This window comes from Narcine bancroftii, chromosome 6, assembly GCF_036971445.1.
Source record: "Narcine bancroftii isolate sNarBan1 chromosome 6, sNarBan1.hap1, whole genome shotgun sequence".
NCBI lineage: Eukaryota > Metazoa > Chordata > Chondrichthyes > Torpediniformes > Narcinidae > Narcine > Narcine bancroftii.
In genome coordinates, this window is record NC_091474.1 from 233748248 (window position 1) to 233892426 (window position 144179).

Here is a 144179-nt window from a genome sequence, read left to right on the forward strand (position 1 = left end):
TTGTTGTGTCCCGGTTGTACCATCGGAGGTCTTAATAAACACTAGAAAGACTTGTAAGTTTAACAGCACATTTCTTTACTTACAGTCAGCTACAGGGTTGTGTATTGATACAATGCCTCTCACCGTGTATGCACCACTCTCAAGTGTGATGTGGCTCTTACAGTGTTAGTGTTCATGCTCTAGCATAAAATAGACCCAGGTTTCCTCAGTATATAACGTTCCTCATTCTTTAAAAACATTATTAAAATTATAAAGATTTATTAAGATTTAAATTTTCTTAAAAGTAAATCGTTATTGCTTCCTTACCTGCAATTGCAATTAAGAATTAACTATTCTATTTACACATTTATGGTTCTATATTCTTTTGCATGGAATCGCACTGATGGAATTACCTCCCTGTGAAGAGTTCTGGTAATGTTTGTTTATAATGTTGACGACTTCCCTCTTGTATGTGTGGTGGTACACCACCGGCCTACTGCAGGGGGAAACATCTGTACCTGCAGGAGTGTACTGCCGACCTACTGCAGGGGGTTACCTCTGTACCTGCAGGAGAGTAAGGGGACAGGACAACACCTGGCCGGCTGTCAATCAGTCGGCCTGAATGGATTAAGCCCCACCTGGTCGGGTATCAATCATCCTCTGGGATATAAGCCTGCGCCGGCCTCCCAAAGCCTCAGTCAGAGTTACTGCAGCTGCAGCCAGCCTGGCTCTGTGGAAGTCTTTGTGGATTAAAGCCTGTTGTACAGTCTTTACCTTGTGTGTGTCTGATTCTGGCTAACAGCGCACCACAATACGTTAGTCAACTTTCTTCTTATTTCCTCTTGGTCGTCTGGTGGACAGATTTTGCTTGACAGGGTTGTCTTGTAGTTTCTGCCATTCAGAAGCTCTGCCGGGGACTTCATGTCGGCCCTCAAGAGTGTGGCTCGCAGTGACAGGAAAGGTAAAGGTCTTCCTTTGTCCCTCAACAATTGTCTGTACATGCCTCTCAATGAATCCATGGCTCTTGGGGTAATATGGTGATAATGTAGTGATGGTGAACCCATGTTTTGCAGCTATTTCTCTGAATTCACATGATGTGCATTGGGTCCCATTGTCACATATCACTTGTTCAGTATCCCCCGTTCCGTGAAGAGCGCTCGTACTGCAGCAGTGATGGTTGATGCTCTCAGGTCCTTCACTTTCCTGATGAAGGGGAATTTGGAGAAGTAGCAGAACACAATGAGATACCACTCTTGGTTTTCTGTGAATAGGTCTAATCCCACAGTGTGCCATGGCCTGGTGGGTATTTCAGCAGGAATATTTTGAATGTGAGGCTGCACTTCTGCTTGTACCTTTTGAAAGCCTCTTTAATGTCGTTGGCTTCCCCGTCTATTACTGGGTGCAATGCTGCCTGCTGCGGCCATTTGTTTCTCCAGCAGCAAATGGTGATCAAACGCCATGGGGCGTTTTCTTTGTTTCCTTCTCTACGTGTTTATTTCAATCTTTTTTTCTCTATGGTGTGAGTTTTGATCAATCCCACTGCTGCCACCATGTTGTGTCTGGGTTGTACCATCGGAGGTCTTAATAAACACTAGAAAGACTTGTGAGTTTAACAGCACAATTCTTTACTCACATTCAGCTACAGGGTCGCGTATCGATGCAATGCCTCTCACCGTGCACGCACCACTCTCAAGTGTGATGTGGCTCTTAGAGTGTTAGTGTTCATGCTCTAGCATAAAATAGTTCCAGGTTTCCTCAGTATATAACACTGATTGTGCCAGAGGTTTGGATCTGGAGCTTGGGCTGCCAGTGGTTTGGACTGGACTCTGATTGGCTGCAGAGGCTGCGGGAGCATTGGAGGTGAACCACTGGCACTCAGTAGCTCTGGGGTGAACTCTCTTTTGCTTCTCTCTCTCTGACTGCAAGGGGCGCATCAGGCAATTTCTGCCAATGGCGAATCTGTCTGCCTTACAGCAGGCAAAAGCAATTTTGTGTAATATAACACCGTTTTATTACATGACAATAAATCGAATCTTGAATAACATGATTAGCGTATCAGTTAGCATAACATTATTACAGTGCCAGCTATTGGAGAGCAAATCCCGTGCTGTATGTAAGGAGTTTGCATGTTCTCCTCGTGTCTGCGTAGGTTTCTTCTGGGTGCTCCTGTGTCATTCCACCCTTCAAAATATACTGTGCTTGCAGTTCAATTGAGTAAAATTGGGTGAAATTGGATGGCAAGGACTCAGGGGCTGAAAGGGCCTGTTACTGTGCTGTATGTACGTTATGTATGTACAGGTACTGGTATGTATCACTGAGAGAAAAAGAATAGTCATCATTATGGGTCTTGAAAATGCAAAGGGGAGATAGCTAGTACAATGAAATAGAGTAGGAGGGGTTGGACAGGGGCCAGAATGGGAATGATGAACAGATAGGGGGCGGGGTGGAAAGGATGATGGACAAGTATAGGTGAATGGCAGATGCCAGAGAAAGGGAAAGAGAATCAAGAGAAACAAAGGGGTCAAGTGGAGGCATAATCTATACAGGGTGGGGTGGATGATAAGTAGAGACAAAGGCTGCCATTGCAGGACACAATCTGTTGGAGGATCTCAGTGGGTCGAGCAGCATCAGTGGGAGAAAATTAATGGTTGACATTCCAGCTCGGAGCCTTCTTCAAGTGTAGAGAAGAGACAGAAAGTGTTAAGAGGACAGGGTGGGAGGAATAGGAGAGAGGCCCATGTGAGATTGGTGAACCAGGAAGAGGTGTAGCTTGGTAGAGAGTGGCAGGACAATGTGTGTGTGTGTGAGAGAGAGAGAGAGAGAGAGAGAGAGAGAGAGAGAGAGAAAGAAAGCCAAGGTGTCAGGTGAAGGAAGATTATACATACGAGGTGAAGTGGATGATTAGAAAACAAAAGGCTGCCAATGGTGGAATCCAATAAAAAGAGGTGAAAATTATGATATAAAGAGACCAGATGGATATGAAGGGGCGGTGGGGGGGGGGGGGGGAAGGAGGAATGGTTGGTGTCGCAGTTAACGCAACTCCTTTACCATGCCAGCGATGGGGACCAGACCAGGTTCAAATCCCATGCTGTCTGTAAGGAGTTTGGACATTCTTCCCGCCTCTGCATGGGTTTTCTCTGGGGGCCCTGGTTTCCTGCCTCCCTTCAAAACGTACCAGCGGGGTATGTTAATGGGATATAAATTGGGCAGCACGGACTTGTGAGCTGAACTGGCCTGTTACCCTGCTGTATGTCTAAATTTAATTTTAAAAAAGTGGAAGAACTTTGTGAGATGGGAAGGGGATGCAACCAAATAGGAGGGGAGATATGAATTGGTGGGGGTTAATGGGAAAAGGGACAAAAATGAGGGGGATGGTAGGGGAAAAGGAGAAGGAAAGAAGGAAGTAGTTCAGAAGATGAGAGGGGAACTTATTGCTTGAAATTGGAAAATTTAACATTTATGCCATTGGGCTGTATGCAGCCCAGGCAGAGTATGAGGTGTGTGGCTCTCAAGTGTATATTGTGCCTCACTCTGGCAGTGGAGAAGACCAATGATATAAATTGGGATGACCACAGAGCATAGATGCTTTGCAAAACAGTCTCCAAGTCTGTAGTTGGGTCTCGCTGACATAGAGGCCATGTTAGGAGCATGGAGTGGATGAGGTTGGAGGCAGGGCAGGCGAATCTGTGCCTCCTCTGGAAGGGCTGTTTTGGTTCCTGCATGGTGGAGAGGGAGATGAAGGGGAAATGTGGCACCACCTGCATTTGCAGGGGGAAGTACCAGAGGATACGGACAGGGGGATAGGAAGTGAAGTCTGCATAAGGGAGTCATGGAGGGAATGACCCCTATGGAAGATGGGAAGGGGTAGATGTGCCTGGTGGGGGGGGGGGGGGGGGGATCCAGTTGCAGCTGGTGGAAAGGACAAAGGATGGGCTGGTGACGCCAAGAAAGAAATCTATCCCTGTTTTGCTCGGAGGGTTGGGGTTGAGAGCGGAACTCAAAGAAATAGAGGAAATGCAGGATTTGGCTCACAGTTGAGGGCAAGCCATATTCCTGGAATGGAAGACCTTATCTTGAAAGCTGATGTGGCAGAGGCAGTAAAAACCAGTGTAAGGGCGGGAGTCAGGGTAGGAGGAAATGTAGACTAGGTACTGTGGGAGTCCAAAGGTTTGTAGTAAATATGGTATTAAGCAGGATATCTCATTTTCCATCTGAGGTCTCCTTTTGTCTCATGGAACATAAATGGAACATAGAACATAACAGCACAGTACAGGTCCTTTGGCGTATGATGTTGTGTCAACCTATATAAAACTACTCAAGAATCTAAACCTTCCCCAAAATGCTCTATTTTTCTTGCATTCCTATTGTACCAGCCTCCACCACCACCACCCCTGGAAATGCATTCTAGGCCCCCACTTCTCTCTGTGAAAAAACTTTCCTTCCCTCACCGTATACAGATGTCCTCTGGTATTTGCTATTGACACTGCGGGGAAAAAAGGTGCAGGCTGTCCACCCAATCTGTGCCTCTCATAATCTTGCAGACTTCCATAAATTCACCTCTCATCCTTCTTCACTCCAAAGAGAATTGCTCCAGCTCTGTTAACCTTGTCTCATAAGACACATACTCAAATCCAGGGAACATACTGGTAAATCTTGTTTGCACCCTCTCCAAAGCTTCCACATCCTTCCTGTATTGTGGTAATCAGAACTGAATGCAATATTTCAAGGGTTGTCTAACCAGAGTTTCATAGATTTTCAAATTATTTTACAAATCTATGAATGACTAATTTGTGGCAACATCCCATGTAAATATCTCATCATACTTTATCTCAGCAAAGCCTAAAATCAGTATACTTAAAAGTCAATATATGAGCATCCCAATAAATTGACCATAAAGGAAAACTCATCTACCCGATTGCCAACTTTCTGTTTCATTGCTTCACATATTTAGTAGTTCCAGGAGCAGGGATTCATTCATTTCCCTGCTCCACAGTTAAATAGATTTGTGAGCAAAGCTTTGAGCAGGTCGTGATGTGGGAGGCAGAAAAAGCTATTATCGCCTTTAGAGTTTAGTTTATTGTCACATTATGACAGAGTATATAGATATGTTTTTGGGAGATAAATTGGGAAAGGTTTGTTAGAGTAGGTTACTTACAAATGCTTTAAAACAGATCTTATTGTAAATACTGGAGCTCTGCTAATGCTAGACATATCGGCTCCACAGCTTTTGCAAGAGTTTTGGAGAGTGATCAAGAGACTTCACTAATGAATTGTTGTTTACAAAAGGCAACAGATGAAAGATCATTTTGGAGCCACAGATTGTCTGGAGCTGTTCTAAGAGGGTCATGTGATTTTTCAAGCAGAGAGAGTCAAACAGGCTTTCACTGAGAGAGTGAGAGAGAGAGAGAGAGAGAGAGAGAGAGAGAGAGATGGAGACAGAGATCACTTCTACAGTGTTACAGCCTGACTGGAACAGGACAAGCTAGCAAGCTTGGAAGACAACCTGGTCAAAGCCCTTGTAGTTCATGCATGAGGAGAGGACTTGCTGTCTTATATTTCTGTGGTGACCTGAAAGAAAGAGGTTATCATTTGGAGAATCCTGAAAGGACAGGTTTCGCCGGCAAGACACTGGAGTGGCTGATAATCAGTTGTGGATGTCATCATACAACATATCTCTCTCTGAAAACTGACAAGAACCTTCCTGAGTGGTAACCATTTACCTTTCAAGCACCAAAGCCTGGTGAACTTTATAAATGTCAAATTCTGTGCACAGTATAAGAATTGCCTGCAACATGTGAACTTGGAGGAATGAGAAGTGAGATTGGACTGTGAATTAAAGAACCTTTCTGAACTTACACACACATGCGCTTAGAATTAAAAGGGGGTTAAGTTAGGTTAGTTAAGTTAAAGTGTGATTCTGTTTTCATGTTTAAAGAAAATTAAAAGCAACTTTTGTTGAAGTTACCATTTGTCTTGGTGAATATCTATTGCTGCTGGTTTTATGGGTCCTCTGGGCTCGTAACAACATGTACTGAGATACAATGAAAATATTAGTTTTGCGTGCTATCATGCATTGCAAGAAGGTTGCCGCTTTCTAGTGCCATTTTAGATTTTTTAATTCACAGAAAAAATGGTAAAAGCAAGGGCACATGATTAATTGTGATACTGGTCAAACTGTTTTTCTAGAATTTTGACGTCACATACAAATCAAGTTCATTCATGGTGGCTTCCTGCCACTCCAGGAGCCACTCAGACCCCAGTGAGTAGATGGGAGTTTGGCATAAACAATTGGTCCATGCCGATAATCACAGCCTGTTGTGTTTGGAAAGTATCAAGTTTGGTGGGTTCACAGAGAGACAAATCTCGATACAAGTTTTAATTAAAGGTAACTTTATTAAACACACACAGACAAACAGGGGAAGACGTCAAACAATACCTAATTACTCTACTACCAAAGAAATATATAGACATTCACGTTGGAACCAGGTTGGACTCTGATGCTAGTGACCCCCCCATCTTCTACGTGCTCAGGCACATGTACACACTTCATAGACAGGGACTTTCAAACACTCCCAGTTCGCTGTACCAATGGGGTGTGGCTCTCTGCAAGCACTGATCTATCAGCTTAAGTGTAGTGCACACCTTACCCGCAACTCCTCCAGCCATGTCCACAGTAGTGATCTGGAGTAGAGTGATGTCCGAGGCTTGGACCCCGAGGCAGAGAAAGAGAAAAAAATGTGTAATGCTCTTCTGAGCTGGGCATCTGGCCAATGACACTGAGCCTTTTAAATGAGCCAACGGCAAGGTGTGCACCAATGGGTGGCCAGAGTCTAACCTTGATTGGCAGGTGATGTGACTTCCGAATAAGCTTCAGACAGTGAGGACATGTGACTCTTTGCACTCCACCATGTTCCAGAGAGGCAACGTGTTTCTCCACAATCCCTGTAGTCTCTGTGACCTGGCTCCAGAACCTCCCCAAGAAACCATTGCTCTCTCCCTGGTCGTACTGTCCTCTGCTGGCAGAGCTGCTCCGCTTACTCTTCCAATAACCACCACGACCTCGACCTACACAGCAGCTGAGTCTGCATGCCGTGCCTTTATGCAATCTTGAAAGTACCAACTTCGTAATAATTCCTCCAAAAACAGTCTCAACTTTTAAGTACTATTCTTATCCAATTTACCTGATAAAGGTGGTAAACCACATTTCTCCGCCTTGTGTTTTAACTGGCACACGATTATCTACTTAAGCAATCCTTCTAGGTCCCTTGCAGCCTCTCTGCATCCTCCTCTAAGTATGCTTTCTTACCTGTTTTCTGACAACCTGAATGCATTACTTTCAGGTTGCTACCCAAGTCATTGATATCGATTACAAATTGCTAAACCCTCATCTTTGTGGTACGTTATTTCCTTTACTCCATGATAAACTATCTTGATAAGTAGTGTATTTGCCTTAGCTCAATAGTTGTTTGAAAATCATTTTCATTTAATATCAAAGCATTTAATTTTACTCTAAGCTTCTCTAGCCTGAGTTTTAAATTTTGTGAGATAGTTCCTAATGTGTGAAAATGTGCTGTGAGAATTCCCATTCTGTAGAATTCAAAGCGATACGCAGAGGAAAGAAGCCTGCTTAAATGCTCTTTGAATCAACACAAGGAAGTTCAGAGCAGGTCAGAATAAATTACCGTAGCTCCCAGTGAAGAAGGTAACAACCATCTTTTCCTGGTTAAATTGGCTTCTCTCACATTTTAACGCAGATGTATTTGTTAATTAATTTAATACAATGCTTTCATCACTTACCTGTCCAGCCACTTTCACTGAAGCCATATAGTGTTCTTGGCACCTCTACATATCACTGCAATATCTGAAGGTGAACTTCTATTACAGTGAGGGTTAGTTTATGTATTTATGGCCATGAATGTAATGACATGGTCTCCATCCAAATGATCTTTATAATATTTGGCTGGATTACTGATGGTCAGTGTAAGGTAAACTTCTGATTTTGGCATATACTACAGATAAAAACAATTGGAAGGGACAGGTTGAATGGATTTGATTAAAATCCAGGCTTTAGTATGCAGATCCAATAAATTGGCCTCATTTGGATTAACCATTTGGCTTCTTTCTTCACTTGGCCCCATGCTGCAAACATTTAGATGTAGACAAGTTGTCTCATGCATCAAATGCTCTCTTTTTTGTAGGAAGCTGAGGATTTATGCTGTTAACTTCTTGATTGAGATTTGAATTTTGTCCTAAGGGTGGCTATGTGCAGGGTAAAGCAGCTCTGATGAGTAATGTAATTATTTTCTCCAACCACCCAGCCACAGATAATGCAAAATATGTACAGTGCTTTGCCTTGATCCCATGGTGAATATCACTGTTGAGGCTATTTCTAATAGGAGGTCTTCACTGGCATTCGATGAAGAGTGCTAAAAATGCATAGGTATTGCAAATAAATTTTGTTCCTCGAAGTATTTACAATTAAGTTTCATCCACATTCATGAAAGTCCCCATCAGTTATAATTATCTATTACATGATGGTCATTCATTCCTAAGAATTTGAAAATATCTGCTCTTCCAACTTCAGCACCATTAATATGGGCAAGAGTGTGGACTTATGTCTTATTAACATCAAGAGAAAGGTTGTTACCTTGGCACCAAAACTTGCAAATCTCTTTCCTGCATTCCATCTTGTTATTTGATACCTGATCTACTACTGATAATCAACAGCAAATTTGAAAATGGAGTTTAATTTTGATTTTAACGACACTGCATAGTAGAACCCCTTCCTGCCCAAAAAATCTGTGCTGCCCAATAAAAATAAATAGCAGCGCTGCCTGAGCTGCTGGAAGGGCCACACTGCTGCTAGTGTAGACCCAGGGAGTGAAGGGAGTGGAGATACAGCATTTCTTTGTGGGGACCTACTGCCCAGTCCTATTGCTGACAGCTCCGTACAGTCTTTAAACGGCCTGTTAAAGGAGCCAAAGGTGTTTTATTTAAAATCCTGCAACTGTGGGATCTGGGCCCAAGATGTTGGTGCCAATCTTTGGCAGCAGCCTCAAGGGGTTGAAGACTCCGGGGGAGCAGCAGACTGGCACAGGGCACCAGTAATGGGGAGAACATTGCACATTGAGAGGAAGAAGCAGAGATGACGGACCAGTGAGGGGCTCTGTGGCTGAAGGCGGTGAACTCTTGCCGACTTGCCGGTGAGAAGACCACACAGACTGCGGGCTGTTAGCAACTTGAGGTCAAAGAACTCATACTAAACTGTGGGCTGCTGGAGATGGACTCACAGGAACCAGTTATCAGAACGGGGATTTGAGAGGATGAAGAGGGCAAGGAGGGCTCCCAGAAAACCCTGGGAGCTTAAGGGTTCCTCATCGTGTTAGAGGTTTGGACCTGGTCTCAGGTTGCCATTGGCTTGAACTGAACTGGAGTCTTGCGTGGCTGCAGAGGCGGTGGGAGCACTGGAGGTGAATCCACGTACATTCAGTGACTCTGGGACCTTTCTTGCTTCTCTTTCTCTGACTGGAATTTTGTGTAATATTACATTTCTGTTTTAATCCATGACAATAACAAGTATCTGACCCAATTAACTATCAATCTAACTAAAAAATGTTTTGGAGGGAGGAGAAAAACTGGAGCTGCCGGAGAAAACTCATGAAAGACACAGGAGTGCAAACGCCTTACTGACAGCACTAGATTTGAACCTGAGTTGCTGGTATTGTAATAGCATTGCACCACCCTTTCAATGGCATTCAGTTGTACAGTTGTGGGTGCAGAAGGTGGGCATGGGGGGGGGGGGGGGGATGAGTGCACATCCTTGAGGAGAGAAGGGAGGTTCTGCTCCAACTGTGCTGAGGTTGTACTGTATGTGATTCTGGTGTCCTTGAGAATGGATATACCGGCTTTGGAGGCTATGAAGACGAGTTTCATCAGGTTGAATCTGGAAATGGGGCAGAGAGATTGACTAGCCTGGGACTATACTCATTGAAGTTTAAAATGATGATGAGTGATGCTATAGAAACATAAAATTATGAAATGGTTAAGATGGAAGCAGGGAGGTTTTTCCACTGATAGGTGAGACTCAAACTTGGGTACATAGCCTCAAGACTTTAGGGAGTAGATTTAAGACAGATGAGGAGGAACTGCTTCTCTGAGAGAGCAGTGACAGGCCATTTCGACCCACAAGTCCAAGCCGCCCAATTTACACTCAATTAACCTGCGTCCCCAGTACGTTTTGAACAGTGGGAGGAAACCGGACCACCCAGAGGAAACCCATGCAGACCATGGGGAGAACGTACAAACTCCTCACAGACAGCGCAGGATTTGAACCCCAGTCCCGATCACTGGGGCTGTAAAGGTGTTGCGCTAACTGCTACGCCAACCATGCCACCCCTAATTCTGTGTAAATCTCTCCCCAATAAAGCACCCAAGGCAACCTCAATGAATATATTTAAAACATACATAGATTTTGAATAGTAAGGGAATTAAGGGTTAATGGAAATGGGCATGTAAATAGAGTTGAGTCCACAGGCAGATCAGCCATGGTCTCATTGAATGGTAAAGGTGCAGAAGCTTTGATGAGCCAGATGGCCTATTCTTGCCCCTATTTCTTAAGTGGACAGATCAAATGGTGCTTGCTGAACTAAGATACACAAATGACATAGTTCAAATTGCTCTTCAACAAAATAGTACACAATGGACATTAATTATAACTGAATATCCCAACCTTCTAAAGCTGAGAAACTATGCTATTGGCAATACTGGGCAAAAAATAGGTTCTTAGCAGTACATTGTTCCTATTACTGTTTATACTTTTAGAGAGAGGACATGTGAAAGTATACTTTAATTATTTTTTTCTGAGTTCTAAAGATTCAAACAATGGAAGGAGAACATGATTCTCCTGTTACCAAGACCAAATCTTGTTTGAGCATAATGCATTTTAACGATGGCAATTAATGTATTAGTTTGGCACACATGCAGGTTCGAAACTCTAAGCTACATGAGTTCTGCAAAGGCTTTAGTGCTTAGTTGCAAATGTTTTGACATATTTGAAACTAAAAATAATTCAGTAAGATCAGGCAGCATCGGTTGATCCTGTTTTGATGTTTAATGATAATTAAAAGCAACTTTTGTTTAAGTAACCATTTACTTTGGTGAATATCTATTGCTGCTGGGTTTCGGCGTCCTCTGGGCTCTTAACACTGTCTTTTCCCCATACCCCCTGATCCCCTTAGCCACAAGGGCCAAATCTAACTCCCTCTTAAATATAGGTAAAGAACGGGCTTTGACTACTTCCTGTGGCAAAGAATTCCACAGATTCACCACCCTCTGAGACAATTTTTTTCTCTCATCTCAGTCCTAAAATACTTCCCCCTTATCGTTAAACTATGACTACTGGTTGTGGTTTTCCCAAACATTGGTAACAACCTTCCTGAATCTAGCCTGTCGAATCCCTTAAGAACTTTATACATTTCTATGAGATTCCACCCCCCCCCCCCACAATCTCCTAAATTCCAGTGAAAATAAGCTTAGTCGATCCAGCCTTTCTCCCTATGCAGTATGTATATACACGTTACAGCACAGAAATAGACCTCTTCGGCCCTTCTAGCCCTCTTTCACACAGAGAGTGGTGGGGGTGTGGGACAGGCTTCTAGCTGAAGTGGTAAATATGGGCTCAATTTTAACATTTAAGAGGAATATGGACAGGAACATGGATTGGAGAGGTATGGAGGACTATGGACTGGGTGCAGGTCAGTGGGACTAGGCCAAAAAATGGTTCAGCGTGGACTAGAAGGCCAAAGAGGGCTGCTTCTGTGTTGTAATGTTCTATGGTTCTAAACTCTAACTGTACTAGACGCCAGCATCTGCAGTCTTCTAGTTTACCTCCATTTGGCTGCTGCACTGTCAATTATCTTCAAAGGATACTTAACATGAAGTTTTCATCCTATTTGAAGGGAGTTTTGTGAGAGCCTCTCAAATCTCTTTCTCTTTTATTCCCACTGATTTTAACCTCTGTTACACTTCAGTACACTGTGCTAAAATGATGAATAGTTTTAATAAAAAAGAGTAAATACAAAATATTACTTTTGGAAAAGTATAAATGTAATCCACCCATATACTGTGGTCACCACAAAATCCTAGAGAATATGGAATATACTTATTTGGCCAAAAAATGTTGAGAATGTCAGTGAAACAAATGGCTATGGGCATATATGCACTTACAGAAAGTTGAATTTAGAGAAGGAAAGATGAGAAGCTCAAATGAAGCAGAAACATTGGGCATAAACTAGTTGGGTTGAATGCTTCATTTCTGTGCCAAATACTCTAAAACCTGTGTAGATCATCCTAATGGCATCATAGTTAATATTTTTAATGAAATTCTAATATTGTACAAATCCGATTATCCAAAATCTTCATTTATCTGAAATTTTTAAAAAATTTCAGATAAATGAGGATATCTGAAACAAATCATAAACCTGTGGTGGCTCAGCACAAGGCAGGCGAACCGGCCCTGCTTGTAAGCCACACAGTAGGGCAGCCGGCCAAAATGGTGCCGTCGGGGGTGTTCCCTTCCTCCCAGCATGGGGCTCAGAAGCCCGTGCTGGGGAACCACTTGATCCCCGGGTGACATCAGCGCCCTCCAGTGCGGTTCTCAGCCAGGTCCGGACTGGGAGTATAAGTACAACCCAGCAGCCTGCAATAAACTAGTCTGCTCACTGAGCTCAACCTGTCTGGTTGCGTGTGTTATTGCAGGAGAAGAGGAGCTGCTGCTACAAACCGTCATTTATCCGATATTTTTTCGGACCTGAACTGACCTCATAGCTTGATAAAAAAAATTCACTCAACATGAAATTAGAACAATTGTCCTTGTTTCAGGTAACTCCCTCCCCTTTCCCTATCAATTTCTTCTATACCTACACTTGTTGACTTTTCTCTCCAACTCTCCCTTTCAAACTGCGTCCTGCTGTCTTCCAGCTGCAAGCGGTCGGAAGAATCCCTTGTCCTGGCAACATCAAGGAGAGCGGCCTCCCAGGCAGGAACAGGACCTCGGGCTCACAGCAGCAGCAGGATGTCAGGCCCCCGGCAACAGTGGGGACATCAGGCACTAGGCAGTGGGAGGACCTCTGGCTCCCAGCAGCAGCGGGGGACCTTCGACTCCTGGCTGCAGCGGGGATGTCAGGATCATAGCAGCAGTGGGGACATTGTATTCCTGGCAGCAGCGGGAATATCGGGCTCTTGGCAGGAGCGAGGCCTCTTCGTTGGGGAGGTGTTGGTGATCGGTGGTGGCCAGCATTTTATTTGTGAGAATTAAACATTATTTTAATGCTTAAAAAGCCTTCCCTTGTTGTTTGTTGTTGTTTAAACACTGTTACAAGTGATTTTCTGTTGCTACTGGGCTGTTTTTTTAAAAATGACCAGTTCTCTGAAAAAAAGTTTATCTGACGTAAGGCCCGGCCCCAATCACTTTGGATAGTCAGAGTTGTACTGCATGTACATAAAATCTAACCTCAAAGATAAAGACTTTCAAGCTGTTCAAATGTAACAGCATAATAACATGTTCTCACCTCCTGCAGATTCACCTTTTGTCATACATCGGAGGACATAAAAACTCTGAACCAAGTAATCCACGGGTTTAGAACTTGAATTTCCATAGACATTACATGTCCTCGTCTCACACAATCAATCTTCAAGCAAGAGATGACAAATTTCATTATTACTAACTTGTGCAATAAAGAAACCTTCCAATTCATGGAAGACATCTAGTTTACCTTCTCCAGTAACTTTACAGACAACAAAAAGTTTGGACCCAGTGAACATTTTTATTAATTTCTGGAAATATTGATTAAATATTCACATATTTTAATACATGACTGTAAATCAAAATAATACTTTTCAATCATGTCTGCTTATATTTATGCTCTTTCACAATAAGTTTTTGTTTACTTTGGAATCACACAATTTATAGTAAAAGGCAAGAAATGGCATCTGTAAATGACTAAAAAGTAGCAATCTCTCACTCTTTAGATATGATAGATTGTAAATCCATTCCAAATGTGTAGATACACTCAATCAATAAATTTTAATGATTAGTTTTTATACCATTCATGATTTCAGTGGTTTGTATCACTCCAAAGTAGATGCAATATTGCTGACTCTCCACTTAGCTCTGAATCACCTCGAAAACTGTAACTTATACATATGGTGCACTTCATCGACTACAGCTCAACCTTCAATACCATTATTCCCTTGGTGCTGGTCAAGAAGCTACAAACTCTAGGCCTCTGCAAATGGATTCTTGACTTCCTCATCGGAAGACCACAGTCAGTTATGAATTGGAAACATCTCCTCCTCACTGATTACCAACACAAGGATTCCAGGCACAATTCCAATGCTATCTACAAATTTACTAATGATAACACATTTGTCGGCAAAATCACAAATGACAACGAGGAAGCATACAGGAAAGAGTTAGATCAGCTTGTGGAGTGGTGTCATGCCAACAATCTTATGCTCAATGTTAGCAAAACCAAGGAGATGATTGTGGACTTGAAGAGAGGGGAACATGACCCAGTCATTGCAATCATGAAGAAGGCTCGCCAGTGGCTATACTTGGTGAGGTGTTTGAGGAGATACGGTATGTAAAGGTACAGGTAAAGTAAAAGTTCCATTATTGTCACATAATACTACATTTCGAATGTAACATACATGAAATTCTTAAACTTTTGTCTTCTGTAAGGCAGACTTTGTCCAGTGCCTCTCACAGAAACCTACAGTACCTGGAGTTCCTAGGTCGTCTCCCCTCCAAGAACTGACCAAGTCTGAGCCTGCTTAGCTTCTGAGATCAGACAATCTCAGGTCATGCTCTCTCCGAAGTCTCTCGAAAAATTCTACAGGTGTTCCGTGGAGAGAATTCTGGCTGGTTGCATCACTGTCTGGTATGGAGGCACCAACTCTCAGGACACAAAAAAACTCCAGAGGGTTGTTAATTCCGCCTGTGACATCACAGGCACTAGCTCTCATTCCATCGAGGACATCCTCAAGAGACAGTGTCTTAATAAAGCAGCCTCTATCCTTAAAGACCCCCACCACCCAGACCATGCCCTCTTCACTCTGCTACCATCGAGAAAAAGGTACTGAAGACAAGCACACAGTAGCACAAGAACAGTTTCTTCCCTGCTGTCATGAGATTCCTGAATAATCAATGAACCAAAGACGCTGCCTTACTTTTCGTTCACTATTTTGGTACTTTTTATTTATTGTTGCAAAAGTAGTGTATATGAATGTTTGCCCTATGATGCTGGTACAAACTTCCAAATTCTGAATTTTGGACTTGTTAATGGCAATAAATACAGAATTGAAAATTTAGCGTGATTCAATATAGTCAACCATAAGATCAGTGACTGTCAAAAGAAGTGACCCTCACCATTGGTTTTCAAAGTAAATTATATCTCTCTGCTCAAGGAAAATTTAGTGTAGTTATATCATTCAAATTATTATGTTTCAAAATAATAAAATTTATTGCTTGAGGTCGGAGAGAAGATTTTCTAATTCTTCTTGGGTTTCTTGTTCCTGTGGAAAAGGAAAGGAAAGATGTACATGAAAATATCTTGTAAATGATAACACGAGACAAAAAAGATTTTGCTTCCTGAACATTTTTGGGTGTATTTTATGGATTTTGGGCTACTGATCAAGAGGATCATCCCAAACTTTTCCGATCATGTACCGACCGGATCTGTTTTTTTAAGATATAACCTATTTTTGGGAATTGCTGTCATATTTTGTCTACTCGTATATTGCCCTCAGATAAGTCTGTTTTGGTCAGTCCAAGCATGCCTGGGCATTCACTCAGTGCAGGTTCAAAGATCTACTAGTGAGGCTGGAGAAAATAGCAGAGAAGGCATTTAAATATGATGTTGAGAATTTTCTTGGCAACTGCAAAGCATCAAACTACATCCAGCTGATAAACTACAATATGCTTCAAGCATACAAAACCATGAAGAGCAACGTGTCATTTTAAAGTTAATTTTATGCATTCACGCTTGGACTTCTTCCCTGTTGTTCTTGGTGTAGTCGGTGATGAACATGGTGAAAGGTTTCACCAGGACACTGTGACCACGTAAAAGCGGTTATCAGGGCAACTGGAATCCATCAATGTTGGCTGTCTACTGTTGCACACTGACACGAGAGGCATCAGATGCTGAATAAAAATGAAAATCAATGGCAAAAAGTTGTCTTATAAAGAGTTGAAAATAAGAAAACAGAAATGGAAAAGGAGGAAAGGTAATGATGGAAAAACGGAAAGAGAAGATAAACAAAATATAAAAGGGCTACGCTGAACTATATGTCTTTAAATATTAATGGAATACATAACCAAATTAAAAGGAAGAAACTACCAAATTTAAATGAATAAATGTATTCCATTAGAAAAAATAACATATTGGTTAAGAAATAAGATTGAAATATTCGAACAAGTATAGGAGCCTTACATTAAATACAATAGCGAAAACCTACCGGGGACAAACATTACCTAAGTTGATGGAAGGAGAAGGAAAGAAAAGAATGGACTCAGTAGAATTTCTGGTGTAATTTTGTTGAATGACAACATTGTCTGACTGGCTTAATGCAACCTAGATTGTATACCTAAAATGGATGAGAGGGGGGGGTGGGGGGGTGGTTTGGGAGGAAAGGGGGGGGGGGAGAAAAAGTCACTGTATATGTGTGAAAAAGAAATAGTGTATATCATGGCTAATGTGATTTATGGGGTGAAAAATAAAAAAATTTAAAAAAAAAAAATGGCAAAATATTTTTAGGTCAGTTTAACTAACACAATGTGTCAACATCATTATGCAATTAAATAGGCTAAATTCAATAAAGCTAATGTTTCTCTAACTTCTTGCTTGATACAGCAAATCTGAAATTTTCTTTGTGTTCAGCTTGAAATTGTCCATCATAATCCTCATTTTTTTTTCGGGAAACAAAACTTTTGAAAAAAATTGTTGTCCGGTGTAACTGGTACTTTCACACCTTTCTCTCCGAATAATAATGTTATGCCATTTGCCTTGTGTGTAGGCATCCGGAAGAACCTACTAAAACAGTTACAGTAAACAAGAAAATTGTGGCTGAAATAGAGGAGGTGTGGTTGCAAGTAGAGCATTTCTTGTGGTTAAAGGGGTAGGTACCAAGGTGGAGAATAGTGGTAAGGGATGAGTGAATGAGGAAGGCCCAGAGGGAGCAGTCCATGGAGAAAGTGGAGAGGGAGGAGAGGGGAAGATGTGTCTGGTAATGGGATCACGTAGGTGATGGAAATTGTGGAGAATATATTCGATATGGAGACTGGTGGGGTAGTAGGTGAGGCATGAGAAATCCTGTCCTATGGTAACGAATTCCATAGATTCACCAACCTGTGGCTGAAGAGATTTCTACTTATCTCTGTTGGAAAGTGATGTCCTTTTATTTTGAGGCTGTGCCCTTTGGGGCCAAACTCTTCCACTACTGGAAACATTTTCCCCATTTCAACTCCATATAGCCCTTTCAATATTTGGTATATTTCAATGAGGTATCCCCATAGCTTCTAAAATGGAGCAAGTACAGGTGCTGAGCCATCAAATGCTTTCAACCCGAAATTACTCTCATGAACCTCCTCTGGACCCTCCTTAACATTAGCACATCCTTCATTAGATATGGAGCCCAAAACTGCTTGCATACTTACTCTAAATATAGTCTGACCAATGCCTTATAAAGCTACAGCATCATATCCTTTTTTGCCTTCCTTACTACCAACTCAACCTGCAAGTTAACTTTTAGGGAATTCTGCATGAGGGCTGCCAAATCCCTTTGGATCTCTACTTTCTGAGTTCTCTCCCCATTTTAAAAATAGTTTATGTCTTTATTCCTTCTACCAAAGTGCATGACCATGCACTTGACTCCACTGTATTCCATCTGGCACTTCCTGGCCCTTTCTCCCCACCTATCCAAGTCCCCTGCAGACTCCCTTCTTCCTCAATACTACATGCCCTTCACCTATCTTCATATCAGCTGCAAACTTGACCACAAAGTCATCAATTCTATTAACTAACTTATTTAGATACAATGTGAATAGTAGCCATCCTAACGCCGACGATGCAGGACACCATTAGTCACCGCCAGCCAGCCAGTCTTCGCCTTCTGCCAGTCAGCCAGTCTTCTATCCGAGCTTATATCTTACCCATAATATCATGGGCTCCTATCCTGTTGAGCAGCCTCATGTGCGACACCTTGTCAAAGGCTTTTCTGACAATCTTATAACCATATAACCATTTACGGAGCGGAAACAGGCCATGTCGGCAGATATCCTTGGTTACTGTTATATTTCAATCTATTGTCTTACAGTGTGCAGATTTGTCCTTTTTGCTGCCACATCACTCATCCTCCTGTTTCAATCCCATGAACAACCACTTGGTGATAATGATCTATTCAGCCTAAATGGAATGACACATTATTATGGTACTTGTTCTTAGCCACACAGAAATAAAGATAAAAATATGAATTTAAAAGATGCTTATTTCCTTTACCAAATAATCAGTCCTGATGACCAAGATATGAAGTATTGTGAAATTACCTTCCAATATTACCAATAAACAGTTGTGGCGGCCCGCAATTGCGGAGATTGGGCCGGCACATCGTGCGGCAGCAGACGCGGACAGAGATCGCTAAAGCGATTCCCAGGATAATGAACTGGTGGGGGTAGAAGCTGGGGCAGCATCAGACCAACAGCCCTAAAATGGCGTTGGTCAAGCTGCCCAGCTAACTCAGCAGAAACAGGCTGGGGAAGAAGGACATTGATATGCATGGATGTTCCCGCCGCTACTGTTATTCATACGGCTGACTCAGTCAATCAGCAAAAAACGGCGGGAACTTGAATAGTATAAAAGCAGCCTTTCCCGCCCTAAATAAAGGAGTGAGCTTCACCTGCCACACTGTGTGTGTGTGTGTGTGTGTGTGTGTGTTTCTTTGTAGACGTTGGCTACACAGTACAGAACAATACAATGGTTTGAACAGCTATCAAATATTAAAGCCTCTGAGTTACTATAATGTCTTTAGGGTAAATATGATTTTAACAGATTCTATTTCTCTCTGCTGTTCTGATGGGTGCTTTCTTTAAAGATACATCACCCAATGATTAAGCATGGAAGCTGTCTCTCTTGCCATACAAACCAGATCACTTCACTCCTCTTCTTCTCTTACTCCACGATTCAATGAAAATCAGTCTAAATATTTGACCAAAGTTGTTACTTTCATGCAAAACAAAATAATGGGAAATTATTCCATTATAAAATGCACCATCAGCAAGTTTGATGAAGAAGCAAATTTTGAAGCAGGATTATATTGGAGAGACGTTATAAGTGTTAACCTTTTGAAATTCTTTCTTTATTTGGGTCAAGAACATCTATTGCAAAATTATTTTGCCACCTGGCCCAGATTAATCATGCGGAAATATTCATGTTTGTATTCAGTCCTTGCTCTTCTTTGTTAAAGTGTCTCATGATTCCCATCAGCCTGAATTGTCCAGAAAACCTTTCACTTGATTTCTAGCTTCATTAATCAATCCCATCTACCCTTTCAATTCTCACCTCCAACAAGGAACTCATGCCACCTGCATCAGTAAGATCAATACCATTTGCCCAGATGCCACTTTTAATTCTTCCTTCTCCACAAGTGATGAATGGGATGGGAAAGCCAGCATTTGTAATGTAATACACACCTGTATTACATTATTTACCCATCTTAACTTAATATCAGGTGGAGATTGAATGTGTGGCTGAAGGGGTGGAGTAAAGACAGGGTTTTAAGTTCATGGACCACTGGGACCGTTTCTGGGGGAGATGGGACTTGTACTGTAAGGATGGGTTACATCTAAATTCCAGAGGTACCAGTCTCCTGGCAGGGGCATTTGCTAGGGCTTTAAACTAGTAAGGTTGGGGACAAGAGTTCATGTCAGGGAGGAGAGCAAGAACAGAGTCTTTAGGTAAAGGAAAAAGTCTTTTTCACACAATCTGGAGGTGGAACAGCATCAGATGGGAGAGATATTAAACAATTTTTTTCTCAACTGTATGCACGAAGGAAAAGGACATTGGACTATGTGAGATAAGTGAGGCAAACGGCTAAGTTATGGAAAATATAGGGATTAGTAAAGAGAGGGTTTTGGAGCTTCTAGGGTCAGTAAAAGTGGATGTGTCCTGGACCTGATGGGATTTTCAGGGAGGTCAGGGAGCAAATAGTGGAGGCACTGTCACTTTCAACGATCACTGGAGGAGGGTGTGGTGCCGCGGGATTGGAGGGCTGCTAATCTAGTTCCGCTGTTTAAAAAAGGCACGAGGTGTCAGCCAAGTAATTATAGGCCTATAAGCTTGACTTCGGTAGTAAGGAAAGTTATGGAGGGTATTCTTAGAGATGGTGTGTATAAATATATAGATAAGTAGGGATTGATCAGGAGCACCCAGCGTGGGTTTGTGAAGAGGAAGTCATGTTTGACGAACCTTGTTGAGTCTTTCGAAGAGTGACAAGAAAGGTGGATGAAGATAGGGCAGTTGATGGAGTCTATCTGGATTTTAGCAAAGCTTTTGATAAGGTTCCAAATGAAAGGTTAGTAAGGAAGGTTCAGTCACTAGGGATTAATAGAGAAATAGTAAGATGGGTTCAGAGGTGGCTGGAGGAGAGACAGCAGAGGGTCATGGTGGACAACTATCTGACAGGATGAAAGCCTGTGACGAGCGGAGCACCTCAAGGATCGGAACTAGGTCCCCTGTTGTTCATAATTTATATTTAATCATTTGGATGATGGGGTGGTTAACTGGGTAAGTAAATACGCAGATGATACAAAAATAGGGGGAGTGGTGGAGAGTGAGGAAGGTTTTCAGGGATTACAGAGGGATTTGGTTTGTCTGGAAAATTGGGCTGAAAGATGGCAGATGGAATTTAATGTAGAGAAGTGTGAGGTGCTTCATTTCGGAAAAAATAATCAAAATAGGACATATGTAGTAAAGGGGAGGACATTGGGGAATGCACAAGAACAAAGAGATCTTGGAGTTATGGTGCAGCGTTCCTTGAAGGTGGATTCCCATGTTGACAGGGTGGTTAAGAAGGCATTTGGTATGCTAGCCTTCATAAATCATAGCATAGAGTATAGGAGCTGGGAGGTGATGCTGCGACTGTTTAAGGCGTTGGTGAGGCCAGGCTTAGAGTATTGTGTTCAGTTCTGGTCTCCAAATTATAGGAAGGATATAGATAAGGTGGAGAGGGTGCAGAGAAGATTTACAAGGATGTTGCCTGGCTTAAAATACCTAGAGTACAGAGAAAGATTGAAGAGGTTAGGACTTTATTCACTGGAACGTAGATGGTTGAGAGGGGATTTGATAGAGGTGTTTAAAATTATGAAGGGAATAGACAGACTAGATGCAAGTAGACTCTTCTCCCTGAGAGCAGGGGAGGTTGAAACAAGAGGACACAAGTTGAGGGTAAGGGGGCAGAATTTTAGGAGAAACATTAGAGGGTGCTTCTTCACTCAGAGAGTGGTGGCTGAATGGAATAATCTTACAGCGGAAATAATTGAGGCAGAGTCAATTCTTTCATTTAAGAGGAGGCTGGATATATACATGGATAGGAGGGGGTTAGAGGGTTATGGGCGGAGAATAGGCAGGAGGGATCTAGCGGAGTTGTTTGAGTGAACCGTTGTGGACTTGAAGGGCCGAGATGGCCTGTTTCCGTGCCATAAACTATTATATGGCTAAACCAAATTGCTAATTTCACTTTGTAAATTTTAAATTGACTCATAGACACAGCAGCTTTTTTGGGAAGGGGAGATACAGAAAATCGAAGACTCTTGCTGGGATTTGACATTTTGACCATGGTGGGATCTGATAGCTAGCTACCACACTGAAATTACAAATTGTTCAGTACAAAGGCTCAGTTGGGTATCTGAGCCATCTGAGTCATCCAAGGTGTCACTTCAAGTGGGGTAGAAATTTAATTGTCATTTGCCATTTGCCTCAGCAGCACAAGATTACTGAAACCAACTATAATGCTGCGTCCTCATCCCAACCTAGACAGAGGTCAGACCCAGCCATTGATAAAATAAATTTACTGAATCATAAAGCACAGCATAACTTTCCACAAATTAAATTTGGTCTGCAAAATTCAATCATGTGATCAGATGATTTACACACTGTGTATGTGAAAAAAATTACATTGGTGGATCAAACAACATTAATTTCAATATAATTACCTCTACAGTATCTGGAAAGGAAACTGCCATGTCACACCACATTTGTGCATTAGTGTTCTGTCCAAGTTCTTTGTAACACTGAAGGCAAAACATGAGGAAAAATTAGAAAGTATTACAAACAGCATTGACCATCAGAACCTAGAAATTGTTACTAGATTTAAAATAGAGCTATAATTATATTTCTGAGACAATGTAATGATAGGACCTACCTTTGTCAAATAAATGCAGTTAGCTTTAGAATACCTTGGATGTATTTCCTCGACCTAGAAAATTTAACACCGATACAAGTAAAACTCAAAAGTAAGGAATAGATTGACACAGCGATATTCATTCTTCAAAGCAAGAGACACAACTTCCACGGTGAACCATGAGATTCCATTACACAATTAAATTGACCAGCAGATCTGAAGACAGCCATGTTGCATTCACTACAGACTTCCATTATTCCATCGCTTTTAGCAGATTAGGCTTATTGCTCTTTCAAAATCCCAGCATTTACTTTGCTTTGCTCCTTTAAAATCATCCTGACCCTTACGTGGGCTAATCTTTGCAGGATAAACTTGAGAAAAGCTTCGTAATGTTTTAAAACATTAAATTTTCATACATATTCCAATAGTTTCGGTAAATAGCTGCTTGCCATGACAACTTGCATTCTAGACATTTGATATTAAAAATATCGCTTTAAAGTAAGTGAGATTAATGACAGTAAACACATGGCTTCAAAGAAATGGAAGTAGTTACTATGAAGAACTTAACTGCACTAATGCCTAGAACAATCAGCGAGACAGAATGTTAAAAATAAAATATATGAGCTGGAAAATTAGACAGGTAACTAGAACAATTGTATTAAATAGTCATTTGTTATCTTACATTGTTACAACTGGAGCTACTGGGCTTTGGTAATGTTTGCTGAAACATGCATTTGGGGACTGGACCAAGAATTGTGCAAAGCCTTGAAACTAAAATGACAGATATTGACAAATGAACTACAAACATTTCAAACCATCTTTCTAATTATATCCCTCTTTCCCTGACTTTGTAACTGCCAAATCAAAGAAAAGCATGATCATGAAGGTTAAATGTAATGTCCAAGAGGTCTCTATTTCATTTACAAATGTTTTAGATCAGTATTTCAGTCTGGTTCAGCAATTCAACTGCAGTAGGACACTGATTACTGAGTAACTGCCATCTTTATTACCTTGAGAAAACATTCCAAGGCATCTTGTATGGTCGAATTTGGTGGCTCTCCAAATAAGGCTGTAGCTACTTTTCTTTCAAGCCAGGACAATTGAGTAGCCTGCAAACCAAGCATCTCAAAACATTATAAGACAACATTGACATCAAATACAAATTCAAATTTCAGGATCAGTTTACAACAATTTGTATTTACGTGGTACATGGTAAACCATTCCAATGGACTTTTCAGTAAAACTTGAAACCAAACCATTCTGTGAGAGATATTAGGGTAAATGGACAATGAAATGTTTTACATTATGCATTTTTGAGAAACATAAATTTAGAGGGCAAGAAATTTATAGGTATTCCTTGATCTTAATGTCGTGCCAAAAAAAAAACCCGCCTTGCATTAATGGAGCAATAAATCAGATTTATCAAGAGCTTAGAAACATAAGTGCAGATATTTGGGATAGTTGTAGAACTGGAATAATAAACAAGGTGAATTTAATCTAAGGAAAGACAAAATCAAAAATAAAAACATTAATAAGCACAGCTATTATGGGTTACTTCCTGTTGGAAGTAAACTAGGTACAAACTACTGGATGACTTCAAACTTACAGAGGGGAAAATGGGAGTCTGACCTATAAAATTCTTATATGCAAATTCTTCAGCAACAGATAAGGCTGAGGCAGGGAATGAGTCAGTAATCTTTACTGACATATATGATCTGAAGTTCAACTTTGGATAAAACATAATATAACTGAAAATAATTTGGTTCTGTCTAAGATTGCAAGAGAAGGTTGGAGTTGATGGTGAATACACAGTTTGCGACAGAGACTAAATTCACTAGCCTCGGATTCAATCCGTTGAATATTTAGTTGAAGGAAATGTCTGTTCAGTTAAATGACCAATAATCAATTTAGGCACAAATGAAGGATGAAGAAAGGTGGTAGTGAGGTCTGAGGAATTGTCAGTGTGTCTACGAAAACTGCTGCCTTGTTTTCAGAGGGGAGGTCACTGGAAAAAACATAAATAAATAGGATGGAAGAAGAATTTGAGGAGAAGATTTCAACAGTGGAGAAAAAGTTGGATAGGTTCATTGATGGGAGGCTATGGTCTTAATGCAGGTTGATGGGACTAGATGGAATGATAGTTTGGCAAGGACTTGATGCATCAAAAGGCCAGTATCTGTGAATAGACTAGGAAGAATTGAACCAGGGAAATATAATCCTGTCCAGTTTGGCTGGTGGTAGAGAAGTATTTGTATCAGGATGATGTGTTCAACTGTTCCAAGGAATTTAGAGAGGTTAAAAAAAAAGACAATTTATTTTTGTCAGTCACCTAATTAAATAATTTCAGCCTTCAGCCCAACTTGCCTATGGTGACCAAAGTGTCCCACTCTCACTAGTCCCTCCTGCATATGTTTGGCCTGTATCCCTCTTAATCCATCCTTTCCAGATATCTGCCCAATTTTATATTAAACATTGCAGTAGTACCTGGCTCAATCATCTCCTCTGGCAGCCTGATCTATCCATTCACCATCCTCTGTGTAAAAATAGTTATCCTTCAGGTTCCTTTTAAATCTCTCCACCCTCACCTTGAACCTATGTCCTCTGGTTACTGATTCCCCTCTGTGCAAAAGACCCTTTGCGTTCACCTTGTCTACTCCTTTCATGATTTTGTTTACATCGAAGAGATTCCCCCTCTCAGCCTGCTCCACTCTGAGGAATAAAGCCCTAGCTGTTCAACCTTTCCTATAAGCTCAGGCACCTGAATCCTGGCAATATCCTCGTAAATTTTCCCTTCACCCTCTCCAGCTTGACAACATCTTTCTTGCAGCATGCGGACCAAAACTGAAATAATGCTCCAAATGGGGCCTCGACAACATCCTATCTAACTTGATCTCTCAACTTCTTCTGTATTCAATACTCTGACAAATGAAGACCAATATGCAGAACACTTTCTGACCACCCTATCTACCTGTAACATAATTTTCAAGGTAATATGTACCTGTGCTCCAAGATCCCTCTGCTCTACAACATGTCCCAGATCCCTACCATTCCCTGTGTGGGACCTACCCATGTTATGCCTCAAGCGACCTGGGTTCAAATCCGGCACAGCCTGTAAGGAATCTGTAAGTTTTCCCCGTGTTGGCGTGGAATTTCCCTGGGTACTTCATTTTCCTCCCACCCTCTAAAGTGTATGGGATTGTAGATTAATTTGGTGTGAAATTGGCAGTATGTGTTTAAATGGTCTGAATCAGCTTCTACCGTGCTGTGAATAAATTTTAAAATAAAAAAAAAATTCAACACCTCACTTCTCTCTATAGTAAATTCCATCAACCATTGTTCTGCCCATCTTCCCAACTGGCCAAGATTCTGCTGCAATCTTTAGCAACTGTCTTTACTGTCTACAATACTAGACATTTTAGGGTTGGGTATGTCAGTAAAGATTACCCTACTTCTCTGGTACTTTAGAAAAGAAAGGAACAGTGGGAACTGTTATTGTTTCTTTCCCTTCATTAAAGTTTATAAAAAATTTGCTATTGGTCCTTTAGCTGGTCAGTACTAACAGTATTTCCAAAGCAGAATGAGGTTTATGTATTTCATAATTTATCTCTTATTTAGAAGTTAGAACAGCTATCAAATTTAGAAAAACAAGATTTGGTATGGTGTCAAAGTATGAAATTAATTGTACATTAACATATTACATTGAATAATAGAATGGTAACCACATGGAATAAGACAAATTGGCCCCAATGTGGTTACACCAGCTCAGATTTAAAGAGCAATCCACTTATTTTTCTGTAAATTATTTCCTCCCAGATAAATTTTCTTGTTATTTTTACAGTACGGTGCTACATCTTGGTCAATACCAAAAAATATTAATTTCAGCACAAGGCCGATACATATGGGTGACATGAAGTATTTGGTTGTAAGAATACAAAAGACAACACACACTTGAGCATGCAACTCTAAAAGAGGTGAAAAAACTCAGATATGGGAGCATAGGTTAAAGAAATACGCAGAATGCTAGACTTTATAAAACAGAATCATAGCCTACAAGAGCATAAAGTCATGATAACCCTTTATAGAACATCAGTTTGGCCACTGGTGGTATCTTTCAGCATGGAATCAATCTTCACAGCTAGCCCTGGTAATGTAAAGTGTAATGTAGTCTAATCTTTTCCTTCATAAAGGTTTTTCTCATGTTATTTTTGGTTCTTTTGCCCATCATTTTCTATATATGTGGGATCTTGACCCTTCTGCCAGTGGCAACAACTTTTAATCTAATTTGTCTGCATTCCCTATGTTTTAAATACCTGCTAGATTTCCTTGCAACCTCCTCTGTTGCAGATTTAGTAATCTATCCACGTAACTGAAGTCCCTAATCCTTTGAATCTATTTAGCATATTTCTTGGGCACCGTCAATAATATCTCACATTATTCTACTGGCCAAAATAATGTTCTATAGAGGTTATCATGAGGTTTTTGTTCTTTTATTCTATGTCTCTACTTATAAACTCTAGGATGTCTATTTCTTACCTGATTTTACAACTTGCACTGACAATTAAATATGAACCTCTCAGTTCTTGAAATGTCTTGGATATATTGTGCTTTGTGTTCTTCCAACCAAAATGTAACACTTAATTTCAGCTGCATGCATCAACTTAATATTTTTTGTGGACCAAAGATTGTGGTCGAAATGCCAGTTTATGATTTTGTAACCTTTTTGACAACTGATATTTGCCTGTAAATTTAAGCTGTTCCGTGTAACATAGATCACTAACTCTCAAGCACAAACTGGATAGTTTAAAAAAAAAGGAAACTTAAGTTTAGAATTCTTGGTGGTTCTCTTAGTGAATATTACCTCAAAACTGAACCAAATATTTTCAGACTGCTCAAGCATATTTACACCAGTCAAATTTCAAGTTAATCACCTTGTGGTACATCACTAGAGAACAATAAAACTGATTCTATGATAAAACAATAAAGGTATTTTGAACACGGATTGAACAAGGAAATACAACATATTTGCATATGTTTTTTTATTTTAGTTTTGTAAAATTCATTAAGTATGGAAGACTTATAAAAATATCACATGCATGTCATTTTTTATCCTACACTGCATGACCCAACTGAGTAGCAAGGTAATCTCTTAATGCAACATGCAAGTGAATAATACAACTGCAAATAATAGAATTTTAGAAAGCTGTTATGGTATTAACATCGACTTGGTGTGCATTTCCTTTTTGATTGTACCAGAATTCACAGATACTTGGTTCAGTTTAAGGACAGCAAAATTATACATGGTAGCCTGCCAATGCCAATTAAATAGATGCTGTGAATTTGCTGATATGATATCCATGGCATTTTCATGCTGTACTCAAAACAAGAGTTTAGTGAGTACAAACCCTTACTGGGAAAAAAAATAAAGCATTTGTCTGTCCGAGACTTTAGTTTGCAAAGGAGGGGCCAATCTGATGAATGAGTTCTGCAAGAGAACATATTGAGGTTCAAGAATATGTCAATTATTTTAATTGATAGTTTACTATCATAACCACAGAGGTACAGATTACATAATGTAGGGCCATGCTTTTTCAGTATAATTTACAAAGATACTAACCTGCAGTGTAACTTCAACTAAATTGCCATGAGGCATTTCTCTATTTATATGATACAGGATAAGTGATTTTTGACAAGAACACAAGAAAATATGAAAAGGAGTAGGACACCAATGCTCAAGCCTGCCCCAACATTCAATATGATCGTGGCTGACCTATGCTGGCTTCAAACCCTCTTCTGTGCCAGTTCCACATAACCTTCAATCATTCAAATACATGTAATTCACTTATTGAGTTTCAGCTTAAATATATATAATGACCTGGCCCCCATCACCCTTGGGGGGCAGAGAATTCCAGAGATTCACTATCATCCGAAAGAAGAAATTTCAATGTACTCCAGGTTTATATGACCAGCCCCTCATTTTGTAATTACATCCCTTTTTTTCGTGACTTTCCCATGAGTGAAGAATCTCAGCCTCCACCCTGTCAAGCCCCCTTTGGATCTTACATATTTGACTCAAGTCATCTGTCATTCTTCTAAATGAAGGAATAGCCTTTTTAAACCAATAGTATAATCCTCTCAACCCGGGGATTCGGCTGGTGGATCCCCTTTCGACTGCCTTCAATGTAAGAAAATACGTTACATCACAGTACAGGTCGTTCAGTCACGATTCTGTGCCGACCTATGAAAACCTACTCCGCAACTCCTGATGTCACACCCATAACCCCCTATTTTTCTTACATCCATGCACCTACTCAAGAGTCTTTTGAATGTCCCTATTGTATCAGCCTCCATCACCACCCTTGACAATGCATTCCAGGCACCCACCACTCTCTGAATGAAACAATTATCTCTGACATTGCCCATCAACTTTGATCTACTTACCTTAAACTGATAGTTGCTATTGTCAGCCCAAGAGAAAAGGGTTGGCTGTCCACCCTATCTAAGGCCCTCATAATCTGGTACAACTCTATAAATCACCTCTCATTCTTCATTGCTCCAAAGAAAAAAGCCCTAACTTGTTCTCATATGACATGTTTTTCAATCCAGGCAACATCTTGGTGAATCTCCTCTGCATCCTCTCCAAAGCCTCTCTGCACTCTCTCCTTCCTGTAACGAGGTGACCAGAACTGAATGCAATACTCCAAGTGTAGTCTAACAAGAGTTGATAGAGCTGCAACTTTATGTCACGGCTCTTAAACTCAATCCCTCGACTAATGAAGCCCAACACACCATATGCCTCTTAACAACCCTATCAACTTCTGTGGCAACCTTGAAGGATCAATGAATGTGGACTCCTAGATCTCACTATTCCTCCACACTCTTAAGAATCCTGCCATTAACTACATACTCTGCCTTCAAGTTCAACATTCCAAATTGCATCACTTCACATTTATCTGGATTGATATCTTGTGACCATCTATACTATCTACAAAATCTCCAACCTGTGTATCACTTGCAAACTAACTCACCCTCCACTTCTTCACCCAAGTCATTTATAAAAATCATAAAGATCAGGGGTCCCAGAACAAATCCCTGCGGAACATCACTAGTCACTGACCTCCAGGCAGAATACATTCCATATACTAATAACCTTTGCCTTCTACAGGCAAGCCAATTCAGAATCAAGCAGTCAAATTTCCTTGGATACTATGCCTCATGACTTTCTGAATGAGCCTACTATGTGGGGAATTTTCTGAAAGGCTTTACTAAAATCCATATATATCACCTGATCTTCATCAGTGTTGTTTGTTACCTCTTCGAAAAACTCAATTAGGTTCATGAGGCATCATCTGCCTTTCACTAGGCCATGCTAACTATAATTTGAGATTGTGTTCAGTGCACACACCATGGGCCAAAGGGCCTGTTCCTCTACTGCTCCATTTCCTAAGATGGGTAAATAAGTGTAATACAGATATCTCATGGTGGCTTTCCCATCAACTGACACATCCCAATCTTCCAAGTCTATATTTTATTCTTTACGAGACAATATTTTTTCCATTTCAGGTATCAAACTAGTGAAATTTGTGCAGAGTATCTCAGCTAAATATATTCATCCTTAAATAAAGAGTACTCAACTACATGTAGAGCCTCAGTTATATGCTGGGTTATATGGTTATAGCAAGGCGTCCTTACTTTTGCAATTCATTCCTTTTGCATTATTTTCATTAAAGCAATGGGTACAAAATGGGATGATGGTCAACATGATCAAATTGGAGGCTAATGTTGCAAACACATTTTGTTCTCATGAGTTAAACAGAAGAAACAGTGCACAGTACCATAATGATATCACATTCCGTCCTCACTGAGCTAGATAAGATTACAAAATTTGCCGACTTACTGCATAGCACCATCTCCCCAGGAGATAATGCAATTTGGGATCTTGTTGCCTCAGTTCAATTGCTTTATCTACATGTTCCTGTTTAAAGAAAACAGTTTGTGAAGAATATCAAAGCATTTTAAGTTTAATTGTCACAAAATACAGCGAAGTGGTTTTTTTTGCAAACAGGCCAACAGGTTATCTCTAGCAGTCATATAGCTGTGTAAAGAGCAAAACGACAGATTGCTGTGAAAAGAAAATTGAAATATTATCTTTAATCTAAAAGTTACAAATCATTCCAAAATTGTGGACAATTGTTTCCCTTACAAAATCTTCTATATTCTTGATAATTTCTTCTCCATTACTTTTACATCACATAAATTAGAACCATATATGGTAGCATATAGGACGATCACCTTAACATGATGTTAAATATCACCTGAACATCAGTGGTCATCCTAGATACTGGGTCTAAAATTTGAACCTTGACAGCCAAGTCTCAACACTGCTGCCATCTTATCCCTGGCTCCAATGCAATCTCCTGCACGCCCTGTTAGTTATCAGTGAAGTCTCAGCGCTCGTCTTCGTGGTCCATCCACCTAGTCCGATTGCCGTCGACTCTGTACAGGCTTTAAATGGCCTATTACAGGAGCCAGTGGTGGTTTATTTTAAAATTTGCAAATAAAATTAAAACCATTACATGCTAATTTGTTATAGAAATACTGTGATTTGCTTTTAACTGGTCAGTGGTGTCAGATTTGAGTGCAAATTCTGGGTCGTCCTATACACAAGCTGTCCTTTCCAGAAGCATATATGGTAATATGGCACTTCATTCTTTGAGCTTTGTCTGCCATTCATTATTATGATTGATAGTACCCCAGCACCAGTTTCCAGACTATCCCCTTATCCATTGATTACATTAATATGTAGACATTTATCCATCTGTTTTAAAATGAACATAATGCAGCCCCACACCTCCCTGTGAAAATATGGTAAAGGATCCAGATTTTTTCAATCCTGTGGTAACACTGATCTTGCAACTAACCGGTTGAGCCCTTCAGTTAAATCACTTTTTTCTTTTAAACTCGAGGATAAAGTCCCAGACTACTGAATGTCTCCGATACAACAAACCTGCCATCCATGGAACCAGCACAGTAAAACTTCGCTGCACTCCCTCTATGGCAAGTACATGTTTACTTGAGTAAGGAGTTAGCGTTCAGAATACTCCAGGTGCTGTCTCAACAAGGCACTGTCCAAATGCAATACGATTTCCTTACCCTTGTATTTTATTTTTCTCACAATGAAGATGAACACGGGGGCGTGGCAAGATGGCGTAAGGATCAGATGTGCCTTCCAGTCCTCTCCTGACTCTATCTTATTGTTTTGTCTAGAAATGCCCGTTAAAATTCTTTAAAAGTTTAGATAATTTCAGTGCTGTTAATTTAACTTATGATGGTACAATTGGTGGAAAAGAGCAAAAAAAAACGACAATAGATCATCAAAAAACTACATTTTCCAAAAGTTCAAGTTTTGGAGCCTACCTACAGAAAAGACACCGGGACTCAGCGTGAAATGGATCCCAGGAGAGAGGTACAGTGTTTGGATGTAGAGCTCTATGTTACATCGGTAGAGCCCTCTAAAGAGGGCGCCAAACAGCCTTTAGAACAAAGAGTTACTCAAAGGCATTTGTCAACTGTAGAGGTGGCGCTGCAAACTGCATCTTTTGAGATAGAAGAACCTATACAACTTGATGTACTGGGAGAACTTAATACATTATGGACTGGGGAAAACCCCGGCCAGCTTCCTCCAGTCATTGCTGGAGAGGCTGTGGCTGGGGTTTCCACACGCAGTCATACTACAAGGAAGGCAACCAGAATGAAGGAAGGAACAGAAGATCCTTTGGTTATGCAGAAGAAGCAGGAATCTGTTGAGCCAAAATCTCTTCCAATTGAAAAGATTTTTGTGAATCTTGAATCTAAATTATCTTACACAATGCAGGGATTATCCAAGATTATGACTGAACTTGGTACTAGGTTTAATACTCTGGTGAAAATACATTCTCAACAGATGGCCGAGTTTGGAGCTTTTAAGCTTGAAGTAAGAGATAAATTTAATTAGTGTGAAGAAGATATAGACGAAATACGGGATCAAGTTTTTGATGTGACCAAAATGGTCGAAGACTTACAAACTCAAAATAAAAATTTGGTGAAAAAGATTGATTATTTGGAAAACCAATCCAGACGGAACAATATAAAGACTATTGGTTTGCCGGAAGGTATGGAGGGACCAGACCCAAGAAAATTTTTTACTGAATGGATTCTGCAGGTGCTGGGTCAAGAACATTTTCTGGAAGGTATAATACTGGAATGTGCTCACAGAGCCTTGCGTAGAAGACCTATTTCAGGTCAAAGTCCAAGACCTGTTTTGGTTCGTTGCTTGAATTATTACGACAGAGAAATAATTTTACGAGTGGCTATTAGAAATGCACAACAGAGAAAATCACCCTTGATGATTCAAAATAATCGAGTTTTCTTCTATCCAGATTTGAGTCAAGAAGTTATGTTCCAACGACGGGAATTCAATCCTGCTAAAGAGTTGTTGTGGAAGAAAGGTTACAAGGCAACCTTTAGATATCCAGCTGTTTTGAAGGTTTTCCAAGATGGTGGCCAACCAAAGTTCTTTGATTCTCCAAAGGAAGCTATAGCATTTGCTCAAGAGCTGCCCATTACTCAGTTTCAACAGAGACATAGTCCGCCGCGATCTCTAAGGAGACAAGAGATGGAAGAAAAGAGCCGTGCTCCAAGAAGGAATGGTTGTAATGGTGACTCGGCAGTTGGAGCTGATTAAAAGAAGAGTTGTCCTTTTTTTTTTCTAATTTTTTTTTAAAAAAAGGGATATTAAATAATGATGATGTTAGTTTAAGATGAACTGAGAGTTGGGGGAGAGAACTGGATAGGCACTATTTCCTGAAAGTCATCTGCTACGTGTGAGTTATCTCACACCCATTTTTTTTTGGGAGTTACCGCATTGCGCGGTTTAGACGGGAGGGGGTATTTTTAACCTCCTACCTGTTTTTTTTCCTTTTTTTTGTATTATTAGATGAAAGAGTGAAGGGGGTTTTTTTTTGTTTAAATATTAAAAAAAGCATAAGAAAGTATTTGATTGTTTAAAAAACTAAAAATTGATGTGGTTTTTTTTGTAAAGTTTATTCAGTAGATAAGGAATATCTGAAATTTAAATGTGAATGGGATGGATAAGTTTTTTTTAATATTTTTTCTTTAACTTTAAGGTGAAAGGAGTGGTAATTCTGGTGTATATTATTTTGCTATTTTAGTTATAGAACGAAGGGAATAATGGTGAAAGTTATAAATTGAATTGTACAATTCTTAATGAGGCTTGAATTTTGTTTGTGGTTTATGCTCCATTTGTTGAAGATATAGATTTCGTTGTAGATGTGTTTTTATTATTTGGATATCTGAATTTTAACGTAATGGTTGGGGATATTTAAATGTGGTATTGGAGCTTTTATTGGATAACTATTCAAGAGTAAAAGGGAAAAATGGTGGAAGAGTACTAAAATTGAATTGTACAATGCTTAATGAGGTTTGAATTTTGTTTTAAGATGGTGGTTTATGTGACTAATATGATGATAGATGTGAAGTTAGTTGATATTTGGTGAAGGTTTATCTCTATAGAGAAAGTTTTTTTTCATCTTTTTTTTTCATGCTACAATTTTTTTTAAGAATTGATTATTGTTTAAGAATTTTTGATAGATAATGTTACTAACTTTACTAATTTTTTTATATTAAGTTTGAGTTAAATATATGTTTCATCTTAACTCCGTTTGTTAAATATATGCATTTAAGTTTGATTTAAATATGTTTTTTAAGTCTGATATCTTAGTATTAATTACTTTTCTTTTTGTTAGTATTTTAATCGGTTATGTTTTTGTTTTTTTTGTAAGTGGGTTTTTTTTCTCACATGTATTATTAACTTTATTAATTCTTCACTCTTTATTTTGGGGGGAAAGGGGGGGTTGGACTAATTTGAGTTGGGTTATTAATGTGTAATAATTATTGGGGAGGGTATAGTTTATTTAGATTACTGATACTGTATTGTAATTTTATTATTTTATTCTAATTTTTTTTTTAATGTAATCCTATATGTTATTCATGTTATAAAATCTTAAAGTTTAAAAAAAAGATGAACACACATTTGCCCTTCTGATCCCATACTGCACCTGCATGTTTAGCTTTCATTAACTTGTATAAAAATTAACATTCCGCAAATTCTCACTATTTGAAAATATGCTCTGCTTTTCTATTCTATACTCCAAAGTGGATAGATAACCTACAATTTTCCACATTATGTTTTACCAGCCAGATGTTCAACTACTGCAGCTCTATAAAACTCTGGTGGGACCAGACAGAATATTGTGTTCAGTTCTGTTCACCTCATTACAGGAAGAATATGGAAGCTAATGCAGAGGAGATTTACCAGGATGTTGCCTAGATGGAAGAACATGTTTTATAAGGCAAGGTTAACAGAGCTAGGGCTTTTCTCTTTGGAATGGAATAAGTTCAAGTTTATTTGTCATCCAATTGTACCAGCACAACCCGATGGAACAGCTTTCTCCGATTAACAGTGTAAAACAGTGCAAAATAAGCATAGAGATGTAACACACATACAGACAAACAATACTTAAACACAGTACAAATGTATATATTAAAATGAATATTCTTAATAGTAGAATTATGTAAGCATTCAGTGTTCTCACTGCCTGTGGGAAGAAGCTGTTCCTCAGCCTGGTGGTGCTGGCTCTGACACTCCTGGATCTTTTTCCCAGCAGGAGTCACTGGAAGATGCCATGTGCTAGGTTATACGGGTCCTCCTGTGGATTGACCTCTGATCTGATGTTCTGCACTGTAAAACCTCCAACTGTACCACCCCTATGATGCAGGACGCTCTCGATAAGAGCTCCTGCAGAAAGTTGATAGAATGTTGGCTAGTCGCCTTGCCAACCTCAGCCTTTTAGGTGGTGCAGTCGATGATGCACCTTCTTGACAAGTGAGGAGATGTTATGTGCCTCTTTCCACCACCATCCAATTAATGTAAAGTGTAGGGTAGTTGTCCCTGGTTCTCCTGAAGTCCACAATTGTCCCTTTTGTGAGAGGTGACTTAATAGAGGTCTACAAGATTATGAGAGGCATAAATAGGGTGGATAGATAGCACCTTTTATCCCAGGGTGACTGTAGCAAATACCAGAGGATATCTGTACAAGGTGAGTGGTGGAAAGTTGAGGAGAGACATCAGGGATTTTTTTTTTTTTTTCCCCCCACAGAGAATAGTGGTTGCCTGGATTGCATTGGCAGGGGTGGTGGTGGATGCTGGTAAAATAGGGATTTTAAAAGACTTGGTCAGGCACATGGGTGCAAGAAAACTAAAGGGTTATGGATGTGTGGTAGGGAAGATTTAGATCAGCTATTCTCGACATTTTGCCAGCTATGGCCCCATCTCCCCACCCTAGGACTCTGCTCAAATTTGATGGGCCTCCTTCCCCGTGAAGCAGTTGTTTTACTTTCTTCTGTACTTCTCACTGATTAGCTATATTTAAGAAAAATGTTACGCAAGGAGAAAAGAAAACAGGCCTTTACTTAAATGTTCTGTGGCCCCCAGCGCCTCCATTGGCTGGTTTAGATTATTGAGTAGGTTTATATGGATCAGCACATCACCCTGGACCCAGGAGCCTATACTACTGTAATGTACTATGCTCTATGTTCTAGTTCAACCACATACAATTCCACTTACTTAAAATTGTCAGCAAGCATTTGGTCTCAACCAATAGTTCACATAAATTGTGACCAACTTAAGCTCGAACGCTAATCCCAATGATACTTTACAAATGACAGCCTGCCAATGTGAAAAGAATTCATTTATTCTTCATTGTAAATTCCATCATATTCCCCTACCATTGACCAAATTGTAGTTCCTTGCTGTCTTTATTCCTTTTAAATAAAAGGATCACAATATTCAATAACGATCTGGAAGAGGGAGCAGAGTGTATCCAAATTTGCCGATGACTCTAAATTGAGTGAAGAAGCAAACAGTGCAGAGAATATGGAGAGGTTGCAGAGAGAAATAGATAGGTTAAGTAAGCGGGCAAGGGTCTGGGAGATGGAGTTTAATGTTGGTAAATGTGAAGTGATCCACTTTGGAAGGAAAAATGGAAGATCAGAATATTACTTAAATGGCAGGCGATTGCAGCATGCTGATATGCTCAAGGGCTTGGGAGTGCTTGTGCATGAATTGCAGGTGCAGCAGGCTATCAAGAAGGCAAATGGAATGTTAGTCTTCATTGCTGGAACGACTGAATTTAGGAGCAAGGAAGTTATATTGCAACTGTGCAAGGACCTGGGGATACTGCATCTGGAGTACTGCATGCAGTTCTGGTCTCCTTACTTAAGGAAGGATGTGCTGGCTTTGGAGGAGGTTCACCAGGATGATTCCAGAGATGAGGGACTGTACTCACTGAAATTTAGAAGAATGATAGGGGATCTTATAGAATTGTATAAAATAGGTAAGTTGTTTCCATTGGAACTAGAGGACATAGATTCAAGGTACTGTTTTTCCCAGAGGGTGGTGAATCTATAGAATTTGCTGCAGTGGAGGCAATCTCAGTAAATATATTTAAGACAAGGTTGGATAGATTTTTTTTGACATAGTAGAGGAATTAAGTGATATGGGGAAAAGGCAGGCAGGTGGAAATGGGCCTATCATCAGATCAGCCATGATCGCATTGAATGGCGGAGCAGGTTCAATGGGCCAGATGGTCGACCTCTGTTCCTATTTATTTTGTTCTTATCACATTTATCACCTTCCATTCCGGAGGGAAAATGATCACTAACTAGAGAAGATAATACCATCATCCCTAAAGCCTCCACTTAACACTGTGGAACATAGATAATTAGGTTCATGAGATTGGTCAGATTTATTACCAACTTCTTTAGTACTGAATCAGCCAGACAAAGGGCTCAATTTGATTTCCAGCAACAAAGTTTTCGATGAAGTGTTTTAGTGTCACGTACTAGATCAGCAGCAATGCCAATACACTATTTTGCTAATGGTTTTTTCAAAACAATTTTTTATTATTAATTGCACAACACTTCTTACTTAATTCTAAACTTAACGAACTTAACCCCACTATGTACAAATGTAAATATGTGTGTGTGTTAAAACCCAAATCATTACAATTTAAGCTTGATTCTGAAGAGAAGATTTAAAAGTTCAGTCTCAGAAAGCCTTTTGTGTTGAAACTCAGTCTTTACTGCCTTTCAAAAGCAATTAGGGAGTAAATGTGAGGCATCAGATTTCTTTAAATTGTTGGTCAAAAGCAATAATGAAGTATTTTGAAACATCAAGTCATCAGACCTCTTTAAAACTCAACCTTCTTGCAGAGCTGTGCTCAGAGCAATGTTCCTTTATATGAATGATTTTCTCTCTCTTGCATGGAGATTTTATAATCTGTGTTCCACATGAAGAATCTGTCCTCTTTCCAAAGAGACAGCAAAGTGGCTATTTTCTTCCACAATGATTTTACAAACCCAGACAAGGATTAAATGAAGTGCCCAACTAGAAAAGGTCACGGTTGAACTATCCTCTTTATCTTAAAGAGACGGTCAGAAGTGGTCTCCTTCATTCAAAAGTGACCAGGAGTAACATGTAACAGTCTGGTTACTGTATCTTCCATCCTGTCTTCCACCGGATGTCAACTTCCTTCTGCCCAAAATGTCTCTGGTTCCAGTAATATCTTTCTCTGCAAATTCTCATCACATGACATGTGACATCATTCCTCTTTCTGCTTCATTTCTCCAAAAGCATGAATCATGCCAAATGGCCTTTTGAAATACTTCCAAAATTAATCCACATCTATATGCTAAAAGCATCTCTGTCCACTTGGAAGTGAATATGGCTCTGGATAGTCTGTTAATCATTAAATTAAAAGTCCTGCTTGTTTGAACAACTGATAGCAGAATGTTGTGTATACACACAAATACTTTTAAGCCAACAGCCATTGCTCTTGAGTTTCAATTAAGAAACCACTTCAGCTTTATGGCTCTGTTTTTCCAGATGCATGGACTCCAAAAATGACCTCTCTCTCTGAGTGCAACTGTGTTTCTCTGTGTGATCCTGAATCAAGCCCACACTCACTTTACTAAGAAAGATATATTTTACAACTAAACTTTAAAGATTAATATTAACACAAATTCATTACAATTAGTGGAAAATATTTGAGCGTAGAAGATTTAGAAAGCAAGTTGCATCTGTTTTTGCTCTCTCTCTCTCTCGCTCAATATCCTTATCTGACGTGAATCTCACATTCACAAACAACACTTGAAAACACGTCACTAGTGAGTAACTTTGAAAATGTATCTTTTTCCTCCGGACAGTAATATTTTTCATTTAGAAAAAAAATTATGAATATGATAGGCAGAGTAGTGTAATATTTATCAACATAGTTTTTCAGTTTTTAAACAAAAATTGAAAACTCTTTTTTATAAAATCATTTCTAATCCCGAAAACACCCGCTACAATATTTCAATGTTTCTTTGAATAACCACAAGGGTAATAGTTATAAAGCCTCACTCACAACATTAGTTCAGTTAAGTAATATTCAAGACATGCAAAACTCTATGAACAACAGAACCTGAACACTTCTGCATTACCACAGCCCAGGAACTCATCTGCCTGCTTGACACTAACATCACAGTTTTGAGTGAAACATAATGACATGGACAGTTCATAGGACATGATGGGAAGTATAGTTGCTTCTGAAAGGACAAAATGAAAGAGGAATGCCATCTTAATGGGGTGAGTTTTGCTGTCAAGAATACCATTTGTCTAGAATCCCAATGATCCCATGAAAATAGCACCTCCCTCATTGTAAAACAAAGAATCTCATACCTCAGGACAAGGTTATGAAGAGTTCTTACTTCAACCTTGAGAAAACTCATAAAAAAATAAAAACTGTTCCTCCTGGGTGACTTTAATGCCAGGGTTGAAAAGGAACATATCTCTCCTTGCCAATCATTCTCACTGAACGTATAAAAAATTCAAATGGAGTCCTGAAGGCATACTCTCTAACTCTAACAAAATCCTGGACATTCTCAATATCTCTAAGACATACTTGCTTACTTTAACTGAGTCCTTCTCTTGGCAAAATTCTTGGAACCTGACTGTCTTGACTAATCCTAAATTGTTAAATTCAAGATTCAATTTATTATGATTGTAATAAAACAATGTCATATTATATGAAATTGCTTTTGCCTTATGTAAGGCAGACCAACTCGCCTTTGGCAGAAATTACCTGAAGCGCCTCTTACAGAGTAAGAGAAGCAAAAGAGAATCTCCCCAGAATCACTAAATGTTTGTAGATTCACCTTCAGTGCTTCCACAGCTTCTTCAGACACACAGAGTCCAGTCCAAACAATTGGATGGTGTAACCTCTCCAAAACTTTCACACCCTTCCTGTAATGAGGTGACCAGAACTAAATGCAGTATTTCAATTGTAATCTAACCAGTTTTATAGAGCTGCAATGTTACCTCATGGCTCTTGAGCTCAATCCCCTGACTAATGAAGACTAGCATACAATAAGGCTTCTTACATACCCTATCAACCTAAGTGGCTAACCTAACCTATACTTGGATTAATCTTGTTTGTGAAAGAAAATTATTTTCTTTGCAAACTTTTCAAAATCAGAATCAGGATTTATTTTCATGAACTAGTCATGAAATTTAGTGTTTGTGGCAGCATCATAGAGAAAATATACATATTATAACCATCTTTTGACATTAATATAAAAAATAAAATAAAAAAAATAATAGTTCACAAAATGTAAGGCAGTGTCTTTGGTTCATTGATTATTCAGGAATCTGATGGCAGCGGGGAAGAAGCTGACCTTGTGCCGCTGAGTGCTCATCTTTAGGCTCCTGTACCCCAATGGTAGTAGACTGAAGAGGGCATGGCCTGGGTGGTGGGGGTCTTTGAGGATAGAGGCTGTTTTTTTAAGACACCGCCTCATGTAGATGTCCTTGATGGAGTGAAGGTTAACAACCTCTGGAGAGTTGGTGCCTCCATACCAGGCAGTGATGCATCCCACCAGAATGCTCTCCACGGTACACCTATAGGAGTTTACGAGAGACTTCAGTGACATACCAAATCTCCTCAGGGACCTCACAAAGTATAGCTGCTGGTGAACCTCCTTTGTGATTGTATCAACGTGGAGGCTCCAGGATAGATCCTTGGAGATGTTGACACCCAGGAATTTGAAGTTCTTGACCCTCTCCACTACTGACCCTTTTATAAGGATTGGGTCACATTCCCCTGACTTCCTCCTGAAGTCCATAATCATCTCCTTGGTTTTGCTGATGTTAGTGCAAGGTTGTTGATGTTACAGCATTCAACGAGCTGATCTATCTCCCTCCTGGACGCTTCCTCATTGCTGTTTGTGATTTTGCGACAACTGTGATGTCATCGGCAAACTTGTAGATAGCATTAGAATTATGCCTGGCCACACAGTCGTGGGTGTATAATGAGCAGACAAGTGGGTTAAGCTTGCATCCTTGAGGTACACCTGTGTTGATGATCGGTGAGGAGAAGACTCTATTTCCAATTTGTACTGTCTGTGGCCTTCTGATGAGAAAGTCAAGGATCCAGTTGCAGAGGGGGGTACAGAGGCCTAGAGCTTGTAGTTTCTTTTTTTAATATTTTATTTTGATTTTATCAACAAAACTATCACCACAGATAAATAATTAATTGTGAATTAATCACTGATATATGTCCCAAATATAGCCCCTATTCCCCCCACCACCTCCAAATAAAACCCTAAATAAATGAAGAAAAGGGAAGAAAGAAAAAAGGACAGAAAAAAGAGAGAAGGAGCTGTCAAGATGTTGAATCCAAAACAACAAAGGGGGGGGGGGTGGGGCAATTACTTTTGTCTAGATCTCAATAAAAAGATGAAAAACGAAGGGAAGAAAAATAAAAAAAGAATGAATATCTTCTTTATTAAGTATTCAACCCTACACTTTGTAGATAATGTTCCCATACCTGCAAAAACGTGTTGTACTTATTCCGTAAATTGAAAGTAATTTTCTCCAGGGGAACACAACTATGCATTTCAGTTTTCCAACGGGCTATTTCCAAAATAGAATCAGACTTCCAGGTCATTGCAATAGATTTCCTGGCCACTGCCAATGCAATTTTAATAAACTCTAATTGGTACTTAGACAGCCTCAATTTAGGTCTTTTGTCCACAATATTTCCTAAGAGAAACAATTCTCGACTCGCAGGCAATTGTTTCCTAATAATTTGATTTAGTAAAACTCTTACATTTTCCCAAAAGGGTTCCAATTTGGAACATGACAAGGTAGAATGTAAGAAAGTACGTGTTTCTTCCCAGAATCTAAAACATATATCAGAAATATTAGTTTAATTTATGAAATTTTTGCGGAGTAAGATATAGAAATTATATTGTACCAGCCTATATTTTATATTAATTACGTTGGTCATACAATCATGACATAAATGCGACCAGGTCTTATCATCAATACTAATATTCAAGTCTGATTCCCATCTTTGTTTTGATCTATATAACTCCCATTTAGGAGTACTGATTGAAGTTAAGAATACATAACTGATGTGAATTTCTTTGTGTTCCCCTTTCGAATTAGAATCTCCATTTCACTGCACTCTGGTAACATCATAGATGGTCCTAATTCTTCTCTGAGAAAAGCTCTTAATTGAAAGTAACAGAAGATTGTATTATTATAAATATTATATTTATTTTTTAATTGTTCAAATGACATTAATTGCCCTTGTACATAACAATCTTCCACATATCTAATCCCTTTATGGAACCAGGCATGTAGAATTCAATTGTCAATAGTTAAAGGAATTAATCTGTTCTGAAACAAGGGAATTTTTGGGGTAATTTATTTCCTTGTGCCAATTATTCATTTTATACCAAATATTAATGATATGTTTTATTGTTGGTGCTTCTTTTCCAGCAAAAATAAAGTTAACAGCCCATTTATATACAAATTCTTCTGCTATTCTTTCCCCGACTTTGTGCAGTTCAATTTCTACCCACGAATGCTTGCCTCTTCCATCAAAAGGCACTTTCAGGTGGCCAATTGCCCTGCATGTAAAGCCACATGTTTCGGCAACATGCGGCTGTTTTGAGGCCACCTGAATGTGCAGGAGGAGCTCTTGAGGCGAGCTACGTAACCCTCCTCTGAGAGGGATAATCAGCTCAGCTCAGCGGCTCCCCCAGCCACCTGAATGCAGCTGGTTGAAAGCAGATGTTAAAGGGTCAGGCTGCTGATCACAGCTGACACTGGGTAGGAGCTGGAGTGTGCTCAGAGCCGCATCCTGTGCAGCTGTGTCCTTCAGGTGGCCAGGGTTGCGCTTTAAACGCTGCCAATCTTAGCGTAGAATGCACCTGAAAAAGCCTAAAGAGGGAAGTGACAAACTTAATCTGGGCCACCCATTAATAGTATTTAAAGTTGAGAAGTTGTAATATTCCCATGTCGTATTTCCAAGTTAATTTTTCCATGGAGACTCTAGCCAACTTACCTTTCCTAATTTTGAAAAACATTCTGTGGTAGTGGGGTCAGGAGAGTCTGGAAGAGGTACTATAGATGAGGAAATATGTTCATTTTAATATAATTAATGTTATCGGGTGAGTGACACATTTATTTAAATCCTCTTCAACTTTCTTAAGGGAGGGGAGATCATTCAACTTGTATAAATTTCTTATATAAATTATTTGCTTTAATCCCCAGATATGTGATCCTATTTGCCGGTCATCTGAATTGTGTATTCCTTTTTCAATCTGTATAATCTCCATTTGTTAAAGCTATTATCTCACTTTTATTCCAATTTATCTTATATCCAGAAACCTTCCCATAATCTTTCAGTTGCAGATGCAGTCTTTGTCGGGAAGCTACAGGTTCTGTCAGATACATTGGCTGCAAAAAGACTGATTTTATGCTCATCTTGGTCCACTCCGAACCCCATAATATTTGGTCCTGTTGAATGGCTTCAGCCAAAGGTTCTATGGCCAGAACAAAGAGGGTTGGTGATAGTGGACATCCTTGTCTACTAGACTTAGATAGTGGAAATGTCGAAGACATTTGACCATTGGTCACAACCCTAGCCTTTGACTCATTGTGAAGAGCTTGAATTCAATTTATAACATTTTGACCTAGTCCAAATTTCTCCAGTACTTTAAAAGTGTCCCATTCAAAGGCCATTATTTGCATCCAAAGCAACTGCCACAACTATGTTTATCTCTTTTCTGGGTCCAAATAGATTAAACTGAGGAGTCTTGTTACGTTTTCTGCTGATTGTCTTTTCTTCACAAATCCTGTTTGGTCCTTATTTATCAATTTAGGCAAAAATTTAGTCAATCTATTTGATAAAATCTTAGCTATTATTTTATAATCAGAATTTAACAAAGAGATTGGTCTATATAATGATGGTTTCAATAGGTCCCTATCTTTCTTAGGAATCACAGTTATTACTGTGGTCGAGAAGGATTCCGGCAAAGTATGGGGTCCCACCGCTTGATTCAATATTTCCATGAAGAGCGGCATTAACAAGTCTTTAAATTCTTTGCAAAATTCTGGTGGAAAGCCATCTTTGGCAGGGGATCTATTAACATGTAATAAACCCTCTGGGATCAGTTGAAGACTACCATACTGCAATCCACTGAAGAGGTACTGGGCTTCTCCTCCAGGAAAAACAAGGACTGGTTCGACGAAAACAGCCAGGAAATCCAGGAGCTGCTGGCAAAGAAGCGAGCTGCCCACCAGGCTCACCTTACAAAGCCGTCCTGTCCAGAGAAGAAACAAGCCTTCCGTCGCGCATGCAGCCATCTTCAGCGCAAACTCCGGGCAATCCAAAAGGAGTGGTGGACTAGCCTCGCCAAACGAACCCAGCTCAGCGCGGACATTGGCGACTTCAGGGGTTTCTACGAGGCTCTAAAGGCTGTGCACGGCCCCTCACCCCAAGTCCAAAGCCCGCTGCGCGGCTCAGACGGCAAAGTCCTCCTCAGCGACAAGATCTCCATCCTCAACCGATGGTCAGAACACTTCCAATCACTTTTCAGTGCCAACCGCTCAGTCCAAGATTCCGCCCTGCTCCAGCTCCCTCAACAGCCCCTAAGGCTAGAGCTGGATGAGGTCCTCACCCTGGATGAGACATATAAGACAATCGAACAACTGAAAAGTGGCAAAGCAGCAGGCATGGATGGAATCCCCCCAGAGGTCTGGAAGGCTGGGGGCAAAACTCTGCATGCCAAACTGCATAAGTGTTTCAAGCTTTGTTGGGACCAAGGAAAACTGCCTCAGGATCTTCGTGATGCCACCATCATCACCCTGTACAAAAACAAAGGCGAGAAATCAGACTGCTCAAACTACAGGGGAATCACGTTGCTCTCCATTGCAGGCAAAATCTTCGCTAGGATTCTACTAAATAGAATAATACCTAGTGTCGCCGAGAATATTCTCCCAGAATCACAGTGCGGCTTTCGCGCAAACAGAGGAACCACTGACATGGTCTTTGCCCTCAGACAGCTCCAAGAAAAGTGCAGAGAACAAAACAAAGGACTCTACATCACCTTTGTTGACCTCACCAAAGCCTTCGACACCGTGAGCAGGAAAGGGCTTTGGCAAATACTAGAGCGCATCGGATGCCCCCCAAAGTTCCTCAACATGATTATCCAACTGCACGAAAACCAACAAGGTCGGGTCAGATACAGCAATGAGCTCTCTGAACCCTTCTCCATTAACAATGGCGTGAAGCAAGGCTGTGTTCTCGCACCAACCCTCTTTTCAATCTTCTTCAGCATGATGCTGAACCAAGCCATGAAAGACCCCAACAATGAAGACGCTGTTTACATCCGGTACCGCACGGATGGCAGTCTCTTCAATCTGAGGCGCCTGCAAGCTCACACCAAGACACAAGAGAAACTTGTCCGTGAACTACTCTTTGCAGACGATGCCGCTTTAGTTTCCCATTCAGAGCCAGCTCTTCAGCGCTTGACGTCCTGTTTTGCGGAAACTGCCAAAATGTTTGGCCTGGAAGTCAGCCTGAAGAAAACTTAGGTCTTCCATCAGCCAGCTCCCCACCATGACTACCAGCCCCCCCCACATCTCCATCGGGCACAAAAAACTCAAAACGGTCAACCAGTTTACCTATCTCGGCTGCACCATTTCATCAGATGCAAGGATCGACAATGAGATAGACAACAGACTCGCCAAGGCAAATAGCGCCTTTGGAAGACTACACAAAAGAGTCTGGAAAAACAACCAACTGAAAAACCTCACAAAGATAAGCGTATACAGAGCCGTTGTCATACCCACACTCCTGTTCGGCTCCGAATCATGGGTCCTCTACCGGCACCACCTACGGCTCCTAGAACGCTTCCACCAGCGTTGTCTCCGCTCCATCCTCAACATCCATTGGAGCGCTTTCATCCCTAACGTCGAAGTACTCGAGATGGCAGAGGTCGACAGCATCGAGTCCACGCTGCTGAAGATCCAGCTGCGCTGGATGGGTCACGTCTCCAAAATGGAGGACCATCGCCTTCCCAAGATCGTGTTATATGGCGAGCTCTCCACTGGCCACCGTGACAGAGGTGCACCAAAGAAAAGGTACAAGGACTGCCTAAAGAAATCTCTTGGTGCCTGCCACATTGACCACCGCCAGTGGGCTGATATCGCCTCAAACCGTGCATCTTGGCGCCTTACAGTTCGGCGGGCAGCAACCTCCTTTGAAGAAGACCGCAGAGCCCACCTCACTGACAAAAGGCAAAGGAGGAAAAACCCAACACCCAACCCCAACCAACCAATTTTCCCCTGCAGCCGCTGCAACCGTGTCTGCTTGTCCCGCATCGGACTTGTCAGCCACAAACGAGCCTGCAGCTGACGTGGACTTTTACCCCCTCCATAAATCTTCGTCCGCGAAGCCAAGCCAAAGAATAAATTCAATGCCTTCTCTTTTTCTAATTGTGTAAAGGGTGCATTTAATTCATTTTGCTCAGTCAAATCTAAATTTAGCAAAGCTGATCATGACAAATAGTCATCTAATTTATTAACATTCCATGTGATTTTGATTTATTGAATTTAACATAAAATGATTTAAAAGCCTCATTAATTTCTAATGGTTTATAGGAGATCCTATTGATTCTGTTTCAATCGCATTGATTGTATGGGAACCTGTTCTGTTTTCAATTAACTTTATGAGCTCTTTCCCCCAGCTCGTAATAACTCTATTTAGTTCTCATTATTACTTTTTCTATCTTATATGTTTGTAAGGTATTATAGTCGAGCTTTTTACTAATAAGTTCCCTTTGCTTTTGTTCTGAGCTCCTTCTCCAAATAGTGTATGTCTTTTTCTAATTTATCTACCTCTCTTGTGTATTTTTAGTTTTCGAGATATAGCTATTTATTTGACCCCTTAAATAAGCTTTTAAGGAGTCCCATATAATAAATTTATTGCAACATAATGACAGTTGGCTTCACAGAAAATCACAAAATTCTGATCTTCTCAACAACATTGAATTAAAACGGAGTTTGTAGCTTCTTGATCGGCACTGAAGGAATAATGGTATTGGAGTCTGAGCTGTTGATTATGAAGAGCAGCCATGTATGAATTGCTGTTTTCGAGATGATCCAGAGCTGAGTGGAGAGCCAGCAATATTGCATCTGCCGTGGAGCAATTATGACAATAGGCAAATTCAGCGTCCTGCCCAATTTTTTATGAGATATTACATAAATGATCTAACATCATTTTGGGATAGGACTTTTTGTCAATTTTTGCTGAGCACTGTCACTAGTGTGGACCCAGAAGTACAGGGAGCAGAGACACAGTGCTGCTCCATAGAGTCCTATAACTGGTCTTAAATCCAAGGGCTCTGTTAAGGCTTTAAACGGCCTACTAAAGGTGTTTTTTAAAAAGAATCCTGCAATCATCGGGTCTGTGTCCAAGATAACAGGCCTGTGGCAGGCAGTGTACCACAAGTGGTTGCAGACTCTGGGGTAGCAGGGCACCAGAAACGGGGAGAACAATCCCCATTGAGAAAGAACAGCATAGATTACTTTACAAAACGGTGACCATGGCAGCGGACCAGTGAGTAGCTCAGCTGCTAAAGGACCCACACAGGCTGTGGGCTGCTGGTGGCTTGAAGGTGAAGTACTCACACAGGCTGTGGGCTGCTCAAGAATGGCTCATAGGAATGAAATATCGGAACTGGGATTCAAGAGGGTGCTGTGGGCAAGAAAGGGCTTTCAAAGGGCCTTGAGCACAGATGGCTTCCTGATCTTATGAGAGGTTTAGATAAGGAGAATGGGTTACTGATGTTTTGACCTGGAGACTGTGTGACTGTAGAGGCTGCAGGAACACTGGAGAGGGATCCATGGACACTCAGTGTCTTTGAAGGAACTCCCTTTTGCTTCTCTTATTCCTATTGTTAGGGGTGCCAGGCAATGTTCATGGTAACTCTTTGTTTACCTTATTACAGACAAAAGTTGAAGTACATCATGTACAGTATATTATATTTTTAATGTATTATTTAATGAGGAACTTTGAACCTTTAACTGTTACTGTAGAGAAATCTGACTAGTGTGCCCGTAGTGTTCAGCATTTTTTGTTGATAGGAACTAATTAGCCACTAATGTAAGGAGCTCTCAGATTAGAAATTTCATTATGCCTTAAAGAAAACGAGGAAGAAAGGGTAACCGTCAAATGAAAGGGTGCCTGTCTGTTTTTGCTTATATGTGAGCCCAGGCCTAAAAGTTAGGTCGCCCTTTACTTCCCATGGATGCTGTGTGACCTGCTGCGTTTCTCCAGCACGCTTATGTATTGCATTCTATCTAGACAGGCTCTTCCCCGTTTCATGGCATTAAAATGCTGATAACACTGGATTGCTTTTTAAAAAAAAATTATTTTAAATTTTACAAGGAATAGAATATAAGAAAACATGCATGTAAAAATATCCCTTATTCCCCTTAGCTCCCACCCCCTATCCCTCCCCCCAGCCCTTACTATCCCTCCCTCCCCCTGCAGCTTAACATACAGAAAGAAGGTAGGGGGGAGGGAGGGATAGTAAAGGGTGGGGGGGGGGGGATACAAATATGTAGCAATGAGTTGAATTACAATGTAAATAAAAATAATAATTACTTAACATTTAGCTTCAAACATTTCAAATATGAAGTCCACATATTTTCAAAAAAAGAATAATTATTCCTCAAATTATATGTAATTTTCTCTAAATACAAACATGATTGAATTTCATTCTGCCACCTCTGTATACCATCATTTTCCCAAGTTACCGCTATACATTTCCTAGCTACTGCCAAAGTTAAATGAATAAACTCAACCTGAAATTTATCTAAACTTGTTGTTAATGGATTCATATATTCTAATAAGCATAGCCATGGATCCATAAGCAAATCTACTTGAAATAAATCTCGCAAAAATTTAATAACCTTTTCCCATTCCCACACAGCATGTATAAAAGTACCTACCTGATCTCCACATCTAAAACACAAATCAGAATCCCTAAAACCATACCTCTTTAACTTTTCCAGAGTTAAATATAACTGATGTAAAAAGTTCTAATTAACTAAACTATAACGTACGTTAACTAATTTTGTAACACTATGTAGACATAAATCAGGCCATATTTCATCAGGAATAACCATAGCTAACTCCTGTTCCCATTTATCTCTTACTCTCAACAATCCAGTCTTCATTTTTGATTGTAAGAACAAATGTATCTCTGAATCAAACCCTTTCTTTCCCTTATCCAAAGCAGCATTTCAAACTTCGATTGCCTTGGTAATATCAAGTCTCAACCAAACTTATTAACTAAAAAATCCTGTATTTGATAATAAGCAAGTAACGTGTTTCGTGATATTCCAAACTTCTCCCTAAGTCTATCAAATGAAAGAAATCAACCTGTCTCAAAACAATCTTCAATTAATACCAAACCTTTTAAGTGCCACTCCTTCAAATAAGGATTATGCATTGAAAAAGGAATCAATTGGTTTTGATATAGTGGAGTTTTAATTGAACATGTTTCTTTCAAACCTATAGACTGATTCCTTTTGTTCCATAATTTAAATAAATGAATTAAGACCGGTACTTTACATGTTTGCAAAAGCGATAAATTTCACTTATAAATAAAATGATGTAATGAATTTTCATGTATCTGATCCATCTCCACATATGCCAACATTGGTGTTGGTCAATATCAAACAAACTGCTAATAAACTTCAATTGTGCTGCCTGATAATAATTTTGAAAAAGTGGTAATTGAAGACCTCCCAAGTCATATGACCACGTCAACTTTTGCATCGATAATTTACCTTTCCATAAAAAAAAGACATACCGCCTTATTCAATTTTTTGAAAAATTTCCCCGGTACCAAACATGGAATTGATTGAAACAAATACTGAATATGTGGATAGATATTCATTTTAACACAGTTTATTTGGCCAATTAACATCAATGGTAAATCTTTCCATCAATTCAAATCAAATTTAATCCTATTTAACACTGGATTGCTTTAAGACTAAGCATACAGTAAACACCAAAAAATTGCTAATGTACCGAATAGTTCTGTCATATCTTTTACTTAAAATATTCTCAATCGACACAACTGCTATTGACACAACTGCCTAATTTACCTTGAACAGAAAGCCATCCTTGATTTTGGACTGTATGCTTCCATATCCCGAAAGATGACCACAAATAATTGCAAGCCTGAAAATATTAGAAATCCCAATCATTCTACTGAACGGCTCAGTTCTTTTGACAAATATTTTGACAGGAATAAATTGAATGGAAAATAGGAAAATATAATCAAAAATACATAAATCAATACAAATACGAAACAATATTTTAATGGTCAGAGTGCACAGAAAAATTAAAATAGCTAGCTTACTTGAACACATCAATATAATAAATATTTCTGAAATAAAGCCATAATTATTTAAGGCAAAAGAACACTATTTATCTTTCAATCAATCATTTACTTCTACAATTTCAGATATCCAGCCACTTGTAGACTTTAACTTTGTTTTACTTTCTTCATAGATGCTCTCCGAGGTGTAAATATTTAAGGAAGGAGTGAAACATGAAAGTCTGCAAGATGCAGTGATTATAGTAAAAATACAGTGCAGGAGAAACTCAGCAGATCACACAGCATACTTCATGTAGCAATGATAAAAATATAAAACCAATGGTTCAGGCTTGAGCCCTTCATCAAGGTATGTGAAATGTAGGCAGATGCCTGAATAAAATGGTGGGGGGGGGGGGTGAAGGGCAGGTGGAAGAGGTGAGAGGTAATAGGTGTATAAAGGAGAGAGGGCACCACAGGGGGAGGGGAGATAGATTTCTGGATGGAGAGGGAAGGTGGTCGAGATCTGAGGAAAGAAGACAGAGGGATAGGGAAGAGAGGGAGAAATTTAAATTTAAGGCATTTACTTTCAAACTGCTCATGGGTTCTATGATTCAAAGTGGCATAATATTCAGAACCCAGCAAGCTACTAGCTTTGGTCATCTTAAAGGAAAGGCATTGTGGCTACGAATAATTGTTAAGGAAATTATTGACTTTTTGAGACATAATTGGAAGCTTCAATTCTAGCACTAAACAGAAAATAAGAAGTCCTCCACAATCCGGATGAGGGGGAGGCAGAGAGGAGACTACTGATTTCCAGCTATGCCAAGGACATCTCCAAGGACATGAATTGCAAAAGTCAAAAAAGTGGGAAATTCAATATGATGAAAATCACCATATAATTATACACTTAAATATTTTGTCATTGAAACAAGAGCAAGATATCCCATGGTAGACTCATTCAAAAAATCAAGAGCCATGAAACCTTGGCTTGACTGCAGAAAGCAGAGGACGGTTGGCATAGTAGTTATCAATTGGGACTGGACCGGGGTTCCAATCCCGCGATATCTGTAAGGAATTTGTACATTCTCCCCATGTATACGTGGGATTTCTCTGGGGGCTCCAGTTTCCTCCCACTATTCAAAATGTATCGGGGGTGTAGGTTAATGGGGTGTAAATTAACCGGCAAGGACTCGTGGGCCAAAGCAGCCTGTTACTGCGCTATATGTCTAAATTAAAGAAGAATTTAAGTGTTGCAATTGCATTGGACGCAGATAAAGCTTTTGATAGACTAGAATGGGACTTTTTATTTAAGGTTCTAGGTAAGTTTGGTTTTGGACTTAATTTTGTAAATTGGATTAGATCTCTTTATAAAAATCTTAAAGCTAAAGAAATAACTAATGGACAGATATCATAATCCTTTAATTTGACTAGATCAAGTAGGCAGGGATATCCTTTATCTCCAGCTTTGTTTGCTTTGGCTATAGAACTTCTTCCACAAATAATTTGTAAGGATCAGCAATTGAAAGGTTTCATGGTAACTCAAACCAAGCATAAGATTAGTTTATTTGCAGATGATGAACCACAACTATCATTACCTAGACTTTATAAACAATTGATAGATTATGAAAGAGTTTCAGGTTATAAAATAAATTGATGAGATAAAAGTGAGGTAATTGAATTAGTACAGGGTGATTATTCACAATATCAAAAATATATTCAATTTAAATGGACTGATACTGGGATTAAATATTTAGGAATACATACAGATAATAATTCAAAAAATTTATATAAATTAAATTATTCCATTATTTAAGAAAATAAATGAAGACTTGAAAAAATGTTTAATTGGAAGAGTTAATTGTATTAAAATGAATATTTCCCCAAAAATTCACTATTTATTTCAGACTTTACCAATTTCTGTACCTCAATTTTTTTTTTCAGGATTTAATAAACAAATTAGGAAATTTTCTGGAAAGGTAAGATGGCAAGAGTATCAGTAGAAAATTTAACATGGGAATATGAATTAGGCAGATCAGAAATTCCTAATTTTAAGAATTATTATAAAGCAGCAAAATTAAGGTTTCTTGTTTCCTTATTTGGGAATATTAAACCATCATGGGTGCAAATTGAGTTAAACAAGATTGGAGAAACTATACCAGAGGAATTTATTTATAAATGGGAACCAAGGTTAATGGTTACTGACAGAGATGCTCCATTATTGAAACATTTGATTAATGTTTGGAATAAGGTTAAGTTAGAAAATGGTGGAAGCCTTTTGTCATTAAAAACACCATTAATTAATCCTCATAATTTTTCCAAAAGATAATTCTTTTTTTAAATATGTGGCATAGTAAAGGAATTTCTAAAATAGGGGATTGTTATGGAAAATGGTAGATTGATCTCATTTGATCAGTTAAAAATTAAGTAGTATGATATCCCACGTAATACACTTTTCTTCTGTTATTTTCAATTAAGAATTTTAGAGAAATTAAGACCAGATATGGCATTAAAATATCCAAAAGATTTAGAACAGTTGATTGTTGAGGGAATGGTCAAAACGTTTATTTCAATAGCATATATGATGTTACAAGAAAAAGCATCTAAATTATTGAAGTCAAGAGAAAGATGGGAACAAGATTTTAATATATCAATAAATCAACAAATTTGGCAAAATTTATGTAAAGAGAATATGTCTAATAGAATTAATGTAAGATATAGATTACTTCATCATAATTTTTTACATCAGTAATATATTACGCCTCAGAAATTGAATAGATGGGAATTCAATTAATCGGATCAATGTTTTAGATGTGGTGAAGACATTGGAACTTTTATTCATTTCACATGGTCTTGTTCAAAAATTAAACCTTTTTGGATTTATATTAGTAAGATTTACAACAGGTTACAGGTGTTGTTTTCCCATTGAACCCTGAGTTTTTATTGATGAGAAATTTGAAAATATAACTCTTAAACTACGATTATCAGATTTTCAGCTGAAATTTGTTCAATTAGCTTTGGTGATAACAAGGAAATGTACTGTTGTTACTTGGAAATAAGATGTTTCATTAACACTAGGAAGATGGCAAACAGAGATTCAAAGTTGTATTCCATTAGAAAAAATTACACATAATTTGAGAGGTAAATATTCTGTATTTTACAGATTTGGAGCTTGTATGCTCGAACATTGGGTTTGAAATTATAGTCCTTTGAATCCTTAAAAATAAATAATGTTCTCTTGTGAAATGTTTTTGGGATCTTTGAGCATTTTCTGAAGCAATCCAATTAAGTATATAATTAGATATTTTAGTAAGTTAGAATTTTTTTAATGGGCATAGAAGGGGTTGGGGGTTGGGAGGGAGGGCTTAGATTTATTTTTTGTTTTTTATTTTTCTTTATATAAATCAACATGTATTTAATTAAGTTTTATAATAATATGATTATGGTCTTTGTTGTTTGTTATATATGCATTGATATTAAATAAATTATTTTTTAAGAAGAACTCTGCCTGGAGGTTAGTGATTAGAGGAGTTCCATAGGGATCTGTTCTGGGACCCCTGCTCTTTGTGATTTTTACAAATGACCTGGTTGAACAGATAGAGGGATTAGTTAGTACGTTTGCAGATGAAACAAAGGTTAAAGATGTTGTGGATAGTGTAGAAGGTTACTAAAGGATATAGATTTGGGTGGAGAAGTGGAAGATGGAGTTCAATCCAATTCAGTATGAAGTGATATATTTTGGAAAGTTGAACTTGAAGGTGGAGCATATAGTTAATGGCACGATTCTTAACAGTGTGGAAGAACAGAGGGACCTTGGGGTTAAAATCCATAGATCTCCCAAGGCTGCTGTGCAGATTGATAGGGTACTTAAGAAAGCTTATGGTATGCTGGCCTTCATTAGTCAGGGAATAGAGTTCAAGAGCTGTATGGCAATGTTGCAATTCTATAAAACTCTGGTTAGATCACATTTTGAATATTGCATTAAATTCACAACATCTTTAACCTTTGTTTCATCTGCAAACGTACTAACTAATCCCTCTATCTGTTCAACCAGGTCATTTGTAAAAATCACAAAGAGCAGGGGTCCCAGAACAGATCCCTATGAAACTCCTCTAATCACTAACCTCCAGGCAGAGTACTTCTTAAAAAATAATTTATTTAATATCAATGCATATATAACAAACAACAAAGACCATAATCATATTATTATAAAACTTAATTAAATACATGTTGATTGATATAAAGAAATTACAGGAAGGGTGTGGAAGCTTTGGAGAGAGTTCTGAGGAACATCCAGGATGTTGTCTGGATTGGAGAATGTGTCTTTTGAGGCAAGGTGACCAGAACTAGGGCATTTCTTATTCGAGTGAAGAAAGATGAGAGGTGACTTAATAGAGGTCAACAAAATTATGAGAGGCATAAATAGGATGGACAGAAAGCATCTTTTTCTTGGGATGAGAGGACATCTGTACAGGGTGAGGGGAGGAAAGTTTAGGGGGATGTCAGCCAGAAAGAGTAGTAGGCATTTGGAATGTATTGCAAGGGTGGTGGTGGAGGGTGGTACAATAAAGACATTTAAAAGATTATTAGACTGGCACATGGATACTAGAAAAATAGAGGGTATGGGTGCGAGGTAAGGAAGGTTTAATTTGTTGAGTAGTTTTCTATCTGCCAGCACAACATTGTGGGCCGAAGGCCTGAACTGTCCTATAAAGTTCTATGTTCAATTTTTCTTTCTTTGGCTTGGCTTCGCGGATGAAGATTTATGGAGGGGGTAAATGTCCATGTCAGCTGCAGGCTCGATTGTGGCTGACAAGTCCGATGCGGGACAGGCAGACACGGTTGCAGCGGTTGCAGGGGAAAATTGGTTGGTTGGGGTTGGGTCTTGGGTTTTTCCTCCTTTGTCTTTTGTCAGTGAGGTGGGCTCTGCGGTCTTCTTCAAAGGAGATTGGTGCCTGCCAAACTGTGAGGCGCCAAGATGCACGGTTTGAGGCGATATCAGCCCACTGGCGGTGGTCAATGTGGCAGGCACCAAGAGATTTCTTTAGGCAGTCCTTGTACCTCTTCTTTGGTGCACCTCTGTCACGGTGGCCAGTGGAGAGCTCGCCATATAACACGATCTTGGGAAGGCGGTGGTCCTCCATTCTGGAGACGTGACCCACCCAGCGCAGCTGGATCTTTAGCAGCATGGACTCGATGCTGTCGGCCTCTGCCATCTCGAGTACTTCGATGTTAGGGATGAAGGCGCTCCAATGAATGTTGAGGATGGAGCGGAGACAACGCTGGTGGAAGCGTTCTAGGAGCCGTAGGTGATGCCGGTAGAGGACCCATGATTCGGAGCCGAACAGGAGTGTGGGTATGACAACGGCTCTGTATACACTTCTTTGCGAGGTTTTTCAGTTGGTTGTTTTTCCAGACTCTTTTGTGTAGTCTTCCAAAGGCGCTATTTGCCTTGGCGAGTCTGTTGTCTATCTCGTTGTCGATCCTTGCATCTGATAAAATGGTGCAGCCAAGATAGGTAAACTGGTTGACCGTTTTGAGTTTTGTGTGCCCGATGGAGATGTGGGGGGGCTGGTAGTCATGGTGGGGAGCTGGCTGATGGAGGACCTCAGTTTTCTTCAGGCTGACTTGCAGGCCAAACATTTTGGCAGTTTCCGCAAAACAGGACGTCAAGCGCTTAAGAGCTGGCTCTGAATGGGAAACTAAAGCGGCATCGTCTGCAAAGAGTAGTTCACGGACAAGTTTCTCTTGTGTCTTGGTGTGAGCTTGCAGGCGCCTCAGATTGAAGAGACTGCCATCCGTGCGGTACCGGATGTAAACAGCGTCTTCATTGTTGAGGTCTTTCATGGCTTGGTTCAGCATCATGCTGAAGAAGATTGAAAAGAGGGTTGGTGCGAGAACACAGCCTTGCTTCACGCCATTGTTAATGGAGAAGGGTTCAGAGAGCTCATTGCTGTATCTGACCCAACCTTGTTGGTTTTCGTGCAGTTGGATAACCATGTTGAGGAACTTTGGGGGGCATCCGATGCGCTCTAGTATTTGCCAAAGCCCTTTGCTGCTCACGGTGCCGAAGGCTTTTTCAAAGACCTGAAATATTAATGGTCTCCCTTTCCATAGATGCCATCTATCTGACAGAATATTCCAAGCATTTTGTTTTTTATTGCATGATGCAATGATACAATATATTTGCTATATTTCCCTCACTCCTCTTATAAGTCATCATCTACATCTGTGGTTTGCAAACTGCCCACATAAATTCATATTCCCCTGAAGCAATCCCTATCCCATAAGTGTTCCGTGATTGATAAGGGATTGCTTCAGGTGGTATGTGGGTGGGAAGGGAAGGTTGCGAACCACTGCTCTAGACCCAAATGTCACTGAAATATTCTGCTTGAGGAAAATTGTCATTGGCCCATTTCCTTTGGAGTTCTAAAACCACACACATAATGAGTTAATTAGGTATGATTAAAATACTGACATACCACCTTAAGCAATCCTTTACTAATCAGAGAACTTATAGCATAGGGATTACATAAAGTGGAATGTGGGTTTAGGGGGCAGTTTGAAAACCACTGATCTACACGATTCACAGTATAAAATGGTGCAAGTGGAAGCTGCTCATTTACAAAATGGCCTCTTAGAAGAAGTCATTCAAGAAATATGGATAGAGCTGAGGAATAGAAAAGGTATGACCACACTGATTGGATTTTATTATAGACTGCCCAATATTCAACAAAAATTGGAGAAGCAAATTTGTAGAGGTAGCAGACAGCTGCAGGATACACAAGGTTGTGATAGTAGGAGATATTAACTTTCACAATGTTGAATGGGACTCCCATACTGTAAAAGGGTTGTATGGCTTAGAGTTTGTCAAATGTGCTCATGAAAGTTTTCTAAAGGAGCCTTACACAGATGTGTTTTGATTGAGTATAAAAAAGACGGTTAAAATCTTAAAATTAAGATTTTTTTCACCAAAAAAATGGACAAAATAAGTAGTAAGAAATCAAGGCAGTTGAGAATAAAAATTGAGTACGTTTCTACTCAGCCAAGAACATCGAGCGATACCCTGAAAGGGAGCGGGGTAAGAGTGGCCTTGGGACATACGGACCCTGGTAGAGCTGGGGAGTCAGGACAAAAACTAAATATTATCCTGGAGAAAATTGAAAACTTGAGCAACTGATTTGGAGGCATTGAAATTGTAATGAAAGACATGACTGAAAGGATGACTGAAATCAAAGAAATTGTTGAAGACTTAATAGAAAGAATGAACCAAGCAGAAATAGACTTGGTAAAAACACGAGATAAGTTAAAAGCTTTGGAAAAAGATGCGAAAAAATGGGAGTCAGACAGACAAGGTTTGCTGGACAAGATCAACCACATGGAGCATTTTATCGAATTATTGGACTGAAAGAAGCAATCGAGGGAAGAGATCCGGTGAACTTCTTTGAAACATGGATCCCACGAGTTCTAGAAGACAAATTCAGAGAAAAACTACATATTGGAAAGGCTCACCAGACCCTTGGACTCAGGAGAGCTGGCGATCAGTGACTATGACTGGTCCTGGTAAGACTTTTGAGTTACCGGGAATGGGAGACAATCCTGGGAGCAGCATATGAATACTCTAAGCAAAATAATGGCCCACCTGAGATTGACCAAGAAAAATTGCTTTTTTTTCAAGATTTTTACCCTACTTTGATTAAGCAAAGGAAGTAGTTTGAAGATATAAAAGGCAATTGTGTTCCAAAAACTTGAAATATTCAATGATATACCCCGTGACTCTGAGGGTCAAAGTAGCAGAAGGGAATGGGGCAATTTTTTAAGACTAAGAACAAGGTGGAAGACTTCCTGCAAGGTTTATGAAAAGACTAAGATGCCAAAGACTGTGAAGAGTGTTTACAATGGGACTAAGTAAAAGTTGTATTTTTTTTAAACCATCTTGTATTTATTGTTGAAAAGTAAAGAATGAAAACTTGGGAAAAGTAGTGGCAGGGTGGAGACTCCAGTCTAAGGAGGAGAATGGCACCCAGAGAGGAGTATCTATAAAAGGTGGTGCTAAAGGAAGGGGTGTTTCTTCCTCGAAGGATTAGGTGGCCTTTCGCTGTTTCCTGTTTATACCACTCTCAGGGCAGCGATATTCTATATGTTTTTTAAAGGGGAAAGATCACTATTATTTAAACAATCAAAAAGGTTTTTATTGTTGAACAATATTTATTTAAAAATCTAATGGATAAAACGTTAAAATTTATTAGTCTTAATGTTAATGGGATAAACGGAAGAGTGAAAAGGAAGACGGTCTTGGCACACTTAAAAAAATTTAAAAGCAGATATAGTCTTTCTACAAGAAACACATCTTACCAAATCTGAACATGCTAAATTAGAAAGAGGATGGGTGGGACAAGTAATGTCGTCTTCATTTGGCTCAAAACCAAGAGGAGTGGTGATATTAATTAATAAAGATATACCAATAATAATAAAAGAGACATTAACTGACTAAGCCAGAAGATCTGTAATGGGACATGGTAAAATTTATGCAGAATCATGGACTTTTGTGAATATCTGTGCACCAAATTATGACGATGAAGCCTTTATGAAGGATATCTTTTTAAAACAGCAGTGGGAAGATAAAATATACTGGTCAGAGATTTCAATTTCTGTCTAGATCCAATACTGGATAATTCAGCCAGAACAGTTACAAGGGCAAAAGCTGCAAAAATGACACTATCATTTATGATTTAAATTTTTTGATATATAGAGGCAGCTTAATCCTGTAGAAAGAGACTATTCATTCTACTCAAGGGTACATGACACACAGGGATTGATTTGTTTTTAATGTCTGACCAGTTAAAAACGTAGAGTGGTAAAAACAGAATATTTGGCAAAATGTTTATCAGATCATTCACTATTAATTATAACTATTGGGTTAATGGAAAAACAAGAAAGTATGTATGGATGGCATCTCAATGTCACACTGTTGAAAAGGAAAGATTTATGTGAGTTTATTAAGAGACAGATAGAATTATTTTGTGAATCTAATCATTCTACTGATATTTTTTTTAAATATGGGATACGCTTCTTTGGCTTGGCTTCGCGGACGAAGATTTATGGAGGGGGTAAAAAGTCCACGTCAGCTGCAGGCTCGTTTGTGGCCGACAAGTCCGATGCGGGACAGGCAGACACAATTGCAGCGGTTGCAGGGGAAAATTGGTGGGTTGGGGTTGGGTGTTGGGTTTTTCCTCCTTTGCCTTTTGTCAGTGAGGTAGGCTCTGCGGTCTTCTTCAAAGGAGGTTGCTGCCCGCCAAACTGTGAAGCGCCAAGATGCACGGTTTGAGGCGATATCAGCCCACTGGCGGTGGTCAATGTGGCAGGCACCAAGAGATTTCTTTAGGCAGTCCTTGTACCTTTTCTTTGGTGCACCTCTGTCACGGTGGCCAGTGGAGAGCTCGCCATATAACACGATCTTGGGAAGGCGATGGTCCTCCATTCTGGAGACGTGACCCATCCAGTGCAGCTGGATCTTCAGCAGCGTGGACTCGATGCTGTCGACCTCTGCCATCTCGAGTACTTCGACGTTAGGGATGTAAGCGCTCCAATGGATGTTGAGGATGGAGCGGAGACAACGCTGGTGGAAGCGTTCTAGGAGCCGTAGGTGGTGCCGGTAGAGGACCCATGATTCGGAGCCGAACAGGAGTGTGGGTATGACAACGGCTCTGTATACGCCTATCTTTGTGAGGTTTTTCAGTTGGTTGTTTTTCCAGACTCTTTTGTGTAGTCTTCCAAAGGCGCTATTTGCCTTGGCGAGTCTGTTGTCTATCTCATTGTCGATCCTTGCATCTGATGAAATGGTGCAGCCGAGATAGGTAAACTGGTTGACCGTTTTGAGTTTTGTGTGCCCGATGGAGATGTGGGGGGGCTGGTAATCATGGTGGGGAGCTGGCTGATGGAGGACCTCAGTTTTCTTCAGGCTGACTTCCAGGCCAAACATTTTGGCAGTTTCCGCAAAGCAGGACGTCAAGCGCTGAAGAGCTGGCTCTGAATGGGCAACTAAAGTGGCATCGTCTGCAAAGAGTAGTTCACGGACAAGTTTCTCTTGTGTCTTGGTGTGAGCTTGCAGGCGCCTCAGATTCAAGAGACTGCCATCCATGCGGTACCGGATGTAAACAGCGTCTTCATTGTTGGGGTCTTTCATGGCTTGGTTCAGCATCATGCTGAAGAAGATTGAAAAGAGGGTTGGTGCCAGAACACAGCCTTGCTTCACGCCATTGTTAATGGAGAAGGGTTCAGAGAGCTCATTGCTGTATCTGACCCGACCTTGTTGGTTTTCGTGCAGTTGGATAATCATGTTGAGGAACTTTGGGGGACATCCGATGCGCTCTAGTATTTGCCAAAGCCCTTTCCTGCTCACGGTGTCGAAGGCTTTGGTGAGGTCAACAAAGGTGATGTAGAGTCCTTTGTTTTGTTCTCTGCATTTTTCTTGGAGCTGTCTGAGGGCAAAGACCATGTCAGTAGTTCCTCTGTTTGCGCGAAAGCCGCACTGTGATTCTGGGAGAATATTCTCGGCGACACTAGGTATTATTCTATTTAGTAGAATCCTAGCGAAGATTTTGCCTGCAATGGAGAGCAACGTGATTCCCCTGTAGTTTGAGCAGTCTGATTTCTCGCCTTTGTTTTTGTACAGGGTGATGATGGTGGCATCACGAAGATCCTGAGGCAGTTTACCTTGGTCCCAACAAAGCTTGAAAAACTCATGCAGTTTGGCATGCAGAGTTTTGCCGCCAGCCTTCCAGACTTCTGGGGGGATTCCATCCATACCTGCTGCTTTGCCACTTTTCAGTTGTTCGATTGCCTTATATGTCTCATCCAGGGTGGGAACCTCATCCAGCTCTAGCCTTAGGGGCTGTTGAGGGAGCTGGTGCAGGGCGGATACGCTTAAAGCTTATGTAAAGGGACAGATTATTTCTTATACAAAAAATCTTGAGAATATGTAACAGAGTTGAATGGTTTAGAGAAAAATATAATGAATTTGGAAAAAGAATATTAGAAAACAGGGTTGCAGGAAAAATATAGATTATTAGAGAACAGAACAAAAAATTGAAATACAACATATTACAAACATATAGAATGGAAAATCTATATTAAAACTAAACAAAAATATTATGAACTAGGAGAACAGGCACATATATTTTAAAGGCAGAGGAGTAATCTAGAATGATAAATGCAATAAAAACAGAGGCAGATATTATAACATCTAATCAAAATGAAATAAATAATATCTTTAGACAATATTATAGAATTATTAGGAGCTGAAAATGAGATAGATGAATTTTTAACAAAATTAGAAAATAGAGAAGTTGATTTTGATTTACACATGAGAAGAAATTGAGAGAGCTTTGTGTTCTTTACAAGCTAACAAATCTCCAGGGGAGGAAGGGTTTCCTCCCAAGTTCTAAAACAATTTAAAGACTTATTGATGCCTCTTACGATGGATGTATTGGAGACCCAGACTTTCCCAGAATCTTTCTCAACTGTTATAATAACAGTGCTACCGAAGAAAAGTAGATATCCATTAAAAACATCATTATATAGACCTATATCAATCCTGAATGCTGATTATAAAATATTGGCAAAGGCACTAGCTAATAGATAGGGACAATATCTACCAAAATTAATACATACAGACCAGATGGAATTTGAGAAAGGAAGAAATTCTTCAAATAGTCTAGGTAAACTATTTAATATATTACATATGGCAAAATCAAAGTTGAAACCAAATATAACTATCTCCCTAGATGCAGGAAAAGCATTTGACTGATTCGAATGGTCTTTCCTATTTAAAAATCATTGGAAAAATTTGTATGGACAAAAAATTTATAAATTGGATAAGAAGTCTTCATCATAAACCTGAAGACAAAATTATAACTAATAAGCAGATGTCCGGTTTTTCCCTTGAGTAGATTGAGTAAACAGGGGTGTCGTCTGTACCTAGTACTTCTTATCCTCATGATTGAACCGCTGGCAGAGATTATAAGGAGAGAGCTGGATACTAAGGGCTTCAAAGTTGGACAGGAAGAACATAAAATTAGCTTATTTGCTGATATGTTATTAAATATGTCTGACCTGCCTGAGTCCTTGATAAAATTACAAACAAGATTAGAAAAATATAGAAGAGTATCTGGTTATAAAATAAATATGGATTTATGAGATAATGCCATTAACAATTTTTGATTATGAGAGATATCAAAAAGGTAGTAGATTTAAATGGAAGACAGCTGGAATCAAATATTTAGGAATAATGACAGGTGATAATTTACAGAACTTATATAAATTTAATTATACTCTTTTAGAAAAAAAATGATTTACAGAAATGGAAATGCATGTCAATTACTGCCTTCTGAGGCAGTGCATTCCACCGATCCACAACTCTCTAGAGTTCTCTCTGGAAGTGTTCTAGAATAGAGTTTTATCTCAACTCTATTCTAATGGCCTACCCCTTATTCATAAACTATGGCCTCTGGTTCTGGACTCCCCCAACATCAGAAACGTGTTTCCTGCCTCTAGCATGTCCAATCCCTTATTAATGTTATATGTTTCAATCAGATCCCCTCATCCTTCTAAATTCCAGTGTATACAAGCCCAGTCACTCCAATCTTTCAACATATGACAGTCCTGCCATCCCAGAAATTAACCTCGTGAACCTACACTGCACTCCCTCAATACCAAGAATATACTTCCTCAAACTTGGAGACTGAAACTGCACACAATACTCCAGGTGTTGTCATACCAGGGCCCAGTACAACTTTAGAAGAACCTCTTTGTTCCTACACTCAACACCCCTTGTTATGAAGGCCAACATGTCATTAGCTTTCTTCACTGCCGGTTGTACTGGCATGTTTATCTTCAGTGACTGATGTACAAGGACACATAGATCTCGTTGTACTTCTCCCTTTCCTAACTTGACACCATTCAGACAGTAATCTGTATAGCAACTTCGATCCAATAAATAGTCGCTTAAGGCTAAGGGAAACACTTATTAGTGATGAGTTTTCCATTAGTTTCAATACAAGTCCAGATGTATTCTCTTCTTTTTCTTTGGCTTGGCTTCGCGGACGAAGATTTATGGAGGGGTATATCCACGTCTGCTGCAGGCTCGTTGCTGACTGACAAGTCCGATGCGGGACAGGCAGGCACGGTTGCAGCGGTTGCAAGGGAAAATTGGTGGGTTGGGGTTGGGTGTTGGGTTTTTCCTCCTTTGTCTTTTGTCAGTGAGGTAGGCTCTGCGGTCTTCTTCAAAGGAGGTTGCTGCCTGCCGAACTGTGAAGCGCCAAGATGCACGGTTGGAGGCGAGATCAGCCCACTGGCGGTGGTCAATGTGGCAGGCACCAAGAGATTTCTTTAAGCAGTCCTTGTACCTCTTCTTTGGTGCACCTCCGTCTCGGTGGCCAGTGGAGAGCTCGCCATATAACACGATCTTGGGAAGGCGATGGTCCTCCATTCTGGAGACGTGACCCACCCAGCGCAGTTGGGTCTTCAGCAGCATGGATTCGATGCTTGTGGACTCTGCCAGCTCGAGTACTTCGATGTTGGTGATGAAGTCATTCCAATGAATGTTGAGGATGGAGCGGAGAAAACGCTGATGGAAGTGTTCTAGGAGCCGAAGATGATGCCGGTAGAGGACCCATGATTCGGAGCCGAACAGGAGTGTGGGTATGACAACGGCTCTGTACACGCTGATCTTTGTGTGTCTCTTCAGGTGGTTGTTTTTCCAGACTCTTTTGTGTAGTCTTCCAAAGGCGCTATTTGCCTTGGCGAGTCTATTGTCTATCTCTTTGTCGATCCTTGCATCAGATGAAATGGTGCAGCCGAGGTAGGTAAACTGGTTGACCATTTTGAGTTCTGTGTGCCCGATGGAGACGTGGGGGGGTGGGGGGTGCTGGTAGTCATTGTGGGGAGCTGGCTGATGGAGGACCTCAGTTTTCTTCAGGCTGACTTGCAGGCCAAACATTTTGGCAGTTTCTGCAAAACAGGACGTCATGTGCTGGAGAGCTGGCTCTGAATGGGCAACTAAAGCGGCATCGTCTGCAATGAGTAGTTCACAGACTAGTTGCTCTTGTGTCTTGGTGTGAGCTTGCAGGCGCCTCAGATTGAAGAGACTGCCATCCGTGCGGTACCGGATGTAAACAGCGTCTTCATTGTCTTTCATGTATTTTAATGCTTTATTTTAACACATAAATTTGAAATTATCTTCTTTAATGTTGACATGAAATAATCATAAATAACATCTGAACAGGTGCTTCATGAATACAGAGTAACATCAGTACTACTGGTCTACTAAAAAGGACTTTTCACTCACCCTTCTCTATGGCTCCATCTTTAATACCAACTGAACTCTAGCACGTTCTGCCCGACTGTACATGCTCCTACCAACATGGTCACATAGAACACACTGCGCATGCTTCAACAGCACACCAACCTAGAATACATTGAGCATGCTCCTGGAACCATGCATGCATATAACAAAGAAGCCCATGAAAAGTTAAAACCAACTTGGGATGCCTCTGACGACCACGTAGGGTCCAATGAGACACTGACCTAACAAGCTAAGTAAATTCTTTGCACATTTTTTGCCCTTTTGGCCCCTAATTATTATAATTATACATGTCTTAAATAATAATTACACAATAATACATATAACATACAAAACATAACATTCAAAGTTCATAGAGATCTTATTTCTTCTTTCTTCATAAGGCTAGAGGTTACTACGACACTCTGGATAAATAAAGCCTGTAATCTGCATAGTATGCAAACAACAAAATAAAGTCAGTTTGTACATAAAAGTTTCTTTGTCTCCAGAATCTTTGAGTTAAAATGTTGACCAGTAGACCTCAAATCTTCCTCAGGCAAAATAGACACAGCCTTCCCTTTGAGATTAACATGAAGTACCTCTTCAGCATGTCTTTTTGCTTTTGGCTTTCTTCCTTTCTTCAACATTCTGTTTTTCATAGGAAGAATTTGAACTTTTAACACCAAATACTGAAAATTTATTTGCTTCTCTCGATTTCAGTAAATGAGTCTCTTTAACCTTCCCTGCACCAGATTTGCTCATCCTTTTCCTCAGTTGGTTATAAATAAGATTCAAATGACATTATTTCTTCTTGTTTGTCAAATTCTTGAAATGCAAGTTCTCTTTCTTTCTGCATTATTACATTCTTGTTTGTTTTCTGTGGTCAACTGTTTTGTGTTATTAACAATGATTTGTTTCTTTTCAAAACATGAATTTCTTCCTCCAATCTTTTTCATTTTGATAATGCTGAGTCTCTTTCTTCAATAACTGTATTCATTTCTTCATCAGTTATTCTTTTCTTTCGCTTTCTGACTTTGCAAGTTTTATTTACAATTAAATCTTTATTCTTGTCAATTTCTTTCTGGACCTTTCCCTCAGTCACTTTCGAAACTGAAGAATCATTCTCATCTTTTTGAAATCCAGTTTTGGTTTCAATTACAAAATTAAAATCTTTCCTTTCAGTGTTTTCATGATTACCTAATATTTCCAAGCCCTTTTTCAACATTTTGTTCTCTGAATGCAAGTTCATCAAATTGTCAGTTACATATTTCTTTATTCCATCAGTGCAATTTTCTGCATATTTTAAAATTTCTTCATTAACTGCGCTGTAATCTTTGAGCTACAAAAACTACTTTCAAATTTGTTCTCAGTCTTTTGTTTTAGTCCTCCCTCTGATTCAAGTACACAGGAATAAGCACCAACATTATTTGCAATATCTTCTAATACTTAGTTCTTTCGAATCCTCTATTCAAAGACATATGCTGACAACTCTTTACAAGTTTCTTTGGCTGTCCTGTGTACCTTTCTAAATAATAAAGACAATCTTCAGGGTCTCAACTCTTGTTTTCAATATTGTGTCTAAAAGATCTCATAAATGCTTGTTACTGAAGTTTGAATCTCCTTCTTGAGCAAAGAAGATGGAGACTGTACTGGATCAATGATGCAGCTATTTCCTTGTTTCTTCTTATGGATAATATTTTGTTGTCCTGTTCACCGCCTCTTTTAGCAGGTAATGAATCTGGAAACCTCGCTGGAGTAGGTTCACTCATATTTCTGGTATTTGACTCGAATGCTAAGGATGCAGCATCTGACTGAACCCAAGCCACAGCTCTGTCAGCGATGTTACCACTTGTACATGTGGCTTGGCAACATCATGGTCTGGAAGAATTTGTTCTTGTATATACATGTCTTGTACCCTTGGTACTAAAATTTTTGTCCTAATAATGGGCTTTGTTTCTTGTGGCTCTTTCTTAAAATATGATTCTATACCATCACACATTTTAGGTAATTTACTTCGACCACCAGATGTCATTTAGTCTTCTAATACCTCCATTCTAGCCCTAGTAATAACAATCTTTGCTCCTAGCTCAAGCTGCTCCTTTCTCTTCCTTAGCTGCTTCTCCTGTTCTTGTAAAATATATTCATCCTTAAGCAATTTTTGTTGTGCAAGAAGAGCTGCCATTTCAGCTTAATCTTTGAACGTGCAGACGTTGTACTGGAAACTCTGGAGCTCACTCTAGAACAACTTTGTTTGCTTCTCTTATTTTCAACATTTGGGCCACTGTTACCTGCTTGTATTTCTTCCGGGAAGTCATCTGCTGTCTTCTTACTTACCTCTTTATCCAATTCGAATAGTACATCCGTTGCATCTTCAGACTTTTCTTCATCATCTTTTGGTGACACATATTCAGCCATTTCCACATTGCTGTCTTCAATGCAATGATTTTGCAATGTCTTCATTTCCATCTACCGAAGCCTTGGTTTCTTCTATTGCCAGCTTCAGTCTTGCCATAAGAACATTTTTACTTCCACTTTTATCTAGATTCTGTTTGCTAAGTTCCACGATCTTCATGTCTTTAATATGTTGCTCCTTTTAATAGCAAAGTCAACAGCTGCTTCAGCCATTTTTACTTGTCTTGTTCCACTGTCCTTCAAGCACAAACACGAGCCAATTCAACAGTCCCCAATGGACCAGCAGCAGCAAAATCCAAACTGTGTTCAAACTTTCCACAAATACACAGGAGTCCACAGACTTAAGCCCACCACTTCTAAAGGCTGCGATGTGCTGATATTAACAAATGAGTTTCCACAGCAGCAGCCGTCAATAATATAGCTGATTTTCAAGAAGTGTCTACACCAAGTTAATTATAAGACACTTTTTTATTAAATTAGAGACTTTAAATCACTCTCTGGCTGATACTCATAGAGGATGAATGTGGATTACAAATAGCCCTTAACTTGAGACATTTCAATGATGGCCAACATATAACTTTCAATATCAATCTATCTTTTAACCTTCGATTTTTTGTTCCAAACAATATCTTTAGTTCACTAATATATAGTGACTTTCATCCAATACTTGCTTAAGGCTAAGTGATACACCTATGAGTGACGCATTTTCAATTAGTTTCAATACCAGATGTATTTTAATTCTTTAACACATAAACTTGAAATTATTTTCTTTAATGTCGACTTGAAAGATTCATAAATAACATCTGAACTATGCTCTGTGAATACAGAGTAACATCAGTACTAATGGTCAACTACAGTTAAGGGCTTTTCACTCACCCTTCTCTATGGCTCCATCTTTAATCTCTAGCGTGTTCTGCCCCACTACACATGCTCCTACCGGCACAACCACATCGAATGCACTGCACATGCTTCAGCTGGCACTCCAACCTAGAATGTTCATGCTCCTGGAAGCATGTACGCACATAACAAAGATGGCTGCAAAAAGTAAAAACCAACTCGGGATACCTCCAATGACCACGCAGGGATCAACGGGATGCTGGCTTAACAAAGTAAATAAATTCTTTATACATTTCTGCCATTTTTCCCCCTACAATCTGCCTTCCTGTTCTTGTCATGCATCTGACCACTCACCCAATCTGTCCAAGTCACCCTGCATTCTCATAACATCCTCTTTACATTTCACACTGCCACCTAGCTTTCTTCTCTTCTTCTTCTTTGGCTTGGCTTCGCGGACGAAGATTTATGGAGGGGGTAAAAGTCCACGTCAGCTGCAGGCTCGTTTGTGGCTGACAAGTCCGATGCGGGACAGGCAGACACGGTTGCAGCGGCTGCAGGGGAAAATTGGTGGGTTGGGGTTGGGTGTTGGGTTTTTCCTCCTTTGCCTTTTGTCAGTGAGGTGGGCTCTGCGGTCTTCTTCAAAGGAGGTTGCTGCCCACCGAACTGTGAGGCACCAAGATGCACGGTTTGAGACGATATCAGCCCACTGGCGGTGGTCAATGTGGCAGGCACCAAGAGATTTCTTTAGGCAGTCCTTGTACCTTTTCTTTGGTGCACCTCTGTCACGGTGGCCAGTGGAGAGCTCGCCATATAACACGATCTTGGGAAGGCGATGGTCCTCCATTCTGGAGACGTGACCCACCCAGCGAAGCTGGATCTTCAGGAGCGTGGACTCGATGCTGTCGACCTCTGCCATCTCGAGTACTTCGACGTTAGGGATGAAAGCGCTCCAATGGATGTTGAGGATGGAGTGGAGACAAATATGCAAACATTACTTTTAATCCCTTCATCTAAATCATGAGTGTATATGGTAAATAGCTGCGGTCCCAGCTTGAGACCCCCCACTAGTCACTGTTCTGCCCTTCTGAAACAGACACATTAATCCCTACTCTTTGTTTCCTGTCTACCAACCAATTTTCCATCTATGACAGAACCCTACCCCCATGTGCTCTAATTTTGCCCACCAATCTCCTATGTGGGATCTTATCAAAGGCATTCTGAAAGTTCAGGTACACCACATCCGCTGGCTCTCCCTTGTCCATTTTCATAGTTACATTCTCAAAAAATTCCAGAAAATTAGTCAAGCATGATTTCCCCTTTGTAGATCTATGCTGACTTGGACCGATCCTGTTACTGCTATCCAAATGTGCCACAATTTTTCCTCTTATAATTGACTCCAGCATCTTCCCCACCACAGATGTCAGGCTAACTGGTCTATAATTTCCTCCACCCACCATTCGAAACACACTGAGGGTTGTAGATTAACTGGGCATAATTTGGCGGAACGGGCTCGTGAGCCAAAATGGCCTGTTACCATGCTGTATGTCTAAAGTTAAATATTTAAATGTAAAATTTATAGGGTATGACGAACACATCAGACTATCCTAATAGAGAGAGAAAAGTGGAGACTTAAAGAAGTGGTCAGAATTACAATTTGATAGCAGAATTCATGTAATTTTTGTAAAATAATTAATTAAATTACATTAAAGGTTTTAAACATAATTTTAAAAGCATATTAATATCTAATACACTAATTAGGCGAGATATGGATATAGGTAGGGAAAGAGCAGATGGAAATTAATCCAGACAAAAGTGAGGTTTTGCACATTGAAAGGTCAAATGAAAAAATGATTGTATACAATTAATGGGTCTAAAAATATTGATATGCAGAGGGATTTGGTATAATAGCTCATTGAAAGTGGCCAAAGAGAGTGGTAAAGAAGGCATATGACATTCTTGGCTTCATTTAATAAGGCATTGAGTTTAAAAGTAGGGAAGTCACATTGCAACAATACAAAATGTAGGTCAGACTGCACACAGAAGACTATGTGCAATTCTGACCACTCCATTACAGGAAGGATATGGAAAGGGTACAGAAGAGGTTTACAGGATGTTGCCAGGTTTAAAGAGTATGATTAATGGGGAGTGATTGGATAAACTTAGGTTGTTTTCTCTGGAGAATAAGAAGCTATAGGGAAACCTGAAAGAGGTTTATAATATCATGTGAGGAATTGATAGAGTGGCCAGTCAGAATCTTTTCTCCAGTGTAAAAGTGTAACAGACTAGAAGACAGGTGTTCAATGTGAGGGACTGAAGTTTAAGGGAGATGTGGGGGGGGGGGGGCAAATAATTTCCACAGAGAATGGAGGTGCATGAAATGGATTGCAAGTAATGGTGGAAGCGGGTAGCACAAAGCAGGTCATAGAGTTTTATTGCATGGAAACAGCTCCTTCAGTCAACGTTAACCAAGCTGACACCGTTGTCCACCTAAGCTAGTCACTTGGTGGTAATTTGCTGGTAAAATGAGAATATGACAAAGAAAAGTTTCTTAAAACACCGCTTAGAATGTTCAATACAAAAAAATTGCTCACAGTTTTAGAAATTTTACATTAATTACTATATTATTATGAATCTTATTCAGTAATTACTATGGAACTAGTCAAACTTACCACATGTGACTATCAGCATTCTGAGGGTCTAGATTAACTGCATCCAATGCTAACTCTTTACCTGAAAGTAATATTATGAAAACATTAAATATGTATAACAATAGATTTCAAACTGTGAAACAGAAGAAATTTCAATTGGGGCACAAATGTGAGGTCTTATTCAATGTACAATTAATTAGGTAGCAATTTGTTGGAAAAAAAGCTTTTAGAATATTGATCTTAACAGCACAGTAACAGAACTTGAGCCTACTGAGTCAAACAAATACCAGCAAACACCCATTTTTTTTTTACTTGCAAACCAAGTCTTTGCTGTAGCAAAATTCCACTGCAAACTGAAAAGTGGACTCAAGTGTACCATTCAATGACTTTTAAGATCCTGTTAAAAGGAAATCAAAGAAGCATAGATCTTTCAGAACAGGTATCAAAACAAGCTTTGTGATAGGAGGCGTTGGACAAAGTGAAAGCATTCTCCCAAATCCTTTGCATTAAACAATAAAAAGTAACAATATTTCAGGACACAGGAAAAAAGTATGCCAACTTCACTTGGGATATTCTCGGTGGATAGCTTCTAGCAAGGATAAATTTGTAAAAGTAACGGTTGGCTTCCAATATTCTACATGAAATCAGATCTTGAAAGTGGAGAAGATATTGTTTAGGCTCAAAGACACGCATTTGTTCAAAGCTTAAAGACTTAACAAGCCAAGAAATGAATTGATGTAGAAATCACCAAGCTGTATTTTTTCAAATTAAAGGATACGAAGAAACAATTTTACTTTGATGCCTTACCAATCATAGCATAGTTTTTTTTGTCTTCTACATCTGACGAAATGTCATGCATATCGCTATACGCCCTTGCTAATCGCCACAGAAATTCCACATTGTCCCAGAACTTGAAAGAGAAACAATATTTATCATAAAAACAAAAATACAGTTAATACTCAACAGCTTCTGTGGGGAAAGATACTTGAATGTATTTGATTGATGGCGCTTCCTCAGAACTGTGGAAGTAAGAGACGAAATGCATTTTAAAGCTGCAGATAAAGGAGGGAGGGCAAAGAGAACAAAATAGAGGGTCTATAGTAAGGGATATGAAATACTCAAAGAAAAAGTCACTTGAAATGACATCAATTATACACCCACCGACTCCCACAGCTTCTTCTCACCCAGTCTCTAGTAATTCCACAGCATCTATTCCCTGGATGAGACCTTCCAATGTAGAACATCCAAATGTTCTCTTTCTTTAATAAAAATGGATTCCTTCCACCGTAATTGATAAAGCCCATACCCTTATCTCCTCTATTTCTCACGCATTCTCACCCACACCCCCAGACACAACGGGTCCCTTTGGTCCTCACATTCCATTCCATTAGTTTCCACATCCGGCATTATCCTCTTCCCCCAACTTCAGCATGGCCTCACCGCAATCCACACCCTCTCCTCCCTACTCTGAACTACTTTTCACAGGCATCAGTCCCTCCAAGATTCCTTAGACCCCTCTTTCCTCCCCACCCATCCTTCCACTCTCTTCCCACTACAATTTCAGGAAGTGAAAAACTTGCCTCTCTATATCTCCCCTCACGTCCAGCTAAAGGCACAAACAGACCTTCAAGGTGAGGCAGAACTTTACTTGCACATCATCCAACCTACTGTACTGCATCTGGGGTTCTTGCTGTGAACACCCTTACATCGGTGAGACCAAAAGCAGATTGCGTGACTACTTCGCTGAACAGCTGTGCTTTGTCTGTGGGTCTGCACGAAAATGCCCATAAGCCAACCATTTCATTTCCTTTCTCCATTCCACACAGACACATCTGTCCTCAGCCTCCTCCTTTGCCAGGGTGAGGCCAAAAGTAACCCAGGGAAACCATACATCATATTCTTTTTTGACAGCCTTAAATCAGCATGAACTTCAATTCTTCTAATTTTGGGTAACCCCCAAACTCTATCTGGTTCCCATGTTTCCATTTAATTCACAAGAGAGCTTGAGAAACTCAGCAGGTCTGGGAGCATCCATAGGAGGCAAAGATATATAACTAACTTTTTGGGCTTGAGCCTTTCGCTTGACCAAAAAGCAGGCAGGTATCTAAATAAAAAGGTGGGGGGAGGGATAGGGGGAGCAGCACAAGCCAAAATCCACAAGGCCCTAGGTGGACTAGGATAGGAGGACAAGTGAGTGATGGCTTTGGGGGGTGGGGGGGTGGGGGGTAACCTCCCAAAGTCAATGTAAACGCTATCTGGTTAGAAGGTGCCCAGACAGAATATGTTGTAATTATTCCTCCAATTTGCGGGTGATTTCAGCTTGGAGATGGGATTGTGAATTGAAATGTGTCACCACTACGGCTGCTGCGGGACCTGCTGAGTTTCTCTACCACTTTTGTGTATTAACTACAATCACAGCGTTTGCAGACTTTCTTGTTTCATCTCAGTTTCTGTATCTGTTTTTAACCTATTCCCATTCTTACCCCACTTCCTGTCCGATGCCCCATCACCTCTCAGCCCTTCCACCCTACTTTGTTTCCTCTCTTAATTACTTGATATCACCCCTTCCTATTTTAGTCTTGATAAAAAGGTCATGACCCAAAATGCTGATTGATCATTTATATCCATGGATGCTGCCTGACCCTTTAAATTCTTCCAGCATTTAACTGCTCAGGATTCACAGCATCTGCATTTTTTGTGGTACTTGGTTGAAATGATTGTTCATTATGTTTTCACTTATGTCAACAATAATTAGGCACATAGATCAAAATGAGTAAAGAAAAGTGACTCAGCGAGAAAACAACTTGTATTAAATACTCTTAATTGATTTAGAGTGAATTAATAGAGGATAAAAAAAAGAATATATTATTGTTTAACCGTGCATTAGAAATCAGCATTACAGCTTAAATTACCAATGAGAAAGATCACATCCTTCATCCACATTTGGCATAAATTTTAGTCAACTCATCAGCAGAACATGTGAGCTCCAGCCTCTGAGTTCGAATCCTAATTTATTTTATTTATTTATCTCCCTGATTCCATCTTAAATGTTCTTCGATACTTACACAGTAAAAGGCAGGTCCCCAGGGAGTGCTGTAGAATTGAAAGTTCTAGGTGCACAAGAACATAGTTCCCTTTAAGTGTAGATAGATAGATAGGCTAGTGAAGAAGGCTTTTGTTGGCCAGGCCATTGAGGACAAGAGTTGGGATATGTTACAACTGTACAAGATGTTGATAAGATACTTTGGGAATCTTCTCTAGTTCTGGTCACTTAGCTTAAGGAAGGATGTCATTAAACTGGAAAAGGAGAAGATTCACAATGATTTACAACAAAGTTTGCGTGGACTAGCATCAGGGTACTGGAAATGTTTAGTCCCAAGTGCTGAAATTTATGATCCCCTCTTTTGGCTTGCTGGTATCGAGAGAGTGTTTGTTACCTTGGCACCTGGCCACTAGACCTTCAATCTCCTGCCTATATTCAGTCTCTTCATTATTTGATATTCAACCTATAATTGTGATGTCATTTTTTAATTGAAAATTTTATGTTTTAATTTTCATCAAATACAAATTATTAATCATTCATCTAAGAATACAATAAAATAAAGATTAATACAAAATGATACACAATTTTTTTCTTTTCTCCCCCTCCTTCAACCTTCCCCCAAAATAGAAAAAGAAAGAAGAGAAAGAAAACATCTGAAGAGAGATATAGATCACTATTCATATTATTCTAATATAATTATTTTATCTTCTAAATATCAATTGGGAGGAGGGGGAAGTATGGATGATGTAGATGGACTTTTACCAATGAAATCCATATACGGTTGGCAAATCAAATAAAAATTCCCAAGTTGATTCCTTAAACTATAAGTAATCTTTTCCAAAGGTATACAATTTTGTATTTCAGTCTGTCATCTATCCAATCTGATAAAATAATCCGATTTCCATGTTATTGCCACACATTTCCTTGCTATCACTATTGCTGCACTCAAAAACTTCTTTTGATATTTATCTGTTTCATATATATTGCCAAGTAAAAATATTCTCAGGTCTTTTGGTATTTGTATCTTCACTTGTCCTAATAATGTATTCAAATCTTTCCAAAATTTTTCCATTTTCACACAAGACCAAACTGAGTGTACTAAAGTCCCAATTTCTTTATTACATCTAAAACATTTATCAGAACAATTTGAATTAAGTCCATGTAATTTGTATGGAGTGTAGTCCAATTGGTGCAAAAAACTGTATTGAGCCATTTGGTATCTAACATTAATTGTATTTGTAACACTCTCTTGGCACAGTCTTGACCACGCTTCGTCTTGAATTTGTATATTCAAATCTTTCTCCCATCTTCCTTTTGATTTATATAATTCCTTTTTCTTCATAGTGTCTTGCAGTTTTATATACATAATTGTAATAAATTTCCTAACAAGTGAAATAAATTCAAGAAGTCTTAAATTTGTGTCTAATTTCTTTTTTAAATATGATTTAAGCTGATAATATGAAAAATTGTATTATTTGGTATATTATATTTCTCTCCTTTGTTCAAAAGTCAAAAAGAACCTAAAAAAATCTTTTATCCTCATTATTCCTTTACTGTGCCAAATATTAAGAAAAATATTTAAAGTAATAGAAATGTTGATTCTGCATTAACAACATCTTAGGCATTTGATAATTCTTAATTCTTCTTTCCATATGAATTCCATTCCATACTTTAAGTAAATGTGCTAAAATTGGTACTTCCATTTTTCTTTTCAAAAATTCATCATTTCATTTATACAAAAAGTACTCTGGGTTAATTTCTCCTATTTTGTTCATTTCAATCTATACCCATGCTGTTTTTTCTCCAGTTTGATAACAGGACAGGAATCTTAATTGTGTTGCTTTATAATAATTTTTATAATTACGTAATCTTAGTCCTCCATCAGCAAATTTAACGATGAGGTTGGAATTGTATTTAGGTACACAGTTGTAGGTCACAGGAGCTCACCAGGATTCACATTTCCAAGCACCATGAGATAGCAGTCATCTATCTCTACGTCTTGCTTTTCCTGAGGATACATCCGATAAATTTAGAAGTCCTCCATTATTGGGGTTTATTCATGACTCTGATAATGACGGAAAGAAATTTGAATGTGATAGTGTGTGATCTCACACTTGTGAATCTTATTCTTGACCATGAGAGGGGGTGGGGTTGGAAAGGAAGTTGAAGAGTGACCAAGGTGGCATGTTAGCTGCTTTTTCAAGGTAGGAAGAATTATAGATGGAGTCGATGGCAGTGTTGGGGGGGGGGGGGGGTGTGTGATGGGGGGAGGGAGGTGTACATGATGGACTGAGCCATGTTCACAACTTTGTACAGCTTCTTGAAGTCTTGGACAGAGCATCTCATGCACCTTGATACTCAAAAGTGCTGGAGAAACTCAGCAGGTCTCGCAGCGTCTATCAGTGGCAAGATATTATAATCACTGTTTTGAGCCTGAGCCTGATTGGATGCTTTCAATTGTGCACCTATAAAAGTTTTAAATTTTTTAGACATACAGCACAGTAACAGGCCATTTTGGCCCACGAGCCCATGCCACCCAATTACACCCGATTAACCCACGCCCCCAGTACATTTCGATCGGTGGGAGGAAAACAGAGCCCCTGGGGAAAACCCATGCAGACACGGGGAGAACATACAAACTCCGTACAGACAGCATGGGATTAGAACCCAGGTTCCGTTGCAGGCGCTGCAACAGAGTTGTGTTAACCACTACGTCAACCGTGGCACCCTAAAGTTAAGGGACGTTAAATTTCTTCAGGCTTCTCAGGAAGTAGAGGTGCTTGTGCATTTTCTTGGCCTCTACATCAACATTGGTGGACCAGGACAAGTAAGTTCAAGTTTATTATGACATGACTGTTTAAAAAACAACCAGATAAAACACCATTTCTCCAGACCACAGTGCACAAACATACATACATAATTACCAACATATAATAATTACATATATACATAAAAGGATAATGTAACATAAATATATAAAACATTTCAAAATAATTTACTCATTTCATTTATGAGATCCAAGGTTACAGGACTTCACGTGTGCTATAGTTCTCATGTACAGTGAAGCTATTCTCACTGGCAAAATAAGGGGTAAAGATGGGCCACTGGCACCTCGAAACCTGTACGTCTGGGCATTTGGGGCTCGTTAATCACAGATGGTAACTCATCCAGGAGAGGGAAAACTCTTATTTCAAACCTTGTGGCTATATCTGCTCACAGGAGAGACTAGGAATAAACCCCAAGGAAAAGTCCAGAGTTGGAGTCCCAAAGGCGACTGACTGCTGTACCCAGCACTAGCACGGCAACTCCTGCGATCCTGCTGGCACCAAACTGTATCAACTTTTGTCATCTCTTTTGACCTGTTATTAGCATGGAGAGGGGGAATCCCACTGCATGGGCAACATAGGGATCTCCATATCAACTCTGCCCTGGCTTGTGCCCTGGAGAAGCCACTCCAGCTTTGCTTTATAGTGTCGGATAAACATCCAGGATTGGCCTCAGTAGCCAACAAACTAGTGACTACCAGAGGTGTAGTACTCCTTGTTGACCATGACTAATATAGGCCACGCATACACGCACGCACACACAAGTGTGCGCACACCCTTGCAGATGCCTACCCCTGGATTGGAAAATAACAGATATATCTGTGTCCACAGGAGATATTTAAAACAATCCAAAACAAATATTGTAAATGAGAGGATGAGAAGTGGAAACTTGAATAGAAGGGGCCTTTAGAGGTTAGCTGCCTGTGACTAGAGGTGTTCCACAGGGCTCGTTATTGAGGCTGCTTCTTTTCTCGTTATACGTCATTGATTTGAATAATAGATGAGAGAACTTTGTGGCCAAATAATACAAAAATCGGAGAAGGGGCAGGTAGTCTTGAGGAAGCACTGAGTCTTCGGAAGGACTTAGCAGGTTTGGAGATTGGACATGAAAATGGGAGATGAGTATTGCAGATAGAGCACTGTGTAGAAAAGTACATGATCATGTACTTTGGTGGAAAAGCAGGGATGTGATGTTGAGGCTTCATAAGGCATTGGTCAGACAACACTTGAAATATTATGAACAAATTTGGGCTGATATCCAAGGAAGGATATGTTGACATTGGGGAGGGTCCAAAGGACATCTACATGGTTGATCCACAGAGCTAAAAGGTTTTCGTATGAGAAGTGTTTGAAGGCTCTTGGACTGTACTCATTGGAGTTCAGAAGAACAATGGGGATCTCATTGAAAACTATTGAATACTGAGAGGTCTAGTTAAGAGTGGATGTGAAGAGAATGTTTCCTATGGTGGGGAAGGCAGTGGGCATATCCTATACAAAATCATCCCTTTAGAACAGAGATAAGGAGGAATTCTTTTCCCCAGAGGCTGATGAATTTGTCATGAACGTCTGTGGAGGCCAAGTCATTGAGGATATTTAAGGTAGGGGAGGATATGTTCTTGATCAGGCAGGGAATCAAAGGTTATGAAAATGGGAATGAAAAGGATAGTAAATTAATTAGCCATGATGCAATACAGGGCAGACTCAATGGGCCAAATGGTCTAATTTCAGTCCAATGTCTTTTCGTCTTAATTTTAGAAATTATTTATGTCAATTAGCATATTTAATAATTGAAATTTCCCATCACCTGGAAAAATCAAATTATAGGATGTTCTCTGTTACACACAATTCCATTACTGAGAACTGTTTGCAAGTGGGAAATGAACAAAAAGGATCAGAAAATACCTATGATGGAAGTGTGAATGTCACAGGAAGAGTTGTTGTGTGAATAAGTGAATTTGCTCAGAGCTCTTCACTCTGTTCAGCTCCACCCAGCCCCTAATTGTTATGGGTTAGGTAAGAAGAGAAGGCACGTGGAAATGCTGCTTCCACTGAGCACAAGACGCATGCAGCAGCTGGCAAATGCATCCCCATCCATAAGTCTAGCGTTCACAATCAGGGAAGGACCTGCATTGTAAAATTTAAAAGTATTCATGTCACAGTTTCTATACAAAAGTGTTGGAGAAACTTAACAGGTCCTGCAGCATCCATAGGAGACAAAGATATAGAACCAATATTTTGGACCTGAGTCATTCATCAAGGTAGGAGCAGAAAGCAGAGAGGTGCTTGAATAAAAAGGCTGGGGGAGGAGGGAAGAAGGGGCAAGGGAGGAGCATAGGGCAACGGGCTAAAGGTCATAGGTGGACATGGATAGGAAGGCAGGAGAGAAAAGCTGAGAATTGATCAGAGAAAGAGATAGCTTTGTGAATGCACAGCTGAAGGAAAGGAAACAAGGATAGAGGAAGTGAGAAAGTGTGAGGAGCTGCAGGAAAGGAGATATAGGTGTAGAGAAAGAGAAAGACTGCGAGGATGTGGTGAACGGTAACCAGAGAAGTCATTCCTGGATGGAATACAAGGTGTTGTTCCTCCAATTTGCAGGTAATCTCAGTTTGGCAGTGCATGAGACTATGGACAGTTATGTCAGAATGGAAATGAGCGGGGAATTGCCATTGGGAGATCCCTGCTATTACAGCAGAAAGAGCAAAGATGCTCAATTAAGTGCTCTCCCATTCTATCCCTCTACAATGTAGAGAAGGCCACAACCAGGTGCAGTTGATGACTCCCGCAGAATCACAAATTAAGGTGTTATTGGAAGGACTATTTGGGGCCCCAAATGTTGGTGAGGGAGGAGGTATGGGCACAAGTGTAGCATTTCCTGAGGTCACAGGGGTAGGTACCAAGGGGGCAATTGGTGGGAAGGGATGAGTGAATGAGGGAGTCACAGTGGGAGGGGTCCCTGCAGAAGGCAGAGAGGGGAAGATGCATCTGCTGGTCGGATCATGTTGTAGGTGGCAAAAACTGCGGAGGATGATATGTTGGATGTGGAGAATGGTGGAGTGGTAGGTGAGGACAAGGGGAATCTGTCCTTGTTACATTCTGGAGACAGAGGGGGCAAGGGCAGATTGCAGGAAATGGAGGATATGCAGGTGAGGGCTGAGGATGGTAGGAGAGGGCAAGCCATGTTTTTTAAAGAAGGAGGATATCTCAGATGATCTCACATGGAAGACTTCATCCTGGGAGTAGATGCAATGGAGCCAAAGGAATTGCAAGAAAGGAAAGAAATCCTACAGGGGTGTGAAGAGGCTGTTGTCCTATTCTCCTCCCCTACCCTTCTTCCCTCCTCCACCTGCCTTTTATTTAGGCATCTGCCTGCTTTTTGCTCATACCTCAACTGAGGGCTCAGGCCAGAAACATCTGTCATATTTATTTTGCCCTGTATGGAAGCTGCAGGACCTGCTGAGTTTTTTCAGCACTTATGAGTATTAACTACAATTGCAATGTTGACAGACTTTCTTGTTTCACAAATGTCACATGCCAATTTGCAGCAATATAACAGGAAAATTTTGAGATCTCAATGTTCTTGATCATCTGCATTTACCTTGAAAGTCAGCTTAATGGCTTTATTCGGTGGCTTCATTTACTTAATGTCTAAAATATTTATAATTCTTCACATGAAAATAATTCATGTTTCGTCATTGTTATGCATGGAAAAGGCACCAAACAATCAGAAAAACCTTATGGATGGATTTGGACAAATGGACTGACAGGACTGCTCTTGTAAGGAGCCAGCAGAGACCCAATGGGCTGATAAGCCTCCATTCATGTTGTCTCAATTCTACAACTCTCCAACCCTATTTTAAGTGTGCAATTTAACTGCAGAAATCATTTTGCTGTAAACAAAGCCAATGTTTCCCTCTGATAATTTTTGGGGGAATAATTTTTGAATCTTTTTTGACTGAATGTTCAGCAAGTTTCATTATGTTAAAACAAAATGCCATGAAAAATATAGTGATTTGTACCTACCTTGTCTTTCTTTTCAAGCAGTAACTGGAAACCTTCTGACTTCTCTACCATGAGACTATCATGTAGTTTATCTGCTTTCTGCATCAGTAGATCAAATTCATTGGCCTGAATGACCTCATGTGCATCTTTCCCTGAAGTTTCAAATGCAGAGTTTAGAGTACAATGTTTTAATTTATCCTCTTCAGATTCTTCTTCTGTATCTGTGTGTGCGGTAATATAACTGCAAAGTAAAAAAATAAGTTATTACAATGAGTTTACTTGAGATCAAAAGTCATGTAAAAAATAGTAACGAAATTAATCAGTGGACAAACAGCAGAACAGCCAAGTAGTAAAACATGAAAATCTGCAGACACTGTGTTTGAAGTAAAAACCACAGTAGGTCAAACTCAGCAGGTCAAGCAGCGTTTTTTTTTGATTGCTATATAAAGGAAATTGTTAGAACAGCCATATAAATGGTTGTTATGTTTTAAATTTACTTTCTACTTTCACTATAAAGTCCTGGTAAACTCTAAGACAACAATCCTTTAAGACTAAAACTGTAGCATATGCAACAAAACATCAGTAGCTGGCATAAATAAATAACAAGTAAGCCAGGCAGCATCCTGTGGAGAGAAAATCTGTTAACATTTTAGATCAATAAACCTGAGAAGTGAGAAAACAAGTGCAGAGGAGAGGGACTGATAATGGAAATAGGAATACAGATGCAGTGGATGACTCCTGCGGATTCACAAGTGAGGTGTACCTTTACTTGGAAAGACTATTTGGGGCCCAAAATGATGGTGTGAGTGCAAGTGTAGCATTTCTTCCAGTCACAGTGGTAAGCACCAAGGGATCTGTAGGTGTCATCTACTGCCATGTCTCCTCTCTTTCGCTGTCCCTTTCTCCTTTCCTCCAACTCCCCAACCTTTTCCCTCTCCATTCAGAATCCTAAACCCCTATCACTTCTCAGCTTTAATTCTCTTCTGCCCTCCCACCATATCCACCTATGATCTCTTATCTGTTGGCATTTATTCCTCCCCATGCCCCCCCCCCCCAACACCAACCATTTTATTAAGGCACCTGCCTGCTTTCTGAATAGACTCAGGCCCTAAATGTTGGTTATATACAGTACCTTTGCATCTTATGGACACTGCCTGACCTGTTGAGTTTCTCCAGCACTTTTGTATATTGCATATGTGAAATAGGAGGTCCACTTTTTGCTCTCATGTGCATTCCACATTCACCCATTGAACTAGTAACAAATAAGCTGTGTATTCATTAAGTTGTAAACATAATCTTTTTTTTTGAGGTTGGTGGATTGTCTTTTGTTGTGACTTCCACAAGGTCTAATATTCTGAGCTCATCAGGCACATGTATCTCATAGATCAGGTATGAATATATAGACCTGATGATTTTTATCTATATTAATAGACACTCCTCCTAGCATAAGACTCTTCAATTGAAATACAAAAATGTGATGATATTAATTCCAACAATGCTTTTGCATTGTTTTGATATCTGTGATGGGAATGTTGCACCAAGCAGCAACAAACCTAAAACTCTTACAAGATCTAATTTGTGGAACTCCCTATCACAGAAATTTGTTGACGCTAGTTCACTAGATATTCTGATTTCAGAAGAGAGTTGGATATGACCCTTATATCTAAAGAATCAAGGGCAAAGAGAGAAAACAGGAATTGGGTACTAAAATCAGCCTTAGATGTATTGAATGGTGTAGCAGGCTTGAAGGGTTGAATGGCCTTCTCCTGCTCCTATTTATAATGGTTCTATATAAGTGTTGTAGGAATTCCAAAGTTGTGTAATGTCACTTTTGATGAGTTATTTATATAATTACACAATTTGGCTTTATCCTGTAAAAAAGTACATATTACAAATCATGAGAAACAATAATCATGGAATTCAATAATTTTTCAGTCTTGAAGGATCTAATAAATCATTAAAGACAATAAATGCATATGATGGTAATTTTTCAGAAAGAGGAAAACGCACGAGGGGAGAGGTAATGCACGTTAAGAATGGTATTTAAAGTTTTCAAGTTGAGAATTACAAATTATTTATAGACAGCGTTTTCTTTCACTGACAGTTTGTAGCATGCCCATTTAACAAAAAAAAAACCCTGTATGGCATTAAGATCACTTAACAATTCTGGTGAAAATCCAAAATCCAAATGATGTATTTCTTGAATTGCAAAGCAGAGCCCAACATTTATTGAGAATTCTTCATTTTGCTGAAATGTGCTAAATCTTTTCAAAATCTGGCATTTATATTTTAACCCAATTTCAAGGCATGATTTTTTTTTTAGTTCCTTGTCCTTCACAATGTATTGCATAATTACTGCAAAAATAGTGGACATGCATCGCCATAGTCATGGATCGGAGAAATGAAAATTCTCAGGCTGTGCCGTAAGCATTCTGAAGAACATATTAAATTACAGAAACCCTTTTGCATAGAATATACACAATATTATAATTAGAAATCTTGGTGTGAACCAGTTAATAATAATAGATTCCATTGGGTTTTGCCACAAAAGGAATCAATAATAAACAAGGCTTTGGAAACACAATTGAAAGCAAATCGTCATGATTGCCAAGTAATATCCATGAAGTCTTAGATAAATATAATCAAATAATTCGTGTATCAGCTAGTGCCAACAACCCAGGTTTGAATCCGGCACTGTCTGCAAGGTACATTCACCCAGTGTCTGCATGGGTTTCCTCCAGGTGCTCCGGTTTCCTCCCACCCATCAAAATGTACAGGGATTGCAGGTTAATTGGGGTTTCTGGGCAGCACAGGTTCACGGGCTGGAGGGGTCGGTGACCCTGCTGCATGTCTAAATTAAATTAAACAATGTCATAATAATTGTGAACAGGGCACACCAATTATGGAGCATCTGAATAGGTGCCAGGAGGAGTAGAATAGTTAGATAAAGAATCAAGGAGCTAAAAAGTAATTATTATAATGTTATATACCCTGGAGTCCTTATGATTTTCAAAGTCAAAAGGAATCAAAAAGAATATACAGTGTACAAGACAAGATTTTCAGTTTTACATGTTGAAGGCAAGATTTTCAAGATTTGACCTTCCTGCTCAAATCATGGAGAAATCTGATAACATAGCGAGATGCAGGCAGATTTTATCACTGTTCTTATTAGAATTAGGGACACATTATGTAGAGGCCAAATAGAATATTTGATTTTTCTTTATCTATTGATAAACAGCAGGGTGGCAATAGAGGGTGAAAGTTCTGCATGTACTGAACAAAGAATCACAAACCATCTGCCTATTCTCCAAGCTGTGTGCATGCTTTGGGAAAGGAGAACGGAGGTGCAGTTTGAAATATGCAACTTGGGTGAGTCAAGGACACTGATAGCTCCTGCTAGCAGAACAACTTTTCAAAAGATTACCTATCTTCAGAACTGATAAATGTGAGGTTGTATATTTTGTCAAGAAGAGCTATGAGGATGTGAATCTTGGGGAGGAAGATGAAAAGAACCAAGTTTAAATATATCAATCAATAAAAGTTGTATCAAAGGTTTGCAAGACCACATAAAAGCAAACCAAAGTACAAAATGCTACTTCTAGAGGGGAAGAAAAGCAGGACATCTCTACTATACCTACAAAGAATTTTAGAAAGACCATACTGACCACCAAGATTTGGCAAACCTTGAGTCTGACACCAATAAAATGTGAATTTCTGGTCACTATACACTACAAAAAGGATATGGATGTATTCGTGAGGTCATGGAGAAAATTTATGAGGATGATACAAGAAATGCATGGTATTAGAAAAGTATGAATAGTTGGAGTCTGAAAAATTATGAACATTTTTGATAATTTACCGAGAGGAAATGTTTCAATTTGTGTAGCATAATTAGAGAGCATCAAATTAAGATTGCCACCAAGAAATCCAATAGGAAATTCAGCATATATCTCCAGCATAAAGCAGGAGTCAGTGGATGTTTGGTATGACATCAGAAACACTGGTAAATTTCTACTGGTGTGTGGTGGAAAGTGTGCTGACCGGCTGCATCATGGTCTGGTATGGGAACATAAAGCACTGCAAAAAGTCCAGGACATCACAGATAAAAGTCCTCCCCACCATCGAAAACATCTTCAGCAAACAGTGGCATCGGAGAGCAGCAGGAATCATCAAGGATCCAGACTACCACCCAGCAAATGCTCTGTTTTCATTGCTACCATCAAGAAAGAGGTATAGGTGCCATAAGACTCTCACCACCAGGTTCAGGAACAGCTGCCACCCCTTCACCATCAGACTCCTCAACAACAAACTCAATCAGGGACTCTTACTTTTGCATTTTATTGATATTTTTTCTTCTCTCTGTATTCCACAGTCAGTCTGTTTACATTTCTTTGTTTGCATATATATATTTTGTCAATTTTCTGTTGCACTGCCAATAAGTGGTAATTCTGCCTTGCTTGCAAGAAAAAGAATCTCAGGATGGTGTGTGATGTCATGAATGCACTCTGACAATCAATCTGAAATCTTTATCCAAAGATTTGTGGGAATGTTGAGATTGCTGCCGCAATTGAAACAAATAATAGAGGATTGAATGAATTGCATGAATTGGATTGAATGAAGTTTATTGTTGGGGGCGTGACACGTGATGATGTGGGGTTAGACTGCAAATCCCTACTCTCCTTGATAAAGTTGAAGAAAAGTGACAAAAAATAGTTTTAAAAGTTATGGAAAATAGAAGAAAAAAGTGTTTAAAGATATATAGAAAAGATCAACATGCCACCAAAGAAAGACAAAGCTACTACAGTGACACAAGAAATTGAACAAAAAAGAGACGAAGATAAGGAAGAGAGGCCTACCTTGAGGAAGGATCCTAGAGCTGTCCAGAAGATAATATCCAAGGGAGATAGGCCAGAAGCTGGGGAGTCCTTGGACACTGCTGTGCATTGTCTCCCCCCAACAATGGCTGACTACATCGGGAGAAGAAGTGACTGTGCATGCTTGACTCCTCGTGCATGCACAGAACACATTAAAGAAAAGGAGGCAATATTTTAAAAAATTCATGAAATCTCCAGCTCCAGTGAACAAGAGGGGGACTTGGAAGAACAAGGAAAATGTCCAGAATAAGGAATTTCTAAGCAAAAAGGGAAAAGAATTACAGATATTTCTATGTATGGAAACTTTTCAGCAGTGTATGATGACAATGGCAGATGAAGTAAAACAAAATGGAGAGAAAATTGAGAGATTAATGCAACAGGTGGACATGAGTTTTGAAGTGGTGGATTTCAATAGAAGGAATAACATCAAGATTGTTGGACTTAAAGAAGGTGATGAAGGTCAAGACATAAAAAGCTTTTTGCAAAGTTGGATACCGGAATCTTTGGGACAGGCTGAATTTCAAGGAGACCTGGAGATTGAGAGAACCCATCAATCACTGAGACCAAAGCCACAACCTGATCAAAAGTCTTGTCCAATACTTGTTAAGTTCCTTCGATATGAAGTAAGAGAGAAGATATTGGAATTGGTAGCAAAGCAAGCTAAAGATTGACAATCACCTCTGATTTATAATAGAAATAAGATTTTATTTTATCCAGACATAAGTTTTTAATTGTTGAGAAAGAGGAAAGAGTTTAAACCAGTTAAAAATATTTTGTGCAAGAAAGGCTATGCTTTTGTCTTGAAATATCCAGCTGCATTGAAGGTTTTTGTCCCAGATGGGAGAAATAGATTCTTTACTGAGCCTAATGAGGCAAAAGGTGTATGCCGATTCATTGTCTGAAAGATTCTTGAATGGTTTATATTCCAGAAGCTGTTTTGCTGTAACTGGAAAAAAAAACAATTAAGTTTTGAGAGAGTTTAAATGGGGAGGAGGGTTTAACCTATAGGTGATCTATATGCATTTTAGAAGATCTATGAAAGAATCAGAATTGATGATAAGAATATAACAGGGGATTGTTTGGCATATTGAGTGAGTTAGTGGGGAATATGAAGTTAACTACTGCAAAGTCATGTGCACTAGTGCGGTTATAATCACATCCCGTATAAATCAAGGGAATAGAGACGGAATAGCATCACACACCTCGGGAGGGGGAGGGTTTCTTTCTTAGTTTTTCCTTCCATTTTTTTCTTTTAAACCTGAATCAATTAAGGATATTGTAACATATGTTATTAATATAGTGGGAGTGAGAGGAGTGGGAGAGGGACGTAGGATGGACAGGAAAATGGAATTTTATTAATATTAATGGAATTCAGAATCCAATAAAGTGGGAAAAAATATTAAGCTATATGAAAAAGATGAAAGTAGATATAGCTTTTTTGCAGGAAACTTATTTGACTGAAATAGAACATGGGAAGTTGAAAAGAGATTGAGTTGGAATGGTATTAATAAATAAAATTTACCAATTAAAATATTGGATACGACGAAAGATAAAGCAGGAAGCTATGTAATGATTAATTGTCAAATTTATACTGAATATTGGACATTAATGAATATATATGCTCTGAATATAGATGAGAAATTTATGCAAGATATTTTTATGTAATTATCAAATGCACGGGGAAATGAATAATGAGTGGAGATTTTAATTTTACTTTGACTCAAAATTAGATAGATCTGGTGGAACTATTGTTAAAAATAAACTAGTTAATACTATAACAAATTTTATGAAGGAGATGAGACTTATTGATAGTTGGAGGAAGATTCATACTAATGATAGAGATTACTCATTTTATTCTTTTAGACACATATATATTCACATATAGATATGTTCTTATTCTCCACAAAATTGCAAGTTAGAGTTAAAAAGATTGAATATCAAGCAAGAATATTACCATCTTTAGTTATGTCAATTACTTTGGAAGAAGAACAAAATGTAGATTATAGATGGAGATATAATACGGCAATTTTAAAGAGGAAAGATTTTTGTGCATTTATGAGATAGCAGATGAAGTTTTTTCTGGACACTAGAGTACAAATAAATTGATTATATGGGATTCTATGAAGGCCGATTTAAGAGGACAGATAATAAGTTGTACATCTAAAATAAAGAAAGGATATGAGAGAGATTGATCAATTGGATAAGGATATACAGATATTGTGTTTAGAAAGAGTTGCATGTTCAGAATGAGAAATTAAGCTTATTAGAATCAAAAAAATTGAAACTTAATACAATGTATTCTTATAAAGTAGAAAGAGATATAAGGTGTACACGACAGAAATATTATGAGCTGGGGATAGAGCGCCTAAAATTCTAGCACGGCAATTAAAAGCAGAACAACCGTCAAGAACAATAATTGCAACAAAAAGCGAATCTGGTCAAACTACCTATAAAATGCAGGAAATTAATGATGAATTTTAGGAATTTTTATTAAAAATTATATCAATCTGAATCTTTGAAAGATGGGGAAAAAAAATAGATGAATATCTGTCACGTTATATTACCCGAGTTAAGTATGTAGGAAAAAGTGGAATTATCAAATTCTTTTAAATATGAAACTTTAATGTCTTTTTCAAATAATAAGACACTGGGAGAGTATGGTTTCTCATTGGAATTTTATAAAGAATTCAGAGTTATTAATTCTGTTTTTATGGGATTTATTGGATCAAATAGAACATTCTAATGATTTACCAGAATAATTTAAAACAGCTTTAATAAGTTATTCCAAAAAAAAGAAAAGATCCTCTGTTACCATCTTCTTACAGACCAATATCATTATTAAATACAGATTATAAAATTGTATCCAAGTTACTAGCAAACAGGTTAGCTAAATGTTTACCAAATTAATAAATATTTATAAAACTGGCTTTATTAAATATAGAACATTGGCAGACAATATAGTTAAAAAGTTTACTAAAGGTAGCCCAGAAAGAAAAGATACCAGCAGTTGCAGTGGCTTTAGACATGGGAAAAGCATTCAATAGATTTAATTCATCCATGGTCCATCCCTTCGCAAGCGAAGATGAACACAGTGCCTTGTAGCTTTTCAAGTATTTTTATAAATTGGGTAAGAGTGTGGAATGAGCTGCCAGTTGAAGTAGTGAATTCAGAGTCAATTTTAACATTTAAGAAGAATTTAGACAGGTACACAGATGGCAGAGGTATGGAGAGTTTTGGATTAGGTGCAGGTCACTGGGACTAGGCATAAAAATGGTTTGGCATGAACTAGAAGGGCCGATGGTACCTGTTTCTGTTCTGTAATGTTCTATGTACCTTATTTTCAACTATTTCTGTTTCATAACTGTCCCGATGTTCTCTCTGCCAGAAGATAGTCTGTGGATAGTTAGTAATTTATAAAATCTAGTAATATATAAATTAGATTATCAAATTGAGGCTGGTGTTCACATCCCGCTTCCCAATTCTGTTTCATATTTATTGTTAATAGCATTCATACAATTACCCATCTTAATTTACTGTGCTGCAATATTGCCATTCAGAAATTGAGGACACCACGTTCAATCATTGATATATCCATTTAACCACGCCCTTCGTCCAACACCAAATCATATTTATAACAACACTTTTGGATTTGTCTCACATTCAGTTTCCCTTAATCTGTTTCAACAAGATACATATGATCTACAAAATCCTTAAAATCGAGGAGCTGGTGCATTTTCATCCCCAAGCCTTCAAAGCATGGCTCTGTGGTGGTAAGGTTCTGAGGGAGTGCCGGTATGTATCTGCAAGGGATTTTAATTTAACTTGGACATAGTTTGAATATAGGTGATAGTTTGCTTTGATTAGTTTTATTACGGTTGGGCGATTTTTCAAGCCATTCTGTAAAAATAAAAGCAATTAATGGCCTCTTCAAAATATCTGAAGCTGTCCATGATGTAGAAAACAGGAAAAGGATGTTTGCATTATATTAATTGCAGGGATTGAACATAAATCCATTTGCTCTTGTGGTTTTCTATTTTCATCTTGATAGTATCAAAAGTGATTGATGACTAATTCAGGGAAACTTGTCCTTCACATTCCATTCTGCCCAGGGGCGCATTAATCACAGTGCTATCCAGTGTTAAATACAAATTGTACCCAGTCATGATCTTTTCTCAGATTCAGCAAAATTTCTTCCAAAAATCATTCACAAGGCAAAATAACTGTCACACCTTGCTCATAATAACATTTAACTACATACCAAAAGAGTAATATAATGAATTATTTTGATCTGTTTTGTGAGAGTTTGCTGAAAAATATCGCTGAGGAAGAGGAAATGGAGTTAACTAAGTCTGGACATCAAATTGAGGCAAGATATTTGGTCTCCAGATTTGTGTTATATTTAGTGATGTTCAGCAAACATTGTGAGAAGGACTGGCCAGTGGTCAAGCAGTCAACCAGCCCTGAGCTATCATATCAATAATAAACTACCTAAGTCCATGGAAATGTATTGGAGGAAAACACAACATCTTCAGGAAATGGAGAGAAATCAACACTGTAAAAATAACTTACAAAGCACAGGTAAACAGAATGAAACATTAAAACTTATTCACTGTCAAAAAGAACAATTTTCCAATAAGAAACATCCAAAGTAAAAGTACTTTTCCAGTCAGCTAAACACAATATCAAGGGAACCACTGTTAGCAGGACACAATTACAGTATCAATGACCAAATTTCAAATCTGCCCCTGCCTGTAAGGAGTTTGTACATTCTCCCGTGCCTGCATGGGTTTTCGCTAGATGTACCAGTTTCCACCCTCCAAAACCTACCGGGTTGTGGGTTAATTAGGTGAAATTGGGCAGCACAGATTTTCATCATGTTGTAAATAAAAATAAATAAAATAAAATTTAAAAAAAATTGTAACTGTGCACAGTTCAGGCCTAGTGATCATTACATGAAAAAAAATCTTCCAATTACTGAGCTGGGGCTGTTACAGTACACAATTTATAAATTAGGTTAATTGCATCTATAAATTAATATTGTAATCTTCAATGTGAATAAAATAGATGTTTTTCACAAATATGAACCGAGAATTAAATGAATGATCTTTATTAATGATGTAATAAAACCTGCCGTAGGTGATGCCGGTAGAGGACCCATGAATCATGGGTCCTCTACCGGCATCACCTACGGCTCCTAGAACGCTTCCACCAGCATTGTCTCGCTCTATCCTCAACATTCATTGGAGCAACTTCATCCCTAACATCGAAGTACTCAAGATGGCAGAGGCCGACAACATCGAATCCATGCTGCTGAATATCCAACTGCGCTGGGTAGGTCACGTCTCCAGAATGGAGGACCATCGCCTTCCCAAGATCGTGTTATATGGCGAGCTCTCCACTGGCCACCGTGACAGAGGTGCACCAAAGAAGAGGTACAAGGACTGCCTAAAGAAATCTCTTGGTGCCTGCCACATTGACCACCGCCAGTGGGCTGATATCGCCTCAAACCGTACATCTTGGCGCCTCACAGTTCGGCGGGCAGCAACCTCCTTTGAAAAAGATCGCAGAGCCCACCTCACTGACAAAAGGCAAAGGAGGAAAAACCCAACACCCAACCCCAACCAACAAATTTTCCCCTGCAACCGCTGCAACCGTGTCTGCCTGTCCCGCATCGGACTTGTCAGCCAGAAACGAGCCTGCAGCTGACGTGGACATTTACCCCCTCCATAAATCTTCGTCCGCGAAGCCAAGCCAAAGAAAGAAAGAAAGAATAAAACCTATTTAGAGAAATCTTAGAAAACATAAACTTTCTGCAAAAATTTAATTTGTGATTTGAGTTCGAGAGGGGCATGAGAGTACTGTATAGTTTCAAAGTTGCAGCACATGGTAAATATTATTAAAATTGAATTCAGTACTTATTTATACTCATGACACTTTTGTTGAATTAATAGAACTGATGTTTTCCTTTGTAGTTTTATTATTTTATACTATTTCTAAATCTTTCTATTCCAAATTCTTTGATTTATAAATTATCACGATTGATGTCACTACAAAGCATAGTTAAATATTTTTACTTGATTAATAATCACCATAACATTTTATGCAAAAATGAAATAATTATGATTTGCAGTCTTCTAAGCATAACATAAACCATGTCAGATGACTCAATACTACTTATGCTGGCAAAGAAGCGAGCTGCCCACCAGGCTCACCTTACAAAGCCATCCTGTCCAGAATAGAAACAAGCCTTCCGTCGCGCATGCAGCCATCTTCAGCACAAACTCCGGGCAATCCAAAATGAGTGGTGGACTAGCCTCGCAAAGCGAACCCAGCTCAGCGCGGACATTGGCGACTTCAGGGGTTTTTACGAGGCTCCAAAGGCTGAGTACGGCCCCTCACCCCAAGTCCAAAGCCCGCTGCGCAGCTCAGACGGCAAGCGACAAGATCTCCATCCTCAACCGATGGTCAGAACACTTCCAATCTCTTTTCAGTGCCAACCGCGCAGTCCAAGATTCCGCCCTGCTCCAGCTCCCTCAACAGCCCCTAAGGCTAGAGCTGGATGAGGTCCTCACCCGGGAAGAGACATATAAGGCAATTGAACAACTGAAAAGTGGCAAAGCAGCAGGTATGGATGGAATCCCCACAGAGGTCTGGAAGGCTGGGGTGCAAAACTCTGCATGTCAAACTGCATGAGTTTTTCAAGCTTTGTTGGGACCAAGGAAAACTACCTCAGGACCTTCATGATGCCATCATCATCACCCTGTTCAAAAACAAAGGCGAGAAATCAGACTGCTCAAACTACAGGGGAATCACGCTGCTCTCCATTGCAGGCAAAATCTTCGCTAGGATTCTCCTAAATAGAATAATACCAAGTGTCACCGAGAATATTCTCCCAGAATCACAGTGCGGCTTTCGCGCAAACAGAGGAACTACTGACATGGTTTTTGCCCTCAGACAGCTCCAAGAAAAGTGCAGAGAACAAAACAAAGGACTCTACATCACCTTTGTTGACCTCACCAAAGCCTTCGACACCGTGAGCAGGAAAGGGCTTTGGCAAATACTAGAGCACATCGGATGCCCCCCAAAGTTCCTCAACGTGGTTATCCAACTGCACGAAAACCAACAAGGTCGGGTCAGATACAGCAATGAGTTCTCTGAACCCTCCTCCATTAACAATGGCGTGAATCAAGGCTGCGTTCTCGCACCAACCCTCTTTTCAATCTTCTTCAGCATGATGCTGAACCAAGCCATGAAAGACCTCAACAATGAAGACGCTGTTTACATCCGGTACCGCACGGATGGCAGTCTCTTCAATCTGAGGCGCCTGCAAGCTCACACCAAGGCACAAGAGAAACTTGTCCGTGAACTACTCTTTGCAGACGATGCCCCTTTAGTTGCCCATTCAGAGCCAGCTCTTCAGCGCTTGACGTCCTGTTTTGCGGAAACTGCCAAAATGTTTGGCCTGGAAGTCAGCCTGAAGAAAACTGAGGTCCTCCATCAGCCAGCTCCCCACCATGACTACCAGCCCCCCCACATCTCCATCGGGCACACAAAACTCAAAACGGACAAACAGTTTACCTATCTTGACTGCACCATTTCATCAGATGCAAGGATCGACAAAGAGATAGACAACAGACTCGCCAAGGCAAATAGCACCATTGGAAGATTACACAAAAGAGTCTGGAAGAGCAACCAACTGAAAAACCTCACAAAGATAAGAGTATACAGAGCCGTTGTCATACCCACACTCCTGATCGGCTCCGAATCATGGGTCCTCTACCGGCATCACCTACAGCTCCTAGAACACTTCCACCAGCGTTGTCTCCGCTCCATCCTCAGCATTCATTGGAGCGACTTCATCCCTAACATCGAAGTACTCGAGATGGCAGAGGTCGACAGCATCGAGTCCACGCTGCTGAAGATCCAGCTTCGCTGGGTGGGTCACGTCTCCAGAATGGAGGACCATCGCCTTCCCAAGATCGTGTTATATGGCGAGCTCTCCACTGGCCATCGTGACAGAGGTGCACCAAAGAAGAGGTACAAGGACTGCCTAAAGAAATCTCTTGGTGCCTGCCACATTGACCACCGCCAGTGGGCTGATATCGCCTCAAACCGTACATCTTGGCGCCTCACAGTTCGGCGGGCAGCAACCTCCTTTGAAGAAGACCGCAGAGCCCACCTCACTGACAAAAGGCAAAGGAGGAAAAACCCAACACCCAACCCCAACCAACAAATTTTCCCCTGCAACCGCTGCAACCGTGTCTGCCTGTCCCGCATCGGACTTGTCAGCCACAAACGAGCCTGCAGCTGACGTGGACATTTACCCCCTCCATAAATCTTCGTCCGCGAAGCCAAGCCAAAGAAAGAAAGAAAGAATAAAACCTATTTAGAGAAATCTTAGAAAACATAAACTTTCTGCAAAAATTTAATTTGTGATTTGAGTTCGAGAGGGGCATGAGAGTACTGTGTAGTTTCAAAGTTGCAGCACATGGTAAATATTATTAAAATTGAATTCAGTACTTATTTATACTCATGACACTTTTGTTGAATTAATAGAACTGATGTTTTCCTTTGTAGTTTTATTATTTTATACTATTTCTAAATCTTTCTATTCCAAATTCTTTGATTTATAAATTATCACGATTGATGTCACTACAAAGCATAGTTAAATATTTTTACTTGATTAATAATCACCATAACATTTTATGCAAAAATGAAATAATTATGATTTGCAGTCTTCTAAGCATAACATAAACCATGTCAGATGACTCAATACTACTTATGCTGGCAAAGAAGCGAGCTGCCCACCAGGCTCACCTTACAAAGCCATCCTGTCCAGAATAGAAACAAGCCTTCCGTCGCGCATGCAGCCATCTTCAGCGCAAACTCCGGGCAATCCAAAATGAGTGGTGGACTAGCCTCGCAAAGCGAACCCAGCTCAGCGCGGACATTGGCGACTTCAGGGGTTTTTACGAGGCTCTAAAGGCTGAGTACGGCCCCTCACCCCAAGTCCAAAGCCCGCTGCGCAGCTCAGACGGCAAGCGACAAGATCTCCATCCTCAACCGATGGTCAGAACACTTCCAATCTCTTTTCAGTGCCAACCGCGCAGTCCAAGATTCCGCCCTGCTCCAGCTCCCTCAACAGCCCCTAAGGCTAGAGCTGGATGAGGTCCTCACCCGGGAAGAGACATATAAGGCAATTGAACAACTGAAAAGTGGCAAAGCAGCAGGTATGGATGGAATCCCCACAGAGGTCTGGAAGGCTGGGGTGCAAAACTCTGCATGTCAAACTGCATGAGTTTTTCAAGCTTTGTTGGGACCAAGGAAAACTACCTCAGGACCTTCATGATGCCATCATCATCACCCTGTTCAAAAACAAAGGCGAGAAATCAGACTGCTCAAACTACAGGGGAATCACGCTGCTCTCCATTGCATGCAAAATCTTCGCTAGGATTCTACTAAATAGAATAATACCAAGTGTCACCGAGAATATTCTCCCAGAATCACAGTGCGGCTTTCGCGCAGAGGAACTACTGACATGGTCTTTGCCCTCAGACAGCTCCAAGAAAAGTGCAGAGAACAAAACAAAGGACTCTACATCACCTTTGTTGACCTCACCAAAGCCTTCGACACCGTGAGCAGGAAAGGGCTTTGGCAAATACTAGAGCACATCGGATGCCCCCCAAAGTTCCTCAACGTGGTTATCCAACTGCACGAAAACCAACAAGGTCGGGTCAGATACAGCAATGAGTTCTCTGAACCCTCCTCCATTAACAATGGCGTGAATCAAGGCTGCGTTCTCGCACCAACCCTCTTTTCAATCTTCTTCAGCATGATGCTGAACCAAGCCATGAAAGACCTCAACAATGAAGACGCTGTTTACATCCGGTACCGCACGGATGGCAGTCTCTTCAATCTGAGGCGCCTGCAAGCTCACACCAAGGCACAAGAGAAACTTGTCCGTGAACTACTCTTTGCAGACGATGCCCCTTTAGTTGCCCATTCAGAGCCAGCTCTTCAGCGCTTGACGTCCTGTTTTGCGGAAACTGCCAAAATGTTTGGCCTGGAAGTCAGCCTGAAGAAAACTGAGGTCCTCCATCAGCCAGCTCCCCACCATGACTACCAGCCCCCCCACATCTCCATCGGGCACACAAAACTCAAAACGGTCAACCAGTTTACCTATCTTGACTGCACCATTTCATCAGATGCAAGGATCGACAACGAGATAGACAACAGACTCGCCAAGGCAAATAGCGCCATTGGAAGATTACACAAAAGAGTCTGGAAAAGCAACCAACTGAAAAACCTCACAAAGATAAGAGTATACAGAGCCGTTGTCATACCCACACTCCTGATCGGCTCCGAATCATGGGTCCTCTACCGGCATCACCTACAGCTCCTAGAACACTTCCACCAGCGTTGTCTCCGCTCCATCCTCAGCATTCATTGGAGCGACTTCATCCCTAACATCGAAGTACTCGAGATGGCAGAGGTCGACAGCATCGAGTCCACGCTGCTGAAGATCCAGCTTCGCTGGGTGGGTCACGTCTCCAGAATGGAGGACCATCGCCTTCCCAAGATCGTGTTATATGGCGAGCTCTCCACTGGCCATCGTGACAGAGGTGCACCAAAGAAGAGGTACAAGGACTGCCTAAAGAAATCTCTTGGTGCCTGGCACATTGACCACCGCCAGTGGGCTGATATCGCCTCAAACCGTACATCTTGGCGCCTCACAGTTCGGCGAGCAGCAACCTCCTTTGAAGAAGACCGCAGAGCCCACCTCACTGACAAAAGACAAAGGAGGAAAAACCCAACACACAACCCCAACCAACCAATTTTCCCTTGCAACCGCTGCAACCGTGTCTGCCTGTCCCGCATCGGACTTGTCAGCCACAAACGAGCCTGCAGCTGACGTGGACATTTACCCCCTCCATAAATCTTTGTCCACGAAGCCAAGCCAAAGAGAAATACGATATATGCCCACCTCACTGACAAAAGACAAAGGAGGAAAAACCCAACACCCAACCCTAACCAACCAATTTTCCCTTGTATCGGACTTGTCAGCCACAAACGAGCCTGCAGATGACGTGGACATTACCCCTCCATAAATCTTCGTCCGCGAAGCCGCCAACCCAAAGAATATGATCAAACCCCACAAGAAAAAAGCTCACAAAATCAAATATTTAGGCATATTTGTGACCAGATGTTAGAAACTTAGCTCAGTTCTTAAAATCTTTTAAAAATCTTTACATCAATTCCAACCATCTTCAAAATTTTATGTTTCATTGCTTAATTTATTGCATGTCCTAAAACCCTAAAGTAGCATTACTATCTATGAGGCATAAACTAAGAGTGCAGTGGAATAATCTGCTTGCCCAAAGGAGTTCAGTTTTGAAACACTTTTACACCTTCCAGGACAAATTAGCTCACTTGATTGGGATCCCACTAATCAAATGATCAATCTATATATCAGGTGGGCGGCAGACTTGCCATCGTGGTTAGCGCGACATTATTGCAGCACCAGAAAACTGGGTTTGAATTTGGCTGTAAGGAGTTTGTACATTCTCCTCGTGTCTATGTGGGTTTCCTCCGTGTGCTCCGGTTTTTCCCACCCTCGAAAAAAAAAGGGTTCATAGGTTAATTAGTGTATTTGGGCAGCATGGGTTTATGGGCCGGAGGGCCTGTTACCATGCTGTACATCCAAACTGTTTGAAAAATTATGACTGCAGGATGCAACATTCACAAAACATATTGCAGTTACTGACCGAAGCTAGACCAACAGTTCTGCTCAAACCCAGACCTCAAAGACAGCAGGGGTAATGAACACAACTACCTGCAGATAAACATCCAAGTTGCACATCAACTCAACTTGGAAATTTATCACTGCTCCTAGATCCTGGAACTCCCCATCCAGAAATTCTGTTTGAGCATCTTCAACTGAAGTAAACAGCAGTTCAAGGAGGTGGTTCTAATGAACTGGCATAAACTGGCATAATGACCTTGGCAGTGACACCCAAATCCACACCACCACCCCTTCCCAAAAAATTGAACATCCTCTTTGAAGAAAACATGTTTGTTCAACACTTATTCATTCCATTCCTTTACTATTTATGTTAATTTATATCCATTCATTAAGATAAGACAGATAAACTCGGCAAGGATAGGTACAATGGACCTCTGTCAGAAACATGGTTGAGGGATGGGCAGATCTAGCAACTTAATATTCCGGGTTACAGAAGCTGAAGGCGTGATAGATGAGGAGGCAGGAGATGTTCCTGATCAGGGACAACACAACATTGCTGAGAGGGGTTATTTCTGGTGCATTATTCAGTGAGAATATATGGGTGAAACTTGGAAATATGAAGGGGGATTTGTACTATAGGCTTTCAACAAGAATTAGAAGTGACAAATGTCAGAGATTGCAGTGAGCTGTTAATAATAATAGGCTTATAATAGTAGTTGATTTTAACCTTCCTGATAGTGTAGAACTAATCATAGTGTGAAGGGCTTGGACGGGATGGAATTTGTGAAGTGTGTCCAGGAAAATCTTCATAAATAATATTGTTTGAGAACAGGTAACAATAAATCTCTTTTTGAGAAATGAGAAAGGGAAAATGACTGAAGCACTTTGGAAAAAGTGACCATAATTTTCTGTTTTAAAATAGTTATGGAAAAACATGAGCCTGGCCCACAAGTTAAAGATCTAAATTGGGCAAGGTTAATTTTTATGCTTGATTGTAAAAGACTCTGTGTAGGAAATGGGACATCCGGCAAGAAGGAGACTCTTAAAATTGAGGTAAGGAGAGTTCAGGGCCACCATATTCATGTTAGCGTGCTGGGCAAGGCTTAACGGATCAGCAAATATCAGGCATAGACAATAGGATCAATCAAATCCCTCAAATAATGGATGGAAAATACAAGAGAGAAATTAAGAGGAAAACAGAAGGCAAAGGAGAATCCCAAAAATCCTATAATTTATTAAAAACAAAAATGTAGCCAGGGATAGAAAATGACCCCTTAAAGATCAATGTGAATGTCTATGTGTGAAGCCACAGGATATAGGAAAGGTCTTAAATAGGTTATTCCCATCTGTATTTACTGTAGGGAATTCAGGGAAGAGAACATCTTGAAACTCATCCACATTACAAAAGAGGAGATACTGCTGGTCTTAAAGCAAATAAAAATGACCAGGTAGAGAAATATTGATGGGGCCCTGGTAGAAATGTCTGTATTATTGTTAATCATGGGTGATGTACTGGAAGACTGGTTGTGCCTTTAATTGTGCTAATGTTGTGCCTTTAATTAAGAAGGGCTGCAAAGGCAAGTCAGGAACTACAAGCTAGTGAGCATAAAAGTAATGGTGGGAAGTTACTGTAGAGGAATTCTGAGACATAGTATCTACCTGCATTTGGGAAGGCAAGGAATAGGTAGGGCTAGTCAGCATGGCTTTGCACATGGTAAATTGTGTATTATGAATTTAACTGGGTTTTTTTTAAAAGAGACCATTCGGAGGATTGAAAAAGGCTGGGCAGTAGATGTTATTCATGTAGACCAGTGGTTTTGAAACTGCCCCCCGAAATTCACATTCCACCTTAGACAATCCCTATGCCATAAGTACCCTGTGATTAGTAAGGGATTACTTAAGGTGGTACGTGAGTGGTTAAAAAAGGCTGAGAACCACTGTGTAGAAATGTAGAAAGTCACGTTTTTAAGATAGCTACAAAAATAAGTTTATTCAGTCAAGAAGCTTCCAGAGAGCAGGGTATAAGCTTAAGGCTACCAAACCTCTCAGACAGGAATCAAGAGCCCTGGGCTCCAGATATCCTGATGCGCGCCTGATCCTTTTAACACAATAGTGCTAACTGACTACTTGATAGAGTCAATGAACTGTCAAAAGGCAGACCATTCATAAATCTGTTTCCTGCCCAAAAGCAGCTGATTGCATTACTACTTGTCAGACGCGGTATAGATTGCCAAAAGCTGCAGTAAACAACCAGTAGCCACTCAGTCCCTGAATGGCATTGTTTCTGCTGAAGTTTTGGCCACCATTGTTAACTTCAAGAATTTAAGATGATGAAACTAGCCATTTGCATGTGTAAATTGGAAACCAGAAATCAGATAGGCAGAGAACAGATACTGATGTGTTCTAAGAGCAACCCTTCCAGATTTTGTTGATTTTTTTTGTATACAAGAAGGATGTATTTTAACTACAACTTGTACATGAGATTAAATGACTGAGAACAAATCATTTCCCTATCTTTAGGAAAAGGATATGCAAAATGTAAAACATAAACTGTAGCAACTTTCAAAGAAATTATATCCAATTTGTATGCAGGAAAATGCCTTAAATATTGCACCCTGTGACTGTGTTCTTTGAATGAGGTTCAAACAGTACTAGTGAGGTGACTCTGTCTACCCACCACTGGTACCCCTCATTCCCACTGGTGTGACTTTATAAAGTCTGTTTTGGACTTTGTGGTTTGTTACTGTACCTTTTTTGTACCCTTACAGAAGTGCAATTTTAACAACTGCTCCAGACCCAAATGTGACTGAAATATTTTGCTTGAGAAAAAAATTGTCATTGGTCCATTTCCTTTGGAGTTATAAAACCCTGCACATAACAAGTCAATTAGGTATGATTAAAACAGTGGTTTTCAACCTTTTTCTTTCCACTCACATACCACCTTCAGCAATCCCTTACTAATCACAGATCACTTACGGCATAGGGATTGTTTAAGATGGAATGTGAGTTTAGGAGGGCAGTTTGAAAACCAATGATGTAGTCTTTAACAAGTTCTCACAGGGTAGGCAAGCGCAGAAGGTTAGATCACAAGGATTCCAGGGTGAGCTAGCTATTTTGATACAAGATTGGCTTGGTGGTAAGAGTCAGAGGATGGGAGTAGAGATTCTACAAACACATGAAGAAGAGAATGTGAGGTTAGAACCCATCAGAAGTGATCATGGAAATGTATTCATAATGTTGGAGAATGTACCAAAGGTCCTTAATAAATATTTTGCTTCTTATTCACTAGAGAAAAGGACCTTGACAGTTATGAGGATGACTTAGATCAGACTGAAATGGTTGAGTATTAAGAAAGAGGAAGTGTTGGAGCTTTTGAAAAGTATTTGTTAGATAATTTGCCAGGACTAGATGGCATTTACCCACAATAGGGAAGTGAGGGAGGAGATTGCTGAGCCACTGGCGATGATCACCCCTCCCCCCCACACACAAAGACTGAAATGGCGTCATTTTAAGGTGCTTGGGATTAAGTACTGGTGGGATGCAAGAGACAATTTTTTTCACATGGAGAGTGATAGGTACATTTAATATGGTGCCAGCAATGGTGGTGCAGGGAGATACAATAGGATCTTTCAAGAGACTATTCAATAGAAACTTGGAACTGAGAATAATGGAGGGTTATGCAGAAAGGAAATTCCAGGCGGTTAGTGTAGATTATTAGGTCAGCATTAGACTGTGGGCTGAAGTGCCTGAACTAGGCTACAGACTTCTATGTTCAAATCCTTGTTCAAATGCTTCTTAAAGATCATTATGTTATCTGCTTCCATCACCACCTATCCCCCTCCCAGTCACCTAAGATGATCTACCTTATCTGTGACTCTCACAATTTTGTAAACTTTGATCAGATCTCTCCTCAGTCACCAATTCTCCAGAAATGCTTATGAATAATACTCTCTAATCCAGGCAACATCCCGGTGTGAACCTCGTCTGCACCCTCTCCAAAATGTCTCCATCTTTTCTGTAATGTGACAATCAAATCACCACATATACTTTAAATGTGGCCTAACCAAAATTTTATACAGCTACATGACTTCCTGCACAAGCAGAGAGTTGCTGGAGGAATCTAGCAGGTCAGACAGCATCTGTGGGTAGAAATGGTCGGTCAATATTTCAGATCTGGACCCTTTATCAAATCTAGAGGAAGGGTGTAATATATAAAGGGGGAAAGAAGATGGGGGGGGATGGGCTCCAGATGTGATATGCAAGAAGGTGAGGTGTCAAGAAAGGTAGAGGGAGAAACCATTAGGGAGCAGGGGAGTTAGAGAGAGGGGAAACATTTTTTTTTTTAAAAAAGGAATAGGTAATGAAGAGATAGAAACAGTGAAATCAGATAGAGGTGTGGGGTTACTTAAAATTAGAAAACAATCAATATTCTGATGCACGGTTTAAGGCTGTCCAGGAGTAATACAATGTGTTATTCCTCAAGTTTACATTTGGCCTCACCCTGACAATGGATAAAACTAAGAGCAGATATAGGAATGGTTGGGAGAGTTAAAATGGCTGGCTACAGGAAGCAAGTTTAGGTGTAGTGTATAGATGTTTGATGAAGCAGTCACCTATCCTGCATTTGGTCACAGCAATCGTACTGAATGCAGTAGATTAGGATGAACGGTGTGCATGCAAAACTCTGTCTCAGGTGACACAAGGATTCCATTCCTGAGAAGTATTAATGAACACCATGAAATATTTTATTTTAACTTGCTTGGAAAATGATTTAACATTGAAAGAATTTGCATAAAGTCAGACTTATATAAGTCAGGTCAGTTGTAATCCATGGAGCCCCTGCGATGTGTTGCAACTACAGACCAAGAAGTTTATTGTGGACTTTAGGAAGGGGAAGCCAAATGATCATGCATCTGCTTTTCTTAACAGGATGAAGGTGGAGAGGGCTAGAATCTTCAAATTCCTCGAGTCCATATAATCGGAGGATCTCTTCTGGAGCCACCATATTGAGTCATCTATGAAGGCAGCATGCCAACACCTCTACTTTTTAAGATGTCTGAGAAGATTTGATTAATAATCAAATAGATGAATGAACTTCTACAGGTGCATTATGAAAAGTGTACTGACTGCTTGCATTGCATTGTTTGGAGATTTAAGTGCACAGGAGCACCAAAGGCAGCGGAAAGTAGCAAACTTAGACAAGTTCATCATGGGCACTGACCACCTATCCAATGATTGCAACTCCGAGAGATGCCCCGCCTCAAGAAGGCAGCTAATATCCATAAAAGATCTCCATCATCCCGGTCACAATCTCTTCTCCCTGTTACCTTCAGGCAGAGGGGCAGAAGCCTGAAGTTCAGCACCTCCAGGTTTAAGAACAGCTTTTTGTCTTCACATATCAGGGTAATTTATATTATTATAGTTAGCATATCTTGTGCAGGAAGTTTGGTGCATCTGTACTTGTTGATTCTTAATTCAATGACATATTTCTCTGAGTAGTAACTAGTGTTCATGGGTCATGAAAGACCTCAACAATGAAGACGCTGTTTACATCCGGTACCGCACGGATGGCAGTCTCTTCAATCTGAGGCGCCTGCAAGCTCACACCAAGACACAAGAGAAACTTGTCCGTGAACTACTCTTTGCAGACGATGCCCCTTTAGTTGCCCATTCAGAGCCAGCTCTTCAGCGCTTGACGTCCTGTTTTGCGGAAACTGCCAAAATGTTTGGCCTGGAAGTCAGCCTGAAGAAAACTGAGGTCCTCCATCAGCCAGCTCCCCACCATGACTACCAGCCCCCCCACATCTCCATCGGGCACACAAAACTCAAAACGGTCAACCAGTTTACCTATCTCGGCTGCACCATTTCATCAGATGCAAGGATCGACAACGAGATAGACAACAGACTCGCCAAGGCAAATAGCGCCTTTGGAAGACTACACAAAAGAGTCTGGAAAAACAACCAACTGAAAAACCTCACAAAGATAAGCGTATACAGAGCCGTTGTCATACCCACACTCCTGTTCGGCTCCGAATCATGGGTCCTCTACCAGCATCACCTACGGCTCCTAGAACGCTTCCACCAGCGCTGTCTCCGCTCCATCCTCAACATTCATTGGAGCGCTTTCATCCCTAACGTCGAAGTACTCGAGATGGCAGAGGTTGACAGCATCGAGTCCACACTGCTGAAGATCCAGCTGCGCTGGGTGGTCACGTCTCCAGAATGGAGGACCATCGCCTTCCCAAGATCGTGTTATATGGCGAGCTCTCCACTGGCCATCGTGACAGAGGTGCACCAAAGAAAAGGTACAAGGACTGCCTAAAGAAATCTCTTGGTGCCTGCCACATTGACCACCGCCAGTGGGCTGATATCGCCTCAAACCGTGCATCTTGGCGCCTCACAGTTTGGCGGGCAGCAACCTCCTTTGAAGAAGACCGCAGAGCCCACCTCACTGACAAAAGGCAAAGGAGGAAAAACCCAACACCCAACCCCAACCAACCAATTTTCCCCTGCAACCGTGTCTGCCTGTCCCGCATCGGACTTGTCAGCCACAAACGAGCCTGCAGCTGACGTGGACATTTACCCCCTCCATAAATCTTCGTCCGCGAAGCCAAGCCAAAGAAGAAACTAGTGTTCACCACTAGGTGGAGAGGTCCACATTCCAGGCATTTGTTTTAATTAATTCAAAAAAATTTAATAATTCATGGTTTATGTATACATAAATAATACAATCAATTGGAAATTAAGGAAAGAAAGATGGTAAAAACAATTTAATTAGAATGTGATTTTTTTTACAGGGTCATGAGATCATTGGGGGATCAGAAGTGGAGAGGGTGAGCAAATTTAAGATCTTGGGAGTCACTATCTCGGAGGATCTTTCCTTGACCCAACATACCAATGGCATCGAGAAGAAAGCACATCAACAACTTGTTCAGGAGTTTGCGTAGGTTCAGTATGACATCAGAAACCCTGGTAACTTCTACAGAAGTGCGGTGGTAAGTGTGCTGACCGGCTAGGAAAGAGGTATAGGTGCCACAAGACTCACACCACCAGGTTCAGGAACAGCTGCTCCCCCTCCGCCATCAGACCCCTCTCAATCAGAGACTCATTTAAGGGCTCTTAGTTGTGGATTTTATTGATTTTCTTTTTGTTCTCTCTGTATTGCACAGTTTGTTTACATTTTTCATCTGTTCACAGTTCATTTGTTTACTTTTTATGCTGTGTACAGTTTAACCTTTTGCACTTCTAGTTAGTTACAGTTTAACCTTTTGCACTTCTAGTTAGTGATCATTCTGCTGCGCCTTCAGGAAAAAGGAATCTCAGGTTTGTATGTGATGTCATGACAATAAATCTGAAATCGAAAGTACAGTACTAATTACAGGTATCCTACAAAGGGCTTATACTGTATTCTAGGAAAACCGTTCAGTGGAAATTCATGAAATGAGAACTCATTTCCCATTAACTACATTTTTTAAATTCTGAATGTATTCCAGAGCTCAACTTTTAGTCAAAAATATCTTATTAAATAACTCTGAAATAATCAAATATAATTTATTAACAACTTAATGTTAAAATAAGGTAATACATATAATAAATACATCTTTCAGGATACTAACCAGGTGAAATTGAAATGTGCGACCTCCCCATTCATTATTCCCTACCATTCCACTTACCCACAACCCTTACTCAACTCTACCACTCTCTTAGTACTTGGCAAGGACTTCAATTGCCATTTATTGCTTAGAGTAGTATAGTCTGTTGTAGTAGCAAAAATTCACAGAAAAAAAAACCCTAAAGAATCAATTGGATTAAGACAAAAATGGAAAAAAAAAACCACAGTACTTTAGTAAATCAATGCTTCATTCATTCATGTAACTCAAAATATCAAGCACATTAAGATATAAGAATGGCATCATGAAACAAGCATGTCAGCACCTTTACTTCCTCAGGAGTTTGTGGAGTTTTGGTATGGCATTGGAAACCCTGGTAAATTTCTACAGAGGTGTGGTGGAAAGAGTGCTAACTGGCTGCATCACAGTCTTGTATGGGAGCACTAATACCCGAGTGTAAAACCCAGTAAAAGGTAGTGGACACAGCTCAGGACATCACAGGCAAAATGCTTCCCACCATCAAGAACATCTACAGGGAACATGGCCACAGAGAGGAACAGCAATCATCAAGAATCCACATCACCCAGCACATGCTCTTTTCTCACTGCTACCATCAGGAAAGAGGTTCAGGAACAGCTGCTACCCCTCCACTGTCAGACTCCTAACAACAAACTCAATCATGGACTGACTCATTAAGGACTCTTACCCTTTATTGATTTTTTTTTCCTCTCTGTATTGCAGTTCGTTTACATGTGTACGTTCAGTACAGATTTTTTTATACTACCAATAAGTGGAAATACTACTTCGCCCACAGGAAAAAGAATCGTAAAGTTGTATGTGATGTCTGAGAATAAATAAGAAATCTACATAAAATTTTGGTGACTTTAACATAAAAATAACATTGAATCTCTTCAGGGACTGGATTCAACAATGGCTGGATGGGAGAAGCCAGAGGGTAGTGATACATGATTGGTTGTCAGACTGGAGGCCTGTGATTAGTAGTGTGCCTCAGGGAATAATACTGACTCTTGCAGATGTGTTATAGTTTTACCATTGTTTTTTGATTCACAGTATGAATCAAAAGTTATAAAAAATGTAACTTTCAGATGTTTTTTTGTTTTGGTTAGTTTTTTTTCAATAGAGTAGTTTAGGTGGGTATTTTATATATATAATATTTTTGTTGTCTTTTCTGTCTTCATTCAGCGCAGTGGAGGGTGAACCAAGTTTATACTAAAGTTTTATCTTGATATTTACATATATGATATTGTATTTTCAGTTTAATTACCTTTTCTTCATTGTACTATATTTATTATAAAAAACCATTTTAAAAAATTGAAAAAGGGATCGGTGCTGGGACCACTGTTGTTTTTAATCTATATCAATGATTTGGATGATATTGTGGTAAATTGGTTCAGCAAGTTTGTAGATGACACTAAGATTGTAGGTGTTGTGGACAGCGAAGAAAGCTTTCAAAGATTGCAGAGTGATATGGAAAAATGAGCTGAAAAATGGCAGAATGTGTTGCAATCAAGTATGAGGCGTTGCTTTTTGGAAGGACAAATCAAGAAAGGACATACATGGTGAATGGTCAGGCACTGAGGAGTGCAGTAGAACAGATGGATCTGGGAATACAGATACATAATTCCCTAAAAGTAGTGTCACAGGTGGATAGGGTTGTAAAGAGAGCTTGTGGTATATTGGCCTTCATAAATCAAAGTATTGAGAATAGGAGTTAAAATGTTATGGTAAAGTTGTATAAGGCAATGGTGAGGCCAAATTTGGAGTATTGTGTGCAGTTTTGGTCACCTGATTACAGGAAAGATATCAATAAGATAGAAAGAGTGCAGAGAAGATTTACTGGGATGTTGCCCGGACTTCAGAAACTGAGTTACAGGGAAAGGTTAATTAGGTTAAGACTTTATTCCCTAGAGCATGGAAGAATGAGGGGAAATTTGATAGAAGTATTTAAAATTATGAGGGGGATAGAATGAATAAATGTAGATAGGCTTTTTTCCACTGAGGGTAGGTGAGATACAAACTAGAGGAAATGGGTTAAGAGTGAAAGGGGAAATGTTTAGGGAGAACATGAGGAGGAACTTCTTCAGATAATCATAGCAAATTCAAAACTCAGTTCTTCATGTTCCTCTTATTACTGTCTCCTTTCAAGGGTCGTGTCAGGTTTTTTTTTTACAAATTTACAAGACATGGTCTCACATTAAATCAATCTAAAATTGTGAATTAAAAGTTAATTATCTAAATAAAGTTTACAATCAGATAAATGTCAATATAAAACCTCAATGGTAATCTGCTAGGTAATACAAAACCTATATAGTACATTTTATTTGCAAAGTGTAGCAAATGTTGCTCTTGTAAAACTACAAGAGGTAAATATCCAAAAGGTATTTTCAGACTTTGTTACCAAATACAAAATAAAAATATTATATTGTAGAAGTAGAATTTAGTTGAATTACATCATTAAGTTATTGGCATTTGGCTACATTTTGCCAAAAATTCCATTTCAAAACCCAAATGAAATAAATCTTAAAATATTTTTTTCAGGTAAATATTCATATTCATATTCAAATATTCCTGACACTTGCAAACACTTTATCCATGTTTTCCTATTTGCTCACACTTGGATAAAACATATATACTTGATACGATTTATACATGTCAACGGTGCGTTGAGAAACTAGTTCTTCCCACTTCTTAATTGTCATTCTGTTTAACTACAGTACAACAACCATCATTATAGCAAATTTACTGATTTTTAAAAATTACATTTTAACCCAAAAATTAATAATAAAAGTAGTTAATTCAATGTGGAAAATGGCAGCGCTGGCACTGGTGCAGACCCAAGGACTGCGTGGAGCATACACGCAGCGCTTCCTAACGTGTTCTCCCCACCCCTACTGCTGATAGCTCCAAACAGGCTTTAAAATGCCTGAGCCAATGGTGTTTTATTTAAAATCCTGCGACCATGGGGTCTGGGTCCAAGATGGCAGCACCCGTGTTCGGCAGCAGCCTTGAGGGGTTTGCAGATTCCGGGAGAGCAGCACACTGGTGCATGGAAACAGCAATGAGAAGAATACCCCCCTCCAACCCACATGGCCCCACCCCACTTAGAAGCAGAGATGACCCCAAAGATGGTGATCACAGTGGCAGACCAGCGAGTTCTGTGGCTGAAGCTCACACACAGGCAACGAGCAGTTAGTGACTTGAGGTTGAGGTACCACACAGGTTGTGGGCTGCTGGCTACTTGAGATCAAGGGATTTGCACCAGATTGTGGGCTGCTGGAGACTGGCTCATGGGAGCTGGATATTGGGGTCAGGATTCAAAAGGATGATGTGGGCAAGGGCTTCCAAAGGGCCCTAGGCACTGAAGACCTCCTCATTAACTTGAAGGTTTAGATCTGGGTTCGGGGTGGAAATACTTAAATTTAACTGGAGTCTGGTGAAGCTGTGGGAGCACTGGAGGTGAATCTACAGATACTCAGTGACTCTCTTTTGTTTCTCTTTCTCTGACTGCAAGGATTACCAAGCAATGCTAAAGTGAATATTTGTCTGCTTATGGCAGACTAAAGGCAATTTTATGTAACATTATATTTCTGTTTTATTACAAAGCAATAAATAGAATCTAATCAATGCCGCATACATGATGGTAAATATTTAATATTATATTTTATTACAGTTCGCTTAAACTCGGGTGTACAAGCAGATTTCCATTCTGACCTGCAATGCAGTCTGTGAGGGGTTTGCAGATTCTCCCATAAACTCTTGGGTTTTCCCTCAATGCTTCAGGGAACTTCCTCTTCCCAAAGATATGCTGATTGATCAGTCAACTAGCTGCTTTAAACTCCCCCAGTAAAGGCGGGTACTGCAAGTATTTATGGGCATGTGTGAGAGAATAGATTAAATGAAACAAGTGGAGAAATGGTAATAATCTTTTAAGAAGATTACAATTCATCATTATTCCTATCAGATTTCAGATTTATTGTCAGAGTACATACATGACATCATCATCACACAGAATACAACTAAGAACAGAGGTAGTCATATTGGGTATAGATTGATGATCTCTAATAATTAACAGTACTGCTTGATATCTTCATCTGAACTAAACTACAATATGCTTCTTTAAAAATAAATCCACATTAAAGCAAACACGAGGGCACTAGTTGAAGGAGAATGTAAGTAATCTGTGGTTGCAGAAACTAACAATTCAGGCTTTTGACTGATAATCTCAGTGCAAGATAAAAAGATCTGTACACATGAACCCCAAATCCCAACACACCCAAACAATGCACATCAGTACGTTAGTCACAATCTTTAAAATATTTCACTTGATTTATCGATTGAATAAAGTAGAACAAAAAAATAGATCTTTTGACTTGTCTAGTCTTGCTTCAACATTTTTCTCCTTGAGGTACCCACACTTGGCTTGTTTCCTATACAACAGGTTTCAATAGTTTTCTTTTTAAACAATTCTCCATTCTAAAATATTTTGCAAGTGACAAATGATTGGCATTCAGCATGCTTAAAACTTTTAGTGAAACTACCTTGAAAGTAGGCTCCTCGTGTTATATTAGCTCAAATTGCCTAGTCTTAAATCACATCAACATGCCTTCTGTAGCTTAATTGGAATTCTGTCCTTAACACCACCTCTAAAGCTCTGCTCATAACTAAACTGTTCAAATATTCAAACCAGACAAAGCTTGGTGCCAAATGTTTAATTAGAAAACACTCCAATGAAGTGCTTCAGGATACTTTACCATCTTATGAACAAGTTGTCATTAAGAGTAGATAAAAGGTGAATGTTGAAACATAGCATGTTTAAAAATACGGTACACAACCAGTCACTAAGAAGAAATATTCAAATAGTGCACTCACCAACATGATAACTGGTTGAAGTGAAAAGAATGAAAGTTCAAGTTTAATATTCGATATTTGCATTGTTTGGTCCCCTTGCAGTCAGAGAAGGAGGCACAGTGAAAAAGTTTATTTTGCATGCAGTTCAGATAGTCAATCCATTCCATAAATGTGTTCAAAGTTCAAATTTATTGTCAGAAAACATATACGACATCATACATAACCCTGAGATTCCTTTTCCTGTGAACCAGGCAGAATTTATCATTACTGGTAACTGGCCTTGATTGCTGCGCGGTAGTAGCCTGTGACGGCCTCTTCGGATCAGGAGAACGGTCTCTAGCAGATATTTTGACATCGAAAGACATATTCAACCTGTCTCTTCTGTAACCATGGCCCAGACTCTGAAAATCAATGTATTGTGGAAACTTTCTTTTTTCAAATATACATTTTAAGTAGTTGTGTGTAACTGGAGATGTGTAAAAGAGTTTAATTCTGTGATCTCAGTGTTCTACAGGGATATGGTGGCAGCTAAAGGCCCAGGATAGTAGCGCAGCAGTTGGTCTCAGTGGCCTCTTCGGGGCCTGATGCTTCTGCTCCTACACTGTTTGTTGTTGGATTCAGGGAAACATTTTTTTCTTAATCAGCAACAAATAGAGCTTACGACTACTACTGTAAACGCTACTCAAAAGAAAAATGTAAACAAATTGACTGTGCAGAAAATAAATATTCAGTAATAAATAATAATCAAAGCAAGAGTCTTTAAACAAGTTTCTGAATGAATCGGGTGTTCAGAAATCTGATGGTTGAGGGGTAGCACCTATTCCTGAATTTGAAGATACAAGTCTTGTGGCATCTGCTCTTCTCTCCTATTCAAGGGAAAGCTAGGAAATGCATAAGGGAAAAGGAATAAAGTCAACAGAATTAAAGTTAAAACATATTATGCAGCATAAACATTAACATAGGCCAGTTGATGCCAAATGGCTAACTTCTATACTCTGTATTTCAGCATTAATAACATATATGTAATACTGTACACTGGAATGTTGTTCCTTAAATGAACAAAACATAACGTGGGTATAAAAGACTCAAAATAGCAGCAGTTGATTACAAAGATTCTCGAGCCAAATTAGATCATGGCTGATCTGATCGAAGCCTCAGTTTTCTCCTCCCCCGTATCTAAACCTCAGCTCCCTGATAGTTAACTCAACCTCAAATTCAATCAGCCATGGATATATTCAATGATACAAACTCCATAGAAAGAGTAAACACCAATACCCCTGAGCGTAAAGCCCTCCAAAAGGTAGTGGGCACAGCCCAAGACATCACAGGCAAAACCCTCCCCACCATCGAGAACATCTACAGGGAACCCTGCTGTTAGAGAGCAGCAGCGATCATCAAGCACATGCTCTGTTCTCATAGCTGCAAGCCACAAGGCTTGCACACCAGGTTTAGGAACTGCTGCCACCCCTCAACCATCAGGCTCCTCAACAATAACTTGGGCATTTTATTGATTTTTTTAATTCTCCCTGTATTGCACAATTTGTTTAGATTTGTTATCTGTTTACAGTTCTTTGCACTACTAATAAGTGGTCATTCTGCCTCGCATGCAGAAAAAATAATCCCAGGGTTATAAGTGATGGCATGTATATATACTGATAATAAATCTGAAATATGAATCTGAGGGAAATCTAAAGATTCATTGACATATTTTCTGACATGACGTCCCCAATTCTATATTCACCATGAAGAGAAATATCTCATCAACATTCACTTTAAATAGTACTTAGTATTTGTTTCAAGATAATCATCCAAATTCCAAAGAGCAACAGTTCAACCCATTGAACTAATTCTCAACTGACAACCCCTTTCAGCACAAATCCACCAGCGAGTAGAAATTCTTGCCTGGCCCATAAGAAAAAGAATCACAGGTTCGTATGTGATGTCATACTTTGAACTTTGATCCCTTGACCTGCCACAAATGCAAGTATCACCCTCCAGGCTATGACTACTTTCTAAAAACAGAGGAATACTTTCTAAAAACTACTAGATCTGACAGCATCTGTAGAAAGAGGCACAGATAACATTTCAGGTCGGTGACCTAAAACTACATTCCAGCCCTGTACAAGCAGAAGCATGATCCTTTATGGGTTATGAGTTGCACATGGTGTGGGGGGGGGGGGGGGGGGGGGAAAGAGGTCACAACTCTGTTCTTTCAACCTTGAGTATCATTATGAACTAAATCACTAGGGCACAGAACCAAGATTTTTTTTAAAAACATATCCGTCATTTTGGGCTTGAGCCCTTTATCCAGGATATTTGTACCTTTGCTATATAAAGTATACTATTGTTTGACCTGCTGAGTTGAGCCCTTGATCCAGGTATTTGTACCTTTGCTGAGGTCCTCCATCAGCCAGCTCCCCACCATGATTACCAGCCCCCCCACATCTCCATCGGGCACACAAAACTCAAAACGGTCAACCAGTTTACCTATCTCGGCTGCACCATTTCATCAGATGCAAGGATCGACAATGAGATAGACAACAGACTCGCCAAGGCAAATAGCGCCTTTGGAAGACTACACAAAAAAGTCTGGAAAAACAACCAACTGAAAAACCTCACAAAGATAAGCGTATACAGAGCCGTTGTCATACCCACACTCCTGTTCGGCTCCGAATCATGGGTCCTCTACCGGCACCACCTACGGCTCCTAGAACGCTTCCACCAGCGTTGTCTCCGCTCCATCCTCAACATCCATTGGAGCGCTTACATCCCTAACGTCGAAGTACTCGAGATGGCAGAGGTCGACAGCATCGAGTCTACGCTGCTGAAGATCCAGCTGCGATGGATGGGTCACGTCTCCATAATGGAGGACCATCGCCTTCCCAAGATCGTGTTATATGGCGAGCTCTCCACTGGCCACCGTGACAGAGGTGCACCAAAGAAAAGGTACAAGGACTGCCTAAAGAAATCTCTTGGTGCCTGCCACATTGACCACCGCCAGTGGGCTGATAACGCCTCAAACCGTGCATCTTGGCACCTCACAGTTTGGCGGGCAGCAACCTCCTTTGAAGAAGACCGCAGAGCCCACCTCACTGACAAAAGGCAAAGGAGGAAAAACCCAACACCCAACCCCAACCAACCAATTTTCCCCTGCAGCCGCTGCAACCGTGTCTGCCTGTCCCGCATCGGACTTGTCAGCCACAAACGAGCCTGCAGCTGACGTGGACTTTTTACCCCCTCCATAAATCTTCGTCCGCGAAGCCAAGCCAAAGAAGAATATAAAGTACACTACTGTTTGACCTGCTGAGTTTCTCCAGCGTTGTGTTTTTAACTTTAATCGTGGTATTTGCAGATATCTTTTTTTAACGGCAGAATCAAGATATTCTAATTAATTCACACCTACAGTCATCCTCACCCCTTCTATGCCTCAATTGCTTCACATTTTCACCAATTTATAGTCCTAGTAAGAATATAGAGGGCTGGTTAAAACGCTTGCTAGTGGGTGCATGGTGCAGTCCTTGTTTAGTCATTATGTGAGGGATAAGGCTGCACATTACTGGTTGGGAAGAATCACCACATTCAATGTCTTTCCACTCCAGAATCACCAGTTAATCCCTTCACACTCCAGAATCATCAGTTAATCCCTTCCCACTCCAAAATCTCCACAGTTAATCTCTTTCCACTCCAGAATCACCAGTTAATGCCTTCGCACTCCAAAATCACCCGTTAATCCCTTCCCACTCCAGAATCACAACAGTTCATGCCTTCCCACTCCAGAATCACCACAGTTCATCCCTTCCCACTCCAGAATCACCACAGTTCATCCCTTCCCACTCCAGAACCACCCCAGTTCATCCCTTCCCACTCCAGAATCACCACAGTTAAACACTTCCCACTCCAGAATCACCACAGTTCATGCCTTCCCACTCAAGAATCACTAGTTAATCCCTTCCCACTCCAGAATCACCCCAGTTCATCCCTTCCCACTCCAGAATCACCCCAGTTCATCCCTTTTCACTCCAGAATCACCACAGTTAATCCCTTCCCACTCCAGAATCACCAGTTAATCCCTTTTCACTCCAGAATCACCAGTTAATCCCTTCTCACTCCAGAATCACCACAGTTAATCCCTTTTCACTCCAGAATCACCAGTTAATCCCTTTTCACTCCAGAATCACCCCGGTTCATCCCTTCCCACTCTAGAATCACCCCAGTTCATCCCTTCCCACTCCAGAATCACCCCGGTTCATCCCTTCCCACTCCAGAATCACCCCGGTTCATCCCTTCCCACTCCAGAATCACCCCGGTTCATCCCTTCCCACTCCAGAATCACCCCGGTTCATCCCTTCCCACTCCAGATTCACCCCGGTTCATCCCTTCCCACTCCAGATTCACCCCGGTTCATCCCTTCCCACTCCAGATTCACCCCGGTTCATCCCTTCCCACTCCAGAATCACGCCGGTTCCTGCCTTCCCACTCCAGAATCACGCCGGTTCCTGCCTTCCCACTCCAGAATCACGCCGGTTCCTGCCTTCCCACTCCAGAATCACGCCGGTTCCTGCCTTCCCACTCCAGAATCACGCCGGTTCCTGCCTTCCCACTCCAGAATCACCCCGGTTCCTGCCTTCCCACTCCAGAATCACGCCGGTTCCTGCCTTCCCACTCCAGAATCACGCCGGTTCCTGCCTTCCCACTCCAGAATCACGCCGGTTCCTGCCTTCCCACTCCAGAATCACGCCGGTTCCTGCCTTCCCACTCCAGAATCACGCCGGTTCCTGCCTTCCCACTCCACCGTGCTCCTTTTAAATGCAAGGTGCCTCACTCACCCCCTCTCACTCTCCACCTCCTCCGAGCTGAGGGATCCTTGACCCACGGCTGCAGCCTCCGCCCCGCCGTCCTCCGACTCCCTCTCGCTCTTCTTCCTCTTCCTGGACGCCGAGAGGCCGGGGCTGCTTCTCTTCCTGGGCGAGCGGGCCGGCCCGGCCTGTGCCACTTCCCTGCCGCCCCGTTCCCCGAGGCCAGGCGCGCTCTCCCTCAGGCTCCTCACCTCGCTCCTCAGCTCCTCCAGGCTGCGGAGCAACGCGTCCAGCTTGTCCGCGACGTCCGCCCCCCCGGCCCCCACTCCCGACCCGCCCCGGCGGACGCCTTCGCGCCCTCTCCTCCGCCCGTACCACGCCGCCGCCGCCGCCAGCGTGAGGCCGGCCGCCGCCACCCCGGCGCACAGGCCCAGAACCAGCGCCTTGCCCTCGCCGCCCAGCGGCGCCATGGCCGCGGGGACGAGCTCGAGCCTCGGCCGGGGCGGGATGCGCTCGAGCGAGTCGCGTGGCCGCGCGCCCTGAGCTCGAGCGCCTTCTGGCAGCTCAAGGCCCCCGCGGCGGCCGCCTCCCGCCCCTCGTCCACCTCATCGCTTCGTCCTCCCTCCGCTCGCATTGGGGACTCCCCCTCCCCCCGCATTGGGGACTCCCCCCCTCCCCTCCCTCCCCCCCTCCCCTCCCTCCCCCCCTCCCCTCCCTCCCCCCCTCCCCTCCCTCCCCCCCTCCCCTCCCTCCCCCCCTCCCCTCCCTCCCCCCCTCCCCTCCCTCCCCCCCTCCCCTCCCTCCCCTCCCTCCCCCCCTCCCCTCCCTCCCCCCCTCCCCTCCCTCCCCCCCTCCCCTCCCTCCCCCCCTCCCCTCCCTCCCCCCCTCCCCTCCCTCCCCCCCTCCCCTCCCTCCCCCCCTCCCCTCCCTCCCCCCCTCCCCTCCCTCCCCCCCTCCCCTCCCTCCCCCCCTCCCCTCCCTCCCCCCCTCCCCTCCCTCCCCCCCTCCCCTCCCTCCCCCCCTCCCCTCCCTCCCCCCCTCCCCTCCCTCCCCCCCTCCCCTCCCTCCCCCCCTCCCCTCCCTCCCCCCCTCCCCTCCCTCCCCCCCTCCCTCCCCCCCTCCCTCCCCCCCTCCCTCCCCCCCTCCCCTCCCCCCCTCCCCTCCCTCCCCTCCCTCCCCCCCTCCCCCCCCCCCCTCCCCCCCCCTCCCCCCCTCCCCCCCTCCCCCCCCCCCTCCCCCCCCCCCTCCCCCCCTCCCTCCCCCCCTCCCTCCCTCCCTCCCTCCCCCCCTCCCTCCCCCCCTCCCTCCCCCCCTCCCTCCCCCCCTCCCCTCCCTCCCCCCCTCCCCTCCCTCCCCCCCTCCCCTCCCTCCCCCCCTCCCCTCCCCTCCCCTCCTCCCCTCCCCCCCTCCCCTCCCTCCCCCCCTCCCCTCCCTCCCCCCCTCCCCTCCCTCCCCCCCTCCCCTCCCTCCCCCCCTCCCCTCCCTCCCCTCCCCTCCCTCCCCCCCCTTCCCCCCCCCCGCATTGGGGACTCCCCCTCCCCCCCCCCTCCCTCCCCCCTCCCTCCCCCCCCTCCCTCCCCCCTCCCTCCCCCCCCTCCCCCCCCCCTCCCTCCCCCCCCTCCCCCCCCTCCCTCCCCCCCCTCCCCCCCCCTCCCTCCCCCCCCTCCCCCCCCCCTCCCTCCCCCCCCCTCCCCCCCTCCCCCCCCTCTCCCTCCCTCCCCCCCCTCTCCCTCCCTCCTCCCCCCCGCATTGGGGACTCCCCCTCCCCCCCCTCCCCCCCGCATTGGGGACTCCCCCTCCCCCCCCTCCCCCCCGCATTGGGGACCCCCCCCTCCCCCCCGCATTGGGGACTCCCCCTCCCCCCCCCCCGCATTGGGGACTCCCCCTTCCCCCCCTCCCCCCCCCTCCCTCCCTCCCTCCTCCCCCCTCCCCCCCTCCCTCCCCCCCCCTCCTCCCCCCTCCTCCCTCCCTCCCCTCCCCCCCCTCTCCCCCCCCGCATTGGGGACTCCCCCTCCCCCCCTCCCACCCCCCTCCCCCCCTCCCACCCCCCTCCCCCCTCCCCCCCCCTCCCTCCCTCCCCCTCCCTCCCTCCCCCTCCCCCCACTCCCTCCGCCCCTCCCTCCCCCTGACCCGCCAGGATCGAAGCATCTGCCGTCTGCACCGTGGCCAGGTACCGACAGCCCACTGGGTCATTAACTGTGAAGACCCCCCACCTCGTAATTGTACTTGCTCCACCTGTGTGAGGGGGTCAGATGCTGGTGTTCTTTGCCTTTGACCCTCTGGTTTCACACCCAGTGGGGGATTTTTGCACCACATCCCCAAGGGTGCAAGGCTAATGCTGGGCTCTCAAGCCCACAGGTCTGTCCCTGGCCGTCCTCCCCCAGACCCGACCACCCACAGATTGGAGGGGACACCACCTCATTTATCGCCTGGGCGCCCTCCAACCCCGGGGCGTGGACGCTAGGTGCTTTCAGCCCGCCTTGGAGAATGGGGCGCCGCACTCACAGGGCGGCTTGAAAGAGTCTGACCCGGCCAAAGTCGACCAAGTCGCTGCCCAACAGGCAGCCCAGTGAGGTGAGGGTCAAAAGAACCAAAGACGATTCCAAACCAAGGCTTTATTAACTAGAAGACTGGAGCATATCACAAGTAGGTCGATCAGTCCCGAATGACCTGGTCTGGCTAGGAGCAACCCTTTAAGACCTGCCAGTAGGTGTGGCTACACTCTCAGCCAATCACAGTCATCCTTCCATCTGTACATAGACACATTGGTGATAGAATCGAGGTGTGGATACACTCTCAGCCAATCACAGTCATCCTACACTATCATCTACATAGACACATTGGTGATAGAATCTAGGTGTGGCTACACTCTCAGCCAATCACAGTCATCCTACACTATCATCTACATAGACACATTGGTGATAGAATAGAGGTGTGGCTACACTCTCAGCCAATCATAGTCATCCTACACTACCATCTGTACATAAACACATTGGTGATAGAATCGAGGTGTGGCTACACTCTCAGCCAATCACGGTCATCCTTCACTACCATCTGTACATATACACATTGGTGATAGAATCTGTACTATCACACCCAGTTAAACTGTCCCAGGACGCGTCGACTAGCAGAATGAGTGGCAAAATGGCCGACCCGTTCACTCCTGTGACATCAGCGCTTACGCGCTGGTGTCACGGGGAGACCCCGGCTGAAGTGTCTGCAGTGATCGGGGGGGGGTACACGACACGAAGAGTGGGTTCACTGCCAGGTCCCGGGGTGGAGAAGGGTGAGGGTGAGAGGTCACTGCCCCCACGGGGGCAGAGAGGAGAGGGGTCACTGCCATGGTGGGGGGAGAGGGAGAGGAGAGGGGGATGGTGCCACAGGGGCAGAGGGGTTGGCTGCCGTGGGTTTGGAGGGGAACGCAATTAACCATGGGGGGGGGCAGGGAGACTGACAGCTGGTGGGGGGAGGGGGGAGACTAGTTTGCATGACAAGTTAAGTACTGCGTCATCGTGGGGGCAGGATCCCCTTTAAATCGCCGGGTTGGCGATTTACTGAGGCTATCCCCACCCCCCTCCCCCAGCTTCAAAGGTGCTAGAGGCACCTTTGCTCCACTAATTGCACCTTGGTCCCAGGAGGACTACCCAGGTGCTGCAGCTTAAAAGTACCTATTGAGTTCACTGCTAATCAGCTTGCCTTTTCCCCCTCCTCCTTCTCCCCCCCCCCCCCTTTAACTAGTCATTCCAGTTTCTACTTCCTTTCTCTCTCCATCTAGCCTAGACTCCTCCCCACTCTTCATGCGGTCCTCCCCCTCCACCTATCATCTCGAACCCTCTTCCCCCTTTTGTTCGAACATCTCTCATGTTCCCCCACAGCTTGATGAAAGGCTCAAGCCCAAAATGTTGATGATGTTCCCTTACCTCTGCTACATAAGGGCACTGTTTGACCTGCTGTGTTTCTCTCTCTATATAGGTCACACCCAATTTGTGTACCAGGTCATTACATGAGCAAGAAAGTTGCCCAGTAAAATGAGCAGGTACACAAATTGGGGGTATGAATAGAGCTTATAATGACAACCAAGGTGAAAGAGGTATACGAGTTCTCGAGCTCCACAGAAATATATTGATAGTTATATTAACAAAATTATACATATCACTGTTTTTGTTTTTTTTTCTCGCCTTTGTTTTTGTACAGGGTGATGATGGTGGCATCACGAAGATCCTGAGGCAGTTTACCTTGGTCCCAACAAAGCTTGAAAAACTCATGCAGTTTGGCATGCAGAGTTTTGCCGCCAGCCTTCCAGACTTCTGGGGGGATTCCATCCATACCTGCTGCTTTGCCACTTTTCAGTTGTTCGATTGCCTTATATGTCTCATCCAGGGTGGGAACCTCATCCAGCTCTAGCCTTAGGGGCTGTTGAGGGAGCTGGAGCAGGGCGGAATCTTGGACTGAGCGGTTGGCACTGAAAAGAGATTGGAAGTGTTCTGACCATCGGTTGAGGATGGAGATCTTGTCGCTGAGGAGGACTTTGCCGTCTGAGCTGCGCAGCAGGCTTTGGACTTGTACAAAAACAAAGGCGAGAAATCAGACTGCTCAAACTACAGGGGAATCACGTTGCTCTCCATTGCAGGCAAAATCTTCGCTAGGATTCTACTAAATAGAATAATACCTAGTGTCGCCGAGAATATTCTCCCAGAATCACAGTGCGGCTTTCGCGCAAACAGAGGAACCACTGACATGGTCTTTGCCCTCAGACAGCTCCAAGAAAAGTGCAGAGAACAAAACAAAGGACTCTACATCACCTTTGTTGACCTCACCAAAGCCTTCGACACCGTGAGCAGGAAAGGGCTTTGGCAAATACTAGAGCGCATCGGATGCCCCCCAAAGTTCCTCAACATGATTATCCAACTGCACGAAAACCAACAAGGTCGGGTCAGATACAGCAATGAGCTCTCTGAACCCTTCTCCATTAACAATGGCGTGAAGCAAGGCTGTGTTCTCGCACCAACCCTCTTTTCAATCTTCTTCAGCATGATGCTGAACCAAGCCATGAAAGACCCCAACAATGAAGACGCTGTTTACATCCGGTACCGCACGGATGGCAGTCTCTTCAATCTGAGGCGCCTGCAAGCTCACACCAAGACACAAGAGAAACTCGTCCGTGAACTACTCTTTGCAGATGATGCCGCTTTAGTTGCCCATTCAGAGCCAGCTCTTCAGCGCTTGACGTCCTGCTTTGCGGAAACTGCCAAAATGTTTGGCCTGGAAGTCAGCCTGAAGAAAACTGAGGTCCTCCATCAGCCAGCTCCCCACCATGACTACCAGCCCCCCCACATCTCCATCGGGCACACAAAACTCAAAACGGTCAACCCGTTTACCTATCTCGGCTGCACCATTTCATCAGATGCAAGGATCGACAATGAGATAGACAACAGACTCACCAAGGCAAATAGCGCCTTTGGAAGACTACACAAAAGAGTCTGGAAAAACAACCAACTGAAAAACCTCACAAAGATAAGCGTATACAGAGCCGTTGTCATACCCACACTCCTGTTCGGCTCCGAATCATGGGTCTTCTACCGGCACCACCTACGGCTCCTAGAACGCTTCCACCAGCGTTGTCTCCGCTCCATCCTCAACATCCATTGGAGCGCTTACACCCCTAACGTCGAAGTACTCGAGATGGCAGAGGTCGACAGCATCGAGTCCACGCTGCTGAAGATCCAGCTGCGCTGGATGGGTCACGTCTCCAGAATGGAGGACCATCGCCTTCCCAAGATCGTGTTATATGGCGAGCTCTCCACTGGCCACCGTGACAGAGGTGCACCAAAGAAAAGGTACAAGGACTGCCTAAAGAAATCTCTTGGTGCCTCCCACATTGACCACCGCCAGTGGGCTGATAACGCCTCAAACCGTGCATCTTGGCACCTCACAGTTTGGCGGGCAGCAACCTCCTTTGAAGAAGACCGCAGAGCCCACCTCACTGACAAAAGGCAAAGGAGGAAAAACCCAACACCCAACCCCAACCAACCAATTTTCCCTTGCAACCGCTGCAATCGTGTCTGCCTGTCCCGCATCGGACTTGTCAGCCACAAACGAGCCTGCACCTGACGTGGACTTTTTACCCCCTCCATAAATCTTCGTCCGCGAAGCCAAGCCAAAAGAAGACATATCACTACATTTCTGGGTATAAGTGGTACAGTAAAAAATATACCTAATTTAATAATATGTTATAAAATATAATTATCAACAAGTAAAGAAAAAGTTGGCAATCGTGTATTTTACCAATTTAAAACTAATTACCTACTTACCAAATGCCACCAATGAGAAGTTTCACTATTTCCACAAAGGGTCAGGCAAAATATGTTTTCAGGGTTGAAGTGACTCTTGTCCTGAGGTCATCTGCTGATCTGTAGTACCATAGCCATGAGGCATTTGGCTCAGGATTTTGCTGAACTAGAGGTCCGTGTAGTTTAAAGCCCCTTTCGCACTTGCCACTGATCCCAGGAACTAGCTGCCAACTGGCCTTTAAAATGCCAAGTGTGAAAGGAAAATCGGATCAACGCCAGCGTCAGATGACCTCAACCCCTAGTGCAAGTGTGATATGGGTAATTGCATTGTGGGATTGAAATGACCCAAATTTTTGCATGAGTGCAGGAACGTGAAGGAAGAAAAAATTAAAATAAAGGAATAAACTTTGCCATTGGAAAGTTGCAATGGGTGAGAGAGAGATAGGAAATAAATAGCAATAGCAGACAATTTTTAAACAGCATGGGAAAATTCGTAGCACTATAGCACAAATTTATAAAGACCATGGGGGGAAAAACAATGGCAGACCTAACATTCCAGAATGCTATGCGGCAGAGAAACCCTTCAGAATGCGCTGTTGCCTCAGCTGGTCATGCAGCCTTTTCTCTGCTGCATGGAATTCTGGGAGGGCAGGTCCGCCATTGCTTTTTCCCCCACAGTATTTATAAATTGTACACGATAGTGCTACCAACTTTCCCATGCTATGTAAATTATGTGCTATAGCGCTACAGACTTCGCATGCTATATAAATTGTGTCCTATAGCACTACAAACTTGCCCACATTATGTAAATTGAGCACTAAAGCGCTACCAACTTTCCCACACTGTTTAAAAATTGTCCACTATTGCTAGCACTTTCCCATGGTTCCTTATAAAGAAGTATATAGGTCAGCACAACAACAACTGGAGCTGGAGGGCTCATACTGTGCTGTACATAAAGCTTAATTATGCTATAATTAGGCATGATTAATTTTGTTCAAATTTTAGATCATAATAGATTGATCAGGAATCAGGGCAAGTCCAGAATCGCTCGATGCGTCATGACATCACTGATAGAAGGTAGAATAATACTGACCCTGGGGATGGATCCTTGCAAGTGTGAAAATGTTCAGTGTTCCAATTAGGAGTGGTCAAGTGTGAAAAGCCAGAGCCCCATTCCTATCCCAGGACACTGAAGGGCCAATTTAGTGGGATGCAACTGTGAAGGGGGCTATACAAATATAAGTGCTGATACATGATTTAAGACTATTCTTGATGGTGTTGTTGATATTAACATGCTCATGTGACTGAATCCCCTCTCATACTCAACAATACTAATAGGAATAACTTTTGAACAGCTCAGTGACGGGCATAATTCTTGGGGGATGCTGCATCCAAGATCCTCCACATAATCTCTGAAAGCATTTATTGCAGAGGAAGAAGAAAGCTTAAACCTCTTGCAGAGAGATGATATTGCAATTTCTCCATAATTAGACGGTATTTTAGCAGGGCAAAAGCTTTATCGAGGACACACATTTCATTTATAGCAGGGATTTATGTGTACTTTGAAGTTCAGAAGTTTGAGAACTTTTCAAGGATGTTGTCGTGAACATACAATGCTGCAAATTGTTTATAAGACTTGTAAGAAACTAGATAATTAATAGAGACAATTTTGTTGTAACTTGTTAAAGTAATTTCTCCTAACTTCCCCTTTTCAATGGCCTCTTGAGCTTCTAGAGTTTTTGTACCAGGTTGCTCTTTCAGTCCATGCTCTTTTGGATCTCTTTGTAGTATGCTTTTCTGTAAACACTGACAGTAAACCAAGATCATGCAACATGTCATACATTAGAAGTCCAATAGAAACTGTTCTGAAGAGAGTTTTTTCAACAGACCTTCATAGGTTTTTCTGTCACTCCCAGATCTTGTTTCATCCTTCGTTGCTTTTTCAAAATGAAAACACAGTGCTTCATAATTTTGCCACGCTGCTGAAACTGTTCGAAATGAGCTAACTACCCACCTGGTGTCCAGAACACGGCCTATTTTACAAATTTGTTGTTCTCTTTGAGAAGGACATTCAGACAGTTCCTTTTGGAGATGATCTACTGTAAACAAAGTACAATTTGTCCATAAATAATTTAAAATTATTAATTCCACAAACTTCTCTAACTAAATCACCTACTGCAAATTCTAATCTGTGATTAAGACAGTGCCAAATTATTACATCAGGGTAATGTTCCTTGAGAATTGTAGCAACATCAGATTTGACACCAAGCATTACGCTCACCCCATCACGAGCAAATGCTACAAAATTTCTGTTTCAAGTAAGAGTCATCAAACCCATGGTTATTGAGACAGTTCAAGAGATGCTTATCAAAAGTTGCAGCTTTCTGATCAGGCAGTTCAATTAGATCTAAACATAAAATGGGGATAACTTTCCTTATCACTTTCACATTTCAAATAAACTATTAGTGTGGTCTTAATGCTCAGGCTTGCTGATTCATCAATGAGAACAGAAAATTTCCCCTTTATCTGCTTGATATGATGGCAAATTTTCATTTTAATAGCTATGTGATTATCTCTGTAGCACTAGTGCAGGAATGCAGTCCAATTCCAATTACAATACCATTTTTGTTTTGAAGTTCCAGTAAGCCAAAGTGATGGTCTGTTATTGAGTTAAATAATATGCAGAACAAAAAAATTGAACAAGTTGCCTTTAGATGCGAAGCATTTGTGGTGTCATATAATTTTCCAAGAACATCTTCATTAGCTATATTTTCAACAGGAGTTGTAGCCGCTTTCAGATGATCCACTGAAGATTACCTGCCTGTAGGCGTGGCTAGCGGTGTTCAGCTGGCACATTTAAGTGGCCACGGAATGGACGGCTTTCTGGCACCTAAATGTGCCAGCTGACTGCTAACCACCTAGCAGCGATACCCGGCTACTTGGGACAGTAGCCTAGGTCCCGCCCACGCTGCACTGACATCATAGCAGTGCGTCGGGCTGATCCACAGAATCAGGAGCATGGAGAACAGAAGGGAAATGCTTATGGGGATGGGGATGTTGTCTGCCTGTGTGTGCGTCCAGGACGAAATATGCAAAATCCTTGGTGAGGTCATGAAATTTGTTGAGGGTCTTATCAGCTCCTTGCGATCTGAACAGCGCGTATGTGAAATCAGAGTACAATTCCTGCAAAGGTTGTTGGCCAGCAGGCAGCAGATGGAGGTGGAAAGGCTTGCGGAGCGTAGACGCTGCAGACGGATGCGGATGCAAATGCTTCATCTCACTCAGCTGGCCATGATCACAAATTGGTCTCTGTGGAGGTTGAACAAATCCTAGGGGGGCTGCATTCTGGTGTAATGTCATCACCGAATCTGATGATGACGAGTGGAGGAGGCACTTCCGCATGAAGCGGGGCATCTTCAACTTCGTGCTGGAACTCATTGAACCTCACCTGCAGCCTCATAGACCAGATGGCCTTCCCTCCCCCCCTTCAACCCTAGCCCAAAGGCTGTGACGCGATCGAGTAGCCTGTTCACAAATATCATCATTTGATCAGAGCAATAATGAAGTTACTGAAACATGTATTCTTTTTAAGCTTTAATAAAACCAAATTTGTCAATAACACTTGAAAAATCTCTTATATAATTGAGGTAGATAACGGGCTGCAAACATTAAACACTGAAACTCTCTTATATTCATGTAGATAAGGGGCCGTGAACATTTAAAAACACTGAAACTTTCTCTTATATAACTGAGGTAGATAACGGGCTGCAAACATTAAACACTGAAACTTTCTCTTATATTCATGTAGATGAGGGGTCGTTAACATTTAAAAACACTGAAACTCTCTTATATTCATGTAGATAAGGGGCAGTTAACATTTAAAAAAACAAACTTTTTCTTATATAACTGAGGTAGATAAATGGCTGCAAACATTAAACACTGAAACTTTATCTTATATTCATGTAGATAAGGGGCCGTGAACATTTAAAAACACTGAAACTTTCTCTTATATAACTGAGGTAGATAACGGGCTGCAAACATTAAACACTGAAACTTTCTCTTATATTCATGTAGATGAGGGGTCGTTAACATTTAAAAACACTGAAACTTTCTCTTATATTCATGTAGATAAGGGGCCGTGAACATTTAAAAACACTGAAACTTTCTCTTATATAACTGAGGTAGATAACTGGCTGCAAACATTAAACACTGAAACTTTCTCTTATATTCATATAGATAAGGGGCCGTGAACATTTAAAAACACTGAAACTTTCTCTTATATAACTGAGGTAGGTAACGGGCTGTAAACATTAAACACCTAAACTTAGTGCAAAAGAATTGCTTTTGTAGCATGGAACGGGGAAAAAAAAGTGCAAAGCCACCCCATGCAGCAGGTAAACAAAATAAAGAGAAAAAATATTTTTTAAAAATACAATTTCACTACTCATCACCCACTAATTCACATTACTCTTTAGAGTATTGCACAGTTTAACAGTAAAAGTGGCTGGTGACTGGGGGCAGCATTAACAAAACCTATTCCATAAATGAGAGGAATGAATGAGGAGTTGGGAAGGAGGAGCAGGAGGGGGGTGGGGAGACACTGCTGCACCCCAATATCTCCAGGTGGCCACCACCGTTATGGATGGTGTGGAACGATATTGGGGTCCAGCATGAGGGGGCAGGTAGATGGGCTGCGAACCATAGGGGTGTAATTACTGGGGTAGACAGGTAACCATTTGTGCAAAATAATGCTGGAAGGTGGAGGACTGCCTATCTAAAGCTCTCAATTCAGCTCGCAGCTCTCTCTGCTGCTCCACAGCCAACTCAGCTTGCTGACGGTCCCTCTCCCCTTAATCCTGGTCCATGGCTGCGAACATAGCCTGCAGGTCCTTCACGATGACCTGGACCTCCTCCTCTTGCGTCTTGCACCGGGTGCTGAGGGTCAAATCATAAAAAGAGCATCAGTACTTAAATAATGTGGTCCTCAATAAACCAATCCCCTTTAATGCTAATATACCTGTGTCCACCGATGTGAGTGCCGCCTCACTACTTGCAGGTTCAGTGGGTGGTGAGGTGGTTTTCTGGGTGCCATCCCAAGCTGTGCCAACTGAGTCCTCCATGGAATCCTGCACCTCCTGGGACATCATCTCTGGTGGCTCTTCAATGCTGCTGGCAGCCTGAGAAGCCTCTGTGAAGAGATCCTGCGAGGAGGGGATCTCAATTGCACTGGCAATGCTAATTGGTTCAACTGAGCAGCTGGACCCCCAGATGGTTTGGCATTGCTGGAAGTATTTCCAGTCCATTCTTCCACTGCCACTCCTGCAATTGTGGTACAGGACGGCATGAAATTATTTCCTTAGATTTTTCAACTTGGTGACAACCTGGGTCTTTGTGCGTGCATGGCCACTGGCTGAGAGTGTAGTGGCCACTCTCTCATATGTGGGACCATCCCTCACAGTCCCCGTCAGCTCCTTCTCCTGTGTCTCCTATGCTAAATTCTCCAGAAGAAGCCTGACCTTGGCATCAGACCAGTTTGAGACCATGGCTGATTATTAAGCTGCAAAAAACTGAACTGTACTGATCATCACGAGTCTGCTAAATGACTGTGGTATTTTCAAAAATCGTACCCTGAGTCGATGGCTCATGACGTCACCACGACGTCATCAGCCTGCCCCCTGACAGCCCGGGCCGCTTTCAGCTGCCACAATCAATACTGGAAGCAGGATCGTTGTACCTCTCAGAGAAGGGTTAGGTAAGTAAGCCTCCTGGCCGGCTTTTCTGGTTTCAGATGGCCACCCAACAGCCGCACAGGAGTAGAATGTGCAGCTTTACAGCCGGGCATTGTGGCCATCTGAAAGGGGCTTTTGATAGTTTGTGGTCAACAATTTCTTTCTCTCTGAGAGACTTCAAGTGTGCACTTTGATTGGCTCCATAATAAGATACTTGGTACTTCTGTCATTCATTTGACAGCCTCAAAACCCGTAGAAGTGAAAAGTGTCAGATTGCTTATGTTTGCACATACTTCACACCCCAAGAATATCATCCTTGAAGTCTAACCAGGGATAAGTTTCCTTCTTTTTCTTCCACATTTCTTCAGTCCAAACACCTGGACAGGGATACAAAGCGCTATTACTTTCAGAGCTGCATTTGGAACTGGTTCGAAAATTTGAACTAGAGGAAAACCAAGCAAAACCCAGTTTTTGCCACTTTCACTGTATGTCTCTTGTGCATTATTCTTGTTGCACTCGTCAGCTTGTTTATGAAAGAAAGAAGTTAACATTGTTTGCTTAGAAGCCATATGGTTGTTAGTGAGAAAGATGTACTTCTGTATTAGCGAGTAATCCACAGACCACAGCCACCACAAATGTAGCCTCACTAATGAGATGGAGCCAGAGCAGGCAGAAGGGCCCACTGGCACATAGCAGTATTCCAAAGCAGGTATAAAAATAACAGAAATAAAGCAAATAAGTTTTTTTGTCATTTTAGCCACCTAAATTGGAACCAAGTAATCAAGTATGAAAAAAGGACGTCTAATGAACTATTCCTAAAACCACGAATATTAGTATCAAAAGCAGAAGGTTGGCAACTCTGTCTCGTATCATTTCTCTCGCAGAAATTATTGGACAGGAAGTGTACCTGTGAGTGTTGATACTCACAATATCCTCACACGTGTCAGGTTTGACATGATTTAGACCAAAGAAGCTTGAATCTTTACATAAATTATTATCGTATCTATACGAATAAAAAAAAAATCATATTTTTAAAGTGACAGAATTAGCAGGGAGGAAAGCAACCCTTTGGGAGGTTTGTTTCATTCATTGCCTCACTAAATTACTCTTTTTCCTATCAACACAAAGAGAAAAAGAGCCTCTTTTCAACCAACTACAATTGCTGGAGGTAGGCCAAGGAGTTGTTCCACTATTAATGAGAATGGAAATGATGTAAAACTAGCATAGCCTATACATCTTTTTGGTTCCATTTGTAAAAAAAAACTAAGTTTATTCAGGAATAAAAGAGGATTTTGGATAATTACCTTGAATATTTCATCAAAATCAGACTGAAGATAAGCAAGCAGTGAATTTTTCTTTCATTATTTTTGATTTTTAACCTTAGGTTTTGATGTTCATATCTTGGGATATTGCTCATGGAATCCAATGGTACCCATTGGAAAGAGTGGAAAAATCCTCACACTTGTGTATTTCCCAAAAAGACAGTCACAGCTCCAGGATTTCACCAAAAGCGATCAAATATTCTAATGTTATTAGTGGTATTTTCCTCCCGCTAGCACCCATCCCCACTTCCATAAAATACCCTGTATTTAAAATGTGGCCGCTGTTGAATTCCCCACTAGTTAAAATTCCCCACTTGTTTATTTTGCCTTTTCTTACAGAGGTGCCAGAGTGGCGCTTCAGTGAACTCTGGCAGCACTGTACCCCTGCATCGGCCATCACACTCCAAAAGTAAAGCACAAAAGTCTGCAGACATTGTGGTTGATGAAAAAGCACAATGCTGGAGGAACAGTGTCCTTTATAGCGAAGATAAAGATATATAGCTGATGTTTCGAGCTTGATCCCTTCATCGAAGGCTCTTTATAAAGAGCTCAAAAGGTTGGTTATGTATCTTTAACTTTGCTATATAAAGTACATTGAGTTTCTCCAGCAATGTGGCTTTTTTAAATTACACCACAGAAGCTAATTTTGTCAACATTGGTGCTGAATACAATCTATCTTTCCCAAAACACAGCCACTTGGAGGCCTCAGTTGCATTGCCCTGCCTCCATTATTTGGAGGGCCCTTCTTGCTGAAATGCCCAACATTATTTTGCTGAGAATTGAAAGAAGTTGAGTTATTTCCAATGGACATGCATCGCATCGACAGAGCATTGTCAAATCGCAGGCTCTCGCAAGCAATAAAGTGCCTTAAAATGTATTATCTACAGAGTCCATTATTAGTGAGCAGTAAGTGTCTTTGAAATCCCTTTTTTCACCTTACTGACTTATTTTACCATGCATATTGAACAGGCAGCTAAAGTCAATAAAATTGCAGAGAGAAGAGACAACCTAGCAACAATGATGATAACAGGCCAATGGCTGACCTTCAAGCTCCTGAAATTTCAGCTCCTAAGATGTTACACATCTGAGGTATAAACAGAGGCAACACAGTAATCTTTATACAGCTAAAAATAAACGGACTCCACAGACTTCCTTTTTGTTTCCCTTATTCCAAGTGAAACATTAGACAGCCAGTCCTCTCCTCTTGCATGAGCCATAAGGGCTTTGACCAGGCTAAATTAAGAACTCACAACCCATCTTCCAAATGGGGATTTCCACAAGCTTGCCAGCTTGTCCTGTTCCAGTCCCCACTGCTGTTGCTGTCTGTAACACCGTAGAACTGATCACTCTTTCTATCTCTCTGAGAGAAAGCCTGTTTGGCTCTCTCTGCTTGAAAAACCACATGACCCTCTTAGAACAGCAAGTTCCCCTCCAGACAATCTGCAGATCTGACAAGCACTTTCACCTGTTGCTTTTTTGTAAACAACAATCCATTAGTGAAGTCTCTTGGGCACTCTCCAAAAACTGTGAGGCTGATATGTCTAGCATTAGCAGAGCTCCGGTATTTCAATTAAGATCTGTTTTAAACTGTTTGTATGTGACCTTACTCTAACAAACCTTTCCCAATTTATCACCCAAAAACATATCTATATTCTCTGTCACAAGACTAAAATATGAATGAAAAGCAGTGAGATTCGCATTTGCAGTGATTACAAAGTCACCATCAATCCATCACTCAAAATACCCGAACACCTCATGCCCAAGGCAGAAGAATTGGTTCAAGCTCTAAACAGAGGGCAAAAATTCACAATTCTACAAAATAGAATTCTACATAAATTCTTCAAGTGAATATTTGACAATCACTCCCCATCTGGGACTATTCACCTACACACGCGTCTTACAGAACGTCAGCAGCACCTTCGATTTTCCAACCAACAATGGACAAATTACTACTTGGACTCTCAGTTGGATGTTACCTATAGATGATAACATCATCACGGGCCGAAATGACAGTGAACACTACAAAACCTTGAAAAGGTTTTAACCAGACTACAACAGGTTACGATTACGAAAGGACAAATGAATCTTTGTGTGCCCCTCAGTAACATATCTTGGGTTTACAATCAACAATGAGGGGATGGCATATGCAGGGGTGCAGTGCTGCCAGAGTTCACTGAAGCGCCACTCTGGCAGCTCTGTAAAAAAAAGGCAAAATAAACAAGTGGGGAATTTTAACTAGTGGGGAATTCAACAGCAGCAACATATTAAATACAGGGGATTTTATGGAAGTGGGGGATGGGGGCTGGTGGGAGAAAAATACCACTAATAACATTAGGATATTTGATTGCTTTTGGTGAAATCCTGGAGCTGTGACTGTCTTTTTGGAAAATACACAAGTGTGAGGATTTTTCCACTCTTTCCAATGGGTACCATTGGATTCCATGAGCAATATCCCAAGTATGAACATCAAAACCTAAGGTTAAAAATCAAAAATAATGAAAGAAAAATTCACCGCTTGGTTATCTTCAGTCTGATTTTGACGAAATATTGTGAATGAATGCAGCAGGAACAGAAGCTGTTCGCAAGGCCCCATACCCGACCAACAAATCAGAATTACAGTCCTTCCTAGGACTTGTTAATCACTACTGAAAACATATCCCTAATATGACTACACTATGCAGCCCACTGAACCAATTACCCAAGAAAGATCAAACATGGTATTGGAACACAGAAACTAAAAACACAGTCGATCAACTAAGGGAAATACTAACGTCAACAAATAAGGTGCTGATCCACTATGACCCTAGTAAAGAAGTTAGACCAGCCGTGGATGCCTCACCAGTGGGACTAGGGGCGATACTATCCCAAATCATAGAAAAAGGTGAGCAACCAGTAGCCCATGCTTCGTAAACATTAACCCCAGCGAACACAGTTACGCCCAACCAGAAAATGAAGGATTGGCAATTTTTGGTGTAAAAAAAATTCCATCAATATTTTTAAGGAAGAAAATTCACCCTGATCACAGACAACAAGCCTTTTAGTTTAATCCTGGGGCCACACAAAGATACACCAGTATTAGCTGTGGCCAGAATTCAAAGTTCCGCCACGCTACTAGTGGCGTATAACTATAAAACATAAACCAGGAACATTCAACAGCCCCTGCAGATGCCTTATCATGCATACTGCTACCCGAGACAGAACAATGAGAAGAAATTATTAAATGGACAGCAGAGGCAGGAGCCGTCAACCAAGAACAACTTCAACAACTGCCCATTACAGTCCAAATGATCAGAAAGGAAACCCGAAAAGAGGCAACATTCATCCTTAATGGGTGGCCCTAATCTAAAGTCATCCCAGAAGATCTAAAACCTTACCACACACGCCCATGGGTGGCAGGAGTAATCTTACAAAAATTGAGCCCCTGTTCATACTCTGTTCTTGTGGGGGACAGATTGTGGAAGTGACACAGTGACAATTATGAGCACTGACTGACACTAAGATCCATGGACTGTCTCATGAACTGGAGGAGATGGAACCAGACCTGCTGTGGCCTGCCCTGACCATCCCCCCTCTCAGGCCGAGTGAGGTGGGGAAGAGACAATCGCGAAACCAAGAATTCCAGTAACTGAGACACGCAACCAGGAGGGCAGTGAAAATGGGCAGTTGCCGCTGAAGGTCAACGAAGACGGACATTCGCCGCCAACTTGACTGCCAACCCGACTATCTATGGGTCCCGAGCAAGGACCGAGAAAGAAGACCACCTGAATGCTTTAAGGACTATGTGCCCTGATTATTATTGAATACTTTCCCTTTTATAATGTATTCTAATTGTCACTTGTAGTCCTGGGCCTGATGTAATCTTATTAGTTCGAAGGGGCCCACCAGCATTTATTGCATGGTGGGGGGGGGGGTGGGGGGAGGGAGTGGAGTGTTGGGTATAAGCCCACCCTCTGCTGGACATCATGATGCCATCGACATGATGTCACCCTTACACACACACACACACACACACACACACACACACACACACACACACACACACACACACACACACACACACACACACACACACACACACACACACACACACACACACACAAAGGATGAGAAAGCATCACGTCTCCGTTCCTCAAATGTCAGAATCACAATGTCAAATACTTTTGCCTGAATTTTGCCATTCTCACCCCACATATATTGCCATAGTGCTTCATCTTAAGATATCTGGAAATTAATGTGACCATTAAAAACAGAATTCTAGAAATGCTCTTTGAGTCAAGTAACATCTGTGCAGAGAGAGTAACCTAACAGGTTTGTTTCTCTAAAGTTTCCCTTGATTTCACATGCCAAACATCAAGATATCAGAAAGTGATGGATTAAAATGTAACCAAAGATTTTAAAATATCCTTTTAAGAGACTTCACTCAGACCTCATGGTTGTAAAAAGACTGATGTCAAATATATTTCCTGCCTAATTGTCAGCAAAAATTGTATTTTTGCATGTGACTGCATCCTCTCCAGAACATTCACCCTCTGGAACATTTCCACTTGCTGTCGAAAAATAGCAGATAAATCTCACTTCTGAAACTTAACCAATATAATCTAATAGATTTGCTGCTGTAATCATTAATACTCAACCTAGAGAAAACTATTCTCCATGAACTTCACGCTTCATTATTGTCCCTGCTGATCCACAAGCATCAAAGCCACCAACTCAGAAACATAGTAGTGTCTGTAAGCTCTCCTGCTGCTGGTAATGCCAATAATGAGGGTAGAGCTACCAACGTGACCTCCTACGATCAACGAATAATCAACAAAAGCACCTGATACTACAATGTATCAAAAGTCATAGCTCAGTATGCCCAGGTTATAAAGGTAAATTAGATATATCTAACAAACCAATTAAAAAAAAATTACAAACAACCATTGAATGTCAGGAACAAAAATAAATCTGTTGGAGGAATTAATTGCAGGAGCAGGATCTGTGGGTGAGGAAGGAAATATCGAAGTTTAGGGTCAAAAGTTTTCATCAACACTTTGGTGGACAATATAGCTTTTACTGAAAATACTTTGAAGTCTAAAATATGAGGGAAGTTTTGCTGCAACTGGATAGGATTTTGGTAAGTGTAACATGTATAGATAGATTTGGTTCACTAATGTGAGAAAGGGTGTACATGGTTCAGAGAGTACATCTAAGACGTAATAAATTTATTCCTGGAGTTAGATGGTTATCAGTCAGGATATTGAATAGAATTGCTCAATATTCTCGGGAATTTAGTTATGTGAGAGCCAATGCTATTTAGGCATATACGATTCTGTAAAAGCTTGAAAGGATAATGTTACTTTTAGCTTGTATCCAGAACAATGGTGCATAGCCTCAGTTTAAGGCTTTTGATATATAGGGCTGATGGTAGGAAAAACCTCTGCAATGTTTGTGAAAACTTGGAATTCACTGCTACAAAAGATTGTTGTTCATTTATTGAATATATTCAAGATAATTGGGTGATATAGTGCAGTTGAGAAAAAAGATTAGCTATTGTCTTGTTAAATGAGAGAACATGCTTGGTCAGTGATAGGTTTGGAGGCAAGAATAACCATATTTATTTTAAGTGTTTTGACATTAAACATTTCAGTTTGCTAGTTTGGAACAGGAAGCATGTTGCTTAATATTTAGCCTATTTCCTTGCATTTGCTTCAACCCAAAGTCTTCACGCCTCCCCACTGGCCTGTCTTACAGTGGCATTTATTTAACTTGGGGGAAAAACTTGGGGATGGAAATCTGGGATCAGAAGTTTTGAAGTGAAGCAAAATCTCCACAGCTAATGCAGTCAAATGTAGAAATGGCTTTTTTAATTGTAGCAAAGCACTGCATTAAAATAATTATTCAAGCTCTGTCTGTGGATTATTGAGGTTTCCTTTACTAAATAGTGTTCAGGGTGGATAAAAAAGGAGAAACCCATCATTAAAAGACAATTTATGCCATGGAGTGTGGCTAAGTTATTGTAAAGAATAACTGTGGACACAAAAATATGAAACCTAATCTGGCTGGCTCAGAAAATAAAGCATTGCAGAAATAGCTAAATGCTAAAGTCATCAATTTTTTTTATCTCATGCAGATGAATGATTTGGCCTTCTGAGAAAAAAAAGAACATCGTTTTTGAAATGTCAAACATTTTATACTGGCAGATCTCCAGACTTGATCGGTTACATCCCTGATAAAAAAAAACTGTCCTTGACTTATGCTCTGTATAAATGTCTAAAATGTGCACAAAAATCTTCTCTAAATTATAATATTGTGGCAGTACGCCATTAGGCGAACCGGCCCCACTTGTCACGCACGCGGTGGGGTAGCCGGCCAAAATGGCGCCGTCGGGGGTTTCCTCCCAGTCTTGGCACCAGACTCAGAAGCCCGCGCTTGGTGACCCATGTGACGCGCTGGTGACGTCAGGGCCCCCCAGCGCGGTTCTCAGCCAGGTCCAGGCTGGGAGTATAAGACCAGCCAGGCAGCCTGCAATAAATCAGCTTTTGCTCACTGAACTCAACCCGTCTGGTTGTGTGATCCTTCAGTTAGCAGTGTAGCCGCCGCTACAATTGGTGACCCCAACAGGTTCAAACGTCTTTGAACCCGACATGAATGACCCTTCGATCAACGAGATAGCCATCAAGCTTCCTGACTTCTTGGTTCAGGAGCTGGAGACCTGGTTCAGCCATGCAGAGGCTCAGTTTCACCTCTGCCAGATTTCATCGGATTCGACCAAGTTTTACTATGTGGTCATTGCCCTGGACTAGGCCACCGCCAAACAAGTGCTGCACCTCATTCAGCACCCACCCACGGAAGATAAGTACGGGACCATCAAGCAGGTGCTCAGCGGCTCGCTCGGCCTCTCCAGGTGCCAGCGTGCTGCTCGGATGCTGCGCCTCAATGTCTTGAGGGACAGAACCCCAATCAAGTTGATGTATGAGATGCTCGCGCTCATGGACGATCACACCAACTGCCCACTCTTCGAGCGCATCTTCCTCGACCATCTGCCTGAAGACATCTGGTTTTTACTGTCCCTAGGAAAGTCACTCAAAAGGCTCAGGAGCTATGGCTCAAACGATTCCCAGAGGACTCAGCAGTCCAGCAGGTTACGAGTCACGGGCATGACCATGTCAAGCCTTCCTCTAGCACTGCGGTGGAACACCCGGCCCCTGCAGGGGCCTCAAAGAGCATAGCCAGAAGCAAGCCATCCACTCCAGGCCTCTGCTTCTTCCACCAGCACTGGGGAGCTAAGGCTCGGAAGTGTCGTCACCCCTGCTCATTCCAGGGAAACGAGAAGGCCGGCTGCTGTTAATGGCTGCGGCGGCTGGCCAAGAACACAGCCTTCTCGACCTGTGGGATTCAGTCAGCGGCTGATGCTTCCTCATCGACAACGGGGCCCAGATCAGCGTCATCCCGGCCACAGCCATCAAGTCCCGGAACCGGCCTCGAGGACACCAGTTCGATGGAGATCCAAGCGGATGGAGACAAGACCGTCCACTTCCAGATCGACCAGCGGAAGTTCTCGTGGAGGTTCACCGTTTCATCCCTCCCAACTGCCATCCTGGGTGTCGACTTCCTCCTCACCCATGGATTCCTAGTCGACATTTGAGGTAGGCAACTGGTAGATGCCCGTACCTTCCAATCTGTTCGCCTCAATGCCTCCCGCACAGAGCAGCCGCAGATGGCCTCGGTCAGCACCCCCAAGGGCGAGTTTCAGCGTATCCTGGTCGAGTTCCCGACCCTCCTCAAGCCACAGTTCTCCACCGCCTCACCACACCATGGGGTGTTTCATTACATCCCCACCCAAGGCCCGCCAGTCCATGCCAAGGCACGCCAGCTCCCACCAGATAAGCTCCAGCTAGCGAAGGAAGAGTTCTCACATCTGCAGGAACTGGGGATCATTCAACGCTCTGACAGTCTTTGGGCCTCACCACTCCACCTGGTCCCAAAGGTCTCCGGCAGCTGGTGCCCCTGTGGAGATTATCAATGGCTTAACGACGCAACAGTACCTGACCGTTACCCGATCCCTTACATCCAGGACTTTACGGCCAACCTGCATGGCGCAAGGGTATTCTCCAAGGTCAACCTGGTGCGCGGGTATCACCGAATCCTGGTGCACCCAGAGGACATACCCAAAACGGCCATAATCACCCCCTTTGGCTTGTTTGAGTTCCTACACATGCTGTTCGAGCTCAAGAACGCCGCCCAGGCCTTCCAGCACCTCATGAACACAGTGGGCAGGGATTTGAATTTCGTATTCATTTATCTGGATGACATCCTTGTCGTCAGCAGAGACCGGGCACAACTCAAGTGTCATCTGCGCACCCTCTTCTCCTGACTGGCTGACTTCGGCCTAACAATCAATCCGGCCAAATGCCAGTTCGGGAAAGAATCCATGCAGTTCCTGGGCCATACCATCATGGCCGAAGGAGCTACACCTGCCGCTACAAAGGTCGCTGCAGTCAGGGAGTTCCCACACCCAGACAACTTCAATGGGTTACAGGAGTTTGCGGGTATGGTCAATTTCTATAACCGCTTCATTCCAGGCTCTGCGCGCATCATGCAGCCGCTCTTCGCCCTCATCGAGGCTAAAGACAAGACACTCGCCTTGATTCCAGAGGCCGGCAGGGCATTCGAAGCCATGAAAGATGCCCTCACCAAGGCTACCCTGCTCATCCACCCATGCACCAACCTGCATATGCCGCTCTCCATCGATGCCTCTGTCACAGCTGTCAGCGCCGTCCTGGAGCAGCAGGTGAACCAACTCCTTCGCCTGCCAGAGTGCAAGTATAGTGCTTTTGATCGTGAGTTGCTGGGCATGTACCTGGCGGTACGTCATTTCCGCTATTTCTTGGAGGGGAGGCCTTTCACCATTTTTACTGACCACAAACCCCTCACTCAGGCGCTCGCTATGGCAAGAGATCCCTGGTCGGCTCACCAACAACGTCACCTCTCCTTCATGTCAGGGTTCACCACTGACATTTGGCACAAGGCGGGGAAAGACAAAGTGGTCACCGACGCACTCTCATGACCGGCCATTTGCGCGCTGACACCCGGCCTTGATTTCTGGCAAGGAAACGCGGATCTTCAGGACTGCCAACATGGGCCTGCTGTTCCAGGACCTCTCGACTCCTCTTGGCGAGGGCATAATCCTGTGTGATGTTTCCATGGGCACCCTGCATCCAGTGGTTCCCCAGCAATGGCGCAAGCAAGTCTTCCACCATATCTATAACCTTTCACACCCTTCCATCAGGTCCACGGTCCGTATGGTGGCAGAATGTTTCATCTGGCATGGGCTTCGAAAGCAGATTGCGGACTGGGCCAGAACCTGCACCCATTGCCAGCTTTCCAAGATACACAGGTACACCAGAGTGCCTGTACAAGATTTCGAACACATCCAAGAACGGTTCAGCCACATACATGTGGACATCGTCGGACCCTTATCCGTTTCCTGAGGTAACCGTTACCTTTTTACAGTAGTAGACTGCACCTCGTTGGCCCGAGGCGATCCCGATGCCAGATGCCTCCACAGACTCCTGCTCCCGACCGCTTTTGAACGGTTGGGTTGCCCGGTTTGACATCCCGAACCACCTCACCAGTGATCGGGGCACCCAGTTCACCTCTGCGCTCTGGGCACAGCTTGCCAATAGGCTGGGGATCGAGCTACATCACACCATGGCCTATCACCCACAGGCCAATGGGATAGTCGAGAGATTGCACCACCACCTTAAGTCGGCACTGATGGCCCATCTCACTGGCCCCGACTGGGTGGATGAGCTGCCTTGGGTGCTCCTCAGCATCCACTCAACACCCAAAGAAGACCTACAGGCATCATCAGCCAAGCTGGTTTACGGTGCACCGCTAGCCCTACCCGGTGAGTTCGTCAACGCACCTCGCAACCCCCAGCAGTCACCGCACAGTCTACTTCCCTGCCTCTGGGCCCAGTTGGACTCCTTCACACCCCCACTGCCGCCCAGACACGGCACACAGGCCTCTTACGTCCCCAGCGAGTTGTATTCCGCAGAGTACATTTTTATCAGGCGGGGTCCGTCCACAGCACCTCTACAAAGACCATACGAAAGGCCGTACAAAGTCGTCCAGCATTCAGGACCCACTTTCACACTGGACATAGGTGGTAAGAAGGAACTGTTTACGGTGGACAGGTTAAAGCCAGCCCACCTTGACCCCACCGAGTCAGTAGTTGTGGCCCCACTCAAGAAGCGAGGCTGCCCGACATTGGCGCCGATTCTGGGTGGGGGGTCTGTGTGGCGGTACGTCATTAGGCAGGCGAACCAGCCCCGCTTGTCATACACACACCGGGGCAGCCGGCAAAAATGGCGTCGTCGGGGATTTCCTCCCGACCTCAGCACCAGGCTCACAAGCCCGCACTTAGCGACCCACGTGACGCCCCGGTGATGTCGGGGCCCCCCAGCACGGTTCTCAGCCAGGTCTGGGCTGAGAGTATAAGACCAGCCAGGCAGCCTGCAATAAATCAGTTTTTGCTCACTGAACTCAACCCGTCTGGTTGTGTGATCCTTCAGTTAGCAGTGTAGCCACCGCAACAATATTGAATTTCTGTAGGATTGTTATCTTTCAGAAGGTGAAACCTATTAAATAGAAAACAACCAAGATGGTAGTGCACTTGATTAGAAATATAGTATTGCAGAAGAAAAAGATAATAATCTACTCCATGAGATCAGATGGCATTACAAAGCAAGACAATATGCTGCATGAAGTTGGCCGAAGCCATACTGATTGTCTGAGGATAATATGTGATCTATTGGAAACACAAAGTCTGAAGTAGTCCAATATTTGTCTTTTTCCATCATATCTTAGAACAGGGACAGGCAACCATGCATGGGCCGGATGGTGTGTCAGTGGTTGAATGGCAGGCTGCACTGATGCTACCATAAATAAAATAAATAGATGGATTGGAAGATGGTGCATCTTCAAATCTGGAAATGCACAAAAATCACAAGTTAGTCATTAAAATGACACATAAAAAAAATACTTAAAAGTCGAAAAGGAGAAAAATTAGTCACCATGAAAGCAAAATAATTAACCCCAAATCCGACAGCAACTCAATCAGTCACAAACTTGATGTTGTTTGTTCTTTAAAAGCATTTTGATATTGGGTGATATAGTTGTTATAGCAAGGCATCATCTCAAGGAGTTGTGCGATCAATCTTATCACTGGTAGAACATACTACTTAGCAGGGGTGATAAAACCATCCCTTGCTGAATATAAATACTTCAGACAGGCATTTGGAGTGCTGCAAACTGTAATTTAAACTTGGTTGCTTTTTCTTCAAATAATTCAGGAGTTTTACAAATGATCAATAACTATTATTTTTGTTTCAAAACTGCGGACATAAATAAATTTGTTGAATCTTTCTCAGCAGAAGCTATTGTGTATTCCTCTCATCTTCTGCCTTTGATCGAGATCTCCCACTTTTATTTAATTTCTCTGCACTCTAGGTGTGTTTTGAACTACGAGTATGTGACGTAAATCCCTTTTCTGAGTGATCGAAATTTGCTTTGAGCTAAGTGAATTTTACTTGCAGCCAGAGTCGAATGAAGGAACATAGCAGCATCCCACACATGGACATCTGGCTTTTCACCTTTTTGAGTGGCTCAGGGGAGTGGGAAGAGGGGGGAGTGGGGAGAAGAGGCACTCAGGGGAGAGAGGGAGCGGGGAGCAGGAGAGGGGTGGCGTCTCAGGGAGCAGGGAGAGAGTGCAGCTCAGGGGCGCAGGGAGAGGGAACAGCTCGGCAGCAGGGAGAGAGAGCAGCTCAGGGGAGCAAGGAGAGGGTGGGACTCGGGAATGGAGAGAGAGCAGCTCAGGGGTGCAGCAAGGGGACACTTTGAGGACACACTGAAAGGCGACCATGGAAAAGCAGTATCAAGGCAACTGGAATGCATCAATGCTGGCCGACTATTGTTGGACACTGACACGAGAGGCATTAGATGTAGAGTACAAAACAAAAATCAGTGGCAATCGGTGAACCGTTGCGGACTCAAAAGGTCAACATGGCCTGTTTCCGCTCCGTTAATGGTTATATGGTTATATGGTTATATGGCTCCATATTCACCAGTGGGTGAGTGGCCTGGGGCCAAAACCGGGACAGCTGGTCACTGATCACAGATTGTCTCCAGGCCATTTGAGGGCTAAGCATGTTCCCAGGAGCACCAGGCTGAGTTATATTTCCAGGGGCAGATAGTGATGCAGTTTATGATCAATTCCTGGTTATAACAATGTAGAGAGACTTTAATGAACATTCCAGGTGAATGCAGTCATTTCGCTGCCTAGTTCATGACCCCAAAGAATTGGCAACATTTATGTAGCCACAAGGTATTCTTTTGCTGAAGGATGTTTAATATATGTGCGCAGTCCCTGGGGCCATTGATGACAAAGACTGACAGTTTAGTATGGCAAATGGTGTATGTTGGAAAGGCTGAGGGTGATATGGAGAATGCATTGAGTTGGGGGCCAGATAAATTTGGATCGCAGGCTGGTTGCGGCCCATAGGTTGTCCTCCCCTGATTTAGAACATAGAACAGAACTGCACAGGAAGGGGCATTTTGGCTCTTGTGTCTGAGTTGAACATGATGTCCAAATCAAACCAAAATTCTGCTGCATGAGATAGATGTCTGTCTAAAAGCCTCTGATATGGTACCATTATATCTGCTTCCTCCACTACTCCTGGCAGCCCATTCCAGGCACGCAACCATCTGAAAAAAAAGCCTGCATATCTCCCTTAAAGTTATTTTCCTCACCTGAAATGCATGTCTTCTAGTATATGACTGCGGAAAATAATCTGTCTACCTTATTAATGCCTCTCTTGATTTTATAAACCTATCAGGCTGTCCCTCAGCCTCCTACGTTCTGGAGAAAACAATTGCAGTTTATCCAACTTCACTCCATAACTCATTTCTTCTAAACCAACATCTTGGCAACCCTCTTCTGTACCCTTTCCAAAACTTTCTCATTCTTCTGTATTGGGGTGGTCATAAATACACACAGTATTCCAAGTGCAGCCTAGCCAAAGTTTTATAGAGCTGCAACTTGACATCCTTACTTTTGTATCATGCCTTCTTTATCACCCTAACCACGTGTGTGGCCACTTTTAAGGTTTAAGGTTCCTTGAACCCCAGATTCCATTGCATATCTATATTTTTAAGAGTTCTGCCATTTACTGTATACTTTCCCCTTGTATTTGACTGCTCAAAGTGCAACACCTCACACTTATCCAGATAAAGTTCCATCCACAATTTCCCTGCCCATAACTGTAACTGATTTTAGTCTTGTATTCATTTATAACCCTTCTGTGTCGACACCTCCATCAATCTCTCTGTACCAGCTGAAAATTTACTAACTTTTTCATATTTATATATATATGTCATAAGGGTCCCAACACCTATCTCTGCCAAACATCTTTGGTCAGAGATTTCCAGCCAGAATAACACCCCTCCACCACTTCTCTCTATCTTCTATGGACCAACCAATTCCATATTCAAATTATGAATGTACCATGCCCATCACACTGTGATGATGGGGCCTTGGCAAATGCATAAAATGTGGCCAGTTGGATGAGAGGTAGTTGACAATTTCTAGAAAAACACAAAAAACTGCAGATGCTGGAATCTTGAGTGAGCAAAGAGAAGCTGGAGGGTCTCAGCGTGTGGGTAGAAATTGTCAGCATTTCAGGTTGGGACCTTTATCGAGTGTCAATTTGACTTCAAATGCACAAATATGCTTGACTCTGCCTCCTCATTTCCAATGAATGGAAGGCAGTAAAGTGCTTAAATAACTCAAAGACATACATATTCTGTGAATTTATATATACACAAAAAAATATCATGGTCTTAATATATATCAATCTGTCATGTTCTTGAACACTTAAGTTGGAGCTACTTTAGTTACTGTCCATAAACTGATTTTCTCTTCCATTTGCTCTTCAATTTCATCACTAACTCTGTTTTGATTTTCTCTTTTACCTTCATGACCTCATGTTAAAGAGAGATTTAATGTTTTGGTGTATTCAACTATCTCTGAAGGCTGAATTTGGTATGAACTATCAAAATCCTATTCTTCACACCATCATCTTGAAATGGTGCTCATCCCTTATCTCCCATCACATCACCTTTTTATCCCTTACCATAACTTAATTTCTGACTAACACAGGTGTTATCCTCTTGAATACAAATAGTTAAATTGAGAAACAAAGAATCCCAGCATAAGGGAAAATCAATTGGTGAAGGATTTGGGAATATTTTTCCTGTATTATGCTATGACTGCTAATCCATGATTGGTGAATAGTTTGTGATGCATTGGGAATCAGTAAACTGATAAACGTTGATTTATCTAAGATGAAAATTTGCACAGAACCTAGCAACCTCAGCCGATGTGACAAGATACAGTAATGAAGCAGACGTTGTATAACAGATGATTGCTAATAAATAACTTTACGGGAACGTGCAGCCCAGATGGCAAAATAGAAAATGACCAATTTATTGTCTGTATTGTCTACACACCAATTTTCATCATCTAATGAATGTCACATGTTGCATAATTTTAAGGGATTTGAAAGCAGGTTCAGGGTTTTTTAATGGTAGAAAAACTGTTTATAGGTGTAACATATGTCCCTGATAAAGCAACGAGATGTCCTTCTTGGAAGACATAAAGTTGAACTCTTACAAGAGTAAGAAAGAATAGAAAGACTAACTTGATCCCTTTATCTTTCACTTCCTTTGTGTCATTTGTTACTATATTATAGTAGACAAAGCATTATACACTTTTTGCACTCATACATACTGCATTGTTGTATTTTTGGGACTGGTTTCTGGATAACTTGGAATCAAATGCTGATTAGGTCTTAAACAAGAACATCTCCAGATTCTGGGATCAAGTGCAATACACAAACATGCTGGAAACTCAGCAGGTCATGCAGCATCCATGGGAAATAAAGGGTAACCACTTTTTCAGGCCTGGGCCTTTCTTCAGGAATGGTTCCTGAGATGAGGGAATGCAAGGTCAGATTAGAAAGATCGAGATCTTATGAAATAATAAGGGGTCTAGCCAGAGCAGTTAATAGGGGACTGCTTCCTTTGGCAAAGTACTCAAATGTTAGAGGTCACTGGTATAAAACAAAGGAGAAATAAATTAATGGTGGCATGAAGAAAAATATTTTTCTTTTTCTTTTTAAAATATTTAAAATCCTACATACAAAATCATTAATATAACGAACATATACATATGACAAATTAAACATATAATGTAAATCGTAATTGTTTATATAACTTATTTCTTTCGAACATCAAATTCTATCAATGTGGTAATTAACAGTTTATCCTTTTCTCATAATATGACCCAGAATAGTTCTGGATAAAAAATAGAAAGGACTAAAATTAAACATTTTTGAATGCACCATGTGTTTGGAATTTAGAATGTGTGGCCTCACAAGTGGTGAAGCCAGGTCCACTGTAAGTTTAAAAGGAAATTTGATACATTTATGATGAATAAATAGTTGCAATTAAGTTGATCTGATGGAGGACTTGCATGGACATGATGGATCCGATGCCCTCTGTACTGTTTCAATCCTATGATTCTATGGAATTGCTTTGCATTGTATCTTATTTTTGCATTCTGGACATCAGTATCAGAAGGAGCTTGTGCAACCAAATGGGGAATTGCAGTTATGGTTGCAGGAATCACATTTGCATCAGTGCTTCAGTTACAGATTGGGCAGAGGAGCGTTTGTAGCCTCCTTCTTATCCTGCCCCTTATTAGAACATAGATTAGTACAGCACAGTACAGGCCCTTTGGCCCATGATATTGTGCCAACCTATATAAACAAACTCCACATCAATGTTATACTTCCTTTCCTCACAGCGGAAGACCTCTGTTTTTCTTACATCCATGTACCTATCCTAGATTTTTTAAATATCCCAATTGTACCGGCCCCTATCACCACCTGTAGGTGCATTTCAGGCACCTACCTCATTGCAGAAAACTTACCTCTGACATTTCCCCTAAACTTTCCTCCACTTATCTTAGACTGATGTCCTCTGGTATTGGCCATTTCCACCCTGGGAAAAAGATACTGGTCATTAACTCTATGCGTATATGTAAGCATCCTTCTGTCTCAGAAGATAATGGTAACACCATGGATAATTGGTTTTATTTTTTTTTAAACTTTATTTAAAATTTTATGACATGAATAAAATAAAAATTACATTTAAAGAAATAATAAAAAATAAGATAATAAAAAATAGAATACTACATCATTAAACTACACAAATTAACCCGCCCAATAATTATAACACAACATTAATCGTCTAATTTAAAATTAGTCCAGCCCTCCCCCCCAAAATAAAGAGTGAAGAATTAATTAACAATGTTGTAAATAAAAAAGAAAAAGCCCCACTTACAAAAAAAGGATAAAACTTAACAACAAAAAAAATTACTAACAACAACAAAAAATATCAATACTAAAATAATACCCTTAAACATATATTTAAATCAAACATAATACATGTATTTAACAAATGA

General features: G+C 41.4%; 1 protein-coding gene across 2 annotated transcripts; it reads right to left on the bottom strand.

Annotated features, from left to right (window-relative positions):
- Positions 1-13782: 13782 nt before the first annotated feature.
- Positions 13783-114873, bottom strand: LOC138737139 (regulator of microtubule dynamics protein 2). 2 transcript variants are annotated; one of them, XR_011340780.1, is made up of 11 exons: positions 114299-114873; positions 80398-80617; positions 71317-71419; positions 70531-70591; positions 50060-50135; positions 30326-30403; positions 23442-23540; positions 22453-22506; positions 22244-22321; positions 18350-18440; positions 13783-15552 (listed from the first exon to the last, which is right to left on the bottom strand). XR_011340780.1 is itself a non-coding variant. In XM_069887705.1 (10 exons), exons 1-10 carry the CDS (start codon positions 114736-114738, stop codon positions 15499-15501), a joined length of 1263 nt encoding a protein of 420 aa, XP_069743806.1. In that variant the 5' UTR covers positions 114739-114872; the 3' UTR covers positions 13783-15498. The 2 variants fall into 2 exon arrangements, 1 of the variants encoding a protein (XP_069743806.1); XM_069887705.1 differs by lacking the exon at positions 18350-18440 and having other exon boundaries at positions 114299-114872.
- Between the last annotated feature and the right edge of the window lie 29306 nt (positions 114874-144179).

Coding starts and splice junctions, on each gene's coding strand:
- LOC138737139 (XM_069887705.1), bottom strand. CDS start 114,738: ATGGCGCCGCTGGGCGGCGAGGGCAAGGCGCTGGTTCTGGGCCTGTGC. Junction 71,420..80,397: donor TGCTTGAAAAGAAAGACAAG/GTAGGTACAAAT, acceptor TTCTCTTTCAAG/TTCTGGGACAATGTGGAATT. Junction 22,322..22,452: donor ACTGCATTTATTTGACAAAG/GTAGGTCCTATC, acceptor TTTTGCCTTCAG/TGTTACAAAGAACTTGGACA.